The 144,179-nt window shown below is 31.9% G+C and overlaps 1 protein-coding gene and 1 long non-coding RNA gene across 2 annotated transcripts; one reads left to right on the forward strand and one right to left on the reverse strand.

Moving 5' to 3' along the window:
* Positions 1 to 3,292: 3,292 nt before the first annotated feature.
* Positions 3,293 to 115,098, reverse strand: LOC118186358 (uncharacterized). The gene is made up of 16 exons (XM_035356436.2): positions 114,890 to 115,098; positions 113,503 to 113,604; positions 111,802 to 111,940; positions 91,008 to 91,091; positions 84,797 to 84,889; positions 79,560 to 79,687; positions 78,011 to 79,035; positions 71,421 to 71,660; positions 68,876 to 69,030; positions 54,094 to 54,210; positions 50,884 to 51,110; positions 36,860 to 36,989; positions 31,687 to 31,800; positions 30,700 to 30,857; positions 27,223 to 27,481; positions 3,293 to 25,223 (listed from the first exon to the last, which is right to left on the reverse strand). The coding sequence occupies exons 1-16, from the start codon at positions 114,901 to 114,903 to the stop codon at positions 25,029 to 25,031; spliced, it is 3,180 nt and encodes a 1,059-aa protein (XP_035212327.1). The 5' UTR covers positions 114,904 to 115,098; the 3' UTR covers positions 3,293 to 25,028.
* Positions 115,099 to 133,354: 18,256 nt separating this feature from the next.
* On the forward strand, positions 133,355 to 139,559 carry LOC118186360 (uncharacterized). The gene is made up of 3 exons (XR_004757757.2): positions 133,355 to 133,429; positions 134,686 to 134,766; positions 139,250 to 139,559. It is a non-coding gene; the product is annotated as an uncharacterized LOC118186360 (long non-coding RNA).
* Positions 139,560 to 144,179: the final 4,620 nt, after the last annotated feature.

The raw sequence follows: 144,179 nt of genomic DNA on the forward strand, positions 1-144,179 counted from the left end.
CCAAAAAAAAATCCTAATGTCTCTACAATGTAAAGATCAAAAAACAAATTAATGCCTTTATGATTTCTTAACATCTTTTAAATGAAAGATTGTGTTTTTATTTTATGTAACAGATTTATTGATCTTAGACATAACATAGCTACAACAATTATATGCATTTCACATAGAAAATATCAAACATATTTATGAGCAGAAAATCTTTAAGATGCAAATATTATTATAAAACAGAAACCTAAAATGAAATAACAGTGTTTTGTTCTCTATTAGGAATGGGGAAAAATTATATTTAATTTTAAAAATGGGAATTCATAATGAACCACATAACATTTGCAGAGCTTACACAAAGAGCCAAAGAAATTTAAGTTCTTCTCTTTATCATGAACTATAAAAATGCTCAACCAACAGAAATAAGTTTATTTTTGGCTTTTGTTTGAATTAAAACACAATTAAAAATTGCAATGCCCCTCAATAATTCATACATAAATATATACATGATCTAAAAGCATTAGAAAATGTATAAAACATATAATAATAAAATTTGCACAGTAAATTTATATGTATGAAAATAAGAGTAAAAAAATGCAACACATGGTATTTAAATATTGATCGCTAATATAACCATAATATTTTAAAAATACATCTAATCAAAGAAAGAAATTTCCGGGTAAATTATTTGTTGGTCTAGAACTATTGTTAAAGATGATAAAGCAACAAAAGTCAGCAAGTTATATATAAATTTACAGGACCAGTTTGAAAGGTTACACAGAACCTGCTTCTTCAGCTGCAAGAGTGGAAATTTCAAGAAAATTCCTGAAAGTTCTTTTCTGAATTTTTTGTTCACGGGTATCACGTGAGCAAATGTTTCCCAGCATCATTTTCACTACTGCAGCAAAAAAGTTGTATGCGACCTTTAAAAACTAGTCCCACAAATTTATGCAACTTAATCTACTCTTGTTGCTACTGTATCTTTGGCATGTCATTTTAGTTAATATAAAATGTGTTTTTTAAAAATGCAAATAAAATAACTCAGGACTCGAAAAATTGTGATATACTTCAAATAACTACTCAGTTGGAACAAAAAACACATGTTACAATATTTACACATATTTTATACTAAATTTTGTGGAAGATTTTTTTTTAAATTACAACCTGGGAAGAACTAAACTAAAATGATACAAGTAATTTTTAAAAACAGCCGAAAAATACAGTGGTACCTCAGTACATATACGCTTTAAAATGCGTCCAACTTGGTATAGGCTGTGTCTGCATGCCAAAATTTTTATTTAGTTTATGATCCTATGAAGAACGATACTAAATATTTGTTTGGAATATAACTCAAGTTCAAGAGTCATGGCTGGTGCACTACCTTGCCTCTTTCAAGATAGTGCTAAAATTGCTGGTACGAATCAGTACACCTGTTGCTATTATTCAGTAAATCACCTATTCTATAACTCTGAATCTTTATGTGACTTTGTATTTTTTCCATATTTTTTTTTCTTTAATTTACTTACACTGAGTTTTAAGAAAGTTAATGAGCAAGCAGAGTTGAGCAAAGAAAAAAGGTTTAAGATTATGTACCATATGTTGAGAACAGCAACATCCACGGCAGTAAAAAGCAAAGATACCGTTAAATTGCCTAATGCTGTAATGGAAGCCAAACTGATTACCAAACAAGATCAGAGAGAGCATGCTGAGAAATTGCTTTTGATCTAGATAAATGAAAAAAAGTATGCTGGCAATAGCATATCAGAGGCGGTAATTTACGAAAGGACAAAACTGATACATGCCCATTTTCTGAAAAAACAAGGCAAGAACAAGCAAAGAAGGTGAAGTGCTTAAAGCCAATCATGGATGGTTTGATAATTTAAAAAAGAGCACTGGTATTAACAGTGTTGTGAGACATGGAGAAGGAGCCACTGCTGATAAAATTGACACCAATGATTTTATTCAAGAGTTTTCAGAATTTGTAAAGACTGAAGGTTTATTCCCCAACAGATTTTTGAATGGTCTGAAATGGTCATTAAGTATGAGACGAGCTTTAAAGGATGTGCCTATAGTTGAGGATATTGTCTTAGTCTCACTGTAATATGGATAATATATCAATGAATTTATCGGTTGCATGTATACTGAACTTATTAATTAATATATGGGCTTGCATCGCTAATCAGCAAATGGCACTGTACACCATGAAATATTAATTTTTCAGATTTGATACAAACAATATTTAGTTTAAAAATGAGCTAGTTAACTGTTAAACACTGTTTAAAATGAGTTAGTTAAAATTATAAAAATTACATACATTTTAAACAAAATAAATCATCAAACAATCCTACGTAAGAGCTTCTTAACGAATGCAGAGATAATATCACAATTTCACAACACATGAAAGATATGGAAGATTTCAAAGAAGATTACCGTTTAAGAAAAAAATCACACAGTTAATGGAAACTGCATTTAGTATGTTAAAAGTTTAATTTTTTTAGTTTTCTGTGGTTTTTCTTTCAAGAATATTCAAACACGAACATTACTAACAGAAGTCTTCAGAAATTACCTTCAAATCAGGTTACCTTTAAATGCTTTATGTACAGTGAAATTAGATTACTAAATCCTGTTAGCATCCTCGGGTAATTCAAATTTTTCGAGTCCTGATTACTTTTAAGCACTTTAGTTTCACAATTAAGACGTTAAAAAAAAAAAAAAAATCTTTTCATAAAAGAAAAACAGAAGACAGATCATAAAAGAAAGGTTGATTACAACTTTAGTAAATAACCAAAAAAGAAATTTAATCACGTCTTTAATTTGAACATCAAATTCAAGTTTAAAAAAAATTATCTAGGTTTTTTTAATTTAATAAAAGATACCTTCTATATATGCTTACCTTAATCTATAAACTTCAGTATAGCATTGAATGTCATATTCTTGTGACAATTTTATATTCATTTCAATAATACAGCTGATTTATTATTTGATCTCCCCATCCTTCCCCCCCAAAAAAAAAGGGTGGGGGGAGAAGAAAAAGAAATTTATGATTACAGCACTTTTAAGTTTGCAGCTGCTGCTTATACTACTGACATACACAATGCATGTGGATCACTCATTTAACAGCTGTCTTCAAAATAAACAGTTTGATATTAATTTATTATTAACAAATGATTCAATGGTACCTGAAAAGGTTTTTGTGTTCATTAACCCCAGGTATAATCCTCACAATTTGAGACTATATAACATATACCCAAGAAACAAAATCTATCAAAATTAACTGAGCTCATATTCAAAATAATTTTTGGTCACATTTTTTTTTTTTTTTCAAATTTTAATTTGATAGCAAATGGAAGACATTTAACACATTAAAAAATTATTTAGAATATTGCACTAAAACAATCAAAAAAACTAGTTTGTTGGCTTCTGTCTTCAGTATGCTACTGTCACCAAGGTATGCAAACTTCAATAGCATAATAGCAATAGACTTCATAAAAATTATAAAGAACAACGTGCCAGATACTGAAAGCTTAGTTATCTGCAAAAAATGTACTTTAAACTATCTGACAATCAAAAAGTACAAGCAATACACAACAAACAGAATGAAACTTAAATAAATCAACAATTAGTAACATTTTCGGCAATTATGAAACAGCAAAATAATGAATATGAAGTTTTTACTAGAATCACAATATGGCATTTACAATATAAAAATACTGCACTTTGATTGAAGATGGAAAACTTTCTTTCTTCTCATTTTATTTTCATAAAATGTGGAAGAACTTTTGTAAAATATTCTAAACATGAGAAATATAACAAATAACCTCAGAACAAAAGGTATTGAAAATAAGTGAGACATGGATTTTCTCTTTTAATACACACATTCTATCGATTGTTCTTCACAAAAACAATACATATAAATCGCCAAAGAAAACTTCTGGCACTTTAGAAATTTCATTTTTATAAACAGCAGTGTTAAGATAATGCTTTTTTAAGCTCCGACGAAGGGTATAAATAAAAAATTTCAATTTTTCCCTGCCTGAATCATGTAAATGTTTTCAAAAAGGTAAAATAATTTTCATTACAACAGGTAAATGTTTTATTTTGTATAACAATTTAAAACACTGAGAAAATTTCAAAATATAACTGTATCAAATGTAAGGTACATTAAAAAAAGTGCCATTAAAATAACATAATGAATTTAAATGTATTGTTTATATAATTTTAATTATTGAAGGAATTTATATATCAGAAACATGTTCTGATTCTACATTCATGAAACTTATAATCTTAAAATAAGTTTATTTTTTTGCTGAATTTTCAATTACAAACTGAATGCTTTAAAAAAGTCAGACATGCTCTTATATCTGCCAATTTCATGAGTTATTACAACATATAAGAAAAAATACTGTTTTTTATATCTATTTGTGTGAATAAAAAACCATACAAATCTTAAGAATGCTTTTTGATATAAAAAACTATATAAAAACAGTGTGGTTACTTAGATATCAGTTATTGTTGATATTCATGTGCTGAATTTAAGATACTGAATCTTCAATATCGATAATTTTAATCAGTGAATGGTTCATCTGTCTTAAATTATCATACTGTAAATATCAATTTTTAATGTTGAAACAGAAAACACAAACTTGTTCATATTGATTACAAGATTTTCAGATTCTTAGGATATATTCGTATGAAGTTTTCTTTATAAAAATGAACAAACTTTTCAAATATTTTGTAGAATAAATAAACTTGCATATTTTGCTCATATTTTTCTATTATGACAGATACAATTTTAAGTGATACATTAGAGAACTGTTTGCAATTTAACCCACACTTGAATATAAATACTTTCATTCTTTATTTACAACAAATGAAAACAAAACCAGAAAATACCTAAAATAGCAGTAACATGTAAAAGTGAAAATTTTATAAGCAAAGATAAAATTTTCATTCCACTTATATTTTATTTTACATTTTACTGCTATTTCAGTATTTTATTTCTTAAGAGGAGAAAAAGGGAGTGAAGAAAGAGACAGATAGAAAGGAAAAGAGGCACATACTACCTGCATACAAATTTTATGAAGTGCCTGTCACATATTCAGTAATGTTTAAGAGCTGCTGCCACAATAGAACATTCTTCTTTAAGGAAAACATGCAAAATAAAACTCCTAATTGATGATAATAGGAAATCATTAAAATTTTAAGATTACTATGTTAAAATACTTCCAAGATACAGATAACAGCGCAATGAAAAATCCCAACATGTCTTATAATTACTTGATAGTTGTAGTATTGCCTATATTATGAACAGACCAACGCTAGGCTTTACACCACCTGGTCTTAAGCTCAGTGACTCCTAAATTTTGTCATCCAATTTCTTCCTAAATTCTTAAAGTTTTACAGCCCTCAAACTTCTGTTGTCTGGTATGACAGCAATGGTTGCACGAACACAGTGAACATCTTGGAAACTCTGATGAACAGTCAGTAAAAGCTAAAAATATGCTCCCCCATTACTCTTAGCAATTTAAAGCAGCATTAGACTATCAATATTATTAATTTCATTGTTAACATTTCAAATTGCCTTACAGCACATAATGTACGATTCCAGTACGCCATAATGGGTAGAATTGGATTTCAGTTGTGTTAGATTATATAGACCACAGTTTGAAGCAGGATGTTACAAATGAAATTTACAGTACTGTTATGATAATATTTTAATGAACGGTCAGGAATATTGGATAAAATTGTTTAGCCATGTTTTCATGAGAACAGGAAAATACATTCTACTATTTACTATAAGAACTGATAATTTCCACAAGATATGCATTTATTCTTGTTAAACTAAATGGAAAATAAAATTATTACTTTTATATGAATTGCACTATATTTTAAAATGGAATGTAACAATGTATACTTAAAATCATTGTTCTACCCACATGGATATGTTATAATTCTAAATGGCATATGTCAGACCTGAATTTATATTTCAAGCTAAAATCATCATTAACAGCTCAGTATTTCACTATTTTTTTTTCACTGTACAAAGGCAATTGCATAATCATTTAAGCAATATCAAGATAACTGAAATTAAGCATTAAATTTCTTTAAGAAAAAAAAGACTTTCATATATTCTTTCTCTTGTAAAATTCTTGGGGGGAGATATAAAACTTTTCCCACTAGCCTTTCAATTATATAATACATTGTAGTCAAATAATAATAAAACAGAACTTCTTCATCTCTTCAAATACTAAACATAAAATTATCATTTATAAACCACACTCTAAGAAAAAAAAGGAAACACAGAAGAGCGCATAATAATATTTTGCATATGAATGGTATTTTTATCAAACGTGAAAATGATTAAACTTTGGTAGTTTGTGAATGAATAGCTGGAGCTACAGGGCATTGCAACTGAACATCTAGATGGGTAGCATAAGATCCAAGGAGGAATTCTAACACTTCCAATCTAATTTGATTCTGACTATCTATTTCCACTGTACGAACACCTTGCAAATAGGTTTGCAACTGTATGAACATATAGTTGAAAAAACATACACAATCAGCCTAAAAGAAGCATGGTGGTAAAATTAAATGATGTCTTGACATTTAGATCAGAGTGATGCCACTAATCAATGATGGCAGGAATGGTTAAATCATGGCAGAACACAGCATCAAGAAGGCAATGGTTGGTTTAGCGTAATGATTGAACATAAGGACACAGAAGCTCTTGTAGAACTTGATTTGTAATTATCAAACATCTAGTGTGTAACCTGGACACTGGCAGCCACAAGGTCTTGATAAAGACACATAAAATGGGATCCGTCAATTGAACCGACTTCCCCCTCACCAGAGCACACCAACAAGCACGTTTGCAGTGGCAATGAGCATGCTCAACCTAGAATCTTATTGACTGTAAAATAGTCTTTAGCAATGAATTCTGCTTTAAACAATAGTCAGAAGACATGTCTGGAGATGTTTAAGATAATGATAGAATACTGATCTGCTTGTTTCCTTTCACACGGCCTGACAGCAGGAATTTATGTTCTAGAGTGCTTTTTCATTTGTTAGTCAGATGCCTTTGTTTGTTATTTGTGACAGCCTTACAGCACAGATGTACACTGCACAAAAAAAGGGGAGCAGTTCTATATCTCCCACTCTACTGGGCCGATTGACAAAATTCAAATTGCATTTTTCATGTCTCGAAAGCGCGGCTTAGGATATATATATTAGATTTATATATAGCGCTATTCTAACATAGGTATTTTGACACAAAATCGGACTTCTTCTGAAATAACATACCAATTGTTTTACATATTTCGATTCTAAGACTAAAATTATACCTATTAAAAGTATTAAATAAAATTATACCTATTAAATTTTGTAAAATTTGGTGGGAAATTTATGGAGAAATTCAAGCACTTTTTTTTTTTTTTTCAGTTTGCACAAAGAATGGTTCACTTGGCGAACTTCTTAATATATGGCAACCTATTCCTTTTTACATTGTGCATGAGAGGGGGAAGTCGTATAGTTCTTTCTTTCAAATAATATTCTTCATATTATATTTTTAATTATAATTGTTATTATTTCAAATATTTTTTTTTTCTTTTTCGAATTTCATTTTAATTGTTTAAGTTGCATGGTTTCTTTCAAATAACTGTTTTAAAATTTTCTATTTACTCATTCGAACTTTGTAGTTTAAATAAAAGGTGTATCATTTATTATTTTTTAAATAGTTTTCTACAGTTATTTTTTAGTCATAGTTAGTATTTTAGGTATTTTTTTAATTTTTAGAGTTTTATTTTAATTGTTTGTGTAGCATTGTCTCTTCAGATAACTGTTTTAAAATTTTCTATTCATTCATTCGAACTGCATATTTTAAATGTATTTATTAATATAAATTTTCCAGAATTTCACTTTATTTATTTGAATTGCGTTTCTTTCAGAAGAATACTTTGTGACTCAGACTACGATGCTTTGAAAACTGCATATATTAAAAGAGAAACTACAGTAAAGCACAGTTAACACGCTGTGGCGTAAGTAATGGTATGCAAGAAATGCCGTCGCATAGGGGCCCGAAGGCTTAGGGGGTCCTTAAATGTCCTACTGAACTACATTTACATGTTTAAACTTAAAAGATGGATTCCATTACATATATAAAGCTTTAATTCATTTTCCCTTGATGAGTCCCGAATTAGAATTTCAATAAAAAAATTAATTATTATTTTTATATTTTTTTATCTTGTACTTTTTTCCCTTTTGCTTTTCATTTTTATTTTTAGAATTTGTACTACTATAAATTCTTATTTTAATTTTGATACGTTTTGATTTTGTGTTAAACGATTGTTAATATTAATTTAACACGATTGTTAATATTAATATACACTCATGTCCATAAATTACGGATAATTCGGAGTCATGCGGAAATCGAACTCTAAAATAAATATATCACCTGTGAAATCATTACATACATCTTCAAGAATCATATGCAAATTTCAGGAAGTAACCAGATGACACCGATGGTACGTCACAATGACGAGAGTGTAAGAGAGTGATATGTAAGGAATACAGGAAAAGAAGTAAAATTGTTCACAGGCGCTTTATAAGCATTTCAGTGCAATAACCGAATTTGGCAGTTACTGCCAAAAGAAACAGGCGAAGCACAGCCTCAGACCTGTCTCGTCAGCTCTCTTCAGCCACTGGTACGACAATTTCAAGGCAGACCGTGTACAGACACTTAGGGCAGATTGGTCTATATGCTCGTAGACCTGTCAGATGCGTTCCACTTACTGCAACTCACTGTCGCCTGCGGTTCGCCTGGAGTAGAGAGCATGCATTGTGGACACCGCAACAGTGGGCTTGTGTGATGTTTTCCGAGTCCAGGTTTAGCTTGCAGTCTGATTCTTGCAGGACTTTCATATGGAGAGCTCCAGGTACCCGTTACCACCAAGAAAACATCATTGAACGACACCGTTACGGTGGTGCAGGAGTGCTCGTTTGGGGTGGAATTATTCTGGGTTCCAGAACTGACCTGCATGTTCAAATTGGAACCATGACAAGCCAAATCTATTGGGATGTCATTCTGGAACATCATGTATGTTTGTTTCGGGGCGCCATGGGCGCACAATTTGTGTTTATGGATGATAACGCCCGTCCTCATCGTGCAAACATCGTAAGCGAATGCCTTCAATCGGAGGATATCACCCGTATGGACTGGCCAGCATTCTCACCGGACTTGAATCCAGTAGAGCACGTGTGGGACATGCTTGGCCGATGAGCTGCAGCCCGTCAACCTCCTCCTACTTGTCTACCGGAAGTTCGGAGAGCATTGTTTTTTGAGTGGTGTAATATCCCCCAAGATCAGATTGATAATTTGATACTCAGCATGCCTAGGCATTGTACGGACTGTATTGCATCATCTTGGAGACATACAATGTATTAACAATCATACCAACCATGTAATATTGGTTTTTTGTAAATAGGTTTTTTTTTTTTTTGTAATTTGCTCCAGGGAGAAAAAAATTGCTAATTTTTTTAATAATATCAAACATATAGCAACTTTTTTTGCTCTTTACCTAATAATAAGCTTTACAAATAAGTTTAATAAATAAGCTTTACAAATAAGTCAAATTTGTTTTGCTTCTAACTCTTGCTTTGCCTGATTTTGATTATCCTTAATTTATGGACATGAGTGTAGTTGAGGAATAGCTTTGTTTTGACTCCAATTTACTTTTAACTTTAGAATTTTTAAGTATATTTAGATAATAGAATTAGTTTTCTTTTAAATTTTAAGGCCCCACTACCTATATGGTGCAGTAACGTAATTCTCTGTATGACGCAGATAGGAGGCGCTTGGAAGCACCTGAAACAGCTAAATTGAAGTGTTTGCAAAAGTTAAAATTCCAGCATTCGGCTATGAAATAATAACTTCATAACCTACCCCAGTTTAGGGATAGCAGTGAGCGAAAAATAGAAAAAGTTTCTTTGTATTCCTTAGTCTCAAACCTGAAAATTATTAAAGGCGACCCCCTAAAGGAAAGGTTTCTCCTTTTGCAATCCCAAATCAAAAAGTGGTGGAAGTGGAAATTAATTATAACTATTCATTATAAAGTACTTATTTTATATATTAATTTGTTTCTGTATAACTTGCATTATGATCGAATAATCAGTAGATATATTTTCTAAGTATAAATCAAAGAAGTAATTAGGCAGGATTCTGGTACTTTTGAATGAACTTTGCAAGTTAAGAGAAATCGTGGTATATTATTTGCAGTTCCTAATTTTCATAATATGTCATTCCAGTTGTAGGGTTCATATTTATTTTAACTAACATTTATTTTAAGCTATCTTTCCTGTCAAGCCTTTACTTTCCCCTAGAATTGCCAATGCCAGAGTATGTAAATCATAGTAGAACACGCAGAGTATTCAAATTTTAGCAGAAGTAAATTGAGTTAAATAGAAGGGAAACGAGATTGTGCTTCTTGAATCACGAGCGTGAAGGTTGCTTAGTAGAAAGTTTAAGAACCATGCGTTTCGGCCTGTGTGCGTATTTCGACAGTTCGTTGAATCTTTCAAATTCTGAATCAGAAAGTTTGCTGAATCTCAGCAGTATCTTAGAACATGGTTTAGTTACGATTATAGAGCCTCGTAGGTAGTGACTTCTTTGTTTATTCATCCTGTCATTTATTTTTAGTTGAATTTTTGTCTATTTTGTTCAATCGCCGGGTCAGCGTAGTTTGTGAGTGTCAAGTGAACGCAGCTGTGATTTCTAAAGCGAAATAAAAAGGGAGTTAAACCCTTCTTCAGAGTTGTGTAATTTCCAGTTCATAGCAGTCACTACTACTGTTGCTGACAAGTTGAGGCCTCCCAACATCATACGGTAGCATTTAATTTTGTTCATATATTGAATCTCTTACTAGCTTTTCCATTAAACGCAAGTCCAAAAATCAGTTCTAATATTCAATTTGAAATTAAATGTACTACGAAGCTTATCAAGGGCCTGAGTACGGCCGAGGGTAATAACAGCTTTGAGAGAGAGAGTGGCCAAGAGGCAGATGCGTGTAAATCAGAAACTCTGATTCTCTCTGACTCTGTAACTAACTTCGCGGTTTAAATACCGCTCCTCCTCATCAAATATTCAGAAAGATTCCAAAACTATGTTCTGGCCCGGAAGTAGTAAGTTGAAGTTAATAATTGGACAGGAAAGGAACTTTAACTGGTTATAAAATTAACATAATCCTTACAAAGTATTTATGTGTACTACTTTTAGAATCCATGTGACAGAGTGTGAGTACTCATCTTTAAATATACGTTAGTATCAATAAGCTTAACTCTACATTATTAAACATTTCTGGGACCTTGAAACTTGGAAGGGAATCATCATATTTTGCTACAGTGGGTATTTAAGTTTAGATAAATCCTCATACCATAAGTATTTTGTGTTTAATTTTAAAATTTCCATTCCATATTACACAATCATTTTCAAAGCTCTTTGAATACATATCAAAAAATTTTTTTCTATCCGTTTATGATTTCATCGTAAACTTTTGAAGAATTTCCTAAAAATATTTGAATATCCATAATTTTTACTGTGAAATATTTAATAATTATACATTAACTGAAATGCATTTACAGTGCAGAAGAAATGTAGAAAGATATTGCAGGTGATGTATTATGTATCATTGGAATATGACAACGATAATACTAGTAGAATTTCACTGAAGGGAGGAAAAAACAGATGTTTCAGCGTTTTAAAAGGAAAATGGACAGTGGACATCTTTACAGTAAAGTTTTGGATGAAAGTTTTACTGTGACTCAACTTGGGGAGACACTGGAAATTTATAGTGGAGGTGGGGTCCCTTTCTTCGTTAAACATCTGTATTGAAGTGTGAAACGCTACCCCTCAAGTATACTTGTAAATTGGCTGATGACTCAGAACAGTAAACTGAACTCTTATTCTAATGCCTTGAACTTGCTCTTATTTTAATGCCTTGAACTTGCTCTTATTCTAATGCCCTTTCTCTAGTCTATGGCGAGAACAAACAGAAGTTTTTCTTTAAAATTAAATTTCAAAGTGATCTCAAATATAATTCTTCATTATAAAGGTAATTTATTGATTTGTAATATCTAAATTAAATATAAACTAAATTCTTATAATTTAAAACTTGCTAAAAATTCAATTCAGCTAAACTTTTAATCCATTTATCTGAAAAATCCAAAATTATCACCATTAACAATGCAAATGTCTTCTAATATTAATAATGTATTGTTATATTAACATGAAATATTTTTATGATAAATATGAAATATAAATATAATCCATGTTTCTGTACATTAAGAAACATCATAACAGGCCAAAATTAAAAACAAAATTTTTTAAACACGTCCTGCGCTACAGTGTAGGATCGATCAACCAATCAATCGACTCGACAATCGAAAATCAATCGACTTGAATGGAGCTCATCAACATCTAGAAAGCGTTTCTATTAATATGCAAGATATGAGAAACAAGTTTGAAGACATTATGAAAGAAGCTGAGCTTATTGCAAATAAATGGGGCATAGAACTAAATTTGAAAAATAAAAGAGAAATAAAGAACCTAAACACTGTCATTGTTAACAAATACGGAAATTATTAATAATGTTTCAAAAATACAGAAAACATATAAAGAAGACTTACACTGGAAGTACAACTTTTATTATTTATAAATACTTTCAGAACAGAAATTCAAAATTTGAAATCCTTTAAGGATTTAGCTAAATTAGCAATGGTAAAATATCATGACATGACAAGCAGTTATTTGGGAGTGTGCAATTCACTTATATATTGTATTTATCCTTACCTGTAAACCCAGCCACGAGTGAGAGGTCATTTTCACTACTGAAACTAATCAAAACATATTTAAGAAACATATATAAGAAATAGTATGACACAAGATCGGTTGTCAAACCTGTCACTATTGAGCGTTGAAGCCGAGATGGCTGAGAAAATGGACGTCTAAATATTGATAAATAACTTTGCGGATATGAAGGTTATAGGAGACGCATGTTCAAATTGGAACCATACTGTCCTACTGGAAAATTTAAACTACAAGACTCAATGATATTGGATTCCTTTAAGGATCCTTTCACAATCTTGGTTGGCGACTTCAATGCCCGCCATAGAAATTTTGGAGATAGCATTACATCACCCAGCGGTCAAAAGCTCATGAACTGGCTAATTGACTCTAATATGATTATTCTAAATAATAAGAAATCTACTCATATTTGTCGTGGCCGAGAAGGAGGCATACTCGACCTTTGTATGGCAAATGTCAATATCGCGTCCAAGACGTAGCTCCAGAGACTTGATGATACGGGTCAAAGTGATCATTTTCCTGTGCATCTTAATTTTGTTCATAGCTTTAAGAAGAGACCTGGAAAAATTAAATGTTATACGAATTGGCGAGATGTCAGACTATCACTGTCATGCTCCCCTGTGAGCCACGCTGATAATATGGAAGATAAAGTTAATACTTATACCTCTTCAATTAACAGCGCGATCAAGATACACTGCAGAAAAATCACCTACAAGGTCGAACCAAAATCCCATGGTTCAATTTGGAGTGCGCCAAATTAAAACATCTCAGAGATAAGTTGAAAAGCAGGGCACTAAGATCACTCAACCGAAGCGACTGGGTGGAGTATAAGGGTGCAAATGCCAAGTACAAAAGAGAACTAATAAAAGCAAAACGCAAGCACTGGGCAAAGATTTCCTTTGAATCCAATTCCTGTAAGCAAGTCTTTAAAAATGTTAAAAACCTTAAAAAATATCTATCGGTCTCTCCCTCGGAGGTAAATTTTGTGATCACACATTCCTTCCAACACAGATGTATTAGACACGGTTGCTTAGGCGGATATTTTCATGGATTTTTATAGTTGCAATGACAATACTACCCAGTTGGCCCTTCTCGACTAGCCTTCGACTAAAATTCAGCCAATTTCCGCCAAAGAATTAATGAACGCACTAAGGAGTAGGAAAAACTCCTCTCCGGGTCCCGATGGAATTACTTACAAAGGCCTGAGAGTTGCTACCAAATATTCTCGAGATGTATAACGAAAGCCTGCAATTGAGCAAAATTCCAAAAGTCTGGAAAACATCCTGGGTTATCCCGGTTTTAAAACCGAATAAAAATGGGAGAGAGATTGAAAATTACAGGCCAATTTCTTTAACGTCAGTCATTGGAAAACCCCTTAAAAAATCATCCTGCACCGCCTAGAGTGGTAGTCTGACACAGAAAATCTTTTTCCTTCAAATATTTATGGCTTTAGAAAAGACACTAACGTAACTGACTGCCTTAGAGACATTTATGAGTCAATCTGTCAGCCAGAAGTAAAAATCTGGAAAACTACTTAATTTGCTTAGATATCAAAGGTGCCTACGATAATGTGCAACATGACATATTGATTGAAAGGCTGGAAAAGATGGGCATGAACCCAACCTTGGTGCATTGGATCTAAAATTATATTAATAATTGTACGATTTTTGTAAAGTGGAGATCTATCCTACGCGCAGAAAACCTCATGTCCAAAGGCCTTCCACAAGGGGCTATTTTATCAACTTTCCTCTACAGTTGTTTCTTGATGGATTTTTGTAAACTGAATAATAGGAGTACCAAGCTTTTCATTTACGCTGCTGATATCTACGTGCATGTAATTGTTAGGAAGAACAGTCGGGGTCCCTGCTTACAAGATACTCTCAAGAAGATTCTTGGCTGGTCTGCTGAAAACAAGGTTGTTTTTTCCCTCGAGAAATCAACACTAATTGACTTTTCAAGAGGAAGAAAGAAGTATTCTTCTCCCATCAGCATAAGAGCTCTCAGTAGTGGATGAAAAAAAGAGTATAAAGTCCTTGGCGTTATACTCGAACACAACCTTAGTTGGTGAGCTCACGAGGCATATCTGGTTAAAAGATTAAATAACACTTAATTAAAATCCTCTCCCCAGCTCAAGGAATGAGAACAAAAAACTCATTACAGATCATACAGCAGATCATGATTCCCCAACTCATATACGGACGTGAAATCAGATTGGGAGGATCTCTCTCCTCCCAAAATAAATAAGATATTTATATCAATAAAGCGATTAGAAAGGCCTTAGGGGTGGGACATTTTGCTCCCAATGATGTTATACGGAGAACTGCAGCTATTCCGCATAACTATAAAATAAAAAAATGGCAAAGAACATTATCCATCATAAATAAAAAATTTCGGGGAGCTGCCCACTTTTTCCCCGTCGCTAGAGGTGGAAGGTTTAAGAAAGAAATGATATAAGGGCAGTCCTTCACAGCTATGAATCTAAATGGATTTTAGATATTAACGCTGTTCGCCAAAAGAAACGGGTTCCACCTTGGATAAACTTTAGCAAGTTTTGTAACACCGATTTAAAGAATCTTCACGAATTAGTCACTGATTACGCTCCTTTTACCAAAAATTTGACTGCGGATTTTAAAGCAGAATACGTATGGGGCTCAGATGGTTCCAAAGACCTGGACGGAACCAGATTTGGAATAACAAATCTACAAAATACCTTAAACCATCAAGATTGAAATACCATCAAAATTGAAAGAAACGCCGCTATATACAGCGTGGAAGTTGCAGCAATCTGGTACACTGTGAAATATCTAGCTAACCTTTCCGAAGCGACGATAATTTTCACCGACTGCCTTGGGGCAGTAGAATATATTGCCTCCTTTGAAGATTCAAAATAACGACATAATTGAGAATATTCGATATGAAATTTACAAAAATATACCAAATAGTAGGATTATAATTTGCTGGATACCTGGTCACAAAGGCATCGAGATCAACGAAAGGGCAGATTTTTTGGCAAAACAGGCGGTTAATTCACACAATACTCCGATCCTTTCTATTTATACATGGCAGGATAATTAATCAAGACAAGGATGGGGAACTTGAAACTATCTGGCAGAATACCAAGCATTATTGCCATTTTAAAAATGTCTTAAACAACAAATACCTTAATATCGATTGGCCCGACTTAAGGAAAATGGAATGTAAAATTAATAAAATCCTCACTCGAAGTATCCTCACGAACTACCTTAAATTCAAGTTAAAACCTTCAAGTTCTCCTTTTATGCATAAATTGCCAAGTACGAGATGATTTTGAGCACAGAATGAGTGTCAAAACTACAATCATCTAAGGAACTATATCGCCAAATTCTGGGATAAAGAGGTCATTCAATACTTCCTTCCTGCAGAATTAGTAAACAATTCCAATCTAAAAATTCCGAAGTTGGGTCGTTTACTCACCAACTTCTGCTAACTTACCATGCCTCACGGACTGGAGGAAACGGCGTTCGCCAAAGTCCTCATCTCCTTTCTTCTTGCTTAAAAGCAAGATTGCTAAAGTAATAATTCTTTCTAAGGTTCATAGTTGAAAACAAACATTTGTTCACATATATAAGATGAAGCAAACATAGCACTGATTTTCTGGGCGTGAGATATTAAATTTGGAAATTTGTAAAACTCTAACTTTGGTATATTTAGAAACAACTGCTTGACAAGATTGTTACATTGCAGCTCAATGAATTCAAGCTGCAAATCTGACTTCACTGCTTCACAATTTAGGTAGGTTGAAATGCATGGTAAAAATATCCAATTCTGTTTGAATAGCACTGAAATCTTGAAATCTGGATAGTGTTTACCTTCTTGAAAAAATTTTGTCGGCCTGAAAAGTTTTTAGAAAGACTTTCTGCATTTTGTTTTCTTTCATATTCGGACACTGCATTGTAATTGGAATTCTTATGCTTAGATGTTAAATGACGGGAAATGTTATATTCTTTGAAGACTCTTACAGTTTCATTGCAGATGAGACACAATGGTTTATCTTTTACAACTGTAAAAAATACTTCCAGGTCCATTCATCATTAAAAGCACGGCACTCTGAATCAACTTTAAGTTTTTCAGTAGCCATTTTGGGGTTGGAATATTTTACGAATAACCCAAACAAGCACTAGCTTCGCTATACTTTTGATAATTTCACCACTATTCACAATGATGCTATATGTCCGCAATTTTTCCATACGCAATCAATGATAGTAGTACTCTCGCCAAAAGAGAAAGCCTCTTGTTGGAACTTAAAATGCACAGTGAGGTCCAATTCACCTGTATTGGATTCACATATGTCTGCTCCTCGAGAAAAAATAATGCTTGTTGGCGCCAATCTACAGATGTAACTAATAAAGAAGTTCCGCTTTTAACACTTTACCGATTAAAAGCTGTCTGTGCTTGTTATTTCCATCAATTTATGTTTTGTGAAACAAAAATAGAGAAAGTAAAAAGATCATCAATCCTTTGAAAAAAAAAAAAAGGGGGGGGGAAGAAAAAAATGTAATATTTAAACAAAGTAGCAAAGGAGATAGATATATAATATATAAATATATAGATTTCTTTTCTTCTATCTGCGGGCCGGATAGAACCTTCCGGCAGGCCATAGTTGGCCCATCCCTGCTATTGATTGTCTTCGTGCTTGTTAAATACTAGTTTATGCTGGCCCAATTAGATTACCAGATCTCATCCCAACAGAGCATGTTTCATATCTAATGAGCAGGTACCTCTGATTGTTCCAGAATATCACTGATCTAAGTTAACATCTGGAGAGTGTCTGATATGGAATCCTTCCACAGGTTACCTTGCCAAGTCACAAAAGTCAATGTTAAGCTGGATAACAACTTGAAATAAGGGCCACAGGGTTCATAGCCACATTTTAGTTAAAAAAATAAGCACCTATAAGCACTTTTCAAGCACATTTTAAGAAAAAAAATAAGCACCTGTCTAATTACATTATACACAAGTGCATAACCTTAAAAGAAAAATTAGACTTGCAATTTAAAAAATGAGCAATGCAATAATATTTATCAAGAGAATGAGCATTACCTCAACCATGGAAAACAACTTTTTTTTTTTTAAATTTTAAATGACAGTTCAATTTACAGAATTAGTTTACAATGAGAGAAAAAAAAAACTATGCAGAACTAAACTATATTACAAGATTTAATGATGAATTTTCAGTTCAAAATATAGAAATTAAATAATAATAAGCCATAGTAATTGTATTCGCTTGGCACCTAATAATAAATACAATTTATTTTCCCACTCATATTAATATTTAAATAATTTAAATCAAAATTCTGAACATTTTCTAAATTTTCATTGCATAACAGTTTTCCCTTAACATATATTCCAAGCAAAGTAATTTAAGTAAAAAAGAGGAACATTTCTGAAATCAGGAGACGGGAAATTGCTTCATGCAGTCATCCTTAAACAGTAAAAGCTTAACTAACCCGCATACTCGGAAATTGCCGAATATTCCGTATAGTCAAGCGTAACTGGAAAAAGAGGAAGGGGGGCGGAGATTGTAGCCGTTCTTTAGATTTCTCGGCTAAATAAATGATTTTTACATTTCGATATGTGCATCATATAAAAATAGACCAACGGAACTGAGAAATATTCTGCTTAGAAAGCACAGTAAAACTCTTTTAAGTGTTCATAAATAAATCTCAGACTGAACATCAAAATTAATTATCTCTGCAAAATATCGCAAACATTTTCCATATGATATATTACGCAATCAGAATCAACAGCTGCCAGTATTCGGAGAATAAAGAACTAAATAAAGGAAAAGAAAGAGACTTACTAATCTGGGGTGTTTTTGATTCTAATTTTGAACAGATTGCGTTAAATTTCCGCAATTTTCATTCTTCGCTTGGGTTGGGTAGACCACAAAACTTTTAGTCCTATTCAATCCAGATTACACAGTGAAAAAAAAAAAAAAAAAAAAGTCCGCTGCTTCAATATTAGAGATTTTGCGGAGAAAGGGGAGAACCTCCCAACCTCTGTACTGTATAATGTATTGGGGGGGGGGATATTCTGACTATTCGATTACTTTCCTTTTATTTAAGCCATTCCGAATATTATTCCTTAGAAAGCTAATCTGTGTAAAAATACACCCATTTTTGGCAGTTTATCTACACTTCAGCAGCTACTGCAACTATATTACTATAAATATTCATACATATGCTCATAATATAAGCATAACGATCATAACAAACACGAATATGAACTGACCACGTGGAACGAGAATGCAAATTATTAAAATCTTGACAGAAATTCAAACGTGTGTAGTATTTGGGTGGGCGGAAAAGAATACCGAATTACCGGAATTTTCTACGGTTTTCGCAATTCTTTGTCCAAAAAAACGACGTGCACCTGTCTATACTCTCGCGCGTACCATAGGTTATGTTAATGCAGAGAAAGGGAGAAAAGCTATTTCCAGGAGTATGATTCACCATCTGACGTTCCATATAAGGAAGAAAAATTGTTTATTTAGTTTCGGCTTTGGTACGGGAGGAAAAATGCGCGTTCATTAAAAAAAGCACTAAAAGCAAAAAATAAGCACTAAAAACAAAAAAAATAAGGGCTTTAAAGAAAAAGTAAGCACCAATAAGGGCCTTTATATTTTATTTTCAAATATAAGGACTTATAAGCACTTGTAAGGACGGCTACGAACCCTGGGCCAACACCTAACTGATTTATTCATTTTTTATTTAGCTGTATCTCCTGAATAAAATATTCAGTTTCTTTGAAATTTTATTCAATTTCCCAAGACAATTAATAGGAAAATGACTTTAATATTTTCGAGATGATTCACATTGCATAATCCTTTATATTCACTTCAGAAAATATTTTGTCAATTTCAAGATTTTTTTTTAGTACATATAACATTTATACTGTAGATACTATAGCAACACAAAACAGAGTAACATGTGTAAATTTGCAGGACTATAGTTTCAATGGTTAAATAGAACTGCTCACGAAATATCAATAGACAACAACAACAACAAAAAAAAAAAAAAAAAAAGGTTCCAAGGAACAGAAAGTGAAACATCTGGTGACACCTGTTAGCATTAAAAAAAAAAAAAAAAAAGGAGGAGGGCAACAGTTAAATAATTCCTTGAAATGCTGAAGGTAAAAACAAACTAGAATTGGGATCCTTAACCAGAACTGAAAGGCTTTTATAAATGTGAAATGCCTCTAGGAAAATTTAATTTATCAATGGAAGATCTTTTTCTGAATTACTTTTGACTGCAGAGAAATGGAAAGTGTGATTTTTTGACCAGCAATGAATGAAGCTCTTTCTTAATCTATGTTTCATGCTCCTTAGAGCATAATTTCAAGCCTATGCGAGTCTGAATAAAGTACATTAAGCATTGAGATATCTAATTCCCTTCTATTCTTTGAAGCGATTAAGAAAATTTCACCTTGTTTTGAGTGATTTTAAGAATTTCATTAGTCACTTCTTTCTTTCCATTGATTAGTTACACAACTGCACATATTTTATAGAAATTTCTCTAATATCATTTTTTTCTTCTGCTCATAAAAATTTGCAGTTTGATACATAAAAAGCCTATCCGGATATAAAGTCCTGGGTTCATAAAAAGAAATTTATAAATCCTCCACTGACAGATATAGCTGGTCCCAAAATCACAGTTTCCATTTTTCTGTAGCTAAAATTATACAAAACCATCTTTTGCAGTAAATTAGATTTACTACAGGCCCCTCACATACATAGAAATCTTTCACTTGTGATTAATTTATTCCAATTCAAATCCATTTTTACTTTCAGCTTTTCAAAAGTATTTCATAGTTACTTCCACTTTTTGTTAATAGATGGCAACAAAGACACTTTGTTTATTCGTCCTTAGTTGGAAAATTCTTGAATTTTTTGTCTGTTTTCATCCCATTAGCAAATTTCCTCCTTACCATTTTAACTTCTGCAGCTAAGAAAGAAGGTTCTACTTAACCTTTACACCATATTCCTGCAATTTATGCACATTACATTGATGCCTTGTTGTTATAATATCAATAAGTTTTGTGCTTCATGTGTTCTTTTAGTTATAAATATATGTATTTCATTGTTTAGATATTTACAGCACCATGCTTGTTTATAAACCAAATATGATATTTAGCAAGTTACTGTGCCCATTAATGTACAGAAATACAAATTATTTATTTACAATTACTCAAATTTTCAAAATATAAAAAAATTTTTACTTATCGGTAAATTTGTAAAGTTATAAGTAAACGTATACACTGTACATAAAAGTCAAGAGGAATGTTATTGGCATTTAAATATGTAAAATTATAATGTCTTTGGCATTTAAATATGTAAAATTTTTCATATTTACAAAAATATCCTGATACATATTTCAATTTTAAGGTAATTAAAACCATTCTCAGTATATAATTTAAATACATAAAACAATCTCTTGTTCAATGATAACCGTTATCATATCTTGACTGCCAACTAAATGTTTATGCCTGCATATTAAAAAAAATCCTCAATTTTTACTTCCTTGTCTGAAATAAAGGCGGTATTTTAATCATGAAAAATTTTGGATATCATGTTTCAACAAAACTATCCATTTTGGCCACTCTCAAATTCATTTAAATGATTTCTTTCCATATCTCTACACATGGACAGAATAAAGGATTCTCTTTTCCAGAATGGATTGTAAAATGGATTCAGAAGAGATTTTTTTATGACCTCTATATGTAAGTAAGTAATATGTAACTTACATAACTTGAAAATGAGTAACCGTAGAACACTGAAATTTGGTACATGGGACTGTTATAAGATCCAGTTGTCCACCTCCCCCCCCTTTTTTTTTGCAACTGTCCACACCAAACTTACATATGTATATACACACACATTCTCACTCTGTTACTTTGCTTAGTGAGCTCAGTTTTTTTTTTTTTTTTATTCTTACATGATGGTAAATTGTACCTTCCTTGCTTTAAAGTGATTGAATTATGTTTTGGTTAAGGTTTCTATGCCTTTAGTTAACCTGCAAGCAATAGTTTTAAAACTATCATTAATTTAAAAGTTTAAGTGATGCTAGGCCTAACGAGACCACCATTTGTTTACATTTCAAATTTTTAGTAAAATTGTGAATTCAGATGGTGTACTAAGTTCAATAACTTTCTGCTCAATGGAGCCAAAAGTTAACTCTGAAATTTGTGCACTGAACATTTAGCCTTCCTGCCTGCTGTCCGAATTGCTTGTTTTAGTGTAGAAACTCTAATTTTAATTCTAATTTTTTTTTAAAACTGTATTCGGTGTTTAGGTTTTTCTGTATTTTACAATTTTTAATGAAGATATTATGGGTTTTTATGTATTTTTGCCTTCCTGCTAAGTTGAATTGATTAAATGAAAAATTTATCTCTAATGAAATTCGGAGAAATAAGTACAAAAAAAAAGTATTATTCAATAAGCTGTACAAGGAAGTCATATGTTGTCCACATCAGATATTTGGTTTATATTTCCATTCAATTCCAAAGTGAAAATAAAAAAAGAATTGCCACCAAACAATATAGCAAACTCAAAGCCATAAACCAAAATTAAGTAATACGATTTTAAATTACGAAAAAAAAAAAGCTTTAGTTTGGCACAGATTTTAAATAAAACGCTATTATTTCCGAGTGTTATCAAACATATCCAAAACACAAAATAATAAAAAAAGAATTGGCTGTGCTTATCACAAATAATATAGCAAACTCAAAGCCATAACCAAAATCAAGTAATATGATTTAAAAATCAGGGGGATGAAAGAACAGATTTAGTTTGGCACAGATTTTAAATAAAACACTACCATTTTCGACTGTGATCAGACATATCCTCTCCTTCAGGAGCCAAAAAATTTTTGCTAATTATTTTAGCTTTGTTATAGTGACATAAACACTTACGATTCTTTTTGATATGCATTGAGCCTATTTCTACTTGAAATCCTTTAAATTTTAAAAAGCTTTTATAGAAAATTTAAGAAAGTATTTTAACATTTCAACTAGAAATTGCTTTTAAAGGCAGCTACATACCTACATTAACAGATTTTAAGACAATTCAACGGCTTACAAAATTTTTTTGATGCAACATGATTGTTCAAAAATCCACTTTAATTTGTACTGATAACAATACATATATGCTCTTGGATACTAACACTACCAGTAACTAAATTGCAATATTTTTCAATACATAAACAACATTAACTAAACCAAATACACTCATGTATAAAAGCGCAAATGCACATTAAAAATAATAAAATATATTAAAATATATTTTAAGAGAAGGTTACTGTTTTGTTTTTGGATAAACAGAAATTCGGTTTACCTTTCATATTTCAGTTTTGTTTTACTTTCAAATGCTGCCAATATGAAAAAAGTCAATATCATAAACCTTAGAATGAGATTAAAATCTGGTAAGTATTAATTTCTAAAGCATTTCAGTATAAGTAAATTTATCTATACTACAAGGGATGATCAAATGAAAAGGTACGAAACGATGTAAAAACGTAACAGCTAAATATTTGCATATTCCGCCATGGGAGAACGTAGCAAGACATCTCGGGATGCGATAGGAGTCTCTGACTGGGATCGGAGCATACGCAGTCACCCGCATGAGCAGGAGAGAGCAGGGGCTCTTATCAAAAGCGGCGTCCATATGATGCAGCAGTCCGTATGAGGACACGATGGCATTCGCGTTGCAAAATTCAACGAGTGAGGAGCAGCGAGGTGTTATCCGATTTCTGACAGTGGAAGGTAAGAAACTGGCAGCTATTCATCGCTGGATGGTGACAGTTTATGGGGAGAAGTGTGTCTCTGACAAGTCTGTCAGAAAATGGAGTGCCCTTTTTCGTGCAGGCCGTGAGAGTGTGGGTGATGACCCGAAACCAGGCCAGGCAAAAACTGTCACCACGAGCGATCTCCTCGACAAGGTGGAGGACCTAGTGAGAAGTGATCGGCGTGTCACATTGCGAATGTTGGTGGTGAAGGTGGATGTCAGCTATGGAACCGTGTGGACAAATTGTTCATGACAGGTTGCGATATCGGAAGGTGTGTGCCGCTTGGGTTCCGAAGCAGCTCACCAACCAGCAAAAGGTATCAACATCTGTTTTGGTATCAGGAAGAGCCTGCTTTCATGGAGCGGATCGTCATAGGTGATGAGACCTGGTGCCATCACTATGAGTCAGAGATAAAGTGGGACAACATGCAGTGGAAGCATGCGTCGTCTCTTCCCCCTAAAAAGTTCAAAGCCGTGCCGTCAGGTCCACTACTTGTGGAATTCCTCGAGCACAGAAAAACCATTAACTCCGATGTTGACACTCTGAAGCCCGCAGGTCCATCAAGAACAAAAGATCGGGGCTGCTCAAGGAGGGTGTGGTTCTGCTCCATGATAATGCTCGTCCACATGTCTCCAGAGTCACACACATGGAACTGGCCAAGTTCAAGTGGGAGACGTTGGACCATCCACACTACAGTCTGGACATGTTGCCCCCCGATTTCCATGTGTTTGGTCCACTGAAGAAACACCTGAAAGGGAAGCGCTTCAACTCGGACGACGTACTCAAGGACGCTGAGAAGGACTGTGTCTCGTCACAGCCACAAGAATTCTGGGAATAAGGAATCCTGCGGCTTGTTCATCAGTGAGATTGTTGTTCTCGGGCTTATGGTGTATATTTTGAATAAAGTCTACATTTGTACCCACTGTGTCGTTTCGTACCTTTTCATTTGATCACCCCTTGTATAATCCCTATCTTAATATACAATCTCAAATACATTCAATGTTTCTTTGACACTTTCACGTCCACAAGGAAACATTATTAAGTTATACGTACTTTAATTCAAAAAGTTTAATTTAAGCAATATAAAAAATTTCAAAGTTCCATAAGAATTATATAAGCACCTATATATCTTGATCCCAGTACAATAATACAATTTTTATATGTATCTTAATTACTAGAAATCAGAAAAAGAGAAAATGTGAAGGGAAATAGCACCATTACTATTTGCTGAGCAAATTTTCCTTAATATTTTCGAAACACTCATGATTACAATAATTCTAATTTTTTTTTTCATGTTAAAATACACTTTGTTTTGTTTCAAGTACTCATTCAACAAATAACATAACACTATAAGTGTTTTCAAATTGTCTTTATATAATACCTTCCATATAATTTGTATTCAAATGTTGAATGAGAGTTTGAATGAATGCCATTTCTTTACGAGTATTTTCAAATATTACAGATGGATCTTCAGAGGTGCAACGTAAACAGTTTGGAGCCATAACCATTGCTAGGTTTTTTGCATCCATTTTTGTAACAGCACAATTCTCCTCTGCAGCAAATACCTTTAGAAAAGAGAATGTAAAGTACTCAGAATTACATAAAAAAATAGAGCATGCCAATTACAGATAATTTTCAGTTAATGGAGCACCAGTCGGAAACCGTATACCAAAGCACCAAACATGGTAATCTGTACATTTCAGCTCATAAGTTTATGCAATGATGTCATTGTAAATAAGTGGGAAGAAAGAATATCCTAAAAATTTTTGCTCTAATATCTTAATTTAGATATTTTTTAAAAGAGAGGGGAGGGAACGTGCATTACAGTACTTGACAGTTGCAAAATGAAGAACAGTGACAATTAAAATTCTTCCAAGGCAAAGATATTATCTGTATTGAAATATTTCATTCAAAAAACACTACAACTATCAAAGCATCAAAATGGCTCTGCAACACACACACACACAAAAATAAATAAATAAATAAATAAAATAAAAAAAATAATAATGCGATGAAGAAAGATGTCTAGAGTTAGAGCTGGTTCATATATTTGCACATTACTTTTCAAAAAGTTATTTGGTTTATTTAAGTCTCGCATCAAAAGCCTATATTGATCAAATTCTGTCAATTGCAACCAGAAATGAAATGTTGTACAACTGACAACTAAAATAATTACATGTGTTCTTATACATGTATTTCTGTGTCAAACTTTATTTCTTAATATTTATTTTCAATTTAATAAAATAGGCATATTTTCATGATCTGTATGGTTGTCATTCCTATCTTCAGTTAGATTTCATGTTTCATTTATGTTTGGCAAAAAGTGGTGTCCAAGTAATCAAAATGTACCACTGTAATAACTTTTTAGACTTGAATATTGACATACGAGGGTTGGAACTTTAATAGTGGCAACACAGCTAAAAAACAGCTACGCAACAAACCAAAGAATATCGCGTATACCACACATGAACTACATACCTACCTTACCTCTCAGCAAAAAGACTCGTCCTACCAACATCACGTGCATGCGGAGTGACGCGAAGAACGAATCCTTGTATTAGCTCGCGATCTAAAGTAAGTGTTGTCAGGATGTTTTCAAAACAAGAACAACGATGTTGGATAAAAATTGAATATGCCAGAGGTCGTACAGCACGACAGTGTCATCAAGGGCTTCAAGAGGCTTGCGGGGAATCTGCATTACCTTACAGAACCATAGTAAGATGGGTGAAAGCATTCAATGAAGGACGCCAAAACGTGGCAGACATGCTGCGGCCAGGTCGTCTGAGTGTCAGCGATGCAGACGTGCAAGCTGTTGCCGCACTAATGGACAGTGATCGCTGCCAAATGATTCGTCAGCTGGCCGGACAAACAGGATTACCGCATACGACTGTGCTGCACATTCTGAAGGAACGCCTGTCCATGAGAAAAATTGCTTCAAGATGGGTTCCACATCAATTGACGGAAATGCAGAAATAGCTACGATACGATGCTGCCCGAATCCATCTGGAACACTATGAGCACAAAGGAGATGCTTTTTTACGCTGTATCATTATGCTGGATGAGACTTGCGCAAGCTGTGACTGATTTGTTCAAGCGATGGGGCTGGGAAGTGCTTTACCATCCACCATACTCCCCAGATCTAAGCCCTTGTGACTATGACTTAATTCCTAAGATAAAGGAACCACTTCGTGGTACTTGCTTCCAAACTGTTCCTGAGATTCTTGCGGCAGTAGACCGGTCCATTCAAACTATCAAAAAACAGGCGCTGCTACAGGTATTCTGCGACTTCCACATCGTTGGAAACAGGTTGTACACCATGCTGGCGACTATATTGAAGGACTGTAAAACATGGTGACATGAATCACTTTTGTATTCCTTGTAAATAAATAGTTGCCACTATTAAAGTTCCAACCCTCGTAATACCCCCTTTAAACTTTTATGGCTACTATAATCATTTTTATGCACATCTAATATTAGTATATATGAGAATTTATTACATAAACTTGTTATACAAAATTACACTCCCCCCCAATAAAATAAAATAAGATTCTACTATACACTTACTTGAAGAAATCGAATAAGATAAGAAAACACCAATCGGTTCAGCTCTGGTAAATTCTTCACAATTCTTATTGCCGCATCGGGATCACTACAATACAAAATGCATTCCTCATAATATTCTGCAGGTATGAGAGGCTCAAATAATTCTCTGTACCACTGTTTTAGAAGAGATGCTGGAACATGAGGATCATCACACTCTATAAGTTCCCACTGATCGATTTTCATTTTCATTGCATTAATTTCATCAATATCACCAGGTACTCTGAAAAAAATGCACACTTATATCAATAAAAAGAGCTTTAAACAAAAACAGGACATTTTTAAAAAAGCAGAATGCATCTAGAGATATAAACCCATTGATCAATCATTATTACCCTAGTACTTTTTTCAATATTACAATATAATGAAAAAATAAAGGCTACAAACCACTGAAAAAGCAACCTAATAATGTGATTTCAAAGAATGAATAAATATTTAAAAAAGTTTGTTCTTTAAAAAAAGTGCTTTAACTAATCTTAGAAATCACATTACTTTTGAATACCCGACAGCATAAGTGAATACATGAGAACTCTTAAGCTACACAATTTCCAAAGTTTCCAAGCTATATTACTAGCAATAGCGATGATACTGCCAAATTAAGATGAAGCACTAGATATTTGGTACTGAGTAGTTTATCTGTGTGGCATCACTGCGATATGACAGCTTATACTGTGAAACAAATTTTTGCTTTTCCTTTGGCACATAAATTTTTCAGTGTTTCTATAGCTGAACTTAAAAAAAAAAAAAAAAAAAAAAAAAGAAAGAAGACATTATAAATTTTTGGAATACAGAGTTCACATAAATTTGCCAAGGCACTGGGGCAGGAAATCATTTAAAAGATAGAAATACATAACTTTCTCCAGAACTTATCCAGAAGAACATGAATTAAGGGTCAGCAAAAATCAGTAAACATCAAAATCTAGTGGCCTTGGCATTTTTTCTTAGCATCAGGAAATACTCTGATGAAAATACATGAGCTCTGGGATTATAAACAGGTAAAATTATGTAAAATTTTATCTTATCAACTCGGTCACTGAGGGATCTTAGCAAAGAAACTGAAGATTATTTCCTGATGAGAAAACTCCAAGCAAGTAGTTAAAAAATCAAATCAAAATACTAATTTTTTTTATGAATTATTATTTTTTTTAACAAAGTTGTATTTTACCCGGTTTCTCTATTTGTTTGGATCAAACCTTGAAACCAATTTTTTGATTCTTCTACCAATCAGACTGCCTAGAAACTTTTCACGTACCTGCAATGGCAGTACATTATTTAATCAGGGTGACACTTGATATTTAAATCTAAAGTGGGAGTGTAAAAAAGTTAGGCCCATAGATGGCGCCCCTGGTTTATATACTTCTATAACTGTGCATATCCAATAAAAACTCACTTGTGTTTCAAACTCCCAAAAGATATGTTGTGTGTATTTGTTCTCATGCATATAAGTAACCACTCTCTGCTATATTGAGTTTCTAATACAATATCATTCACAGAAAACTCCTGAAATAACAACCAATTACCCACTGCTCATCTGTATCTTTTAAGATGAGCCTTGATAAAAGGCTATCCCGATATCAAGTGACAGCTGACTGCTGATTATTTGCATGACAAACTGGAGAGTCAGAAAAAGATTACCATTCAGGGTCTCTAAATTTTTGCACTGAAAAAGAGTTCAACAGAATGATAAGAGAACACATTTTTCAGAAGCTTTTGCAGGTTAATATTTGAGCAGGGGGAAAAAATGCATTTGTTTAGGAGGTGCATGCAACTGCACCCTTCTGGCTATGCACATGGCTACAAACCCAAACAGACATTGGTGGGATACCAGAATTTCACCATAATTGATACAGGTACATTTCCACCACACTAACTGTGGAGTTCCAGACCATTTGTAAAACAGAACAAAAGAGGGTATTACACACATCCATGCCTTTTCTAGGATTTGAACCCTACTGGTTTAGTAATCAGCATCATTAACCACCACAATGGCTGGGCAGCCATGCTTACCCACAATTGATCCGAGCCCAAAACCACTTTGCCGCATATATGTAAAAAATTAGTAATTCTCCTGTCTTGGTCAATACAGAGGTTAGCATTGTTGGCTGCCACATCATTGGGCCCAGGTTCAAATCCTCCTGGCATTCTTCAAGGCTTAGATGTTTATAAACAATAGTACTTCTGCGTCATTAAGGAACTTAAAATTCATGGTGAGTCAACAGCTGTCTTGAAAGGTTTCGTGGTGAAGAAAGGTGGAGAGGAAGGCACTTGGACCATTTCCGTGGATATTATCTTTCAAAACTGAGAAAGAATAAGCTAAAGTTGCACTGCTGCCTGTAAGTTACCTAATGCTAAGCCAATGACAGAAGCAATCGTATGCTCCATAGCCCCATAAATTTCAGTTGTAACCATACAGTTAGGAATTCAATTAATAATACAAAGGCAGCAATATACAGTTAGATAATTTAGTAAATAATACTTAATTATTTAATACAGTCAAAAGTCGTTAATTCAGACACCCATAATCCGGAATGATCTATAATCCGGACTTCAAAGTTAAAAACTTTCTGCGCATGCGCCGCGTTGGCACAGGCGTTTTACGCGTGCGCGTAAGACCTTGACTACTGCGCATATGCGTGTGCGCAAATGCAGAATACGTTTTCGCCTGCGCGTTTAATGTATAACGGACGGTGTAAGCTAAAATTATATAATCTATTTCAGTTAATGTTAATGATTGCGTTGTTCCTTAATCTTCGAATTGTATCCCGCTTATTATTTTTTGCAGACTGTAAGAGCAATTTTATAAAAGTAAACTTGAACTTTCGATTATGTCAAATAGAATTTCCGATGCTGGAACTTCCAAAGGATCTACAAAACGAAAGTATGTTTCGATGTCCAAGAAACAAAAAGTGGAATTGATGCAAAAAATGGATAAAGACATGAAGAATGTGACAGAGAGGTTAGTGAAAACGAAAAAATTTCGATTGACAAGTTAGTCGGTATTCTCGGCACAGCAATTAACGGGACTTGAACAGCGGAACTTTGTAACTGAACAAGAAATTATGTCTTTTTATAGAATTAAAGAGAAAGTATTATCACATAAAATGAAGCAACTTACATTGAGAGAAATGTTTAATAAAGTAAACAAATAAATATTAAGCTTTTTTTTTTTTTTTTTTTTTTTTTTTTTTGTAAATTTTGATACCCTTTAGATCATAATTGTTCTTTATTTCATAAATTACGGTTTCATATTTTTAATTTTAGAATTACCGCATGCCATCTTACGAGATTTAAACTGATGATCTATAATCCGGAAAAATCGATAATCCGGAATCGTCGAAGTCCCGACGAGTCCGGATTAACGACTTTTGACTGTAGTATATTTTTAAAGAGAGGATGGATTATAATAATCTCTTTATAGTACTAAAGATTTGAAAATAATACCTGAATATTCCTTCAGTTTGTGCTCCATTCAACTGTAGAACTGCTTCGGATAATGTGGTTTGGATCCATGGAAGGCAATAATTAGGATATCTCTTTCTTTGCAAAGCCATCACTTCCTCAAGGCTGTTACCAAACATTGAAGGCCGAAAAATCTGAACCTAAAAAATTAAAGTTGGAATTAATTATTTTTATAGATCTTATATATTTATATAAACTAGAAATTTTTTAACGTTGTTGAAGTAATAGGTATAAAGTAATATACCTTAAAATGTCAAAAATAAAAATTTTAAAATTTGGCAAAATTAAGCTTAGAATGATGGTGTTTTAGTAATGCCACTATTCTAATGTTAGAACTCTATACATTTAAAAAGATAATCCTATGCTTGTCTTTCTACATAAAAAAAATATTTTGAAGGTTATTATTTAAAATTAATGAGAAATTAAGCTTTAATTTTGCTCATTTTAAGAGTTTGTGTGCTTTCTTTATACTTATTTCTAAATACATAAGTTAAGCAGCAAAAATTATTTGTTTAAGTTTTCCAAGTATCTATACATGTTCATTTTCATTTGCACACATGATCAAGAATTCAAAATGCGTGTAAGCACACATGTAAGTAGATAGATAAATTGGCAGAAGGTTTTTATAGTGAGAATAACAGAATTCTGCAAAATGTTTTACAATTAACCAGCAGTATCCCCACTTCTATTCATGGGAGAGTCCTTAAAAAATTAATATTTCCAGATAAGTTATTTTAACATTAAGAGTAACACCAAAAATTGTATTGTTACTATAAATGTAGAGCTATAAGACAGTAATAATAAAAATGATCTAATTTACATTTTTTTTTTTTTGCTTTCAATTGCATAATGAAGATTAAAAATCTAATGTTCTGATTATGAATTTTTGAAAGGTCTATTTCTGTTTTACATATCCTTATGACAACTGATGCCAGACAGTATTTTTTTCCAATTATTAAATTTACATACTCTAGATTGTTCAATTTCTTCAACAGTTGGCTTTCTCAAGCTTCGGGCAGCACCTTTATGAGAAATTTGTTCTAATCTTTTCCCACAAACTAAAGCGTACTGGCTTATTTTCAACTGGAAAGAAAACATTAAAATTACAAACAAAAAACAAAGTTCTTTTTTTATTTTTTAATTAAATGTTTAAATTTTAAGAGCAGAAAAAGGGAATTAAATATTCAAGTTGCATTTTATTTATGAATTTTCTTCCATTAAAATATAAAAAAAATAATTCACAGTATGTATGTCTCCCGATCTACAGAATGGTGCATCTTGTATCTACCAATTTTAAACAACAAACAAAAAATGAGGAATGCTGAATGTAACTAACTTTACATGAAAATGAAATAATGTATACACAAAAGTATTTATTGCAGTGTATAATATAGACAAATATCAGTGAACTTTCAAAATAATGTCCCCTGAGTGTCCTTCTTCTGCTAGGATGCATTTCGTAAGGCTATTCAGAAGGGATTTCAGGATGCATCTCATCATATCATGTGGAATAGTGTTGGAGTACAGTTGTACCTGCACTTGCTGTTGCCAGAATACACATGTGTATTCTGACAACCTTGTAGGAACTAAACTGTAAGTAGTTGTAGGAACTAAAGTGTAGGAACTAAACTGCAAGTTCGGTTAAACAATCGAAACTAGTCCTGTGAAAATTTGAAAACTATAACGCTGATTTTTGTTGTTTGAATTCTGAATTAAACTGTATGCTCCAAATGTCTGGCCTACAATGCTTCAGTCTTCATTATTCCATTGCAATAAGTGCTAAGAATCTGTACCAAAGCCTTTCTAATGAAAACAGGGTCTGTTTTTTAACTTATTCCATTGCTGCTTTATCTAACTGTACCAGCCAATGGTCTATTCTATAAGAACTACCTGACTCCTAGCTACAGATGTAGCTATCCCATAAATGCACATGTGTATTCTGATACAGTTGCCAAATCAAACTGATAGATACAATATGCACCCAATACTATGAGAAAATTTTACGCTTTTGAGAACAGAAAAGCAGAAAAATGTAGCACATATAATTGTTTTGTGATATGAGCTCACATGACCTCTGATATCATCATAAATTCAGTCACCGTAAGTTCTGTAAGTTATGCACTGTAATTCGATTCTAGGTTGATTATTATCTAAATTAATTCTGACAAGAATCTTATCCTAATTTTCCATTGTTCAAATCTAGATTTTATTCTTTTAATTAATTCTCAGTTAATTTATCTTATTATTTTTCAACGAATTTCTATTGTCAATCCATTGTCAGGTACTTCCTTATCCTAGGATTGTTAACGCTGTTGAGCTTTTAAGCTGGTAGTTTATTTTCTTTATTCATTGCTTCTTTAATTATTAATGCTTTTCAGTTCATTTTTCATTCTGATTGTTCAACCTTTCTTTAGATTCTGATTAATAATATAAGTTACCTTCATTCGTAGTTAAATTTGTTCGTGTTTATATTTAATATTTTGAGTTGCTTTAAGTCTACAGCTTTAATGAGTCTTAAAAACTTTGTTGATATTTTATGTTTTGATAATAATAATCTACATTAGCATAGATCTTACAATATAAACATCGATAGACTTATCTAATATTAGAGGAAATACAATTCTAATCTATTAATTTGTAACTTTACAGTTAAAAAAAACTTACAATCTTTCCTTAAAATCTTTATATAGCATTTTCTCCTCTAATCCTATTTTCTCCTCACATGAAGGCTTTTTGATCATAAGGCTTTGTGGTTAAGGGCATAAAAGTCATTCATACCCCTTTAATATGGTGTAAGTTATAACCACTCAGGGAAGGGAAAGTTGAGTATGCATAAATGTGCAGCTGACCAAGTGAAACCATCAATCAAAAGTCAGCTGCATTTCCTTTGCTGTGACTGATCAGTTCTTATACCAAATTGGCATAGAGCATAAAAGTTAGGACTTTTAGGCAAAATCCATATGGCCATATCCGATCTTTTAGGCAAAATTCTTATGTTTTTGTGATGTAGCAAAGTATAGTTGTCTAGCAACATTGACTTATACAAGGGTTGGAACTTTAATAGTGGCAACTATTTATTTACAAGGAATACAAAAGTGATTCATGTCACCACGTTTTACAGTCCTTCAATATAGTCACCAGCATTGTGTACAACCCGTTTTCAATGATGTGGAAGTCGCAGAATACCTGTAGCAGCGCCTGTTTTGTTGATAGTTTGAATGGACCGGTCTACTGTCACAAGAATCTCAGGAACAGTTTGGAAGCGAGTGCCAGGAAGTGGTTCCTTCATCTTAGGAATTAAGTCATAGTCACAAGGGCTTAGATCTGGGGAGTATGGTGGATGGTAAAGCACTTCCCAGCCCCATCGCTTGAACAAATCAGTCACAGCTTGCGCTGCATGCGGCCGAGCATTGTCATGCAAAATGAGAGGAGCGCTCTGCAGAAAGTGTCGCCGTTTTTTTTTTCTCAAAGCTGGTCGGAGATTGTGCTCCAAAAATGAGCAGTAATACTGCGCAGTGACGGTCTGCTGTGGGGGAACGGTATGCGTTAGGATGATACCATCACAGTCGTGCACGAGAATCATCATAACTTTCACATTGCTGTGGTTCTGACGAAATTTTGAACGTCGTGGTGACCCGTGATGATGCCATTCGCTTGATTGGCGTTTCAGTTCTGGCTGGTACGATCAGGCCCAAGTCTCATCCAGCGTAATGATACAGCGTAAAAAAGCATCTCCTTTGCGCTCATAGCACTCCAGGTGGGTTCGGGCAGCATCATATTGTAGCCATTTCTGCATTTCCGTCAATTGATATGGAACCCATCGTGAAGCAATTTTTCTCATGGACAGGCGTTCCTTCAGAATGTGCAACACAGTCGTATGCGGTAATCCTGTTTGTCTGGCCAGCTGACGAATCGTTTGGCGGCGATCACTGTCTATTAGTGCGGCAACAGCTTGCACATCTGCATCGCTGACACTCGGACGACCTGACCGCAGCATGTCTGCCACGTTTTGGCATTCTTCATTGAATGCTTTCACCCATCTTGCTATGGTTCTGTAAGGCAGTGCAGATTCCCAGCAAGCCTCTTGAAGCCCTTGATGACACTGTCGTGCTGTACGACCTCTGGCACATTCAATTTTTATCCAACATCGTTGTTCTTGTTTTGAAAACATCCCGACAACACTTACTTTAAACTGCGAGCTAATACAAGGATCCGTTCTTCGCGTCACTCCGCATGCGCGTGACGTAGGCAGGACAAGTCTTTTTGCTGAGAGGTAAGGTAGGTATGTAGTTCACGTGTGGTATACGCGATATTCTTTGGTTTGTTGCGTAGCGTTTTTTCAGCTGTGTTGCCACTATTAAAGTTCCAACCCTCGTACTTCTTACAATTGAAAAACCATTAGAACACAGCATTAAGCTCAAATATAGGTTAAGCAAAGATTTTATTTAAAAGGGTATGAAATATCATATAAACAGCAGATATTTATATAAAAATTCAATTGATGGGCAAATTTTAATTTAATGTCATGCAATATAAAAAGCATTGAAGTAATTTAAATAATACATATTACAAACTTATTTTCGCAGTAAATTATAATTAGGTTTCTGGCAATTAATGATATAAAAACTGCTTTAATTTTATTATGGTGAGGAAATAGATAACTCCATAATTTTGTAAATTCAATTTTTGAGACATGATACAGCTAATCCGAGATGCAAATAAATCCAAGATGCTGGGCATTGTTTCGCAAGAATCCATATATTACCATCTTCAAAGTTTCTTGTCCTTTTTTTAACTCTTTATATATTTCTTAAAACTGCATCATTAATTTTTAACAGCTTACCTTCAACAAACTCTATTGGTCTGATGTAGCAAGTAATATCATAAAACATATTAAATGCAAAGGTTAATAATAACACATTTGTGTATAAAATGCTTTTACAATGCAGTTTTTAAAACTTTCACTCACACAAACAGTGTGAAAAATAAAATCTAAATTCATTCAAAAGAAAATTAGTATTTTCCAAAGTTAATTATCAAAGTATCTGTTTTTTCTCAAAAAAATAACTGTAACCTTTTCTTTTGCAGTTGATATAGAATCTTTTATAGGTTCTTGAAGGTAGAACAGTAACTGCAATTCTAATATGTAATATTAAATTAGAATAGTTACATCATTATTAGTTTTTTAACATACTCTCTTTAAGCATAAATGTAATTTTTGTTAAATTTTTTTCTAAAATTAATGCTAAATGTTTTCAAAATTTAAACATAAAAAAATATTTATTATGCCTACTGTATCTTTTTATTACTATTTCTATCAATGCTACACCTAAGAAACGCATATGTACCCTTTTTAGACTGCTGTGTTTCATGGAGTTTAGATGAATAAAATGTGAACTGTATTTTGATTATTTAAATATTGCTATGCAACACTACAGTAGCTGATCAAAAATGCTTTATTAAAATGATAGCATATTTTTTTATATTGATTTTTGAATTGTTTAGATATTGCTGTATCTCCTGAGATTAAGTTGTGATACTTAAATTCATGCATATTAGAGTAAAGATCATAGTGTACCATTTTTCTAATCCAATGATCCATCTAAGCAAATGTTCACCTCTGATTTTGTTATTCTTCTCCCAACCATTTAGATATACAACACTGAACAATGTTGACTTTGCAGCCTAAATATGTAATGATCTGGGGACTGATTAACATCTCTGAGTTCAAAAATCTGCCCCTCTCCACTTGCGAATAAACGACACTTCAGAAACCCTGAGGCAACACACTATAAAATTACAAGATTTAAGCCAAGTTCTGAAGACTCATGTGGGAGAACAAAAATGCTTTTGAGCAGCATTTTACACCACTTAAAACTCAACCACATACCATTGACAGGAGCTTAGTTTTTAAAACTTTTATCATGCATGTTATACCTACAATCCCCTCAATTTGCATAACCTTATGGCTTTTTCTTCTTGATGTTACAATTTCAATGTTCAGCAGTGATTATCTTAGGAAACCAATTCCTTTATTTTGGAGTTTTATTTTTGCCTGTTCAAAACATATATTAAAAACATTTCTCAATCAATTTTAATAGCGCAGACATATTTAATTTTTTTCATTTTATTAAATACTTACATCAGGAGGATCTAAGCTACTGCTTTGATGTTTCTTTATGTATCCTTCAAGATATGGCTGAAATTTAATGGATGGGGGAAAAAATGTCAAACAAACAGCCATTAATTCCCATCCGAGGACAAGACTTTCCCTGAAGTTTAAAAACATACATTATCTTAAAAAAAATTATATAATACTAATGTAGTATAAACCAAAGCATTAATATACAAAAATAGTCCTGCAAGTTTCAAATTTTCACTCATAACAATTCTTCACATTTTACAATAAAATATACTTTATAAAGGGAAGTGAAGGCATGAAATAACGTATTTTGATAATAATTTTACAGCATGTAAGGAAAACATTTTAAAATTAACAATTCAAGCATACTTTGATGTGAATAATGGCACTAGAAGTCAATTAACATTAAATTATACATTTCAGAAACATTCTTATGTAAAACATGGTTTTAAACTTGTGAATAGTAACTAACTTGCTAATTAAAAATTAAAAAGAAATCATTAATAACACAAGCATACATATATTAAAAATAATAAGTAAAGAATGTGATTATGATTACATCTACATTAAAAACAAAAATCTAGAAAATTCTGGTTAATTTAATCAAATAGAAACATAAGTTTTATTGGATTTTTTTCAGGCTATATACCAGATTATTGTATTTTAGTTTTTATCAAAAGAATAAAATGGAAAGGCACATTTTTTAAAACTTATATTTTTTCAAAATACTGAAAATATGAGATGACAGTCTGTTCGCACTTTATGTAAATTTTGATTTTGTTCCCTGCAAGAGGGCGCCTGCGAGCGCCGAACTACCTGTATATCTATTGTACGAACTTATTCTTCACACAGTCTAATAAACGCAATAACGAACGTTTGTGTCTACTTTCCATCCGCTAACATGGTCCGTCGTGAGCCAGCCCAATTCTTTGGGTGATGTGTCAGGACAGTTTTTAATGTTCTGGTATAGGAGGACATTTCATGCAAGGAAAACGGATTTATATTTTGTCTGGATTGTGAAAACAGCGGCAGGAATATGGAGTCGATTTTAAAGTAAAAGCGAATCATTAAGGGTAAGTTGACTCGTTTAATTTCACAAGTATATAGTTTACAAAATCTAGAAAATTCTTTTTCTGCCATTGAAGTATACGAAAATGATGTTGGTGCATTAGGTGTTGAAGTGAACTGTTTAAACGATAACATTCTTGGTACTTGTTCTGACGCAGAATTTAGTAAATATGAAATAGAAATGAATGAACTATTTTCCAAATTAGATGTATTAAAAATTACTTTAAAGGAAGAATCAAGAAAACTTAGTAATTCAGGCAAAGATGTAATAAATGCTAATCCAAACGGCTTGAAACTTCCTCGCGTGGAATTGCCAGTGTTTACTTCTAATTATGTTGACTGGATATCATTTAGGGATTTATTTCTTGCCAGTGTTGGAAATAATAGTACATTAAGTGACAGTCAAAAATTGCAATATCTTAAGCTTTCTGTGAAAAGTGAAGCTGCTGTTTTACTACAATCAGTTCAAATTTCAAACGCGAATTATGAAAAGGCATGGGAAGCGCTTACTGAACGTTATGAAAACGAAATAGAAATAATAAATGCAGCATTAAATAAATTAACTTCACAACCTGTTCTAAAACATGAATCAGCTTCAGGTTTGCGGAGATTAATTGATACAACACAACAGTGTATTGATACATTAAAATTCCTTAAACAGCCGGTAGAGCATTGGGATACTATGATTATTTTTCTGTTAAAAGGAAAACTTGATCATGAAACACTAAAAGAGTGGACGATAGAGCATTCAAACAAGAAAATTTCTGCTTTCGCTGAATTCAAGCGTTTTATTTTAAACAGAGCGAATGCTATTGCCTCTTTGGCGAAGTGCCAGAGGGAGAAGGCAGTTTTGCCTTCTGAAATTAAAACTCGCGGTTCAGGTAGCAGATATGCTTTTTCGTCCCAACTTGTAGCTAATGTGTGCGTTCATTGTAAGAGTAATTCTCATTCTCAGTTATTTAAATGTGATAGCTTTTTAGAACTCCCTATCAAAGAAAAATGGGATATTATTAAAAGGAATAAATTATGTGCTAATTGTTTGAAAGATAGTAAAACGCATCCCATTTTTAAATGTCGTGCAGGCATGTGTAAATATTGTTCAAAGCCACATAATACAGTGTTATGTTCGAAAAATTCAAATGATGAAAAACGTCATATACCCATGGAACACAGAACTTCTGCTATTAGTAGCAATAATGCCACGGTGCCTGTTACGCAAGCAGTTTTATTGCCTACTGTGATTGTTTATGTTAAAGATATTAATGGCGATTTACAAAAATGCAGGATGCTAATTGATTCAGGTAGCCAGGGCTCATTTATTCGGGAGCACTGTGTAAATTTACTGCAGCTAAAGCGCACTAGTGCAAACATAAGTGTAAATGGCCTGAGCTTGCAAAAAATTGGAAAGGTTTCAGGTTCAGTTCAATTACAAGTAACATCTCCATTTTATAAAAACGCAAGCATTCCAGTTAATGCATTAATCATACCTAAGATCATGTGTGACCTTCCTCAATCTCAAGTTGATAGATCTGTTTCGACATCTTTCAATCATTTGTGGTTGGCAGATACAAATTGTTTCCAGCCTGGCCCAATAGATATTCTTTTAGGCACAGATGTATTTGGCGAGATAATGCTTCATGGACATTTAACTGTTCCGGGTCATTCGTTAACAGCCTTGGAATCAATATTTGGCTGGGTCATTATCGGAAAGACTAAAAGTGTATCACAGACAATTGTATCAAATCATGCTAGTTGTACCAATGTTCAGCTCCAGCTTGAAAAATTTTGGAAATTGGAAGAAATTTCGGAGATAAAGCATTACACAGAAGAGGAGATTGAGTGTGAAAATCATTTCAAGTGGAATTTTTCCCGTGATTCAACAGGTAGATTTGTTGTTAAGTCTCCATTTTGTAGATCGGGAAATGAACTTGTGTCATCAAGGGATGTTGTTGTACATCGTTTACAAAGCATTGAACGTCAATTTATTAAAAATAAATCACTTTCCAGTCAATATCACAAATTTATGGAGGACTATCAACAACTTGGTCATATGGAATTGATTCCAGAAAATGAAATTGATGTTCCAGCTAATTCTAGTTTTTACCTTCCGCACCATTCAGTTCCGGATAAAAATGGTGATAAATTTCGAGTTGTATTTGATGGTTCTGCAAAATCTTCTAGCGGTATTTCTCTTAATGAGAAATTGATGGTTGCTCCACAGTTGCAGACTGATCTGACAACATTAATTATTCGTTTCAGAATTCACAGAATAGCTATAACTGCAGATATAGAGAAAATGTACAGACAAATTATAGTAAAAGATGCAGACTTTCAGAGAATAGTCTGGCGCGATTCATTTTATAAAGCAATTCAGGATTTTCGATTAACTAGGAATGCTTACGGTACTGCATCAGCTCCGTACCTTGCGGTAAGATGTTTACAGCAGTTAGCCACAGATGAAGCAACTAATTTTCCTTTGGCTTTCAAGACATGTCTTAGGGACTTCTACGTTGATGATTTGATGTCTGGAGCCAGTTCAGTTATTGAAGCTATAAAATTACAAATGCAACTGAATCAGATATTGTCACGTGCTGGATTTGTTCTAAGAAAATGGGCTTCTAACAGCAAAGAAGTCTTGAATTCAATTAATCCAGATTTGTGCTTATCAAATGTTTCTTGGAACATAGACAATGATGATACTGTAAAAACGTTAGGTATCCTGCGGCATCCAGCTTCAGATATGTTTTTATTCAAAGTCAATTCATCATATCCTGAAGTCTTAACCAAACGAACATTACTTTCAATAATTGCAAAGACCTTTGACCCTCTTGGATGGTTGGCACCAATCAAGGTTCAGTATAAATTGATTATGCAAAGATTGTGGAAACATCAGTTGCAGTGGGATGAAAAGGTTCCTCCAGATATTGAATGTGAGTGGAAACAACTTACAGAAGATTTGTTATTCATTAAAAGTATCAAATTTTCACGATTCTTGTTGGTTGAATCAGATAACCAGTTTCAACTGCACGGGTTTTGTGACGCCTCAGAGAAGGCCTACGCCGCTGCAATTTATTATCGTTCTGTGTTAGATACTGGACAAATCAATGTTCAGTTGGTAATAGTCAAGACAAGAGTTGCACCACTAAAAACCCTATCACTTTCCCGATTGGAACTTTGTGGAGCATTACTGTTGACTAAATTAATGGATTTCACCTGTAGGGCTTTAAATACTCCTATATCGCAAGTTTATTTTCATACTGATTCCACTATTGTATTAGCCTGGATAAGATCCCATGCAAGCCGATGGAAGACCTTCGTCACCAACAGAGTAGCAAAAATCCAGACTTTACCTTCTCCTGTCCAGTGGCGTCATGTGAGTGGAAATGCTAATCCTGCTGATCTTGCAACACGTGGTGTGTCATCATCTGCACTGGTTACTTCATTGTGGCTACGTGGTCCAGATTTATTGTATAATTTATTTCCTTTTCAGCAAGCATTATCTGCACCACTACTGAATGATTCTGTGCCAGAGCAAAGATGTGCTTTTCAGTCAACAACTGCTGCCAGTCGCTTGACAGACGCTCATGATTTATTTTATAAATATTCTTCTCTCACTAAACTTAAACGTGTTGTAGCATTATGTCTGAGGTTTGTAAATAACTGTAAAAATTCAGAAGATCAGGTAAGTGGATTTTTAAAAACAAGTGAATTAACTAAAGCTATGCATGTGTTAATTAAATTAATGCAATGTGTTGAATTTAAGAATGAAATTAACACTTTAAGCAGAAATCAATCATTATCTGGTACAAGCAAAATTTTATCTTTAAATCCATTTTTAGATAATTTAGGTATTCTCAGGGTGGGCGGTCGCTTGCAACATGCAAACCTTGCATATGGTTTTAGGCATCCAATTTTGCTTCCAAAGAAGCACATTTTAACTCATCTCATTGTTAGACATTACCATGAAAGACTTTTGCATGCAGGTCCACAACTTATGCAATCTTGCATTCAAGAACAATATTGGATCATAAATGGTAGAGCTGTTATCAGAGATTTAGTTAGGAAATGTATAAAGTGTTGCAAAATTAGAGCATCTGTCACTAATCAATTGATGAGCGATTTGCCGTCTAGTTGCGTTTCGCCTGCTCCTGCGTTTTTGCGCTGTGGAGTGGATTACGCAGGTCCTTTTCAAATTAAAGCAAATACGGGTCGAGGCTCTAGGTCATTCAAGGCATATATAGCTCTATTTGTTGGTTTTAGGATAAGAGCTATTCACTTAGAATTAGTGACTGATCTTTCAGCAGATGCTTTTATTGCAGCTCTTAAGAGGTTCATTTCCCGCAGATGCAAAAGCAGTGATATATATAGCGATTGTGGTTCCAATTTTGTTGGAGCAAAACGCAAACTCATGGAATTTGAAAGGCTTGCTAGGTCTGCAACTTATAACCAAAATGTTAGCAGATATTTGGTTGATAATGGCATTAAATGGCATCTAAACGTTCCAGGTGTGCCACATATGGGTGGACTCTGGGAAGCTGGCATAAAATCAACAAAATACCATTTAAAACGAGTAGTTGGTGAGGCGAGATTGACATATGAAGAATTTGAAACATTTCTCACACAAATAGAAGCTTGTCTTAATTCGCGACCTTTAACAAGTTTGTCTAATGATCTAAATGACTTATGAGCATTGACGCCTGGTCATTTTCTTATTGGTAGATCATTAACAAGCATTCCTGAACCAAATTACATTGAAGTTTCCCATCTCACTAGATGGCAAAATATTCAAAAAACAGTTCAACAATTTTGGAAGCGTTGGCACAAAGAATATCTGTGTCGATTACAACAAAGACCAAAATGGCTTTTGCCAACTAAAAATCTTCAAGTTAATGATCTGTGTTTCATAAAGGAGGATATCTTACCTCCAACTAAATGGAAAATGGGTAGAATTACTCAGTTACATCCTGGTCTTGATAATATTGTTAGGATTGTGACTATTAAGACTTCAGATGGCATGGTTAAAAGAAATATTACAAAATTGTGTCCATTACCAATTTGAGTTTAATTCATGTATTATAAATTAAGTATTATATCATGATTTTAATATTATATTGTGTTTTAAATTTACTGAATTTTAAGCACTGAATGTTGAAATAATATTTCAAGGTGGGCGGCATGTCCGCGCCTTATGTAAATTTTGATTTTATTCCCTGCAAGAGGGCGCCTGCGAGCGTCGAACTACCTGTATATCTATTGTACGAACTTGTTCTTCACACAGTCTAATAAATGCAATAATGAACGTTTGTGTCTACTTTCCATCCGTTAACACAGTCTAACAACTGAATATGAGAATATCAGAAAATGAGTCAGTGCTATTTTGCGAGATTTTTTCAGGCATTATGAAAAAAATTTCTTTTTCACAAAACAAGCACACAATTTTTCAATTTAAATTTTTAATCATAAAAAAAATTTAACTGACAAGATAATAGTCAGTCAAAGCGCATACTTTAACAAAAAAGTAACCTATAGTAAAAATAGAATGAAAAACATACACATTTTCTAAACTAGGACAATTAATCATTTAATAAAATAGCAATGTCATCATTACAAAAATAACTAAAAACTAATTACGGTAGAACACTTTTCAAATAATTTTATTCTATTCTATATATTATCACTGACAATTTTAACTTTCAATACTGAATGTTTTTACTTATGTTTGGTACATTTCAAAACAAATTTTGGTCTAATATTTGTTTTGAAAAATACCAGATAATAAAGTCAATAAATACTTTAAACTGTTCAAATAATCTATTCTGAACTGATGAATCTTTATTTCTGACATTTTCTAACCCAAACTACTGCACAATCTTAGGCTTTTATATTAGGAATTACTAGTAGATCTGATTTCACATTAAAATGATAATGCACAAAAGCTTACTTTTCAAAAACAGTTTTTCATCTCATTTTGTCATTCTGCATTGCATACACTAAAAAATATGATGTGTACACCACATGACTTCCTTGTATTGGAATATTAAATTATACACATTTTTTCTTGCATTTCATTTAAACTTATTGGATTAAATTAAATCTACTTAGCCGACAGCGCATAAACCACAATAGAATAAATGCATTCTTTAAAATTCACTCTAGTATTTGTTTACCATAGCGACACTCTGGCGCTAGATTCTCCGATAATTATATAACAGTTAACTTATATATTTCATTCATATTATAACTCATAATGCACAAAATTTATATCATTTAAAGAATAGAATTATCTAATCGTTGCCACATGTTCTGTTCAAATACTATAATAAAGCTAGAATGATGTATAAAAGAAATTACACAAACAAAACAAAAAAGAAACAGTTTTTCACAGACGATTGAGTATTTCTCATTTAATTAATTCAGTTCTCCCTTCGCGAGAAGGCAAAAATACATAAAAACTCAAAATATCTATACAGTCAAAAGTCGTTAATTCGGACACCCATAATCCGGACCTCAAAGCTAAAAACTTTCTGCGCATGCGCCGCGTTGTCACATGCACATAGGTGTTTACGCGTGCGCGTAAGACCTTTTACGTCTGCGCATATGCGTGTGCACAAGCGCGTTTACGTATAATGGAGGGTATAAGCTAAAATTATCTAATTATCTATTTCAGTTAATGTTGATGATTGCGTTGTTCCTTAACCTTCGAATTGGATCCGGCTTATTATTTTTTGCAGATTGTAAGAGCAATTTTATAAAAGTAAACTTGAACTTTCGATTATGTCAAATAGAATTTCTGATTCTGGAGCTCCCAAAGGATCGTACAAAATGAAAGTATGTTTCGATGTCCATCAAACAAAAAGTGGAATTGCTGCAAAAAATGGATAAAGACATGAAGAATGTGACAGAGAGGTTAGTGAAAACGAAAAAATTTCGATTGACATGTTAGTCGGTATTATCGGCACAGCAATTACTGGACTTGAACAGCGGAACTTTGTAACTGAACAAGAAATTATGTCTGTTTATAGAATTAAAGAGAAAGTATTATCACATAAAACGAAGCAACTTAAACAACTTACATTGAAAGAAATGTTTAATGAAGTAAACAAATAAATATTAAACTTTTTTTTTTGTAAATTTTGATACCCTTTAGATCATAATTGTTCTTTATTTCATAAATTACGGTTTCATATTTTTAATTTTAGAATTTCTGCATGCCATCTTACGAGATTTAAACTGATGATCTATAATCCGGAAAAATCGATAATCCGGAATCGCCGAAGTCCCGACGAGTCCGGATTAACGACTTTTGACTGTATTAAAAATTACGAAGTAAATCTCAAACACCTTTTTCCTCGAAAAAATTCCAGAAACAATTAAGCATGATTTAATTGACAATAATAAAGGAATGCGTAATCTTTGCTGTTGTGAAGCTAAGTTTCTCTAGATTGGCAATAAATCCACTAGTCTCCTGTTTCAAATGTAAACATCAATGGCCGCCATTAAAAAAGGCTTAGCGGCAATTAAACAACTTTAAAATTGCTGATAATTCTAAAAATATTGCACACAGATTTACTAAAGGCATAAAATCCTTAACCAGAAGATAAAAACAACATAATTCAATCATTTTTAAAGCAAAAAATGTACAATTTACAAACATATAAGAGTAAAGAAACTGAGATCACTGAGCCGGGTAAGAGAGTGGATATTATACATAAATATATTTATATATGTTTGGCGCGGCTGACTGCTACCAAAATACCAGGTGCACATCTACATGTTATAGTAGTACTATATACAAAATTTCAACGTTCTGAGGCTACTCGTTTTTGAGTTATGCGAGATATGCACGTACATACCTTCGTACAGACGCCACGAAAAATTATCTTCAGAATTAATTTTAAAGCATTTTTATAATTTTTTTGAAGGAAAAGAGTATTTTATTCTGTCCTTACGTACAGATATCATGCAAAAACATTGTTAAATTGCATTCGATAGCGGTCAAAATGGATATTTTCGTTGAAATATGCTGCCTGAAACTTTTCACGATTACAATACTTCCATTTACTTCGTACAAGGAAGTAAAAAGGAGGGAACTGAATGAATCAAAAATAATATTTTTATCTGAGAGATATGTGAATTTATAAACCAGTGAAACATCTGTAATTTGTTTATATGTAGCATAAAATTTTATACAGCCAGCTGAATATCTCATTTTTCTTCTTTTCTAAAATATTCTGCATGGTTTTGCATTGTTACTGTAAATAATTTGCACTTCTTTCCTGAAAAGAGGAACTTGAAATCTAATTTTTTTGAAATATTAGCTCAAAAATTTTTTAATAATTTGAACTTTTGCAAAGAGGAATTTTAAATCTAATTTTCCTTGAAATATTAGCTCAACAAATTTTAAAGCTTCAAAATGGTTGCTTTTGTTTGTCACTGTAATGGCAAAATTTATTTTTTCAGTAACTGTTCCAATTTTTCCCTTCAGTAAACTATAAAAGAAAAAAAAAATAATAGTGCAATATTAGGCATTAAAAGTACAATGTAATACCGGATACATATTATATATGCAATTATTTTACAACTTATCGCCAGATATTACAACAAAAATCACATTCTTTTTCTCACAGGATAAGCAGAAGCTTGAAGGGGAAAAAATCCTCTTTTCATATAAAATATAAATCTGCAATAATTCATAAATTTTAAACTATAAAAAATGTAATGAATTACAAATGTAAAATAAAAAAGAGATTCACTTTGCAGTACACTCATTTTCTTATGCATTCAAGAAGCATTTTGGTATTATACTATGTGTTAGTTATCTCTTAGATAATGCCACTAAAACATATTTTGAAAATTAAAAAAAAAAAATAAAAATAATTAATACATAAATGAAAATTATTCCCTGCAAGATAATGTAGAAGCATTTGAGGAGTGGTAACTCATATGTTGTGTAGGATTTTACCTAGAAAATCCCCAAGCATGATTCAGTTGTTTGAGTATTAGTACCATCTGCAGGACTGGCAAAGTACTTTTAGTGGTTTACACATCAGTGATGTAAGATACAATCATAAAAGCAGTAGAATGCACACTACATCAATTTTATGTAAAAATTTTATAACTTTTCTTCATTTCTGTATATGAAATGTTTGTACCGATTTCACAAAAAAATGAGAACCCAACTCCACATTCCGAATCATGATGTAAATACTTGATTTGATCAAAAAAATTTCAGCTTCCTCTCAGAATATAAAAAAATAAGATACTTTCAAAATAACAAGATGCTTTTCAAATTATTATATATATGCTTACGAATTCTGTAATTTACAAGTCAGCAATTTAACTAGTTTTAAATTTTTAAAGATAAATTAAAACAATAGTAATCAGAAGTGTTTTTTGAAATTTTATATAAAAATGGCACATATTTCACAAACAAATTTTTACTTCTTTCCTTACTTTTCTGAAATCTAAAACAGGTTATGTAATGAATCCAACAGCAATTATCACATTTATGGGAAACAGCTTATGTATTTACAACAAAACTTTGTTCTCCTTTAGTTTCAATATTCCAGCATAGCTAAAACTAAAAGAATAAACTACATTAAAAAAACACAACATTATAATCGAATAAATAAATAAAAATCTACAAAATTTTAAGATAAAAAAAAATGTTTTCAGCGAAATAAAAAAGAAACTGGGGGAAAAAAAAATTAACAGCACTAAAATATTTGTAAACTAAAATGAAGGAAAATAAATAAATTTAAACTGTTATGTCCTTCTCTTCTTCGAATATTAAGAAAATAAGTACAATAGGAAATAATATTCATGAATTTTAAGTTACCATACAAACTACCCTTTTTGTCTTAATTTATTATTTGAAAAGTGAATACATATATTTCATTCTAGAAGCAACAATAATTATAATTTTAAAAAAATTGTTTTAAATGTTTTATACCTTGCTTTTTAAACATTTTTCTGCCAGTTAAATATAAACTCATTCTTCAATTATGCAGTTAATACAGGGGTTAATGTTACAATGCTTAAAAGATGTGTCATTTTGATATAAAAAAAAAACGACTAAAATTTTTTGAAATACAGCTTCAAGAATGTTAAATGTAGAGACATTACAAATTAAAAGGCTTATGATATCATGTAGACACTCCGCCCCCCAACACTTTTTCTCAGCTTGTAGAAATACATCATTTTCCTCCATACTGAAGACTCTTAACACATGCCTTTTACCTAAAATAACTTGCAAGAAATAATTATAGAATTAGAAAAAAAAAATTTTTTTTTCAGACCTAATTTAAATTCTACTTTAAGCTGTTTCATCAAAAAGTATACATGGAACATCTTATTTTGTTCAGGAAGACTTTAAAAACTTCCATCAAAGATATGGTTCTTATCCCATTCAGAATTAAACTCAGAATATACCAAGGCTCAAATTTCAAATGTATACCACATTCACAGGAAAATTCTTGAATGGAAGAGTAGTTACTTAATTGTATGCAAAGCTGTTTCTAAATATATGATAGCCAGTTCACATTATATTTCAATGAACAGATCAGTATCTGCCAGCTGAGGGAATGCTTACATAAAATTAAAAAGTAGCTCTTTTCAAAGAAATACATAGTACAGTAAAGCATTACAAGCATCAATATCATGGTTTTGAAATATTTTTATCAAAAAACTTCAAAATGTAGTGCAGCTGTTTCAGTTAAGACAGGACCGAACTTCTAACCAGAATGCGACTGAAAAATTACATTATCTGAAGTACTTCAGGAATTACTGTAATATTACAATATCAAATGATATGAAGTTAAGCTTGGCCACTTTTGGTCACCAAAATTTTAAGTAACTATTGCACTGTTATTCTAATTCAAATAATAATAACAGCATTCCAGTTTAATCAATTAAATATTTGCTTAACATAACTTTTGCAAAATTCAATGCCATTCTCTATTATCAAAGAATATTTTCTCTAAGCTAATGCAATTAATTCACCACTAATGGTCCTTACTTCTAAATATACTTAAAATAATATGCACATGTAACAAAACTACTTGGATGTAACAAAAATATTTTATCAAATGCCATCTAGTGGCAATGAGAAGAATTTACAGTCAGTTAACCTCCAGCTGCAATGAAAATAGGTTCTCCAATATGTCTCCATAACTGAAACGTTAATTCTAAATGCTAGGTGCTTTGTTTTTGTGTATGTTCTGTTTTGATGTACATTTTCTTTGCACCTAACCCTTTGTTCTGTTAACAAATATTTTTAGAGCTAACTGGCATTTGGTTTATAAAAGAACAGAGATACATTAAACGATATTTAGCTGTTAATGTTTCACTGACGTATGATTTTTTTCATATTTTTAATGAAAAATGAAAAGAATTAAGTGACAACACAAAATTTTTGCTTCAATCTTTCTCTAATAAAGCAATATTAAAAAAGAGAAGAAGGAAAAGAAAGAAAAATGTGTTCAGTTTTCATACCACAATTCATACCTATTTTCCCTCAAATGCTATAATAATCTATAAAATAATGACATTAATAGCTCATGTATCTAACATAAAACATCATTAAATGACAATTTTAAGCTATATAATCTTTCCGATATGATCTTATTAATAATGCCTATTATTTTATTAAACCAATTTGCAAAAAAATACCTTGTGAATTATAACTCCCAAAATTTTCTAGTATTAAATATATAAACAAATTGATCTATTGTAAATGAACAATATATTGAAAAAAATGTATTATATTTTTATACCATACTTAGACCTCAGTAATAAAACAGAAAAAAAGTTAATTTTTCAAAAATGCAACATTTAATGATTGTTAAAGCCAAATAAATATTTTACAAATTAGAACTTATGTTACTGCAGATATATAAAAAGCTAGATTTTATATTTAAAGACTTTTCCTAACCATAATACTGAAATTATTTATTAAAGAATTTTTTCTTACCCTACTTTGATAAACTTTCTAATTGGAAGTAAAAAGTTTCCAGTATAAAGTAAAATAATAACCTAGGATGATTATTTAAGGAAATTAACTCTGCAGTCATAATTTTTTTAACACTCAATATAATTAGCAGGTCAACTTTATATCCAGTGTGATTAAAGGCAGACGTGTCACCATCAAGATAGTCTAGAAATCTAAAGAACAAATAATAATTTTTGGGGGAATTGCAAAAGAACCTCTTAGTTAAAATTTTAAGGGTTTTAAAAATTAATTAAAATTATATGTATATACATGCATACACATTCACACTACTATCCACTGCAGACTAATTTTGGACTGAAAAAAATATCTCACAAAAATGCTCATGAATTTGTACAGATCTTATATAACTCTGTACCATATTTCAGGTAAATGCATTTCTTTCAATACTTATTAATCACTCAATTTTCAGCTCCAATAGTTACTGCATTATTTCATAAAATTACACAAGATTAATTATGCTGTACCACCGAATAGAAGAATAAATGGTACTTTCTGATTATCTGTGCCATGGTTTCAACAAGTGATAAAACTGCTGTATTTTGGTATAATTTTGCATGTACATGCAACAATAGTAATTTGCATATATGTTTGAGGGTACATGCAGTTAAACATAGTGAGTGTATACCACAAACATGTTAGAGTGCACATGAATTTATATGATTTATAGTTAATGCCATTTAAGTGAACAGTATGCAGTGGCTGCAAAAATGTAAATATTAGCCCCATAGATTTTTGTTTTTTTCTCATGCAATCACTTGTTTCTTAGAAAATGCTTGTGTTTTATAATTTTTTATGAACATAACAATATCCATAAGACATAACAATACTTAACCAAATGGTTTTCAGCAATTCATAAAGTCGCCAATGAGTCGGTAATCTTTTATAGAAATGCAGATAATCAAAAGTATTTAATAAATATTTTAAAGTACTAGTCAGAACCACATACCTTTTGGGGTTTTCAGTAGTTTGCCGGCAAATCTGAATATACAGTTCATCTCTTAAAGCTGGTTTGCTCCAACCTCTGGTGGCTATATCAAGAACAACAGCTTCATATGTTTGCCCACTTTTAGCTTTATGGTCCAGCATATAAGTTTGAATCAATTTAAATACTTCACAAGCGTCTCGCTTAAGTGATTTGTCAGTTGTCATAATCATTGGTTTTCTAATAGGATCCTATATGAATTTTAGAATATAATAAACATTAAAATAATTGCAGTTAAGGGATAATGTAAAATATACAATGAGAATGTTAAAAATTATGGAAAAATAGAACATTTATAATAAAGTTATTCTTCCCAAATTTGATTATTAACATGCACTATCAGGAACCTCTCCTGCCACACCAAGAAAAATATAAAATTATTCTGAATCCTGGAAATAAAAATTATTTTGAGTATGTAGGGGGAGAAGATAAACTTTTTTTTCCAGAGTGGTTTTTTTTTTTTTTTTTTTTTTTTTTTTAATTTTTACATTTTAAAGAGAATTGAATAAACTAGGTAAAGTGTTTTATTGGCAAATCTGGAATTTGAATATTAATTTTGAATGCTAATCACCAAATTTTTAAATGCACAAATAAGAAATCAATTTTTCAAAATTTTCTGGAATCTTGAAGACATTAATCCATAAAATTGCATAGCTTTTCTCCCCCCCCCCCAATTTTTGACATACATTATCATATATACAAGGTCTAATAAGAAAAATTCCAGGTTGAATGCCTCATGTTTGTATGGAACACGATTACCATAAAAGGTGCTAAGGGAATTCTCCCCAAGATAGGGGTCAGTAAGACTTATGTTAATACCCAGTGCACATTGTGTGTGGATCTTTCCATTTATAAAGAGATGTAACATACTCTTCATAAATGACAAATTTTTGTGAACAATGCACTTTCATAATATCCTGAGTTAACTATGTCAAAATTGTTACAATGTTATGAAAAGTTGAAAACAGCTCTCTGAGGAAAAGCTATGGGTCATTCTCAAACTTCTAAGTGGGTCAATGTTAAAAATGACTGAGATTATCATATCGGATTATCCAAGAGGATCCTTGTTGTACCACTGATGAAGAAAACGTGAGTGAGAGTGAGAATTAGTCATGAAAGAAGTCAAGATTTTGATGGAAGATTTAAAGATTATACATATCACATCAACGTTTGTGCCCAGACTCGAAGAAAAACAATAATGTCTTGACAATCATTCAGATCTCAAACAAATTGCTTTAACCCCGCAGTGCTCACGAGGCATATTGTCGCGCTGCATCTCCTAGACACCAGGTATATTTTTGCTGTACTAATATATACTATTTAGGTCATTCAATTCAAATTTATGAATGCAAAGGGATTATTGAAGTAACACACATACATTTGTAGTGTCATATTACAAACACAAATAACAAAACTTCAGTTTGCAGCGGGACTTAATTTTATTCAACTTACACAAATACGAATGAAAAATACAAGTCAAATAGTAAATTTAATAGTGAATGTAAAGTAAGTGAAATTTAATAGTGAAAGAAAGAAATCATACTAACTAAATTTATTATTTCATTCAAATACAAGTGAAGTAGTAAGTTTCTAAATATAATCTTTCTGTTATTCACTACATATTTTATATACGTCTAGCAGCTGAAGAAAAGAAAAGTACAGGATTGATCCTTTAGCCATTAATGTACCATTTCTTATGCGATATATGTTTATATATTAAAGCAGTGGATTTTTAAAGAGACCCAATATGCTTCAAATCGAAAGACAAACAGATAAACTTCTTTAATGTGCATATCAGTATGATCATAATGGTAGTCTGCTGGAGAAATTGAGATGTGCTTCAATGTACTCATTCTACCAGTTTTAGACTTTTATGCGATTGCATGGTTGCACACATGTCTCTGGCTGATACACCCTACTACTGGTCAAGTTGTTCACATTGGCTGAATAATAAGCAAATAGGCAAGTTGGATTCATGGTTGGTTATTTTGGATTTTTCAATGTGTAATGTGAATAGATGCCAGTTTCCTTTAGAAAGTCCTCCACAATGACATTTATTTACGTTTAGTTAAATAGCTCTCATGTGCTTTACCATACTCAAATAACCTAACATCTGATTCATACACTTGCTGTTCCCACTGTGAAGAAGCATGTGGTGATGAGGTTCATTAGGTTGCACATTTTCAACTCACTAAATCAATCTCAACTTTCTTTTTAAAGATTGTTCACTCAGACAAATCAGAAGTCATGTTTATGCACTTACAAATGTTATGTTACTAAAATTAGATTATAATATATACCGTATTTGATGGCAATATAAGGCGCACCCTTATTTAGAAGGCCACACCCATGTAGATGTAGAAAAAGTTATGTGTGTCTAGACCTTTATCCGGGCTAAAAATAGCATTCAGTATTGAAAGTTAACCTGTGTCCTTCACGTATAAGATGCAGGTAACTTTTCTGAGACCAAATTCAGGAAAAAAAGTGCGTCTTATATGCCGTCCATATCAATCTCTCTCCATATCAATCTGCTACAGGTTCGTATATCTATGCTACAAGAGTATTGACATTTCCTTTGATTCACTTACATATTTATAAAAACATTTTCTTCAGTGAATACATACCTTAATGCCTGGAAAAAAGTTAATTACATAATTTTAAAATCCAAAAGAATGAAATTAATGTAAAAGTTAATAATATAATTATTAAAATGCAAGCAGTTACACCTTAACATCCCACCCTTAACGAGTATAGTAGTTAGTGATGTTGGCTGTCATATTGTTACGTTCAGATTCAAAACCCGAGAAGGCTTGGAAATGTGTAAGCATATAGTATGTGTGTGGCATGAAGGTCCTGAAATACCGGCGAAAAGTCCTCTTTTGGCTCATCAATATTTTGAGAAGTCTCAACTCGCCAGTATAAATTGAGAGGTTTGGTGACAGAGGAAGAGGGATGGAAGACTCTCAGATCCATTCCGAGAATGGATCTCTCTCTTTTCAATCGAAATTGGAAAAGAGTTGTCCTTATCTCATAATGTAATGTTCTGAATAATGAGACAGCTAAATGACAGACAGATATTGGCCATTTCTATTGAGTGCTTTACGATGGCCATTTAGAACAACAACAATATATTTGAACATTTAATAAAATTGATGCTTAATAATAAATACTTACTTTAGACCATGATAACATATCCTGCAAAGAAAACTTCTTACGAAAAATACCCTTAGTATGACGATTTAAGTTATCTTCTGCATATTTCTGTATATCACCTTTAGAACTTTTGCTTTCCTACCAAGAAAAAAAAATCATGTAGGCAAAAACATATTTCATAAGTTTTTAAGTAATAAATTTTCAGATATACTTGGTAACCAAAAAATTTTTGCCATTTGTGATCATTAGAAAAGATAGACATACAGCATATGGCACTCAATAGTAGGACTTGAAGTAATTTTTAGAAGCCCTGAGCACCCTTTGCCAACATTTCTGCAGTTGCACAATGCATTGGCAATAACACTTAGGGCTCTTGCGCACACTAAAGAAGTCTGTGAATGTATGGCGCAGGTCTCCCTCACTGTCGACACATTTCCCGTGTAAATATTTGGCCAGAAAAGCACAGAAAGTATGGTGAATGACACAGCATTTTTAAGCAAAGTTGCTGAATGGTATCCTTGGTTGTATCCTTGTGAAATCTGACTGTTTTTGCAGAAATTTGAAAGAGTTCACTTTGCTGTCCTCCACTATGGCTGCCTTTAGAAGCACTGAGCATCTGAGGTCACCCATGTATTCATGACAAAAGCTCAGATCTCTCAACTTGAGCTTCCAGAACTAATGCCTGGCTGTGCATTCTTTCACATCATCCTCGCCAAATGCCTAAGGTATTATTTGACATCTTGACGGGGCTTCTAAGGGGCACACCTTAAAATGATACAGCATACAACTAAAATAAGGTGCTTCAATATTCAATACCTCCATTTCTGTTTGACAATGGATGAGTTTTGTTTGCACAACATGGCAGTATTGGTAGAGCTCTTACAATAACCATCCAACACTTTTCCAGCAAATGAGCCACTTTGTTTCTTCTCTGTAAGTGCTTCATCAAATGAGATTCCAAAAATGGCAAGAATGTTTTTGGTTACTTTCTAATAAATCACACAATGTATAAATACAAGTAACTGAACTTTAAATTTTAACAATACCATATAAAACATTATCCTGAAAAGCAAATAATATATGACTACACTAATAAATCTAACAGCTTTATATATTTTTTCCAATTAATTTTTCATTTCCAGTGCCTATCAGTGGCCAAAAGGTTAAAATGAAAAACATTAGTAGATCAAACCGGATTAAAATTCTCAAGAACAAGCTTGCACAGTTGTTTCCATGGTTTCCCCATGTGTAACGTAAATATAAGAAACTGCCTTGATCTTCTGAACAAGAAGCAACCATTTGTATGTGAATAATATGGAATTCAGACCCAGCTAAGCTTTTTTTAACCACAACACTTTAATAATGCTAATTGGTGGTGAAATTACTATAGCTGCTGACACCAGACTTGCCCTCCAGTTGATCTTTCTTGAAAGTTTTAAAATGTTGCATGCGTACAGGTTCATAATGGATTGAATGCATACAGAACCGATGATAGCTTCATAAAATTTACTTTTCTAAAAGAAAACACTTTACAGTTCTGGAAGTTTTCACAAAAGCACTCACACAGCTCTTCTCAGTCTTACAGAGTATAATCAGTAGTTACCACAAGGTATTCAACTACGTTCTGATCATCAATTTTGAAGAAATTTTTCAAAAATTTTTTATTACTTTAATTTCAATCATATATTTTTAGCTTTCAAAGACTGCTTTTGTTTTATCTCTCCGGTGATTAGAAGTACAGTTACGGCTGTTTTTGTTCTACGCCATGAAGCGGGAGTTGCCGTTTAAAAGGCCGGAAGTTGATATTTGTAAATCAGATTGTAAACACTAAGGGACAACGATAATATTTCATTTGAATACTGTTGATTTTGAAAAGATGATTTTGAAATATTATATTTATTATTATTATGTGCTTGGAAGCAAGATTACTTTTGAACTTTCAGCATCATATTTGGCAGCATTTCTGTTTGTGTTTATATTCTGATTTGATTACACTCTCATTTAGCATACTTGCTGTTATTCAGCATTATTTTTTATCTCATTGTGCTTTGTTATTTTAACATTGTGATAAAAATATTTTCACTTTATTATAGTAAATGGCGTAATGGGTCGGCGTGGACCTTTTTGTTCTAAAAAACGGCAATTTGCTGGAAACAGATATACTGTGAATGCTTCAGAATCTGACTCAAGGGAAAGGGAAAAAGTAAATTAGAACGTTTCGTATGCAACTGCCAGTGAATCAAACCTAGGAAACAATGAAACATTTTCTGAAAATTATAATGAAGCTAATTTAACTGGTAATAGAATACTCGATGTTGAAATTCTAAAATCTGTATTTTCTGCATTATGCTGACCAGTGTGTTTTGAAAATAATTTGATTTTGAAAGAAGAATCCACTTTTGGAATAGCTTCTAACTGGTGCTTTAAATCCAATAACTGTTCTTTTATAAAGGGTTTTGTCTCATCAAGAAAAACCAAACAAAGTTATGATATAAATTTATTGTTTGTGTTTGGGATGGGAATCATACGAAAAGGTAACATCAGCTGCAAAGAAACTGTGTGCAACTTTAAATATGCCTGCGATTTCAAACAGATCATTTCGTGCACAAGAAAAGAAAATTCTAAATGCTGCATCTGCAGCTGCTACAGATTCTATGAACAAGGCAGCAGATGAAATAAATTGTGAAATAAACTGTAACAGTGATGTAGTACAATGTAGTGTATCTGTTGACGTTACATGGCAGAGACGCAGATATTCATCTCGCAATGGTTGTGTTACTGTTATATCTATTGACACTGGAAAAGTCCTTGATATTGAAATTATGTCTCAGTTTTGTAGACTTTGTAACAAAATGCAAAAAAAAGTTCAAATTCTGTTAATTTTGAGCATAATTGTTCAAAAAATCACTCGGGATCTGCTTCCAGTATGGAGACAGTTAGGGCATACACGTTATTTGAACGCTCCTTACGACTAAGGGGTTTGCAATATACAAAGCATTATGGTGATGGAGATTCAAAAGGATATTTTGCAGTTAAAAACATGTATGGCAAAGATAGCATTGAAAAACTGAAATGCATCGGCCACATTCAAAAAAGGGTTAGAACCCGACTGCATAAATTAAAAAGTTGCAAGCCAACCCTTAGGGGAAAGGAAAAATTGACTGATAATTTGATTGATAAAATTCAAAACTACCATGGAATCGCAATAAGGTCAAATGTTGGTAGCTTGCAAAATATGCAGTCTGCCACTATAGCAGCATTCTTCCTCTACTGCTCTTCAAAAATGTTTCCAATGCATGGGCAGTGTCCAAAAGGAATTGACAGCTGGTGCAAATTTCAAAAATGTGATGCTTTGGGAAAAAATTATCAGGATAATTCTAAAGGATTATCAAAAGCTGTCATAAATGTTATAAAACCGGTGTACATGGAGTTTTGTGATGTCAAACTATTAAAAAAGTGTTTGCACGGGAAAACTCAAAACAATAATGAGAATTTTAATAACATATTGTGAAGTATCATACCAAGACAAATGTCTGTTGAGTTGACAACACTGTGTCTTGATTCCTATATAGAAGTAATACAGTTTAATGATGGATTTTGGGGTATATTAAAAATATTGGAAAAACTTAATATGAAACCTGGACAATGTACTGTCCAGGGATTTAAGTATATTGATAAAACTCGGATTGTCGATTCAAAACAACATTCTTTACATTCTGCAAAAATCACAAAAAAATTAAGAGCTTATTTCAAGAAAAAATCTTCTAAAATACAGTTAACAGAGAAAGTGTAACATACAAAACAGGGCAGTTTTAGCAATGTAATATATCAATTTCTAATATATTTTCTAAAGATAAAACTTTAAAATTGTTTTTTGAAAAACTTGTTTTAACATTTCTAATACGAAAAACACTATAACTTAAAATATTACTATAGCAATTTTATGATACGTCCCACAAATATTCTATAGAATATTGGGAATTAAATGGACTAAAAGTTTAGGTTTATATACATATTAAAGATTTTTGCAGACAATTTTGTAAATGAAGAGAGAAATATTTCTCGAAAAATAGCTAGTGTATGTACTCAAACAGGTATATTTAATAGACATTTTGCTTTATGACTTAGATTTTAGTCCATTTCATTCCTTATGCTTTAATAAATATAACTGAAAAAAAAATAAAATTAAAATATTGATAAATAATTTTGAAGAAACTAATCTCGTAATACTGAAATTTGAATACATTTTTTATCCAAAATGTGAGAAAAAAGTAAAAATTACATTTTAATAATATGTTTATAACCTCTTTTTATCATTTTAGGTAGCATTCTGCTAACTAACACCAAAAATGAATTTATTTGTGCAATTTTTCAAAATTAGGGTATCGAACGTAGTCAGATACCTTACTACTAAGAATGTTTAACACCATGGCAGTGCAAAGAACAGCTGAAGAGGGAAGCACACAGAGAGATCTCTTAGTACTCCAAACTCAACTCTGAACTAAAAACTGAGAATTGATGCTTTCTCCAGTCTTATATTAGTTTCCCCATGGTCACTGAGAAATTTTCAGTACCTCCGATTTCTCAAAATGGCTGGAAGGAATTCACAATTACTCTTACATAGGAGCAGATACGGTTATAATTGCAAAGTGATAGCACAAGTTACAGTTATATAGGGCTTAGACCAAAATGTTGCCAAATCACGGATTTCTTGACAAATTTGGCAAAAAAATTAATAGCCAAGACTATCGCCAGCTTGGCACTATTTCGCCAATTTGGCAGATAGCCATTCATCTCAATGTTAAATGGACTTCTCCCCTAACCTTATTTTACTGGTGAAATTTCACTCTCTTTAGACCTTTCATGTTACAACATCTCTTCCTATGAATTGCACGTCCCGGGCAGAACAATCCCTGGACAGAAAGCCATACTTACAAGTAAGGAAAATGGATGCAATTCTAAAATAGTAATTCCAATAAACAAAGAAGGCATGAATTTACAAATTACACACAGGAGGATTATGGTCTTAGCATACTATTTACATCAGATACACTATGTTGACCACGTACTGTGGCCATAGTAAGGAGCTAGCTTGTTGTAATGAATAACTTTAGTCTTAGAATTTGATACTAGAATTTTACAACGCACCTACTAGACTTTTACAACAAATGTACTTTGATACTAGAATCCTAATTACAGATACAAACTACGATGTCTTTCAGCCTGTTTAGGACTCTATAAAGACCATGCCAGGGTGACCTTAGTTTTCAATTGAATTCCATCACATTCCTTTCTACGGAACTGCATTCCATAAACACACCCTGCCGTTTTTGTTGAATTGATGTCCTTAGCTATTGTGTAATATCAGGCCTTTGTCTCCTCCTTCACTAAATTAACTCACTGTCGTGCAAAATTTCACATCACTTCAAACTGTACTTGGAGATCCTGAATGTACTCCTCAGTTCATGAAGGTGCATCTGGAAAGTAAACAAAAACAGATCACAAAGTAGATGAAGGACACAACCAAAGAGCATTTGGGGTGGGGAACAGCCGGTACTTGTGGACTGCACTGCAATGAGCCAGTAAGAAAAGATGTAATTTCTTGTCCCAGTCCTGTTGGTTTCTGGAAACGAAACGTTTCAATGAAATGTTTTAAGGATAGTTAGACTAAACCTCTCTACCATGCCATCTGATTTAACAATGCAAAGATGTTGTCTGGGTTTTGTCTATGCTACGTAGTTTACAGAGTTCTTTAATCACAGTCATGGTAAAATTCTTTCCTTGATCAGAATGTAACTGAAGAGACACTTCAAACTTGAAATCCATTGCTGTATCATTATCTCTACTAATGTGACAGCCTCTTGAACAGGGATAGCACATACTTCAGACCATTTTATGCAGTAATCAATGACAATACAGATGTATGCATTGCCATCAGCAGTTTGTGGCAGAGGTCCCAGGATTTCAAAGGTGATGCAGTCAAAGGACGCTCCTACATTGCAATTTTGTAGCTTCTCTTGACAGCATTTTTTTGGTCCTTTCAGGCCCGCACAGGGATTGCAAGATTGGCACCACTTTTGCACGTCAGTCCTTGCATTACTTTAGTAGGAGCATTCTCGAACTCTATGCAAACTCTTCCTTATTCTGAAGTGGCCTCTTGTTTGACTGTTATGTAATTCTTTAAGGACGTCTGGGATCCAGCAGGAATTTTCTGCCACAGAGGTAATGGTGGAAATGTTCTACAGCCTTAGCTATGGCAAGCAACTCTTTTTTGGTAACTTCCTCTCCAGTTTACTTCCAGTATGGCATGACACGTTTTTGAGCATTTATTTCTCAGGACAAAATAGCACCAACGGTCTCATTCAAATCTGTGTCAAGAATAAATGGTTTGTCAAGGTGAGGATACATCAGGATTGTAGCAGATGTTAACAACTCTTTCAGTTTGTTAAATGCATCATCATATTCTTCTGTCTACAAGAACTTTTGTTTGCCGTCCATCAGTTTGTGAAAATGCTTTGCGATGGAAGAAAAGTCTTTCACAAATCTTTTATAGTATGTGCAAAACCCCAGAAAACTTCTCAGCTGATGAACATATTCAAGCTGTCTCTAATTTTTAACTGCCGACACTTTTTCTGGATCTGTATACACAACTTCAGCAGAGATGGCATGTCTGAGGTAAGTTATTTACTGTCTGGACAATTTACGTTTGGCAGGACTTAATTTTAGATTAGCTTCTTTCAATTCCCGAAGTAGCTTCATAATATTTTTTAAATGTTTTTCAAAAGTTTTCCTGACAACAATGATGTCATTCAGGTATATATTAGACATGCTTTGTAGGAAAGACCTCTCAGCATGGTCTCCATAAATGCATTTGAATATTGCTAGTGCATTACATAATCCAAACGGCATTACCTTGAACTCCTTGATCATCAAGGTATATCTCTATCTGCCAATATCCATTCTTTTAAACCAAGTGCCTAAAAGCACTTGCTTTTCTTTTTTCAAAGTGTGTTGAGAATGTCATTAATTCTAACAAGAGAGACGCTGTCTTTCTTCATGATGTCGTTCAACCAGCAATAGTCACTGTAAAATCTAGTTGAGCTATCTTTCTTTCAGACCATGACGAAGCACAAGGACTTGCTTAGTAATGTTGCTGTCTGAAGGCTCAATATCATTACTGTCTTGCATATCTTTAGAAGTTTTCCTACCTCCTCCTCTTTAGCAAATGGTATATGTCTTGCATGTTGCTTGATTGGTGGATGATCTCTCATATCAATTCTATATTGAGCTAAGCTAGTTCGACCTATATCAGAAGATGAGCAGCAGAAAACATCTTGAAATTCTTGAAGGACACGTTCCACAGCAGTCTATTCACCATCACTTCGATGTGCATTTTGCAACAATTCTAATGCTTGGGTGTCCAAAGACACAGATTTTGGAGGGTTACTGTTTCATTTAACACAGGTCACTGAAGTTCATGCTGCAACCACTTCACCTTTACTAATGACTTCCACCTTTTCACTTACATCAGCAAATAACTCTCACCCAGATGACTAACCTCAATAGGTCAATGAGTACTGAGGCTACTAGAATTGCTTTTAGGCTGTTACAGTTTTTAGGATATTCCATTATGCTGTACTGAAAATTCTGGTTTTCAGCTATGGTTTCAAGTAGCAAAAATTCTGTTCTTGTTGGTACTGTGACATCATCTTGAGTTTTTGTTTGGAGTATTGATTTAATACAATTACAGTACAAAGTCTGTAATCCGGACTCGTCGGGACTTCAGCGATTCCGGATTAGGGGTTTTTCCAAATTATAGATTATCAATTTAAATCTGGTAAGATGGCATGCAGAAATTATACAATTAAAAACATGAAACCGTAGTTTATGAAATAAAGAGCAATTATGATCTAAAGGGTATCAAATTTTACAAAAAAAAAAAAAAAGCTTAATAATTATTTGTTTACTTTATTAAACATTTCTTTCAATGCGCACATGCATAAACAGGGTTCGTACACATTTCTGCACACGGAAATTAAGTACTTTTAAGGACTTTTAAGGACCATTAATGAAAAAAAATTAAGGACCTATGTTCAAATGGAAACTGAATAAATTCAATTGAAGATATTATCTATGCCTGAATTTCACTTTTGTAATACCATTCTAAAAATAAAATAGATCCCTAAGTAGTACGCATTATTACTAAACACAAATTAATTAACATAATTGTTAATAAGTTTGAGAATAAAAAAAAAACTTTATGCAATTTATCAAGTAGCATTAAATATTTTACACTTATGATAGTTGGTCATATTTGAAAGAAGATAAGTGACATTTATGTTTTACTAACAATTAGCATTATGTTGATTTTTTTAATGTCTCATTTTGTCACATACTTGGTCAGTCTAGAGGTTTAATAAATAAGCAGGTAGAATTTTATGTCAAACTGCATAGGTTAAAATAAGAAGTAAGATCATAATCAGCATGATTCATAACAAGAGACTGAATGTTGTCACCGCTGCTGCTTGTCTAGAGAGAGACCTGCTGATTAGAACAAACATTAAAAGCCTGATGTAGGCAAGGTTGGCAAGTGTTGAAAGTCAGTCAGGCTTTGTTTGATGCAGTTAGTGCCGTAGCTTTGTGTACAGTTCCAGGGTTTGTAACCCAGTTAATATACTTTAAGGTTCCAATAAGCCATTAAAGCACCAGATGTGATATGTTGTTTTGTATTATTTTAAGTCTCAGTAGATGCATTAGAATATGTTTTACTTGAATTTTTACATTTTTATATTTTATCTTGTGACCACAGTGAATATTAATGAAAGACAATAACTCACTTTAATATGTAGAGATAATTTTTAAGGGTAAGCAGTTAGTTATAAATAATTAAATTAGGTAGTTTGATAACCTTAGTCATTATGTATTTACATAACCATTATTAAATTTTATTTTTTAACAATATTTGTTAAAAAAAGCCCTATTAAAATCTAATAAAATTCCACAGTTTAAAATACATGTAATTTATGACACAGATTTTTAAACGATATTAAGATAATTACACATTAAAACCTACAAAACATTTATGTTTTGTAACATTAATATAGATTTCCTTTTCTTTTAAACATCTTTTCTAACAATTAGAGATTTGTCTCTCTATGCAAACCAATGCTCTCGCTAGTTTCTGCGTGCTTTATCTCCTAACTTGTCATCTTCTCCATAATATACCTATGAGGGTTTAACTGATCGGATAAAAGTTAAATAGTCCAAAACCCCCGACAGACGTGAAGCATATTATTCCTATGTCTGAAATTAACTACAATAGCAGACAAAGGTTTAAACAAGCCTCTTATTTAAAAAGAACTTAGAACAAACATAAAGGCATGTTCTAATGCTAACAAAATCAATTACAGCTCACGGTGATGTAATTAAACAAGAACAGTCAAATTCAAACTAATAATGCGGACTAGTGGTCGAAGATTATACAATTGAATTTTAATTTAATCTGGCTCAATAACTCTATCATATGAGGAAATAGAAATGGGAAATTATAGTAAAGGTTGAAATCATAAACAATTGGGTAATTTACATAATAATAACCACACATATCTTTGAAGAATAATTTCCTTTACATACTCAGTTTTTTTTTCCAACACGTTTCCTTTTCATTTTAGAATTTTTGGATTTAATTAAGGATTTGTTATTCTAAAAAACAGTAAATGCATTTAGAATGTACAGAAAAATCGGCTAATTTTATTTCTTTAGTTATATGAACATTCAGAAACAATATGAAATATATATGGTAAAGGCCAGTTACAGAGCTGATGTGGCAGAATTTCTAGAATTTAGTGACACACCGAACAACAAAATCTAGAAATGGCAAAACTTTTAGAATTTAGAGCAAGCATTGGAAGCAGAATTTAGAAAGGCAGTAGGCAGCAGAATTTAGGATCCACAGAGATTGCATTAGGTGGGAAAATGCCTGGTGCCAGCTATGTGTATGATGCATTAAGAAATATTAGATGAATCTTTTAAATTGTAAGTTTTCAATTTCTTTATTAATAAAAAAAATCCCTTTCTATAATGTCTGCCCATGTGATAAGATCAGAAGCATTTTTGACATTTTCCATGCTTCTGTCTAGTGAAAAATAGATAAAATAAAGAGAAGATAAACATGTTAAGATTCTAGTATCAGAAGTAATACATTCAAATATCGACCCACTCAAGGGGAAAAAGACTGAGTCAACCTTGCGAGATCGAACCCTGGACCTGTGGTGCTTCTGCGAGACGTGCTAGCGCCACTGGACCCCTAAACAAACTAAACTTGGCGATACAAACAGCCATTAGTGGGCCATGACCGGCAGAGTCCTGGTAATCTGCTATCTAGACCGTGGGCTCAAAATTGCTTGTGCCTGGACAAGTGGTTAGCTTGTCAACCCTTTGACTAGGAATTTAAAAACAAATTACCCCGTTTTCTATCCAAATGAACAAATGTCATAAATATGGTAAATTTAGCATTTGAGATTTTTTTTGACAAACGGTTTTCAAGCCAAAGGCTCAGACACATATGTCCCATACGTAGCGATCGACTTACGTTTCCATTGTTCTTCCAGATGTTCTCCAAAAATTAAGAAATTCATTGCAAACTTCCTGTAAAATACATCCATTATGTGTTGATACCATGGAGACATTTTTCATTTTGTCACATATTTCTCGAATCTTCTAGAATTGTGGGTCTATAAATCTTGCCTTCAAATCCTTCTAAACTTTTCAAGCTGTAATGTCTAAAATCCTAAAGAAAAATTATCCCTACCAATTCTGTAACAACAAAAAGCCAGAAATATTTTGGAAATAAAAAGGAGGGAAAAAGTGTAAAATTAATTTTATAGAGAAAACTCATGCATATTTTGAGAATTTTGAATACTCTGACTGATACAATTACATGGGAAAAACTCTTACTTTGAAAAATATTAAAAAGAAGACATTTTTAATTAATTACATAGCTAATTTTGCTTTTGCTAAGAGCTGTTTTGTAAATTGTGCTTTATAGCATTATACCTTGTTTATTTTTCCGATTTAAAATATTGTATAAATTGCCAAAATCAAACTTTATAATATGACAGCGAAAAATAAAAATGTTGTATTTTAATGTTATTTTCTAAATATAATTTCAATACATTACCATATTTTAATGAAAATTATCAATGTTACGATGTTTTAAAAAAAATCGTCGAAAAATTCTCATACTTTGGAATAAAAATTTTTCTATAGAAACTAATCTTAAAATCGCTAAAATGTTGAAAAGTCGCCAAATTTAGAACCGCTTAATGAAAGAATTCACATCCCTAAAAGCGAAAAGTTGTTTAAGAGCTCTTTACTAGAAAAAATGAATTTCAAAATGCTTATGTTTCACTTCTTGCTTAGAAACTTGAGTATCCCATCATTTATATTAGAAATAGAAACAAATTAGAACTCATGAACCCATTCAAAAGATAACCATATATACGGCAATGAATCGCGAAAAATATTTCTCAAAATGCTAATTCACACTCAAAATGACAGTTGTAAAAACAGACAGATATTTCAGATGATTAAAATTAAGGACCTTCTGCTGATTTTGGCCAAAATTAAGGACTTTTAAGGACCAAAAATCGATTTAAAAAAATCCAAGGACTTTTAAGGACTCTTAAGTAGACCGTAGGAACCCTGAAGATCTTGTCTATAACACAAGGTATTTACGATCCCATCGGTTTTCTCATCCCAGCATTGTTAACAGCCAAGCTAATGATTCAGGAGGCCTGGTCAGCTAAGTCAGAATGGTATTCCCCGCCTCCAGAAAAGATTCACAAGGGCTTTCAGAAATGGTAGAGTGAATTGAAACAATTATCTAACTTAAAGGTAAACAGACGTATAGGTTACGGAAATAAAGAAAAATGGTCTAGACATGTTTTTTGCGATGCGAGTCAGAATGCATATGCAGCAGTAATTTTCCTGCGCTGTGAAGATAGTAATAGGATTTCGGTACAGCTTCTAGGAGCAAAATCTCGACTTGCGCCAAAAAAGACTTTGACAATCCCGCGTCTAGAACTTCTTGTTTGTGTTTTGGGAGCCAGATTAGCAAACTATATTTGTGAGGCTCTAGATGTCCCTACAATACCAGTTTATTACTGGACGGAGTCTTCAACAGTTATAGCATGGATACGAAGAAATGACCAATGGGGTACTTTTGTTGATAACAGAATCAGAGAAATATGCAAACTCACAGAATCATACCAATGGTATCTTGTCCCAGGTAATCTAAATCTGGCGGACCTGCTATCTCGTGGTTGTAGCCCAAGACATCTTATTGAGACGAGATGGTGGGAGGGACCAAAATGGTTAAAAGACGAACAAAATAATTGGCCCACATCGGAACAGCTTCCTAATGAAGATTTAGTTGTGTCAGAAAGAAACAAAACTGCTATATTATTATTTACCAGTGCAAAAATAGATCAATTCATGAATTATGAGAGAATTTCGAAATTTTGCAGATTTGTAAATATTATTTGTTGGATGAAAAGATTCATATCCAAATGTAGAAATAGAAATTATTTCTTCTCATCTGAGCTCTCAATCGAAGAAAAGAAAGAGGCAGAGAAGTTCCTTTGGTCAAGAATTCAGTTAGAAAATTTTGGTGATATCTCAGGTTCCGTCAAAAGTCTTGTTGTTGTGAAAGATCAAAATAACATAATACGAGTGAAAACCAAGTTGTTAGAACATGATGACGAATTTTCGTTCAAATATCCAATTCTGTTGTCATCAAAACATCATGTAGTAAATTGTTTAATACGAAACTGCCATTTAAAGAACTGCCATACTGGTCTCCAGACTGTTGGTTCCATTCTGCAAGAAAATTATTGGATTATTTCTGCTAAGCTGCTCATTTGCAGTGTAAAAAATCTTCTTCTAAGAACACTTGGTAGATCATCACTCAATTTTGAAGACCTTTTAACGATATTATGTGAAGTTGAAGCTGTAATGAATAATCGACCTGTTACATATATTTCAGAAGAATCTGATAAATTTATTCATTTGACTCCATCATCTTTTATTCAAGACATCCATGAAATTGGGATACCTGATCTAGAGAAAATTAATTTCCAGAAACTTCGAAAAAGATACCGGAAATGCTAAAATATCAAAGATCAAATGAGAAATAGATTTCGAAAAGAATATTTGGCAAATCTCGTTCAAAAATCAAGAGAGAAGGCTCAACTGATTCAGATGAGTGATGTAGTACTAATTGAACTAGACAACCGAAAGAGACTTAACTGGCCAATAGGCAAAGTCACCAAATTGTTTCCAAGTAGAGATGGTTTTGCGCGTATGTAAAAACCTCTTCAGGAACTCTTGTATGACCGATTTGTAAACTTTGCCATTTGGAGATATCTAAGAACGATGACCCAGTAATACAGCTGATGAACTGTATGAACACTTTTCACAACTCAATTTTAGAACTTTAACTTTTTTTGCTTGAAATTTTCATAGACATTAGTTTTATTTCATTCTATTATTTTTGAGTAGTGATTTAAATTTAATTTTAATGTTTAATTTCTGGCTTCCACCATAAATTAAAGATGGAAGTATGTTAAATGTTCATCTAAAGTGCCTTTTCCTCGCTAGAGGGCGCTAGAAGTTCCATTAGTGAGAAAAATTAAAACCTTGTTTTTTTTTTTTTTTTTTCCTTTGTAAACAGTAGAGAGTTCGGTTTCGAATCCGTGTGATGGACGGATAACTTGTTTCGTACAGCCATTAAGAAAAAGAGAGGCTGTACATGAAAATGTATTTAAATATTAATTTTTTCCTTTTGAATGTTTTATGTAAATAAAATGTGATTTCAAGAAATTCAATTGTGGTTTTTCTGTAAAGAAGATTGCCAGCTGAAATATCACGTCAGATTCAACAATGCATCAGAAGAGGTAAATGAATTTTCTTCTTGTTTTTTAAATCAATATAAATAGAAATTGCATACGTCAGTGGATTCTAACAACTTCGATCAAGAGTATTTGATTAATTACGTAATACAAATGATAATTTAATTTTCTGAATTAAATGGAAAACTTAATAATAAGATCAATAGTAAAAATCCACTAAATCTGGTAAGTATTTCAACAAATGTGTATCTATTATTTGTTTTGTTTGTAAGACAGTTATTACATAAGTTTGCCAGTTTCTAAGACATATTTGTTTTTATAAAGTTTAGGTGAAAAACATAATTCTTTGCACTGTTTTAAATCAAAACAAAATGGGGCTATTTTTAAGAATGAAATGAAAAATTATCAGATAACTTCTGGTTTGCCAGCTGCTTTAAAGTTGATTATAATATAAAGAAAAGCACAAGATTTTAAATCAGAAGATTTAGGAATTGAATGCTTTTATTAACTTTTTGTCAGTTGTAAATAGCTGGTTAGGAAAACTTTCTAAAGTAAATGGAAAAAGTACTTTCATTTGCTCTTTTAAATTTTGAAATATATCCATAGTACAAACATATCAACAAATCTCTTAAAAAAGTACTTTGTAAAAACAAAATTTTTTATGTGTAGCAAACAAATTTCAGCCAAAATGGGACACATTGACTCTTACAAATAAACAGTTCCTGCTGTCTGTAGGCTTTCCCACTAGATCTAAGCACTGTAATGTTGCAGATGAAATAGAAGCTGCAGCAAAAACTCCTAACTTAATTTAAACAGAAATTACATAAAAACTTAAGAACTGAAAAATTAAATAACCTAACATTAATTAAACTTAACACATAAATAGTACTTACCTCAGACTCTTCAAGAACATAATCAACTTGTTCGTCAGTCTTCTCACCAAAAGTATCATAATAAGAAGGCAAGCGAGATTGCAAAGGTACTTGAGAAAATACTGGAGATGAAGATAATGCATCATTTGTTCCATGACCATTGTAAGTTTTAGAACCTATTAGAAACACCTGTCATTAAAAAATATTAAACTGCTAAAAAGAGAAAATTTTTACAGAAATAAGTTTATATCATGTTATTTAGCTTAAGCTGCAGTAATTGAATATGACTGTTAAGTTCAATGAACAAGTTATCAAATGCAAAGTTACCACTAGTTCATAACAGCCTAACCTGCATGTATATATTTAACTCTTTTTCTAGATAGTTCAATAATGCAGTTTGAGTAACTAAGAACAATCATAATTAGGATTTGAGACTATTTTTAGACATTTTGATTAAAATGGTAAAGAACACATTAAAATTTAATTCATTGGAGTAAGACTTTCCAGATTTCTTGCTTTATACACATTTTATTTTGTAATCCAAGATACCTTATGTTTCTCTATATAAGCAATTCTTAATTTCATAAAAGTGAATAATTGTGCTATAGTTTGCCCATTATCTATTGCCCATCTCTTTAAATCAATAGAAATTTCTATAAAACTATCAATCCATGGCTTTACTAACAATACAAAGCTGAGCCCTCTTCCAAGCAATTTCAATTAATTTTTTTTTTTTTTTTTCAGGATATTAAACTACACTCTTTTGCAAAAAAAATCGAAGCACCAAGAAGGACTTTTGCGATCATGATGAAATTTAGTATGCAAAAACATCTTGATCAAACATGCAAATGATCAAAGTTTCAATGCAAATGAACAGGAATTGCGATCACAGCACACATTTCTAGTGTGCAATTTGCAAAGTATAAAACCAGTAACAGAGGCAGAAAATTTATCTTTTTCTGTTGCTGCCATTGTATTTCCATAAAGAAGCAACTAAAGATGTCATTATGACGATATTGGAAACCTTACAAACAACTAAACGAATGTGGTCACATTGTAGGGTTGTGTGAAGCTGGGTGGTTATACTGAGCAATAGGCCACCACCTGAAGCATACAGACACTGTTGTGCAAAGATTTTGGCAGCAATGGTTGCTACAAGGAAATTGCCGACGATATGAAGGCTCTGGAAGGCAAAGGAGCACAAATGCGAGGCAAGATAGGATGATTGTTTGCCAGGCCTGAACTGCCCAAATGGTATCATTATCAACTATTCAACGCACTACAGCCACATCTATACCTCACGCGTTACCTTCCACCATCTCATGGCGCTTTTCTGAGATGGGGTTACACTCACAGAGGCCTTTCAGACATTTGCCTTTGACCCCACAACATCAGTGAAATCATCTGGAGTGGTGTCACAGTCGATCATCATGGCTGCCATCCGACTGGCATCGTATAGTGTTCAGCAATGAATCCCGCTTTACTCTTGAAGCAGACGACCACTGTGTTCGTGTCTGGAGAGGACGGGGCCAGAGATCCCAATCACCCTTTGTTTTACAAAGGCATACATTAATAACCCTTGGTGTGATGGTGTGGGGTGCTATTTCTTATGACAGTAAGCTATCTTTAGTCATCCTCCATACAACTTTAACAGCTCAATGATATGTTGATACCATCCTGTGGCCAGTTGCACTACCCTTCATGCACGTCATCCTGGGGCCATTTTCCAACAAGATAATGCTAGGCCACACACCACTCGCATATCTCCGGACTGTCTCCGTGCGGTTTATACTCTTCCTTGGCCAGCTAGGTCACCAGACCTTTCACCAATCAAGCATGACTGAGACATGATAGGCTGCCAGATTCAGGCACCACAAAATATTGCAGATCTGGAGCGACAACTGATGAATGCCTGGCAGAATGTGTCACAGGATGACATTAGGAACCTCTACCACACCTTGCCTTAACGAATTCAAGCATGCATTGCCGCTAGGGGCGGTTCCACCAAATACTTATTTGAACATTCAATGGGTGATTGTGAGCTGTTAACAGGTACTATGACCTTGATTTTTTAATAATTTTATTATCTGTGTATGAGCTAAACACATGTTCAATTTCATCAAAAACAACCACTTCCTTCATGGTGCTTCATTATTTTGTTTTTTTGCAAAAGAGTGTGCATTACTAAAAATAATTATATTATAAAAATAATTTTTCAAGACATAAATGTTATGCATAAAACAACCAGTAGTTCAAGCAGAATTTTTGTCTTTAAATGCATGCAAGTAAGTACAGACATATTAAAATAAAAATACTTTCATTGCAACTTGAGAATTACAAAAATCATTTGAGAATCACAAAAAAATCCTCATAAGACTGCAAAGAAGATTGCACATTTTGTAATTTCTAACAAACAAGGACATTAATAAGAGCTAATTACAAATCAAATTTATTAAATGTTTCAACATCAAATAAAACATTTAATGTAATTATATCAATAAACATTCTTTTCCTTGCAGATTAGCTCGTTCAAAAAAAAATTTCCATGGTATTAATAGTATTATACCCGAAATTTGGAGATCAGATTTCCCCTTTCTGTATGATGACCGAAGAACAGGAGAATAGAAAAGTTCTTCATAATCTTCCTCAACAAATCTGTAATTGTCCAGATACTCTAAAGAAGAAGAATCATGATGACTCATTCCTTCATCATCAGCAAAATGACCCTCATCATCTCTCTGCCCATCAGATTCATCATCACTTTGCGAAAAAGAATCTTTGTCATCACCTGTATCACCAAATTTACCTTTAAATATGAACACTTAAATTATTATAATCAATGCTAAATTCTGTAATGTAACACTAGTTTATCGGAATTTATTAGTATTCTAAGATTGGACAGATAATAAAATAATTTTCATATATTACAGAAAGCTTAGAATTAGAAATCAAAATATATATTTGTTTTACAACAAAATAATATACAAACTGGAGGGGAAAATTAAAGGCACAACTGTAAAGATATGTTTTATTTTTAAATCAAGTTGAAAGGTAGTTGGTTGGTAGCTGATGGGCATAGTCCAACCTATGGCCCGTGGGCTGCATTTGGCCCTCTTATTCATTTTTTTTTTTTTTTGGCACTTGTCCTTCTAACTAGAAAAAAAAAAAAAAAAAAAAAAATTTGATTAAAAATTTGGAAAGAAAAAAAAAAAAACCTCCTTACTGCTTTAAATTAATAATAAACAGAATAAATTGTGTTTGTGAAAAACAGGCAGTGTAAAACAGTCATTGGGATACGAACTAACTGGTGCTGCTTAGAAAAATTCAAGGAAATGCCATCAGCAGTGTTGGCAACCTATGTTGCAGGGAATACAAAAAAGCAGATTTAGTGAGAAACCTCTGACATTGGCAAAGCTACCCATCAGATGACAATTTCTTCCATTCCTAGAGATGGCAGCACCTAACAATCTCTATTTCTTCTATAACGACCATCTTGATAATAAGGCAATAGCAATATTAAATTTTAGCTGATTTATTGTGCAAGCATTGTAAAGGCATTATTTTTTAATTCTAACCAATTTTTTTTAGTTTGACTTTCCTTTCCCTCCTGATTTTAGTTTCCTGCCAGAAAGTAATTTTTAATGATGTAGTATGCAAGCTCAAAGTAAGTAGAAGTGTGGCATGGTGATGACTGTGAGAACGGAAGCATGGAGGTGAAGAAGGAAAAGGGGGTAACCGTTTGTTACCAGGAGGAAACGTGCCACAGCAATGTTCAACTAACAGTCAATCTTGAATGATAGTCTTCGTGAGTGTGAGTTTGGAATATGCAGGGTTATATGTTACAGGATTCAATCCACCAATGGAGAAAATCGCGCTGAGAAAGCTGTTGTCGAATAATTATTTGAAGTTCAGATTTTGAGCGTGAAGGTGCAGCTGCCCCTCGCTCCCTATTTTTAACTTCGCTAATTTTTCTTGTCCTTTGTGTTACATGTTTGATCAGATAGCCTGGCTCAGTAAAAGTAGGCGGCCAGTGTAACTCTGATTAAAAATCCGGTTATAACCACGTGCAGTGCTGATAAGGACCATGTGTTTCTGAGACTCCTTCCCCTTTATTTTTCTTCTTTCTAGGTATTTCTTTCTCCTGATGAGGAGGGACCTTTAGCTGCCCTCAAAATCGATTGAGTGTTTCAATATACTTGCGCTAAATACAAGGTTGTTTTTACGATTTTGCTAGATGACATTAGCTAGCTCCTCATCTTTGTCACAACAATAAATGAAGAATTTGAAATTCATGAAGAACTCGTTAGAATTGAAGTCATTAGAAACTAGCATAAAAGGTATTGATATATTCAGCTCACATATTTCATTTTTAAATATGGAGGTTTCGGGTAGTGCTCTGGCATTGCAACAGATGAAGCCAAAGCAATGGTTGGTTGCAGAACTGGATTAGTATGACTGTGTAAAGAAAAAGGCACATATTGTTGGTTTTTCCACTGTATTATCCACCAGTGGGCTCTCTGTGGAAAAATTATAAGGCTCAGTGAGACATTGAAAACTGTTGTAAATACCATAAATTTAATAAAGGGAAGCAATAAAGCCGAGAGACACAGAGTATTTATTGAACGTCTGGACTGTTTGGATGCTGAGTATGGTGACATTTCATTGTACTTTCAAGTGCACTGGCTAAATGCTGGAAATTGACTGCAACACTTTTTTGCGTTTAGGAATGAAATTCTTGCTTTTCTCAAAAAAGAAAACATTGGGCATGAGTATCAATGATCTTGTGTTTCTGACAGATTTAACATTCCATCTAAATGCTTTAAATCTGAAACAACAAGGCAAAAAACAAATTATATCCCAGCTTTATGAGCATACTGAAAGCTTTTGCAAAAAATATAATGGAAATTGCCCTGAAGGCAAATAATAAGGCAGACTTCCCATCTTATCAGCATTTGAAAGAAAAAGAAAATGACTCAAATTTTGGTATGTTTCATGAAATAATTATTGAAATCAAAGAAGAGTTCTAGAAGATTCCAGGATTTTGACTCCCTAAAAACAAAACTTTCACTGTTAAACAACCCAATGTAGATTGAAGTAAGTGAGGTGCTTTGCGACCTTCAAATGGAAATTTGCGATCTTCAGATAGATCCATTCAACCAGACTAAAAAGTGTCATGTCCCTGAAAATTTCTGGAAACTGATCTCAAAAGAATGTTTTCCCAAACTGCTTAAATTCGGTCTGCAAACGTCATCCCTGTTTGGCAGTACATATGTGTGTGAAAGTGCCTTTTTCTCTCTCAGACAAATTAAAAAAGAGAAATCGCACTGTAAGTGCTTCACTGAAATAGAGCCTGAGACTTTGCCTTACTGAAGTTACAGTGCACATTGGTCAACTTATATCAAAAAAGCAGTGCCAATCTTCACATTGATTTCTAAGACAGTAAAATAAAGTGATATATTAAACTAGTGATTTATATGTAATTTGTTTTCTTTCTTTAATGTCTCTGGCCCTCATTTTCCTATACTAAAGTTTGATTGACCCTCGGGTAACAAAAGCTTGGACCACACTGATGTAGTGTAATGGGATCTACTTTCATTGCACAGAAATATGCAAATTTTTTTGTACATTTATTTGGCTCATATGGAAAGGAATACAAAAGTACTTTAAAGGCATATTTCAAATTCTAATTTCAGGAACTGTATGAGCAGTTGGGTAACATTCTCTCATGCAGAATATGGAACATGCTGCTGGGAAAGTAGCTGATGGATTGTGAGAAATGGCATTGTTTGTGAGAATGGAAGCAGGACAGCTACTGACACAGGTCTGCATAGACTTAGAAGTAGTCACAAACATTACATCAATAATCTGGAAAAGGTTTTAAAGTTATTTGTTTCATAGACACTCAGGTCAAAGTTGAAAATGTACTACAACAGACTCACAAAAGCATTATTTGGTTATGACTACTAAAAGACATGCATAACTGATGTCAGCCTAGATCACAAACAAATTCAAGGCAGCTATTAAACTCTATTATCCAGATATAAAATGAGTGATAGGCTACATAAAAGATGCTTGTATGCAAAGAAAACTCATGATTTGGATCCCCCTAACTTGATTAGTGAAATGTGCCAATTTGTATTTGTAGGGAGACTATTGTGATTAAAGTACCATGGACTGGAGTCAAGTCTAATTTTTCTTTGGAGAAGAAAGCAGAATATATGCAAAGAAAGCAGAACATATGCAAAAAGCCTTAAAACATCCATGTTAGGCATAGTATAAAAATAGCGAAATTATGGTATGAGTTAGCATCATTTTGAATGGCTGTACTAACCTATACACTTTCTCTAGTGCAACTATGAATGCTGAAATACCCAGATATGAGATTCCTGATCCTGATGTCAAGTTTTTTTTAATTAAAAGTTCAATTAGTAATAACTTTCTGCTATTGGATGATAATGTTCCTCCCGACTGCACTGCACTAGTGACCAGTTAGCTTGAAGGCAAAGGAATCCAGCATATAGAGTAGTCCACGCATTAAATTCAACAGAACATGTCTGAGATAACAACTTGCATCACTACTGCCCCACCTAGAACTCTCAAGGATCTTCAAACTGCTATTCATTGTGAATACTTTCTGTAATTACAGGAATTTCTGCATAATGTAACACACAGTACGAAAAATCACTTTAAAACTTCTACAGTAAAAACTCGACTATCCTGCTAGAAAGCTCGGGGAATGCCAAATTCAGGATATGTGAAAATTCCACATAACTGAGTGTATAAAAAATTAAATTCACAGTAGAAAAACCAATAGAATGAATGAAAAAGTTTCCAGTCTAAAAGTATTTTAAGAAAGTCATTTTATTTTTACTAACTTCAATATCAAATGCCTACATTTAAATATGTGAGATGTCAGAAGGGATGAAGCATTCCAGATATAAATCCTGAGGTATAACATATGCAATTACAGAATTTCAACAACCATGAAAACTGACAGTAAACTCGTTAAACTTGTCTCAGTCATTCCAGCAGAAGTTTAAAGGAACAGCTCACTCTTTAAAAAAGTTTTTAAAATATAAAATCCAGTTATTTGAGCTTTCTCGTTAATTGAAAGCCAGATAATCAAACTTTTATTGTATTTCCGTCAGGGGTGATTAGGCACTAAATTATTTCTATCTCTAAACAGTTGTAACACGACCTTTTTTCTATCCCACTTTATATCCCATTTCCTTTTGTTCTTATTTATATTTACTTTTTGCAAATATAGGCAATTCTGCATTCTGAAGATATGTCAGGTATGACAATATAAAGATCTTGTGCAAGTTTCACTTCTTAACTGCAAAATCATTCAAGTGGCATGCATTTTTATAGTTGTTCAATTAACTTTTTCCAATTGTATGTTAAAAAAATACAAAGGGAAAAGTGTTATTTAAAAAAAAAATTAGAATATTTTTGTTGCTTTTATGATGCATATGCAATAAGACATGTTTCTTACTGTGGATTTGGATTTATTATAACTCTTCTCTGTGAATCAAAGAAAATCTAATCTCTATAATTCAATGAAAAGGAAATTAATATCGTTAATTGTCAGTGGTGAGCTATGAAAATTTTAAAAAAGAGTTCACACTTAAAAACAAAACATCAAATTCTAATTAAATGCTTTACTTCTTACAAAAAAGAAAATATAAATTATTGTGCATGAACAAAAAACATTTTAAAATAAGAACTCTAAAATTTAGAAGATAAAAATAATAAAATATCATAGAACTTGCATACAATAACAAGTTTAATTATGCAGCATTAATTTATGCTAAAACCTGTCGCACATTTTTTTTTTTTTCTTTCATGCGAGTTCTTCTAGGATATTTTAATGTCTAGCAATGAGTTTCCAAAAAGCTTTTAAATAAAATTGAGGATTCAATTCTCTTAAATGCTTCCTTTTAAAAAGGCTGTCATTACCGTATTTGACGGCATATAAGACGCACCCTTATTTAGAAGGCCACACACATGTAGATGTAGAAAAAGTTATGTGTGCCTATATCTTTATCCAGGCTAAAAATAGCATTCAGTATTGAAAGTTAACCTGTGTCCTTCACGTATAAGACGCAGGTAACTTTTTTGAGACCAAATTTAGGAAAAAAAAGTGTGTCTTATATGCCGTCAAATATGGTAAATCTGATAAGTGTTGTTATATGTACAGAAAACTAAAGGATAGAACTTCATTCCCTCCTCTTGATGCTAAACAATTTGATTAACCAATAATAACTTTTTTGAAAACAATCAGTATTGTCCAACATCCATTTTAAGTTTAAGCTTTCTTTCTGTCTGATTGAATTTAAACAAAACGAGACAAGATACTAATTCTCAGGAATGGAAAGACTAATGTAAGGCAAATTATGATTATAACACATGGCATACATTTTTCTGTTGGACCAAATGAACAAGCAAAAAAAGAAAAGGAAAGGAAAGAAAAAAAGAAAAAAAAAGGGGGGGAAAGGGAAAAAAGGGCTGCTAGCAGATTAGACATAAATTTAAAAATGATAAGCCTTACAAGCTTCCTAGAAATTATTGCTGTTAATAGTCAGAGTAAATTTTAACACCCTTTTCTATCCTTATTGAATGACTTTATTTTTGTCTTGCATTTTCTAAAAATATTTATATCTTTTATTAACCATCATATTCTTTCAGATACTATCCCAGTAAGGAATTAAAAAAATTAAAAAAAAAAAAAGAATAGATTTTGATTTTTAAAAGGCTCTAACCCTTTTTTTTTTTTGTAATGTTAGAAACATCTACAGCCTAACCCTTCTTTCTATATATTTTAAAAAATTATATTCTATCTGATTACTGCCCACTTATGCATACAACCTACCAAATACCCATTCGATGAGCTATTGCCATTTCATGTGGATATTATTTCTGACTATCATTCAAATTAAATAATGCATTACTCATAAGGAAACTGTCTCATAGCGGTAAAAAGCATTAAGATAATTTTAAGATTAGAATTTTATAGAGATAAAAATAGATTAAAAGTGGTAAGTTTCACTTGTGTTATTACAGTAAATTTATGCAATGAATGCATTTATGAAATTTTATGCTCATAACTAAAAACTGCTTATCTAATTCACTAAATGTAAAAATCTGAAAACTTACCAGAAATTTTTGCTTGCTCCATAAGATACTGTTGTAAAGGAGACAAGTAGTTTTCAACTTGATAACAACAAGGAATATTAAAATCTGGTGTTGTGCATAACAAGCTAGAATGATCATTTTGGCGACTGTAGATATGTTTGCATGAATTATAGTACTTTTGACGTGACAGTGCTTTTTCTCTTTCATATGTGTCGACTTTAAAATCAGGAGAAATCTTCGTCTTGCCTTGAACTGACTGTGGCATGGGAATTATTAACTCAGGAATATACATTTCATCTTTGCATTGTACATTACGAGAGTTATTATAGCTACGCAATGGTAGATCCAATGAATATTGTTTGTATGCAGATGAATTATGATCTGCATATTTATTAATAGAAACCTGAACATTATTTTTGCTTCTTTTAAATGACTGTAAGTTTTCTAGAGGCATTAAAGGACTTTGCGGACTAGAAGCATTACTTTCTGCTTTTCGAGCAGCATTACCATCAGATTTTCGTGAACTTTTAACAAACCACTGCCTTCGGCTCGCAAGTGGAGTGCCAACTGTTTCTGGTGGATAAGATGTATTGTTTTCTAATGTATAACTAGACGCATGTTTAATTTGGTCAAATCCAAAGGACATTGAATTTTTTGAATGAACCTTTCGATAATGCTGTGGAGTAGATCTCCTCTTTTGATCAGTGGGACTATTGAAATTTATACAGTTCTTTCCTTTGGAGTGAAAAAATTGCTGAGGTATATGCCTTCTCGATGATGATGATGATAAATCAAGACTGTGCTGTTTAGGAGGAGTTCGAGAAGGTGCTTGCCAACATTCAAATGAATGCTGCTGCCAAACAGGCACTAAATTACCAAGCATTGGCCTCTGCACAGTCCCTGAACTAGACATATCATTAAATTCAACACGAGGGACTCGTTTACCCCATTGATTTGATTCCTTCCAAGATACCTGAGGCTGACTTAAATTTTGTTCATGATAATATGTTGAATCTACACTCTCCGCAGAACAAAATTCTAACTTCCTGAAAAACAATAAAAATTTTCAAACAACTATAATGCATATAACAAGAAACAATGAAAATAAAAGGCATTTAAAGTTAAGTAGGTGATTTAACTACACAGCCAAATTATACAAAAAATATAAAAACTTAACAGCTCAGAAAATACAAAATATTTGTTCATAGATCATATATAGAGAAACAAGCACAGGTAATATTCACATTTTCAGTCACATTTTTCTCTACTAAATGGTAAAAAATAAAAGTGTGTATCAAAACAAAAAAAATTTCATCTAAGGTAATATTAAAATTACCAAGCATTGGCCTAATTGTTAATTTCTATGGCCATTTTGTTAACTGTTCACAATGTTCAGAATCAAATGTAAAATAGTCCTTAAATAAATCATAAAAATTAAAGTGAGAGAATACCTTGCATTATTTAATCATAAACTGAGAGAATGAATGCTTACATTTATGCAATATAGTTCTTAAATTCTAATATTTACACAATTTAGCTTAAATACAATGGATGGTGTATAAATTCTTACCTGTAGCACTGATAATTTGTGCTATCCAAAGAGCTATGACTTTGGGATGCCATACTTGAATCAGCAGAGCAACCAGAATCATAGGAGTAAGCAGAAAGTGTATGCTCAGAAAGCGAAGAATACCCATGCTGAAAAATATAAATAATTTTGAAAATAATGAAATATTAATATATTTAAGCATAAAATAATTACAGTCAAAAGTCTTTAACCCGGACTCGTCGGGACTTCGGTGATTCCGGATTATCGATTTTTCCGGATTATAGATCATCAGTTTAAATCTGGTAAAATGGCATACAGAAATTATAAAATTAAAAATATGAAACCGTAATTTATGAAATAAAGAACAATTATCATCTAAAGGGTATCAAAATTTACAAAAAAAGAAAGCTTAATATTTATTTGTTTACTTTATTAAACATTTCTTTCAATGTAAGTTGTTTAAAGTTGCTTCGTTTTATGTGATAATACTTTCTCTTTAATTCAATAAACAGACATAATTTCTTGTTCAGTTAAAAGTTCCGCTGTTCAAGTCCCATAATTGCTGTGTCGAGAATGCCGACTAATTTGTCAATCGAAATTTTTTCGTTTTCCATAACCTCTGTGTCACTTTCTTCACTATCGTATGCGAATTATAATGACGAGAAATTTGATTTAAATCATATGAAAGATGGAGTACATCGAGATGAAATACTACATTTAGTAAGGAATTATAAGAGCAGCGTGAAATCGATAAACAGATTTCAGAATGGTTAGAGAAACAAAAGATATGCCTTTATCCATTTTTTGCAGCAATTCCACTTTTTGTTTGATGGACATCGAAACATACTTTCGCTTTGTAGATCCTTCGGCATCTCCAGCATCGGAAATTCTATTTGGCATAATCAAAAGTTCAAGCTTACTTTTATAAAATTGCTTTAAAGTCTGCAAAAAATAATAAGCCGGATCCAATTCGAAGATTAAGGAACACCGCAATCTGCAACATTAACTGAAATAGATAATTTTAGCTTAGCTTATACCATCCGTTATACATTAAATGCGCATGCGTAAACTTATTATGCACATGCGTAAAAGTATTACACGCATGCTTGAACGCATTATGGATTGACGCATGTGCAGAAAGTTTGTAGCTTTGAGGTCCGGATTATAGATAATTCCGGATTATGGGTGTCCGGATTAATGACTTTTGACTGTATAATAAAACACAGACTATTACATATTTCATTTGAAATGCATACAAGAATAAATCTCAAAATCATAATTTAAAATACAGTTACAGATACTTAAAACAGCAAAACCAAATGATTCTGCTGAAAGGTACAAAAAACATGGCATCAGAAGCCCATTTTTTTATCAAAATAATACTACAAACCATAAACTGAATGTAATATAAACTATACATATTTTAAGTTAAATTAATTACACAGATTATTAAACAAATAAAATAGAAATTTAAATTATTAAGAAATGCATTTATTGCTTTTGAAACACTCAGCTTATTGCTGACTGATCGTATACTGATTAAATTTAATGAAAAAAACAGAAGTGTGCCTTAAAAATTTTCAATGTTAAAATACATTAAAATTTCCAAAAATAAAAATACCAATGAAAAAGAACATTACTGCTAGCAAGGTTCAAGCCTCAGACTGCTTTTCTGAAGAATGTTTCACTGACAACTAGGTTATTAGAGCTTGAAGCAATTTTATGAATTTAAACAAGAATGTTCAGAAAAATTTAGATTTGATTTTCTTGCTTATTTCCAGTTAGTGTGCTTACAAAGATCTGTAAATATATTCATTTTAAGTTCCTCTATTATTATCCAAAGTTTGATTGCAAGCAATGATGACTGCCTACCCTTAATTAATTATGCAATTTCAAGGCATATTATATAAGCTTTTGATGTGGAAAAAAAGCAGATAATGAAATTTAAGTGAAATAATTCATAAGCTGACCATAATAATTACATTGTTAAAAGATGCAAAATATTATTAATTCATTTTAGGTTTAGTTCCTAGACTCAAGAAGAGGATTACATGGAATTTCATGATGTTTTTGTTATATAGTGCAAATCTGAGCTAGTTTTCCTCAAGTCTCTTTGCTAGGCAAATACAGTACAAAGTCTGAAATCCAGACATCCAATATCCAGAGTGATCTAAAATTCAGACCTCAAAGCCACCAACAACCTTTTTTTTTAGGAATTTTTTATGCTTTACACATGCACATTTGATATTTTTCCTCATAATAAAACGTGTACAGTATCTCGAATCTTAATTTCACTTATGCACTAAATAAAATACCTCCTTATTGAAAAAACAATCATTTTAGCATAAATTTGTGAGATCAATATGCATGTGTAAGCATCATGGAAATATCGTCGATTTGAGACCTACTAATATTTTATATTCCTGACGTCAACCTGGCAAATCATTATTTATAGTATTTTGCTTTCATCACCGTATGTTTATTAACACATGACAACTTGAGTAATGACTCATGTAGCGATGCCTAAAGAATTTTTTTTATATAAGTAATTGAATAATGAAGAGTATGGCAATCTTTTATGTTGACATTATGCTTGGCAATGATTACAGATTTAAGTTAAATGTCCTAAGAAATGTTGAAAAGGAAAAAATTAACAAAATTCCTTTCCATATGCTAAAAAAGAGATTTTGTTAAAGAAAGTCATAGGCGGAAAGACTACATTTAATGCTATTTGAATTAAGAATAACTGATTAGTTATTCACATAAACCCAGAGCTCATATGGCTGCACCGGGTGGCAGAATTTAGGTAAGACGACATTTTTGGAATTTAGAGAAGTATCGAGAGACAAAATTAAGGGATGGCAAAATTTTTAGAATGTACGGAAAGAACTGGGATTCAAAATTTAGGGGAAGCACCTGGTAGCATAATTTAGAACCCGCAGACACTGCATCAGGCGACAAGATATTTAGCATCAGCCCTCGATAAGCCTTAAGTATATATGGGGATTTATTTATTCAGGACTCAGAATAACCTTAAACATGCGCAAGAAATAGACGTAAGTATAATAAATAACTAATGCAATTCAGGCTTAATTGTCAGAGTCCATAATAGAAGCAAGAAAAAATTTAGCAACATTTCTTTCATCGCCAATCTCATGATACATAGGCAGTAATGTATAGTGGACGCTATTAAGCTAGGCTAAAATTATACTTTATTTCGATTCCAAGAAATTTCAATTAATAAAGCAAATTGCTCTGTTCCTAAATCTTCTGATTTGATAAAGCTTATTATTTTTTGCAAACTGTTATTATTACAGCAATTTTATGAAAATTTAAGCTTGAACTTTCGATTATGTGGAAAAGAGTTTCTAATTCTGGAGCTGCAACAGTATCTACAAAGCAAAAGCTTGTTTCACTGTCCGTTAAGCAGAAAGTGGAAGTGCTGCAAAAAATTTATAAAGCATAGCGGTCTCAAAATTATGCAAGGAATCTGGCATTGGAAAGTCACCTGTATATGACATAAGAAGACAGAAAAAGGAACTTTTTGAGTTTTTTGTGGATTCCGACACCCTTACTTACAATGAGTAACAGAAAAATTATTCATTATGCTAAAAGTGACGATCATGACAAAGTAATGAATGAATGGGTTAGACAGTGTCGCAGCGAGGGCGTGCCATTGATGTGTCCAATGCTAATGGCTCAAACAAAAACATTTTATGAGGATATGAACTTAAAAATTGAATGCACTTATTTGACAGGTTGGTTAACCAAATTTAAAAATTGCCATGGCATAAAGCAACTAAAAATTTCAAAGGTTTCAACTGATACTGAAGCTGCTGAGCTAGTACTTGTAGATGAATTCATTGAAATCATTAATAGTGAAAAGTTATCTCCAGAATAAATTTGCAACACTAATGAAACTGGTCTTTTATGGCAATATGTACCACGAAATACCCTGGTAACCTCTACAGAAAAGTCTTCAGCTGGTGTCAAAGATTCCAAAATAAGAATAACAATATATCATGCGCAAATGCTGCAGGAACGAACAAGTGTAAACTTTTCGTAATCGGAAAAAATACACCACCTCAAGCATTTAAAGGAGGAATAATTTTTTTCTGTTATATATCGTGCAAATAAAAGAGCATGGATAACACAAGCATTAATAAATGATTGGTTGGAGAATTATTTTATACTCGAGGCTTGGCAACATTTGAATTCGATTGGTTTACCTGATGACTCAAAAATAATCCTGATTGTAGACAACTGTTCGGCTCATACTTACTTAAAGTTTTAGTGAAAGAATAATGTATCCATATTATTCTTTCCAAATTGAATGTCTACCATTCAGCCTATGGACATCGGAATAGTGCACATGCTGAAATGCAAATATAAAGTAGCGTTTTTAAAATTTATGTTACATTTCTTGAATAATAGCACGACTATTCAGGAAGTTAAAAAATATTTTAGCATAAAATCTGCTGGGAGCAGCATTGCAAGATCGTGGGAAGATGTGTCTCCAGATACTTTAAAAAATATTTGGCATAATTTAGGGCCAGCTCCCAAATTTCATGGTGAGGATGATGAAGATGATAGCCGCGAATTTGAAGGTTTTTGGATATTGCAAACAAAGTTCGAGATCCAAAGATGAAATTTTCCAGTTAACGGATTTTGTAAAGAAATGTGGAGAAGCAGTAATAAATGAATAATAATAGATAGTAATAAAAGGATATAACAGAAGTTTTTCATTGCAAGGAAATCGCCCCAATCATCAATCAATAAACGGATGGTGAAATCTGTAGTATGGTTCTGGACACAGAAAATACTGCTATTGATCATGAAGTAACTGACAGAGAGGCTATTGAAAATGAAAAAATTTCGATTGAAAAGTTAATTGGAATTCTTAACATAGCAATTACAGGACTTGAAAAATGTAACTACACAAGAAATATGTCTGTATATAGAATTAAAGAGAAAGTATTAGCACAAAAATTGAGTCAACTTAAAGATCCTTTTTTGTAAATTTTGATACCCTTTAGATCATAAATGCTCATAAATCATAACCCATCATTATTTCATAAATCCCGATTTCATATTTTTAATTATATAATTTCTGCATGCCATCTTACTAGACTGAAACTGAAGATCTAATATCCGAAAAAATTACCAATCCAGAATCGCCAAGGTCCGGATCTCGGTCTTTGTACTGTACTTCTTACACACTTTGTCACAGCTAATTAACAACTATCAAAATAAATTACCCTAATTTTTTCATCTCTAGGACTAGATCCAGATGGAGTTGTTTGTGTAGAAACACACCTTCTAAATAAAGGATTCTTCTGTATATTTCTTGCCTAGAAAAGACAAACGATTAATTCTTTTAAAAAAGTAAAAGCATCCATCTCTTTTTAAAAATATTAATGTATTAAATGAAAAGCTCAAGTATTTTGATGAATTAAGAAGCTATTTATGCATCATCAGTGACATAAATAGGGGTGGAACAAGAGAGAATATATGTACTCAGGTGCACCATCCAGGAGGTGCTAAATCAATGTTACTAAATTTTACAATGAAATGCTTTCCAGTTTAGGCAAACAAGAGGGAACATGCATCTCCAGATATCCCCAGGTGATGAAAACCTTAGCTATTGCTCTGTCCATCAGTTTTCATTCTTAAGAGTTATTATCGTAAAATATAATATTTTTAATCTTTAAAAGTCATTTCCTTCACATATAGCATTTAATAATGAAAATTTGAATTTTTTTCTGCTACAGGAAATGTATTGTGTATATGTGAAACAATTTATAGGAAACGTATTGCAAGGTATTGAAAGTATGTGGTGCCTGACTAAACAAAGTACACTTTGGTACTAGTTGCTGTTTTTGTTTCTTCCTTATATGAATTCATTAAGAAATGGTGGAATAAAGACAAAAATAAATTAAAACAGATCTTAAACAACATATTTATTTACATTACATATGTTGGTTAAGATCCATCTTTTACAATTATCCCTGTAATATCCATCTTTTCAATAAACATATAATTCTCATTTCTTATTCTTGTTTTCAAAGTAAGCATTATCCCAATTTTTTTTTAATTGAGCCATTCTATTCTGATTTACTATTTATTGAAATATCAAGGTTAAGAAACATATTGCCTATATGTAAAATACTTTTAACAGCAAGTTGTCCTATAACAGGAAAAAAATCTATATATTTTTACAGCATGCCTAAATAATTTTAAAACTTTAAAAACTAGGAAAAATTCAAACTTAGAATATGTTGGTTTTTTATGATGCAGTCTTTTTAATTTTGGTGTTATTAGTTTTCAGAACTAAAGCACTTAACAAAGTGTCCACACCTTTAATCAGAAGATTTTTTTTTAGAAAAATCTTTGATTATTATATATTCTCCCATTTTTTCAAATGATGGGGAATAAGTTAAAATCAAAGCTTAAGATAATTTGTAATGCTTTTAAAGAGATTTTAATCACTGAATATAAAAAATGGAAGCTGTTTAAAGAAGTCAAATTATTAAAAATATTTTAAACAAGCCATGTTAGTACAATGCAAGAAAATATGCCATTTCCATGCCCTGTGTTTGTCTAGTCTTACACATCATTCTGATGATGAGTCCACTAATTCAAAACACATAGTGCATGATCTAAGTTAGAGTCTTCAACCCATGGCCTCACATTTGCATTTGAAGAAAAATTGAAGAATTTTAAGAAATTTTGATTTCAAGAAAAATTACCTTGTCAGCTTTTTGCCACAAAAAAAAAAAAAAAAAAAAAAAAAAAAAAAAAAAAAAACATTTTTTTTTTTCTCTTAACCTTGATATTTAAAACATCTTATTGACATGCCTGATATTACTTGAGATAAAATTTTCTAAAAATGACGAATTTTTCAAAAATTTCACTTTATTTTATGTTAATTAAAAAAATAAAAATATTGAGTATGTATAACGTCTCAATTCCATAAAAAGGGTAGATTATCTCTAACAGGTTTGCAACAGATGTCAATCCTTCATCAATACTTTGCCAAAGGTGACCCTGGGCGTGCCTTTGGCTACTGTAGAGGAGAGGGGGGAATAAATTAATATCCTGTTTGATTTGTTCACAAGCAGATTTTCTAAAGTCAGAAGAGTTTATGGTTTTTGAATGAGTTCACAACGGTAAGTCGTGATAACAAAAAAAGAAAAATTGAAGTAAAAGTGCAATTTTTTTCAAGAAAAGTGACTAGATCTTTATTTTTTTGTTGTACATAAGGGTAAGATAGTTTGCTTTATTTGCAATGACAGTGTAGCTGTGATGAAGGAATACAACATTAAGAGACATTATGATACTAAGCACAGTGAGAAATATTCTGCATTGGAAGGTCATTTTTGAAGCAATAAGGTGAGTGAATTAAAATTAAAACTAAATTTTTAGCCGTCTTTCTTCACCACAGCGAATAAAGAATCTGAAAATAGTGTTTGTGTTAATTACATGATAGCAGAAAAAATTGCTAAGTGTGGAAAGCCCTTTGCTGAAGGAAAATTTGTAAAAGAATGTCTTCAGATTGCAGGTGATGTGCTTTGTCCATCACAGGCTCAAGTCATATTGAAAATTAGATTGTCTAGTGTGACAGTAGCGAGATGCATAGAGAATCTCACAACAGATATATTCAGTAAATTAAAATCCCAAATACAAAAATTAGAGTTTTATTCTGTAGCGATGAATGAATAAAAAACAAGCAACAGAAACTGCACAAGTTTATTCATGGCATAGATAGGGACTTAGCCAGTGTCATTGAACTTAAAGGTACAACATGAGGAACAGATATGCATTCAATTTTGACACAAGCTTTAGATAAATGCGAGTTAGACTCAGTAACATATCTGCTATAACCACAGATGGTACTGAATCTATGACTGGACAGAAAAAATAGGAGTAACAACATTACTCAAATCTGATGTGAAGGCAAGTGGAAATAATACTATGATGACTTTCCACTCCATCATCCACCAAGAAAATTTGTGAAGTCCTCAAATTTTGAACATGTAATGAATGCTGTTGTAAAATTGGTTACCTTCATTCGGTGTAAAGGACTTAATCACAGGCAATTTCAACAGTTCTTGAGTGATTTGGAAGCTGAATATGGTGACGTTGTGTATTAGGCAGAAGTACTTTGGTTGAGCCAAGGAAAGATGCTTCAGCAGCTTTTTTCTTTGAAGAGGAAAGTTCAACATAGGATATATTTAAATCTTTGAAGAGCAAAGTTCAACAATTCATGGAATCTCAAGGGAAATCTATTCACAAGTTCAGTGATGTGAAATGGTTGACAGACTGTATTTCTTGTCAACATTGCAGGTCATCTCAATGATTTGAACTACCGCTTACTGGGAAAAGATCTACTTGTTCATAATCTTTATTACTTTGTGAAAGCTTTTGAAACAAAATCAATCCTGTGGGAAAGTCAGTTGCTAAATAAGAATTCCATTTACTTTCCAAAACTGATGGGGGTATGTGAAGAACTCTACAACATGGAATTCAGATAATTATGTACTATACATTTCAAATTTGAAAAAGGAATTCAAAAGCTGATTTTCCAATTTCCGTGAAAGTGAAATTTTTATGAGAATGTTCTCCTCGCCATTTTCAGTAGACACTGGAAGTGTTTCACCTGAACTTCAATTAGAATTTATAGATTTACAGTGTGACTTTGCAGTAAAATGCAAGTTTCTTGAAAATCCTACATTAATTGATTTTTATTCGAAGTACATGATCCAGGAATTTGTAAACATGCACTCTTCATGTCTTCTATCTTTGGCAGTACCTACATATGTGAACAGCTTTTTAGCAAAATGAAAATCCTAAAATCAAAAACAAGAACATGACTGACTGCTAGACATTTGGAGGAAACTTTACAAATTGAACAACACACATTAAATCGGATATTGAAGGTTTAATCAAGCAAAAACAATGCCAAATTTCACATTAAAACTAAAGTGACTACCATCTACTGCCAGTAATGTAAGTTTTTCTTTTTTTTTTTTTTATTGTAAATGCATTTTGTAACATCGTTCTGTACAATCATCTTTACACTTTTTTTTTTCATAGTTAAAAAAGGTTGCAAAACATCTTAATTCGATTGGAAATTCTTAATTCGATTTAATGCCTAAATGGAAAGCTGTTTAAAAGCATTAAGCATATTTTAAAACAGCTTTAATCCTTATCTTATTTTCTAATCACCACACTAGTTGATGTAATTTTTTAAGCATTTGCAAAGTTTTATACATTTTAAAGGAACCTGCTGATGTACATGACCAACATGATCATATCAGTTCTTCAGGCTAACAACATCGCCATTTTTGTATTCATTCTTTTTTACAGTATCCCTCATTCCAACAATTTTTATAGACATATAATAATATTTTTTGTCTGAAACTCTATTTTAAAATATGCATTTATGGAATATACAGTGCAATGGAAGAAACTGCAGCAACATTTCTGGAGGAATACAATATAAATAATTATTTCCACATAATCAATGGTAAAGAAAACACTGACCAAATCGTTTAGTAGACGGCTGGTGCACAATGGGGAATTTATGCAATTTGTGGATGTTTATTTTAGACAAAACCAAATTGCTGTATACATGGGGAGATGAACAATTGAGAATTTCATGAAAAATTTTAAGTGTTTTACTTTTTAATGTACCATGTAATCCTTATTTAATAACTGAAATTTCTATTTTATATTGTTAAAGCTTGTTCTGTTTTGACATGCTCATGATGTCTGCTACAGTTTACGATAAATATCTATAGTTTGGAAATCTTAAAAGTCGTGAAAATCTACAGATAGTATGTGATAAATGACCTTTTGCATTTTCATTTGTGAAAAAAATGGCCAAATTAGGCCGAAATGATAGTGTTAATACATACGAGGTCTGTCCTGAAAGTAATGTGGCCATTTTTTATAAAGAATTTTATTGAGCTGATTCCTACAATTACTCAATATTCATTGAAATACATCCCTCCTGCTTTAATACACTTGTTTAAATGCAATTTCCATGCTTTATATGTGTCCTGGAAGTCCATCACAAGGATGTCCCTTAATAACCTCATTGTAGCTGCCTTGATGTTCTCCAAGATCCCCAAATGCTGTCCTTTGAGGGAATTTTTTAATCTTCGGTCTTTTTAATCTTTAAAAAAGAATTTGGGTGGGGACAAATCAGGACTGAAGCAATGCAAAAGTCTCTGACGTTTTCTCAAGTTTGAAACAAAACTTTGCATATTGCTGCTCAAGAGTTTTTTTCCATCTTGATTTCGACCAAGCACTCACACAAGGGTTCACTGAAACAGGCACTTTGATGCACCTGGAGCTCAGAGCCAACTGGTGCTGATTTCGCTGTGTTCCCAAAACTCTACCCACCCTTCAATGCAAGCAGCAACACTGTACGAAGTATAGTTGTGGCAGAAGAAAATGAGATACTATAGGGTGATTTTCCTGCCTTCTTAGCATGCAGTCCTGGCGAAGGCATTGCTCATTTTTCATGTCTCCTGCTTCGAAATAACCTAATGCCTCTAGAACACTTTAAATAATTTTTAGTTAGATGAATCATTTGTTAAAAGCTAAATTTCAATATTTATTCAGCAAATTATTCCTATTCAATATCAAATTGCATATGTATTTAGGCAGTGAACTGTTTCTTAAAATTTTTCAATCTTATTACAATTTACAGGTGGTAAAGATAATCAAATATAGTTGAATCATCTTGATTCAGTTTTCATTAGATGAGATAATTTCATGGGATTTCCAATGTTTTATTTATGCACTATGATACAAGCATTAATGATACAAGATTATTTCATTTTATGAAAGATGTGTTTAAATATTTGCTTGCTGTTTACCTTCTTTTATTATAAATATATAAAAAATATATAAATTTTTTTGCAGAATCAATAATAAGCATAATAAAAAGGTACAGATTTACTTAATCAATATTTGTAATCCTCCTACTGTCATAAGTCTATTAGAAAACTTCATAATTCTAATGCAACAATATCTTAACTATTTTAAAGCTATAAAATAAAATAATGTAAAAATACAAATAGCTGTAGTTGTTACAGTATTACAAACACAATATAACAGTTTGAAGAAAACATTAATAACTTTCAAAACAAGAAACTTGAGATATGAAAAAACTTGCCAAAATAGACAATATGTAATAATCAAAATTAGTTTTCAGTTTTAACAGCTACAAATAAAAGTTAAACATGACAAAATATTTTAGATTTATATTATTTGGAATTACATGTTTATTTTAGACACAAAATATACCAAATACAGGTTATGCACTTCATAAATAATAATATTTAAAAGGATGGAGGATTTTATGTATCAAAAACCAAAAAAGGAATACCTGTGTTTTTGAAAACACTACAAGCATTTTATTGAAAAAATATAATGAATGTTAAATTGGTTACTTACACTTATTTTAGTAGTTGTCTGAGTAGCTGTAGACTCTGTTTTTGTGTCACCATGATTTGAATCATTAATGTTTTGCTTAAGAGACTGCAAAATTCAACAAGGCATATTAGATCGCAATAATAGAAAATACATAAGAAAATAAAACTTTTAGAAAATGTAATACTTAATGGTTTGAAAATTTTCTTATTTAACCTTCAAACTGGCCAAGGGTTTCAATCTTAAACCCTAAATTTCTTAAAATTGCCCCAATAAAGGGGTAGCTTCTTGATTTCAATAAAAAAAATATCCCCATTAATTTATACCTAGATTTGTGTACTTTTAAAATATTGGCTTAATTTCTTGGATTTATTTTCAGATGTAAGTATATTTATTTTCTTTAAAACATCAAAATATTCTAGAATGTACATTATATACACACACGGGAAGGGACTGGCCAGTCAGAGGGTTAACCTTGCATGGAAATCATTTTTATTAAATCATTCATCTAATTCAGACATTAAAAATGTCATAAGTATTTACACAGTACTTAATCTAGAAAACTTAAATATAATTAAAGAACAAATATTTCTTTCTTTCACAACACACAACTACAAAATAAGGTCAAAACAGTCCCTTGATTTAAAAAAAAAAAAAAGAAAAAGAAAAAAGAAAAGAAAAGAAAGAAAGAGAAAAGATAACATAGCATATATATAATAGTTCACTATTTGAAAAACTGTTCACTAACTATCAATGAATAATGCTTATTATGCTTCTCTGTCTCCATTCCAAAATATAAACACCTATCACAAGTTAACAATATTATTTTGATTATAACATTTTTGCGCTTCAATTCCTATTTTCAATACTTCTATTTTTGCATTTATTAAAAGAAAAATTTCAATCTTAGTTTTCTAGGCTAGTTTACTATGAATGTTCTGCTCTTTAAATGTATCAATTTGATTTTGTTTCTGCTAGAATATTAGATTTGAGAAGTGTTCCTGATTAATTCTAAAATGTCCTGCATGCAGACCTTTTTTTTTAAAGCTTTTTTTAACTAGAAGACATTTTACTTTCTTATGCTAATAAGTATTCTGGTGGCTCATAATATTGTGCATAATCAATTTTATATATATTTTTCCACTCTGATACAATCTTATGACTTCAATAATTTAAAAGTGAAGGCTTATGCTAGAAATATTTTATACAATAAAACTAGTTGTCTGCAAATATTTCAGTATTCAATATTTTGGTACTACTCTTATATACACCCTCAGGTCGGCAAATGTGGCGATATGTGTTTTGCACTGGTTTTTGGTACAATTGTTTGTTCTGCGATGGTTTTTAGCGCAATGTTGTTTGTATGGCAACCTTTTTTGAGATTACAACTTAATTTTGCTGTAGTGGTTTTATTTGTTGATTGGTTTGGTAGGCGTTTTGAAATAGCTTATGACTGTCAGCAAAGTTTAAGATTTGGACCACGGTTTTCGTGTAGTAAGTTAACTTTGGAGAAAGTTTTTATCGTTACTTTCAAAATTTTTAATTGCAGAAAGGCCCGTGACACAGAAAAATGGTGGCATTTTTGTTCACAGACGTTGTATGACTAGCAAAATTTTATTCATGAATGTATGCTGGACTTTGTATGCTCTGTCTCTCAGAAGATGGGGGGAGGGAGGATAAAGTGGTGGAAATTGATGAGTTTGGCTGATGTTTGAAATTGATATTTCTGCTGTTTAAAGAAGCATTCACAATGGTAAGTGCATTTTATTTTATTACTGTTCTTATTTTATACAATGTTATGCTCATTATTTCTCTGCTATGAATTTCTGTCATCATCTTTTTTTTTTTTTTTTTTTTAATTGTTTGTAATTTATTTTATTTTGTTGATTTGTGCGCAATGCAGAGGCTGTGCACGATGCCTAGATTGTGCAATTCGATGATTTTTTTCAAGTTAAAACAGAAGACTGTGTGCATGGTTTCTTGTCAAATATTTTTGGTTAGAAACTTTATGCTTTTGCTATCAAAGTTTTTTTTTTTTTTTTTTGAATTTTTTGCGTCAATTGTATGTTAAAAACATAGTTTTCGCATCGTGATTTTGCAGACATTTTAAGCTTAAAGTTTGAAATGTAAACAAAAAATTTAGATAGTAATATGGTGCTGTTGAGTTTCTCGCCAAAAATCATTGGCTTCACCAACCGAGGGCGTATGTAAGAGTAGTTTGAATATTTTAACTAATAGCTATTTACATTGATATGGTTTCTGTATTTTACTTTTGTAAAATATTATTAATAATTTTTTAGAAATTTGTAATCAAGAACATCACTCTTTAATATTACAAAAACTTTAAACACTTTACTATTTAAATTTCACAAACAGATTCAGTTCTCTACATAAAATTTCAATTCTTAACATCATATTTTAAAGTTCAGTTCCTATTCTAAAGCTTCAAAACACATTTTACTACACACTATATTACACTAAAAGTTTCAATACAATTTGTAACAAACCATGAACAACAATTAATTATTGTTCATATTTTATTACATATCAAAATTTCAACTATACCTACTCTGTACAAAATCATTCTCTTGAAATTGTCATAACATATTTTGCTGAAACTGAAAAAAGATTCAATAAAATAGTGGTCCAGAAATCAATAAATAATTATTAGAAGAAACGTTTAAAGTAGCTTTTAAACAGTAGTAATACAGTACCATAATGTGGTATTTTTAATACATTTTTCAAACTGCAATAATAAATTGTAATATTATACTTATATCAGAGCCACGCCTAGGTATATTTTTACCTGAAGCAAATATGTAAATATGCGCACTTATTCAGAAGGTGTTTACACATTTTGAGAACTATTTTTATAAAGAACTTTAAAAAAAAGCAAATGATTTTGGAATTAAAATTTCTGGCAACAGCTTATTATTTACTGGATATGAGGTATTATTATGAGGGTATTTACGTTATTAATGCCACTGCAGCTGCAGATTTGGCGGTTTTTAAGTGCTGCCAATCTACACTTAAAATTTTTGCGACAAATCATAAGTTAAAACACTGTATTTAAAACAAAAACACTTTCAAAAATCAGAACACTTTATTTAAAATCTTATTTAAACTTTAAGTAGTCAATCGGATTTTGGTGGAAAATGGGCCGATATAGAGTTTAACATAGATTCAAAACAGTCTCCATTTTCTTTGACCTGATGCTGTCGCCATATGAACTCTGCTAAATATGATTCTAAATGAAGTCCTACTGTCTCCCCCATCTCTTGTTCCTCCATTTAGCACTACCCCACATTCTCTCAACTGTTTGTGTATGAAATCCTGCATCAGGATCAATAAAACTGTATTTATGATTAACTTTGTAAGGATCTTAAGTTTTACTAACGTTTATTTTATTTTAAATCTTTACTATCACTTCTTATTTTCTACTTCCGGCCAGAATTATAAGCGTTAAGGTTTTTATGCAAAGTTTGTCTGGCGAACGCCAAGTATTTAAGTTGTGGCCTTTTGCCAAGCGAGAGAGAGGAAGCAGTGAGTCAAAGCAGGCCGCTTACCTTAGAAGTTACGCAGTTGCTGTTTGCCTTCCAGGCCAGAGGTTTTAATCCTCTTGATAAATTTAAAATGTATTGTAGAGTTCACAGTCTCTGTACTACATACGCTTCCTGTTATTATAAGGCCAATCTTCCACGTTTATTATTCTAAAGTTAAATTAGAGTTTAGTTTTATTTTTATACTTTTACGTTAGACCCCAAGTAGCGGGTCAGTGTATTCCGAAGTACGGAAGTTATTGTATATAGAGAAAAATAAAGGGTTTTGTATACCCTTTGTGTGTATCCTGTCTATTTACCACAATTAGTGAACATAGCTTTAGTAAGCTCTCTGTTCCGAGTCAGGTCCTTGTATGTTCCCGAAGAAGGTAAGAAGGAACATTGACCCTGATAACTTTAGCATACAGGAATTCTTCTTTTTCTATTCTATTTGTTTGGTAACCTTTTCAACTGTCAGAATAAATTGTGGTACCGCCTGCAATGTTTTCAATAATTTTATTAAGAAGGGTAGAGCCAGTTCTATAAGGAACAGTGACAACAAACGAATCTTTTGTCTCTCTACATATATAACCAAACACCCATTGTTTGGGTAATACTCGACAACATGTACTTTTATGCTTAGTAAACAAACTTTCATCAATTTCCACAATGCAATCTGGTCCACCTACCTTCTTGTTTAGTTTATTCGCCATATCCAAGACACATAATTCACGCATGTAATTGTTCCAATCTATAACAGTTTTATCCGATAAATCAAGTTGCTTTTCGCAAAATTTAATCAATGTCAACTCCTCGCACCAGCAGTATATGAATCTCAAAGCTGAACAAAATGGAATTCTGCTTCCTTCAAACCAGTCGTCTTTTCTAAGTCCCACTTGTTGATCACAGTCTTAAATTACATTTCCAAAATGTATGTTTACCAAAATAAAGTTTCATATCATGTGAATTGGTACATTTTCATTTTTTGGTAACATATTTCGCTCCTGAAAAAATAAAATTGCATCTTCTTCTGTGTTTGGTAAATCCCAAAGACGCATTTTCGTAGCACTAAAAAATGGCGTCAAAATTCAGCAAACAAGGCAAAAGGGAATTCAAAAGATAACTACGTACGAACAACAAGATTGCTCTTTATTGGCGTATCAGCACAACTTCTGCTGTGGTGGCGTTAATACGTAAGTATCAAACTGGATAAACATCATCTGCTATTTTTGCATTTATTCTTGTTCAAAACTGTCATATGTAAACAAGCTGCAGACAGAAAGATATGCTTTTGTGTTTTCTGGACAGAAAAAAAACCTATTTCATAATTCTAAAATGTTGTGAAATGCACAATATTAAAATTTCTATGGCAAAATAAACAACATTATTAATCGGAAAAACCATCATTCATTACTTCTACACAGGACAATGACTCCCTACAAACACTTGAAAAAGGAGTAATTACATTAGTGCAACCACTTTGGAGAAGTCTGGAGATTTTTTACAAAAGAAAAAGGTGATTTGGTGAATTTTCAGATTGCAACTTACAATGGATATGGTTACTCAAAGAACTGCTATGTGCATGGTTGCCAGAATTTGGCAACTTCTACCAAGATGGTTGCAATTACACGTAAGTACCTAAAAAGGTACATATTGCTTCTAATGTTCCTAAAGTTAAATCTCTGGCAAAAAGAAAAAATCTGCCAATGCAGAAATCAGTTGCAGAATTCTTAAAATACACCTCTAGCAAAAAAAAAAAAAAAAAATAATAATAATAATTAAAAACAAAGATTTGTGATTTGAAAAAGCTAAAAAACATAATGTTCACCAGCTTTTGCTGAGACATGTGGCTCACTGCAGAACAGTTCATAGAACACTGCATAAAAACTATTTAGAAGGTCATACATAGAAACGTGACCCTTGATGAAGCATTGGTTTACCTAAATTAATGCAACAAAAAGGGGTCTGCTTATTATTGAAAATGAACACATAAAAATTTAGAAACCTGGTTCCATAAATACAAAGAAAGTTTCAGTAAGGTGTTTATGATTGTCAAAGGATTCTATTACAATTGGAAATTAAAACTCTCCAAAAGTGATACTTCATCAAGATAAAGTAAATCATGATGCAGTCTTATAATCCAGAAAGAAAAAAAAAGTCTTTCAGATCCCACATTTAAAAAAAAAAAAAAAAAAAAAAAAAAATTACTCTTTACATTCTAAACATTAATTAAATGGTCTCAAAATAATCTTAAAAATGTGAAGCCTCTGTATATAATAAATATGAACTGCATCTTTGTATTTTTATATTTAACAGTTACCTACAGTATAAATAACAGCATAATTATTATATTTTAATCATAACTGTATGTAGTGACAAAATTAGTATGTGATAATTTATAATTTTTTTTAAAATCTGCCCGGTTATTTAATTTATATTCTACAGAGAAAATAACGATATTCCAAACAATTCGTTTGATGCTTCTTTCACACTAACAACAGTAATTGCCAACATTACAAATATTCTGAACATAATTTCTGAAATCAGATATGATTGAACTAAACTGTATTCTTCAATTTTCTTTAAAAGATTTGATTTTCCTTTAGCGGTCAGAATCACTGAAATAGCCTGTGCTCTAAATCTAGATATTTTTAGTGGATTATATATACAGCATTTATATTATTAGGATATTTAAAGGCAAGGTAATAAGCTAGTCATTTTAAAAATATCTATGCATCCCTCCTCTTAAGCAGACAGCCTTACATTGTTTGCAAGATTCAACCTAACATAACAATTAAAATACCTAAATCCCATGAAATTAATTTTTGATCAGTCATAAACTGGAAATCAGAAGCTATCAAATATAATATTTGATTTCTTCATTTTAGTTATGAGAATAAAAAAGATTTCTTTCATTTCTACTATCTGCAAAAATACTCTCCGAAAGCAATAGTTTAATTTTAACAATCTGAATTTCTTTTCATTTTCTATTGATATAATTATACACAAAGCTAATTTTTGTATTTATCGAGAATATTTTCTCCCACTTTCCTGAGAGAAACAGACAGTCCTTCTATTATGTTTGTTTGGGTTGGATCCTAGCAGAGCCCACTGCCTTGGCGCGAATGATTTTGGTTATGGCACGTATTGATGTGTCATGGGCTAAGTCAAGGAAGTGTGCAATGCCAAGTTTGTGCAATTTTCACATTTTTAAGTGAAAATAGGTCGATATGTACATGGATAGCAAGTTTGTGCAATTCTTTAACTTGTTATTTTCAAGTTCGCAGTTTTGAGAAACGGGCAAAGCAGTGCGCACTTTCCCAGTTTGTCGCCAAGGGTGTGGGCTCTCCTAGGATTTCACCAATTGTTTGTTTAATACAACATGATAAACATACAAAAGTTATTTGCTTAAGGAGAGGTAAACCTTCATGAAGGATTTACAAAAGGGAAAACAAGCAAAAATACAGGAAAACATAGGGAAACAACAAAAGCAGTCACACAGCCAACCCATTCGTAGATATTCAATACTAGCTACAATCCTCTATTAAACATGCAAAATTTATATATTTTTCTAATTGACTACAAGATTATTTACATTTTCTTTTCATTGTAGTATTAAACTCCACAAAGATATACATAAAACTTCAATTTACTTGAGGCCTAAATAGGTTCAAGTTATCATAATGATTTATCATTTGATGCTCTAAATTTGAAATTTATATAAATGGAAAATAATAATAATGAGTGAAAATTATATTAAATACAGTCAAAAGTCGTTAATCCGGACTCGTCGGGACTTCGGCGATTCCGGATTATCGATTTTTCCGGATTATAGACCATCAGTTTAAATCTCGTAAGATGGCATGCAGAAATTCTAAAATTAAAAATATGAAACCGTAATTTATGAAATAAAGAACAATTATGATCTAAAGGGTATCAAAATTTACAAAAAAAAAAAAAAAAAAGCTTAATATTTATTTGTTTACTTCTCTCAATGTAAGTTGTTTAAGTTGCTTCATTTTATGTGATAATACTTTCTCTTTAATTCTATAAAAAGACATAATTTCTTGTTCAGTAACAAAGTTCTGCTGTTCAAGTCCTGTTAATTGCTGTGCTGAGATTACCGACTAACTTGTCAATCAAAATTTTTTCGTTTTCACTAACCTCTCTGTCACATTCTTCATGTCTTTATCCATTTTTTGCAACAATTCCACTTTTTGTTTGTTGGACATCGAAACATACTTTCGTTTTGTAGATCCTTTGGAAGTTCCAGCATCGGAAATTCTATTTGACATAATCGAAAGTTCAAGTTTACTTTTATAAAATTGCTCTTACAGTCTGCAAAAAATAATAAGCCTGATCCAATTCCAAGATTAAGGAACAACACAATCTGCAACATTAACTGAAATAGATAATTAGATAATTTTAGCTTACACCATCCGTTATACATTAAACGAGCTGGCGAAAACGTATTCTGCACTTGCACACACGCATATGCGCAGTAGTCAAGGTCTTACGCGCACGCGTAAAACGCCTGTGCGCATGTGCCAACGCGGCGCATGCGCAGAAAGTTTTTAGCTTTGAGGTCCGGATTATGGGTGTCCGAATTAACAACTTTTGACTGTATGTGGTAATGGCTTTTTTACTCATTTTAAATATTAAATTGTTAGTAATTAAGTTTTTGATTTGATATGATTAACTGATTAAAGGAAAGCATGGGAGTTACTCCCAGTGCTCAAGAACATAGCCTGCTTTTTATCGATTCAAATTACATCTGGCATTCATGTTATTCAGATCACATTAAAGAGCTTTAAAAATAAAATACAATTAAAGAAGATAAAGAGAAATATTCATAACCAGATTCATTGATGAATGAAAGATTTTCCATTTGCCAACAACAACCAGACTTCAGCCTCTATTATTTGCAGTTACAGAGTTTGTTGAAAGATCATGCTAATCAAAAGTATGCATCTTCTATGTCAGCACTGAAGACCAGCATAATACAGCATGACTCTTAGATTTCTCTTGAGATGTGACATGTAACAATTAATGAAGCAATTTTACAATCTCAAAACCTGATAAACCAGGGATAAGCAAACTTTTTCGATCGTGGGTCAAAAATAAAAAAAGTTTGGCGGGTCAAGATAAATTTTTCTAAAATTTAAAAAACAATTTACAAGTATTATAGTTTAAATATGTTAATGAGATGAATGAAATTGTGATTTCATTTTTAAAAGTTCCTTATATTGAGGTTCGAAGTGAGATGTACTGATTCTATGGAACGAGGCTACATGCTCATGCATCAGTATAATGTTGAAATAATTCTTTCTAAGGTTTATAGTTGAAAACGCTTGTTCACATATATAAGATGAAGCAAACATAGCACTGATCTTCTGGGCGTGAGGTACTAAATTTGGGAAACTTATATTCTATAATGATTTGCAAAACTCTAACTTTGGCATATTTAGACACAACCTGCTTGAGAAGATAGTTAGATTGAAACTCAATTAATTCAAGCTGCAGTTCTGACCTCACTGCTTCCCAATTTATGTTGAAAGGCATGGTAAAAACATCCAATTCTGTTTGAATGGCAGTGAAATTTTGAAATCTGGTGTCCAAATTTAAAATACAGTTTTTTTAAACCATCTTCGTAATTCTTAAGCTTCTCTTCGTTTACTGAGGGTATTAAATTTAACCTCGGGAAATGGGACTCGTTCTTAGCTAGCTGCCCAGTAAACAGATTAAGTTTTACTTTGAAAGCTTTGAGATGGTCCCAGATACCATCAATAAATTGATTTTTCTCTTGCATCTTGACATTCAAGTTCAACAAAGAAGTATAACAAAGAAGATCTATGAAAAAGGCAATGCCCGAAACCCATTCTGTATCTTCTAACATTTTGCACTCCACAGAACACTGTTTCTCATGAAGAGGACGAAACGATGTCCTCTTTTAGTTGCTTCTTTGAAGACTGCTACAGCTTCACTGCAGATGAGACACACTGGTTTATCTTTTACAACTGCAAAAAAAAAAAACATATTTCCGAGTCCATTCATTGTTAAATCCACGGCACTCTGAATCAACTTTATTTTAGTAGCCATTTTGGGGTTGAAATATTTTATGAATAACCCAAAGCAAGCACTAACTACGCTATACTTTTAATAATTTCACCACTATTCACAATGATGCTATATGTCCGCAATCTTTCCATATGCAATCAATAATATCAGAACTCACACCAAAAGAAAAAACCACCAGCTGGAGCTTAAAATGAGCGGTCTGCCACGTGAGGTCTAATTCACTTATATTGGATTCTCATATGTCTGCTCCCCGAGAAAGAGATAGCTTGTTGGCGCCAATCTACAGCTATAACTAACAAAGAACTTCCACTTTTAACACTTTACCGATTGAAAACTGTCTGTGCTTGCTATTTCAGTCGATTTATGTTTTGTAGAAGAAAAATAGAGAAAGTAAAAAGATCATCAGTCCTTTGAGAAAAGAAACGGAAAAAAATAATATTTAAACAAAGTAGAAAAGGAGATGGATATATACCATATTTGATGGCATATAAGACGCACCCTTATTTAGAAGGCCACACACAAGGAAAAAAAAGTCCCAATAGTCCATGCGACAGTGCGGTACCACAATAACTTAAAATGTGGTTTCTTTTAGTTCTCACATTTCGTAAAAGCCAAATCATTGAATGCAATTACCAAGCATATTTTTATTAAGGAAAATTAACAAACGGCAAGTTATTTTGAACATGATATGTAAATTTGAATAATGAATAAATGAATGAACGGCAAGCAATCAAGCATAATACAAAAAAAAAGCAGAAACAACAAAACACAGATTCAAAGAAAATGTTGCCTATCATGAAATTAGACTTTAACCAATTTTAAAAACCATAAAAATCCTTTTCAATATCATCATCATCAAAAACGAGAACATCGTCATCACTACTGTTTCTGTCATCGCTAGTATCACCTTCTTTGAACAATGCATCGTCTCCTGTTCCGTCAAGAGCATTACTGATTCCGCACTTCTTAAAGGACTTAACAATTACTTCAGCCTTTACGTCCTCCCAAGATCTTTTTACCCACTTGCACACTTGTGAAATAGAGGGCCACTTCATTCTACCATATTCATCCATATTTCCTATTTGACCGAGCTCAAAAGAAGTTTTCTTGCATGCATTTATAACAAACCTATGAAATGCTAGTATTTTTTCTTCATAATCTGCTGGCATTTTCTATGCGATAGTTGTTTTTGTGCGCATTGATAAGCCTTGCCTTTTCATGAACCTGCAGCACCAGCCCTCAGACCCTGAAAAGTTCTGATTCCCATGTTTTTCTGCAAATCCTTTGGCCTTATTGATTATCATTTTGGTTGAAACACTTATCCCAGATTTCCTCTTATCTATCACCCACATTTTTACGGCATTTTCAAGTTCAGGCCAAGATAAAACTGGGCATCGAAAGTTATGTTTTTGTTTTTTAGCAGTCTTCAGTTGATCTTCCTGCAGTTGCCAAGTATGTATCATTTTTTCGATAGGTGGTGGACCGAAATGCCTTCCTGCTGCTTTGTTTCCATGCACTTTGGCGTAGTTTAACACTTTAATAATTTAGTACTGAATAGTTTATATTGAATTGTATAGCTTAATCTCTTGTCATATTTTCTAGGGTATTTTTTTAAAACAAATACTTTTAAGCACCGATATCAACACGTTTATACAGAGTAGCACTGACACATGTGTCAGCTGAGTCAAAGAAAGTCTATGTAAAGAAGGAAAGGCTCCATAGACATAATGTGATCGTCGAACCTGTTCGACTTCGACATCAGCTTCGAGCTTTGGCGCTTTTTGGCGACAGATATTTCACGCATGCACAAAATAATTATGGCATATGTAGAAAAACTTGTCTAGATCTTTATCCGGGCTAAAAATAGCATTCAGTGTTGAAAGTTAACCTATGTCCTTCATGTATAAGACACAGGTAACTTTTTTGAGACCAAATTTAGGGAAAAAAGTGCATCTTATATGCCATCAAATACGATAATACATAAATATATATTTCTCGGACCCTCAAATTAAAATTCTATCTGCAGGCCGAATAGAACCTTCCAGGGGGCGGAGTTGGCCCATCCCTGTAATAAACAATCTCAAACCTGATAAGATTTCATATTGAGCATACATCATATACACTTGTACAATGTCCAAATCTTGATTTTTGAAAAGGAATTGATAAGCCTTTTCGAAAAAGAAAACTAATGTCATCTCTGTCTAATGTCTTTTCATAAAGAAAACTAATGTCATCTCCACATAAGCATTCCTATTTCCAAATTCCTGCACTTTATCACATGAAAAATTATTTTCGTGCATATGCATATGTGTATTAAACAAACCAAAAAATATGTGTGCATGTTAGCACACATATGTGCATGAAAATTATTTTATGATATAAAAAATAAAACCTGTTTTAGATAATGAGCTTGAAAACAATTAATTGGAAAAAGACTGTTGCTGAATGCACATGGTTCTTGTCTGTTTTGAAGAAAATACCTCAAAGCAGCATAGAAGTACACATAGTAATTTTTAATTCACTGCATTAAGAATTTAATCACCGGTGTTTTCATTTATCTTTTTTTTAAACATGTCTTATCTTTTAAGTATTATCATATGCTTTCCATGGAAGAATAAATTCAAATTCTGAAATTTACAAACTGAAAGATGTGTAATACCAGCATATGAAAATATTAAAAAAATCTCAAAATCTGCATTTAAATATATGCATAAAAATGCTAACATTACAGAAGCATACACAATAATTCTGTAATTCTTACAATTAGTTCATTCACTTTTTTACAAGTATCATTTCTTTTCAGTGACACATTTATCCATGGTAGCAAAAGCTGGAACTTTTTTCTTTCCTTCAAATTTTTTTCACATGATTTAAATAGTAAAAATAATTAAAAAAAAAAATTGACTGTGCCAAAGTTACATGTTTGGAATAATAATAAAGATGATAAAATCTGAAGAATATAATCTGAAGAATGTTATTGCATAAAATAAAATATATAACACATTAACCCTCTTACTGGTAAAGGCAGTACAGTCAAAAGTCGTTAATTCGGACACCCATAATCCGGAATGATCTATAATCCGGACCTCAAAACTACAAACTTTCTGCGCATGCGTTGCGTTCACGCATGCGCACAGGCGTTTGCGAGAGCGCGTAAGACCCTTACGGCTGCAAATATGTTTGTGCGCATGCGCGTTTAATGTGTAACGGAGTTATATGCTAAGCTAAAGTTATCTAATTCAGTTAATGTCGCAGATTGCGTTGTTCCTTAATCTTCGAATTGGATCCGGCTTATTATTTTTTGTAGACTGTTAGAGCAGTTTTATAAAAGTAAGCTTGAACTTTCGATTATGTCAAATAGAATTTCCGATATATATTTACTACAAAGCGAAAGTATGTTTTGAAATCCGAAATCTGTTTATCAATTTCACGCTGCTCTGCGGCAGAGGGGGGGGGGGCAGAAACGTCATTATTAGATTATGATAGATTAGAAAGATTATGTCAAATAGAATTTCCGATATATATTTACTAATATGTAATTTGTATCTACAAAGCGAAAGTATGTTTTGAAATCCGAAATCTGTTTATCAATTTCACACAGCGGATTGGAAGTTAATCTGTCAGCACTATCCTTATCTTCAGGGCAGATGTTTTTATTTTATTTGGTTTATAATTCCGTACTAAGTGTAGTATTTCGTCTCGATGTACTCCGTCTTTGATATGATTTAAATCAAGTTCCTCGTCATTATAATTCGCTTCCGATAGTGAAGAAAGTGACCCAGAGGTTATTGAAAACGAAAACATTTCGATTGACAAATTAGTCGGTATTCTCAACACAGCAATTATAGAACTTGAACAGCGGAACTTTGTAACTAAACAAGAAATTATGTCTGTTTAATAGAATTAAAGTGAAAGTATTATCACATGAAACGAAGCAACTTACATTGAAGGAAATGTTTAATAAAGTAAACAAATAAATATTAAGCTTTTTCTTTTTGTAAATTTTGATACCCTTTAGATCATAATTGTTCTTTATTTCATATATTACGGTTTCATATTTTTAATTTTGTAATTTCTGCATGCCATCTTACCAGATTTAAACTGATGATCTATAATCCGGAAAAATCGATAATCCGGAATCGCCGAAGTCCCGAGGAGTCCGGATTAACGACTTTTGACTGTATATATATATCCATGACTTGGAATATTCTTTGCAACATCTCTATAAAAGTATGCTCACTTCCCAAAGTTAAGCACAAAGATGTAAATGCAAAAAAAAAAAAAAAAAAAAATCAACAAATAGTGCTTTGATTGACACAAAATTCGGCAGGAAAGTAGCATATATATTTATGCATAAAACAAAATCAATAATTATATACAGAAATGAAAACAATATTAAATTTATGTAAGTTATCAGATAATGACATACTGGAGACTTAAACAGAATTATGTATAAAGTAAAAATAAACAGCATAAAATGAGAAAAGAGAACATTAATACAGTAAATGATCCCTCCTCATCTGTATACAAGGTTTACACCTTGTGACCATGCTTTCAATTAGGTGGTCAACCACCGAAGAATTAAGCAATCGCCATTCTTCTTGTAGAGCAGTTTCCAGCTCAATAAGAGTGGCTGGAAGTGGAAAACGTGAAGATACAGCACAGCCGAGAGCATCCCAAAGATTTTCAATGGGATTAAAGTTGGGCGAATATGCTGGACACGCCATACGCGCAATCCCATCACTCTCCAGGTAGCCAGCGATGATGTCAGCTCTATGCGGATGTGTGTTATCATCCATTAAAACAAAAGTAGGGCCAATTGCTGCAGCGTACAATCTCACAATGGGTTCTAGGACTTCATCTCGATACCAGACAGCCGTCAAAGAACCCTGTTTAAAGATGTGCAGGTCAGTGTAGTATCCTAATGAAATCCCTGCCCACACCACAATGCTTCCGCCTCGGAATGCATGATGTTCGGTGATATTTTGAGATTGATTGCATATTCATTGTTCACGCCATATCCTTATACACTTGTCATCTGGCTCCAGAGCAAAGATTGACTCATCAGTAAAGATGACATTGCCCCAGTCAGACACATTCCAATTGACATGTTTCCGGCACCACTGTAATCGTGTCCCTTTTGAATGGACGGATAGAGGAATACAAACTCGAGGTACCTGGGCACACAGTACACTCATATGCAATCTTCGGCATACAGTAGCTGCAGATATTGCCTTACCAAAGGATGCTGCAACCCAGAGGTGGGTAAAAGCCGGCCCTTTTGCTTACTTTATCCAGCCCGTTGAAAAATCCTGCACGCAATTTTTTTAATCTCTTATATGCCGTAACATCCTCTTAAAATATATCTTATTTAATCTCTTATATATATGTCTTATTTCTTAATAATATATATATATATTATTTTATTGTAATAATTAAATTATTTATTTGTAGGCCTTTGTAAAATGAGTCGATCTAAAAAAAGAAAAGTTGATTTGGAGTGCAGAAATTTCAATGAAGCATGGACGGTAAAATAGCTGTTTACAAACATTGATAAGAAAGCAATTTGTTTAATTTGCCAGGAAACAATTGCTGTTTTCAAGGAATACAATTTAAACAGGCATTTTAAATCAAAACATCCAAAATATGCATCACTTTCTTTAAAAGAACTTCAATGTGCAGCAGAAAACATGACAAAAAACTTGAATAAGCAACAAAATATTTGTACCAAACAAAGTAATATCAAGAAATCTACCACAAACGCAAGTTATGCTGTTGCACACAAAATTTCTAAGTTCTGTAAACCTTTTACTGAAGCAGAATTTGTTAAACAATGCATGATGCAAGTGTCAGAGATATGTTGTCCTGAAAAGAAACATATTTTTGAAAATGTAAGCCTTTCAAGAAGAACAATAGTACGACGGATCGAAAATATTGCAGAAAATTTACTTGACCAGCTAAGAACAAAAATTGCTGATTTTACATATTGTTCTCTGGCTTTAGATGAGTCCTGCGATATTACTGACACAAGTCAATTATTAATATTTATCCGAGGTATTAACAAGAAATGTGAAATTAGCGAGGAACTTCTTAGTGTGCATCCAATGAAAGATACAACTACCGGTGAATACTTCTTTATCGCTGTTGAAGAGTGTTTAGTTAAAGTAAATTTAACTTGGAACAAAATAGTAAGCATCACTACAGATGGCTGCCCTAGTTTAACAGGGACAAATGTGGGTTTACTAAAACGAATCAGCGACAAAATAAAAGTGTTGCAGCTAGAACAGGACATATTATTTTTACACTGCATTATTCATCAAGAAGTGTTATGTAGAAAAGTCTTGAAATTGAATCACGTCGTTACTGTTGTGAATTTTATCTGGGTACGTGCCTTAAATCATCGACAGTTTGTTGAATTTTTGAAAGAAAGTGACTTTTACAAAATTCCTTATTACACTGAAGTGTGATGGCTTAGCATCGATAAAGTTTTGGACAGGTTTCAATATTTGCTTGATAAAATAGCATCGTTCTTGTCGATAAAAAGAAAACTACATGATTTTCCTGAATTACTAAATGAGGCACGGCTAAACGATTTCTCGTTTGCAGTAGATATTGTAAAATATTTGAATGAACTAAATATAAATCTACAAGGGAAAAACCAATTCGCTTTCAATATGCACTCAAACGTCAAAGCAATTTATGATAAAACTCAATTTATTTGCTAAAAACTTTAATAATAAATTACTAAATGATTTCCCTTCATTACAATCACGACGAGAATCATCGAAAAATACCGATTTTCTTAAATACAGTGCAATAACACAAGACCTGCATTCTGAATTCCAAAGAAGATTTTAAGATTTCAAAGCTATTGAAAAACCTTTATCATTAATTAGTCAACCTTTCAATTTTGACATGCGAGAAGCTCCTGTTGAAATTCAACTAGAACTAATTGAGTTACAGTCAAATAATTTACTAAAAATTTTCACTCAAATGAGTTGAGTGTTTTCTATGGTGCTTTGAATACAGAACATTTCAAACATTTTTTTAACTATGTTCGAAAATACCTAGTTTAATTTGGTTCAACATATATTTGTGAAAGAACTTTTTCGTTAATCATTTGCACGAAAAATAAATATCGATCACAAATTACTGATGAAAATCTACACTTGGTATTAAGGACTGCTACAAGTGATTTGGATCCAAATTTTGAAGAAATAATATCAAATGAACATTCCAGATTTCACCTTTCGCATTAACTAAAACTATTCTGTTTTAACGTTTGATGTTTGTCTTTTCTTTTTATAATTCTATTTACTATTATATTTACAAAATGTAATATAAATATAAAAATGTAATAACTATGATCAAAATAAAATAATTTGTATCATTAAGATATAAATAAAGAAATATCAAAATAAAATCTTTCATTAACTGATTTATTTAATGACCATTAATTTAATATAATGGATCATATTTCTTTAAAAATTATGCGACATATTTTACTGGGCACAAATTGTTCGCATATACACCTAAGTAAGACAACTTATTATTACTATTATCTTTTATTAACTGTCAAATTTCTCTGTCTAAATGCTTTAAATTTTAAAGGTTAAAATTTTAAAGTTTTTAAAGTTTAAAATGATACTTAAAGTGTTTTTGTCAAAAAAATTTCTTGGGCAGGGAAAAAACTCCACCCAAAACATTTGCGTGTGCACAGCATACTCGGTATAGTCCTCCGGCCTGGGACACATTTTGAAAATTTCATTTTGGCTGCACTTAAAAGTATTTGCCCACACCTGCTGTAACCATACATGTCACATGTGTGGAAGTCGTTCTGCGATTCCGCATGGCTACAGTAGCAATATATTGATCTTCTGCAAGGGTTGTAACCCTTGGGCGACCAGCTACGGACCTTCAGCCAACTGTCTATGTGCTTTGGAATTGTTTCCATAAACGCGAAATTACAGAATGATGAACGCCAAAGAAAAGAGCAACATCTGTGATCGACTGTCCTGCTTCAATGCCTCCCACAGCACGCCAGCGCTCAGAATCTTCCATTCATCTTCTGGAAGTCATAGAAACACGTATGTCTTGAAAACAAATTGTACGAAAGTTTTAAACACCTTCTATCAGCACTTACAATCAACTTCTGGAACCCTTCATAAAGCTGGCTTCTTATAATACTGCCCTTTTTGCCTATTTCTTGAAAATGAAAGTGTGATTGGCTGTTACCTAACATATTTGCATACTTCCATATACCTCTGCAGCGAATTGCATCCTCTTCAATTCTGATTGGCTTCTAGAAATTAGCATTTTCCTCTCCGTGCTTAACTTTTGGAAGGGAGTGTATATATATTCGGTCTACCAGAAAGTTATGTCCATTTTATGACAAATTTTCGACACGTAAGCACATGTTCATTTGCCGTACGTTCGGGTCTCTATTTTTATCACTTAATGTATACATACTGAAATAGCAAGTTAACTAAAACAAAGTTGATTCACATTAGTCTTAAGTATGAAGCGATAGTGTTACCCATGGCCACAGATAAAGTTCATTTATGCCACTGTATTTTATACAAATTTCAACAAGGAAGAAATGCTACAGAAGCATGTAGAAATTTATTGAAAGTGTTTGGTGAAGGTACAGTTTCTGATAAAGCATGCAGAAGATTGTTCGAAAAATTTGAAACAGGTGATTTTGAACTTTCTGGTAAGCCAAGTTCTGGGCGATCATCTTTGATCAGCGATGGAGTTGTTATGACCATGTTGGAGCAAAATCCTTTTGTGACAACATCGGAGATCGCAAAAAGGCTTAATTCTGCTCAGACCATTTTGAACCATATTTGGAGGCAGTGGTGGCTCGTAATAAGCACTGTGGAACTGCAGCACCCCTTATTTCCACTTATTATTATTTTTAATATTCAATATAGTGTGCCCTTTAGTCTTTAAATCTTTCTTTATACTTTTGTAATACATAATCCAAGCTTAATTTCAGTAGCCATCCCCCACTTTATGAAAAAGGTACGAAAGTCTATGTTTGGGAACTGCACGCTTCACAGTTCCAGCGGCATGGTGTTTGGCTGTTCTGCGCATGCGCACACAGAAAACAGCACGCAAGACAGGTAGAGAGAACAGCACTGTCACTCTTGATTTCTTTTTACTCCGCGCGTGAGGTATTCCTCCACAAGGTGGAACTTCAGCATATCGGCCATAAACAGAGTTCATGAAAATTCGCAACCTTTTATAGAATTGCCTTACTGAAATTCAATCAACATCAAATGCAGATCAAACTATTGCAAAAAACAACAGGAATTTTAAAATATCTAAATGATGATAATTTCAAGTTTTGCTAAGAGCTTTTTTATCAGATGCCTCATGTTGAAATAATATACAACTGAATGCAATCCAGAAAATTCAAAGTTAACGAATATATAACAAATTTCAATACTGTTATTTTAGAATTAAGAAAAAGTACTGTGGGAACTTTTTAAAAAACACTGATGGCAGAAGCTAAAGAAATATGTGACTTTATACTATGTATTGATATAATGCACTGATATTCTTCCATTAAACACTTAGCAGCTGCTAACTTGTTAAACAAGAAATGCTTCGCTAGTTTTAGGAATGAACATTCTACAGAAGAAAGAAGAAATAGTACTGACCACTGAAGCATATCCAATGATTGACAAAGAAAAGATTGAAACTGACCTAAACATATACATGCAAATTAATTGAGCTACTGAAATTTATCTTCGAAAATAATCTAGATGATGTTCTTAGTGAAATTACGAAACTGATAAAAATTCTGAGAGTTCCCATAATTACATCAGAGGCAGAAGGCTGCTTTTCAGCATTGAAAAAAGTGAAAATTTTTCTAAGAAGCACTAGGAATTCGGAAAGACTAAATGCGCTTGCATTGCTTTCAATAAAGAAAAATTTCCTCAGTTGTCATCCAGAGATCAAGGAGAAAATTATTGATCTTTTCTCGCACAAATTAAAACAAGAAGAATGGATTTCATTTTTAAATCAATAGAGAAAGATCGAATTGTAACAATTTTGGTTAAAGTAATTAAGAAATGTTTAATTTTTTTCTTGTAAGATTTCATGAAGTTTCAAAATAAATTTTCTTTTTATACATGTTTGTTTCCTTTTAGACAATTTTAAAACAAAGGTTAATTTTTTTTGGAATAGCACCCCCAGTAATTTTATCCACGAGCCACCACTGTTTGGAAGATAGGATTGGTGTGGAAATATTCAAGATGGGTGCCTGGATTTTCGAGTTGTCATATGCACATATCTCTGCTTGCTCCAAACAAAATGAAGCCCTACTTGAACCAAATGATAACTGGGAATGAAAAGTGGATCCCCCATGGAAACATCATAAGGGAAAGGGCATATTGTGAACCCAGAAAACCTAGCCCTCCCACCTCTAAACCAAATTTGACCCCGAATAAGGAGAACGTTGTGTATATGGTGGGGCATTCGAGGACCAGAACATTATGAGCTTTTAAAACCGAACAAAAAACTCAATTCGGAGAAGTACTGTCAGCAATTAGACAACTTAAAGACAACAGTCCAAGAAAAGATGCCGACGATTTTCAACAGGAAGCACATCGTACTGCATCATAATCATGCCAGGCCACATGCTGCTTTGGGAACTCGTCAAAAAAATTGCAGAAGTAGGCTGGGAAATTCTGTCACATAAACCATATTCCCCGGACTTAGCACCCTCTGACTATCACTTGTTTTTGTCCTTATAAAATTTTTTGAAGGACAAAAAATTCAAAAATGAATTAGATATCAAACAAGCACCAGCTCTATTTTTTCCATCAAAAGTTACAAAACTTTTTAGTTTTTCAAAAATAGGATATACAAATTGCCTTCACGCTGGCAAGAAGTCATTAATAATAAGGGCAATTATATTATTTTAATAAATTTTATTGATGGTAAGGACAATTTGTATTTTGTTTTATTCCAAAAACGGACAGAACTTTCCAGTAGACCGTATATGTGCATTTTGAAATATATCCAAGAAATTAAGGCAATATAGTAAAAGTATAAAAATCCAGGTATAAAGTAGCACAGGCATTAAAATCAAGAAAATATCTTGTTCTGATGGCAGTTTTCAAAAATTTGGGTTTTCTTAGTGAAATACTGTGCAAGTCAGAAGGTTAAGTAAAAATTTAAAAAATATTTACCTGAAGTTTTGATAAAGATAATACATCACTGTTTTGAGGTTTTTGCCACACCGTCTTCTGATTTGCAGAATTATAATAGTAGAAACGTGATGAGTTTGGATCAAAAATTTCCCACCAGAGATTGTCATCCGATTTCTTTCTGAAATTGAATGAAAAACAACAATTACATTATCTACATTTCTTTTAAATATATGTAAGATAGAATGCATATAAATAAACATTCTGACTTTAATTTACAATAGTCCCTAAGTCTCCATTTTAATCTGGCTATATTCCCTTTCTATCCTAAAAAGAGTAATTGCTTATAATAAATATCTCTAAATTTATTCTTTCAAAAATTAATCATTGTCATACGATTCTTATACAATGCCAAGGATGCAGGCACTTATGTAAAACACCATGCAATAATAATTTTAAATTTGAGAAACCAAAGTTAAATTAAGCCAATGGGAATAAATCTAAACTGAAACTAAATCCTTCCGAACTGAGCTTTCATCTTGAATATGCCATATTCATTTTCTTGTTTCACTACTGCCATCTTACTAATGCTTGCTGGGTACTTTTCCATTTCGCCAGCACAAATCTCGTCAAACAGACTTTGTTGGCAACAACACACAGTATACACATAAAAAATATTATCAAATGTTAGTGCTAAGAATTTTTTATTTTGAAGGCATAAACATTTAATTATGGTTTAATATTTTGTAAAAAGCAAATAAATGAAGACAATAAATTTGTAAAAAGACATTAATTTAAGAATTTACTATGCTTTAATGGTTCAACACCCTGATTCGCCGGTGATCCCAAGTGATCTCATCTCACGTAAACTACGCTACAAAAATCTAATTTTCTCAGTAATTACCTACATTAATTTCAAGTTAAATCTTAATTTGGAATACAAGTTTGAATGCAAGAATTATTTTAATTCGTACGAGTAGCTTACTCAGAAATTATGTAAAACTGCAGTGCTTTACTTTGCTAGTGCATTCTCATTAGAATTGATGTATTTAACACTTGATTTTGCCTTTTCTATAATTTCGCCTTCGGGTGAGTGGTATGATTGCATTCCAATTGACTTAATTACTGTGAATTCTCTTAGAACATAAAATTTAAATATCTTGTAAAAATTCCATGTAATTGTATGCCAGTATTGAAAGAAACAAACAATCTGATAAGAAATGGCTGCGACTTGTTTTGAAAATAAGGCGTAAAAAGTTACCAGCGAAGATATTCCATTTGGCATCAGTTGTACCATTACTGGCGAAGTTATCGTTTGCACCGGCAAAACAGAAAAGTACCGCTTGCTGTTTCCATCTGTCTCTGAATATATTTTAAAAATATAGAAGGTTTCTAGAAAAGGTAAACTTATTGCATCAATTTTACTTGTACTGTCTTAAAAAAGTGTTTCTTAATGAAAACGCAGAAATATTAGACTAGCTATGATTGCAAGTATCTCGCATATTCTCTTAAAAATTATAACATATATATTAAACAAGACAAAAAATTTAGCAATTTTATAACTGTTTAAAAATTTAGCCATCTTAATAAGCATCTTGATGAAAATGAAATATACAATATCTGATATATCTTTTCTCATCTTTAAAGAATCTGATTTAACTGAACCAAGAAAAAGAAAAAAAACTGAACATTTATATAATACAAGATATTTAACAAAGATTTTTCAGATTTCAGAGGGCTTACATAATAGCACCAGGTGGGGGATGCCATACACATTCACCAGTAAACATATTCACATATATTTCTTCTTTGGTACAAGGTTCTGTAATTTCAAACCATTCTACCCTATAACAGAAGAAGGAAATACATCTTTTTATATCTTTAATCATATCTTTTAAAATAAATATTTACAGTAAATACAAAGATTAAGGAAATCCACACAAATGAATTAGAACAAATTCTCTCTTTCCTCTCCCCCCCCCAAAAAAAAAGGAATGTTTGATTTGAATTCAGTTTACATCTTGTGACTTACAACTCTGCCTATTTAGTTGGTGATAAAAATTATAATGCAGCATTTATCAGTTAATTAATTTTAATCGTCTTTTACTTAGACCGAATGTACTGTCTAAGAAACCTAAGTATTTGTTACGTGTAATATAAATTAAACATACATAAATTATTTGCTACGAGTAATTACAAGACGCCAAAACATTCATTTCTGACTTTTTAAAATTTAGCATCTTTACAGCCTTCTAGAATGCAGTATAACATAATAAATCTTCCAGATGTGATATAATTTCACTTGATGCCCTAAAAATTACTAAAAAAAGTTTTTAAAAAATTGTTTATATATTTCAAGATTAATAATATCACTTAATCAATCAATAAATCCATCAAATTCTTATCTAAAAATGACTAATGATTCATTATAATTACTGAATAGTTTAAAAAAATGCTAAAACTTTTGCATTTTTTATGCAAATAAACATTTAGCTGCATACTGTAATTACATTCTCAATCTCCCAATTGGTTCGGTGCAAAAAGTAATACCGTTAATATTCACATTAACTAAAAAATTGGCTGAGAACAGCTGCAAGATAATAATGATATCAATGTGCTTCAGAAACAAATGTTTGGTGATGAGTGAAAATAAAATCGATCAAGACAATTAGATATTACTTAGATAAATTAGTAGATTACGACTAAAACATTTTAAGGTTACAGCATTTGTTAAATATATACAAGTGTAAGATCATTGACAGGAAACTTAGCCCTCAACGCTTTTTCATAAAAATAATTCATTACTTTTTATTTTAAAAATAATAATAATTAATTACAAGTTTTGATAATTTTTTAATTAAAATAATTTATTAATAACGTTACATCCAAATTAATTTGAAACGTAATTTTTTCACTTGGAAGAATTATACTGTCCGCAACAAGGCAAGTAAGAACATGGGAAAAATAATATCTGAATAAGTAATTTATATTAGACGGTCATATAAAAATTTCCTTTTATCTGAAAAATGCAATCATTAAATGAATTAACCATAACCTCCGACACTCAATAATTTTGTTCAACACATGTGACATTAATAACATATAAATTACAGTTTAAAATGCTATATACTTTTTCGATTCCATAGCAGAAGCCGATCCACACTTAACATAGGAGATGTATATTTTTAAGTTTTGATCTTTTTTTAAGATGAGCACACAAAATAAAAGAACATAAAAAAATTAAGAATGTAATTTTATAAAGCATAGATATTGCTGACCAAATATTCAAACAATATATGTTTCTTATTTTAACGCCTCCGCAGATTTTACACACAGAAAGACAAAAATAAAAGTACCGACAGATACACAGGTGTTGCCAAACTTCATAACAAATACATTATATTAATATTGCGATTAGAAATGGCCGATGCTATTCGCACCAAGGAGGTTAGAATAGAAGGAGGGAAGGTTCAACTCAAACGGTGAAGCTTGGCGGCCATGTTCCTGTTATCGCTGTGACTTGTGCAAGGAAGTCTCTAATTGCAACATTTTTTTTTTTTTTTTTTTTTTTTTTTTTTTTTGAAGCATGTCAGCTTGTGTTGTATATGGATGCACAAACAGATTTTCGAAAAAGATTCCTGGGATTACTTTTCACACATAAGTATTGATTTTCTTTTTCTTATGTAATTTGATAACTATGGTAAAAATATCACAATGTCATGTTTTCTTTCCAGATGTGAAAAAAAGGGACTTAATAATAATCAAAATATGTTAAATACATTTTAATGTTTCTGCTTATAGCTAGTATCTTTGTTCCTTAAGATACAATGATGTATGCTAGGATTTAAACTGTATAATTTGAACGTTTTAGGTAATTCGTTTGATAATTTTCATGAAAAGTAAGACACCAATTATTACTATTTTTATGAATTGTAAAGGTGTTAAATAAAGCAACGCTTTTCTTTATGTATTAATTATTATTCATTTTTAAGGTTTTGGAACTATTAAGAATATAATTTGAGCATTTGATCAAGATAAACTAACTTTTCTGTTGTTAATTTTTTTTGCATAAGTTTACAAATTTGTGGGCAGTATAGCGATAAAAGTAAGTAAAATATTTACACAACTGAACATGTGGAAATATGTATCCAAAAATATAGGTATGGTTCTGTAATTTAGCTTAATTCAAGGCAATTTCTTTGAGATTCATAAATATGAAACGCGCATAAACTGAAATCACTGAATTCACATAAATCTGTTTTATTTTATTAATATTTATTTTCTTGTTGTTATAAGGTTGTTGGTTGTGAAAAGAATCTTTAAAACTTTCATTTGAAAAAAATTGCAACCTGTGACTATTTTTTTGGATAATTATCTGCTATTAATTTCAAGTTAAATATATTTTAAATGATTCTTTAATAAATTACAATATTGTTAATAAATCCGAAATATCACTTCTTAAAGGAAAAACTGGAAAGTACACCCAACAGGTTGCTAATAAAATCTAAACAAATTCTTGAAATATGCAGAAACATTATTTCTAAAGGCTTTAATGTTATGCACATGCATTTAGATTTCGAACTATTTCTTAATTATTTTCTGTACGTATTAAATTACGGATATCATCTTTATAACTTTAAAACAAAAAACTAGCAATAGCGAAGTATTTCATTATAAATTTTACATATTTTAGTGCAAAATACATGCACGGAACAGCTTAAAAACACGTACATTTCGTTTTGAAGGAACAAACATGGACGCCGCTTGTTCGGTGGAGTTTCATTGCCCGATAGTGCAGGAAACTGCGAACCCTCCCTCCTTATATTCTAACCTCCTTGATTCGCACCCAAGGTCCGTAGAAAGAACAGATTAGCTCACTTGGAGTAAACTAAGGCTACTATAAAGGGTATAGTAGCCTTAGTTTACTCCAAGTGAGTATACTCTTAGTTACTCCAAGTGGGTATAGTAGCCTTAGTTTACTCCAAGTATCTCTAGTAGCTCTAGAGTAAACAAACGAAAAGCCAGCGACTCGTTCGGCTGTGACGTCACTGAAGTTCGCTGTAGCATCTCCTAATAGTAGTTTCGTATTTCCTTCGAAATAGTTGAATTCCTTCGAAATAGAAGAATAGTTGCATTCTGTTTTTCATCGGAAAAGTAAAAATTCTAACATTTGGAGTTGAAACTTAACTACCTAAAATATTGTTTACTGTATAGATAAGTTTTAATTACGAAAAGTTCTCTCAGTAATTTATTGTTTCACCAAAAATCTTCCAAACTTCCTTACAGAATTTTGCTATTCAAGATTCAGCTGTTTATACCGTTACTCATTTTAGCTTCAACAGACTGAAAACCTACATTTCACAAGAACTGGAAAATATGTAGTGTAGTCAGAGCTTAAATTGTGCCGGCTCCGGTACTTTTCAGTTCATGGGATAAATGATAATTCTAGCCGGAGCGCATCGGAGCCCTACATATGAAGGCTCCGGCACTTCTTTTATGTAATTAACGGAACTACAAATTCATTAGAAATTTAATCTCAAAATTTTATTTTTAGAAGCAATAAAATTATATTAAAAATTGCTTATTAAATGTTAATTTACCTCTTTACATTTTATTGAATTATTTTAATAAATAATAATCAATTATTAATTAATGGTTAGATAATAATTAATAAATATTAATTGCTAATATTAATTAAATAATTATTTATTAATTTGATAATAATTAACTATTTAATTTTTAAATGATAAATGATTTTAATAATCATTTTATTTATTTATGTACTCTTGTTCCTCTTTAGTAACGGTTCTCCATAGGGTTCCGGCACTTCTACTTTTAGAAATTAAGCCCTGAGTGTAGCGATATAGAAGAAATTCAAATTAAGAATATTTATTCTATAAAGCTGTACAAACTTGTCCCTAATGTTTGGAATCTAATTTGGCTGAAATATAAATTAATTTTTTGCTAAAGCCTACTTTTGGTCCAATTGTTTCTGCAGTACTTGTTTCATTTAGAAATCTTAGTTTACTTGTGGCTTTTTTTTTTTTTTTTTTTTCAGATGAACTCGCATGAGCTTTTCCTGTAATATATGATTAATTTCAAAAGACTAAAAAAGAAATTGCATAAAATTATAAGTCGCTAGATTCTAAAACTTGTTTGTAATTTCTTGATGTACAGCAGCAACAAGAAACATAAACAAATGAACTATTCAAGCTATAACTGAAAGGAAGTGTAATACTTAATCAGCAGACTCTTTAAAATCAGCAGTTGCATTATGTAATTCTATATAAAAATTGAGACTTAATTTTAATTTAAATCTTAATTCTTTGAATTTTACTTTTTAGCAAAAATAAAAAATAAAAAATTCCAAAAGTATTCAGATAGAAGATGTTAACTTTTTATATAAAAAATGAGTACAAGATATTAAAAGAATAGTTGCATATCCTCTATTATGTTTTGTTATTAATATTGTATATTTAGAATTTTATCTTTTAGGTTTCTATATTTATTTCACTTATGTATTATATCTAATTTATAAAAATAATAACGAAATGAAACATGTAGTCATTTTCTGGATTGTCATCCTCATTTTTTATTTCAGAGAAGTAAATCCTAGATATTAATAGGTGGTGTGGTGTGTGTGATTATGGCAAAGCCTCGAGGGCTATGCGCCTGAAGGGAGGGATGCCTTCGTGGAGGACTTTCTAAGGGAAACTGGCTCGTATACTCGTTACACATGGGGAAAACCACGAAAACGCCCATGCAGCCAGCGCGTTCGCGGGATTCGAACCTCGGACCGAACTACCAGTTTTTAGCGACTTTACCGCTCGGCCGCTGGTGGGCAGATATTAATAGGACTGAATGCTGTATGTGTTTGTTTTGGTATCAAAAAAGAAATATGTTTACATAATAACTTAAATATTACATTTCATTTAGCATATTCAGTTTAACCATTCTATGAATTAAAAAAAAATATCAGTTTAGTTGTGGAGTTATCAGTTTAGTTGTGGAAAATATTATTCATACACAGATAAATGCACTCATAAAAACATTATGCAGTTTATCTTAACGTCATTTGACTGTCATCGTACTTTCTGTGAAAACATGGAAAAAGGGTGGATGTTTATTTAATATGATGACCTGTGTACAATATCCCACAGACATAATGATTACATTCGTAGATACTAGCAAAATATAATTCTGCAGGTAAATTTATATAATTAAATGCAAAAGTCAAAATTGGTACTAAATTTTAAACACTACATTCAACAAAATCTTAGTAAATATGGATCTTAATTTTATAAATGAAATTTTGTATGAAATATATCATGGTGCACTGCATAGTAATGGAATGCAAATTTTAAAACTATAATAAATAAAATATTTGATTAAGTTATACTATTCATTCATAATACAAATCACAACAAATTATAAGTACAGATAGAAAATGAAATTTTATATTTTACAGAATTTTAGCATATTTGTTTTTTAAACGTTTCTATATTCTTAAATCATACATTTCCTAAATTTTGATTGCATTTAAATGCATGCTGTGTATTACTCTGTTTTCAAATAATATGAAAGAAAAAAGCCTTAATAATTAGAAAATTAATATTGCTGAATGAACTGCTTTACTATCTTTGCAAAATTACTGTAACTAAATTATCCAGAACTGAGAGCCTTAAGTATAATAATACAACTTAATTTGCTCGCCAAATGTATTGTGGACTTCTAATATGTTGCTTTCTGTACTCTGCGGTGTTGTTAGTCCTTCTTATTGCTTACATGTACCCCGTGTATTAATGATATTGTATTTCTGGCATGTACCATACTAACAGTACAATAAGCTCAAATTCTAAGTAATTGACAAGGCCTGTCAGTTGAACACTGGTGGTTTGACTTCAATTCCTGGAAAAAAGGCTGTTGCATGGCCATTTTTCCATGTGTAAAACGAGTTAATTAATGCAGTGAACTACATACACATAATTTAAAACTATTTAAATATATTTATATGCATCTGTCACAATTCACAACAATATTCAAAACCGTTGGCATTTAAATACACCTAATAAAATGCATAGAAGTTTCTATATATATTAATGAATAAATTAATTTAAGTAACCCGAAAATTCAAAATAACTTGCATCAAATCAAAAAACACTATAAGTTTCTATACCTATGAAATAATACATTTTGCTGATTATTTTTTATTTTGCCTGCATTATTGATGCATAATGCAATCGCGCAGTGCGTACCAACCATTATACTACATAAATTTAATTATATTTGAGAGAAAAAAAAACGAATGAGTTTCTACAGTCGCGCACAAGCTTACATTCAGCTTAAATCAATGCAAAAATCTATGTTGATCTGAGGTGAGAAAACTTCAGTGACGTCACAGCCAATAGACAGCGAGAACGCATTTTCGTTTGTTTACCCCAAGTGAGCTAACCTATTCTTTCTACGGATCTTGATTCGCACCAACATTAACCACGCATGCGCAATGAATCGAATACGCATATAATTTATTTATGTGTCGGATCTGTCGTTTGAGCCCATGGAGGTAGACAAGCGCCTGGCCCAAGGCCATCTTGAGGAGAAGTTCCAATCCAAAGGGTTTCTCCCCTGCCTTTGCTGTGACGTCACGAACGAGGGCAATCGTATTAAGGCCAAAGAAAGTCTATGTACATATTCTTTGGTAAGGCCATCTCCAAAACAGCATGAGTGTAAGGCTCCTCTAAACCTTATATGGTATATAGGAGCCTTATATGAGTGTAAGCAGAGCGTACGTACCTAGAAGGTATGTAGCATTAACTATTCCTTAACTGTAGTAAATTTAACTTTTAGCAAGATGTATCGAAAGTTAAGCATATTTACTAGCTCACTTTAATGTTTGCTTTTAATTAATTCTATTTGACCTGTACTTTTTAAAGTTAGGTAATGATTCAAAATAAACGCTTTTATGATAAATGAAAGCTAAAGAGATTCCCCCCCCCCATTTTTATTCATGGTCTAATCATATTTATTACATACGCCATAACACTCATGTTAAATTCTAAATTAGACAAGAATAACAATATTAAAAAAAATTCTTGAAAGTTAAAAAATATTGAGCTCGAGTTTGTACATATATTTTGTACAGTCACTAAGCTTTAATAGATGTGTATTAATAATTATAGTCTACAGTATATTTATTATATAGCATTAAACAATTCACTGTAATTCCTTTCCCTTTAGTTATTATTTAATTAAAGTGCATCATACAGTGTTAATTGAATTTTTACAGATGCCGCGAAAATGTAGCGTTCCGAGATGCAAGTCAAATTACTATGCAAACGAAGATCATATTACAACTTTTAAGTTCCCCAAAGATGATATGCTGTGTAAAACATGGATTAGTAAAATTAATAGGAAAGACTTTGTACCGGGATCATATGCTTGTGTATGCATTTTGGTTTCACCATAAGAGACGATAGAGCAACACGACCTGATGGGACAGTATTAACAGTTCAAAGAAAAGTGCCAGTTTTATCGAAAGATGCATATCCTTCTATTTTTTACGGTCAGCCTAAATATTTATCTTGTGCTTTATCACAAAAGCGAAAGACACCAGAAGACAGGACAAGAGAAATAAACGAACGGCGTGAAAATAATTTAAAAAAAACTGTGTGCTGCAGACAACATTGCCTCCTTTTCAGAATTTTTGAAACTTTACAGCAATAAATTACCAAATACATGGGCAATAATGAAAGCATGTGATTGTATACGTTTCTGTGTATTGAGATGGAAGATTGTCCATCAGTCACTGTGTCATTTAAAGTCGAGCATGATTTAACTGTTTCAGTTTTTCGTGAAGGTTTAAACATAACAAGTATGCTTGAATGGCTTTTGGGAAAAGATCTATTAGGTAATAAATTGCCAAAATTTGAAAACCTTTCAAATCATCTGTACAGTTATGAGAAAACCTCAAAAACAGTCGAAGAAATGCTGGATTTGGTAACTGAAACTCTTCAGAAGTGTTCTAAAAATACATCAGAACAGATTATGATTTACCGATTAAATTCTTTTAGGGAACAGATATAATTACTGAAATTTAAACGCCCAACCTACACAGCTGAAATGATGATATGGGTTTGCACATTATTTTATAGCAGCCTTACGTGTTATTCTCGAATACGAGAAAGCTCGTCCTTGATTTTACCACATCCTTCCTACTTAAAAAAGTTAGCATTAAATTAGTCGACAACGGGGTTAAATGCAAAGTATTTATCTCATAAATCTTCACAACTACAAAATCATGAAAAGTTTGTGAATCTTTTACTCAGAGTCGTAGCTCGGGTTTTCAGCGCCCAGGGACAACTGAAGATTTCGCGCCCCCTACTGCTTGCCAAGGATGGAAAACATTTAATTCTAAAATGTCGTAGCATCAGTTTGGCGCCCCTTGGATTCTGCGCCCGGGGACAGATGCTGCCCTGCCCCCCTCTAGCTACGCCCTTGCTTTTACTTGATGAGATTTATATTAAACCTACTGTTTCATATAAAAATGGTAAAATTGAAGGCTTGTCATGTACAGATATGTCTCGAGAAGCTTCTAGAATTCAAACCTTTATGATTTCTTCAATCTTATCTTCAAATAAGGAAGTTATTGCAATGTTTCCTGTCCATAATCTCAAGCCATAATCCATAATCTCAAGATTTAAAAATTCAAACTTTACAGGTGTTAAAATTTGTTCATGATTGTGGCTTCGAGGTTGTTTCCATAATTTCAGACAACAACTATGTTAACCGATAAATGTTTGAAATGCTACGCAATGGTCATATGGTGTCTGCTATTGAAAATGAATGTCGTTTGGGAAAAAAGATTTTTTTATTATTTGATTCAGTTCATTTACTGAAATGTATAAGGAATAATTGGTTAAACCAAGCTGAAACCAATCAAACCTTTAATATTCCATCTTTTGATGATACAGATAATAAGTTGTACTGTGCAAGCCTATTGCATCTGAAAAAATTATATAACATAGAGCAACAGCATTCTATAAAAATAGCTCCAGCTCTTTCGAAAAAAGTTCTATATCCAACTTCTTTAGAACGGCAGAATGTTTCTACTGACGTTAAACTTTTTGATGAAAAGACTGTTGCAGCATTACATGTCGAATTAAAAGAAAACAAAACAGGATATGAAGAAACTGTTAGAGGAACAAAATATTTCATAGAAATAATTTTGAAATGATGGAGTATTGTCAATGTTAAACATCCACGCAAAGGACTTTAGCAGATCCGAATCGTGAACCAGTATTTTCAATTAATGATGATAAAATTAAATTTCTCGAAAATTTTTGTACGTGGTTGATAAAATGGAATGGTGATGACACGAAAAAGTTCGGAAAAACTGTTGGTCGACTCACCAGAGAAACATATCATGCACTGAAACATACAACCACAACTTTTATCCAGCTTTCGGTTTATTTATTAAAGAATTTAAAATTCCAGTATGTGCTGTATGGAAAATTTCAAACAGACAATTTGGAGGCAAGATTTGGACAATATCGTCAAATGAGTGGTGCAAATTACCATATTTCACTGACTCAGGCTTCTGAAATCTGAAAAGAAACTCCAGTTAATTAGCTGGATGAAATTGAATTCTTCAAAAAACGGGGAGTTCACAATAAAGGCATTACAAACGGATAATGATGATTTAGACAACAGTACTGAATGTAGCACTGAAAAGTTTAATGAAATAATTTCCTTTTCACAAACATTTAAAATAACGGAAAAAGATATGAGAGTATTAATTTATATAGGTGGATATGTGGCTCGAAAAGTCTCTAATAAAACAAATTGTTCAAAATGCAAAAATATTCTACATTCTGATAAGGTTTTAGAATGTGAAAATAATTTTTTTCATAACCTATTACCAAAAAATATTAATTATGTTAGTCAAATTATTATTCCTTTATATTAACTTCAGTTAAATGTAATATCTGAAATTTATGAAACAAATGTTTTGTTATGAAAATGACTATTTCTTAATTGCTGCAAATTTTTACATTGAATATCTTTCTAGTATATGTGTCTATAAATAACAAATGCAAAAAGAATCAATATGTTTTTAATATTTATTGAGCACGTATAAATAAGCTTTAAATTTTTGTATTTAGTGAAAATTATTCAAGGATAAATAACTGGTGTATGTTTTTATTTTGATATTCAGGATGAACTAATAAGTATATTAGATTTTAATTTGTTTAATAATATACGTATATTTACTATTCCGGAAAACATTATATATATATGCGTGTGTGTGCATATTTCTGCATGCATTTGTGAATGTGAAAATTTGAAGAAAGGAGAATAATGTGTATTGTATATTATGAAGTTACATCTAAAAGAATGGCCTCAGATTTTGTATTCATTTTATATGAATGAAAATCTATGTGTAAATTAAATAATGAAGAAGCGGAATGCATTTATTTTGCTATGTTTCCAGATTAATTAAAAAGTAACATGTTGTCATCTTAAAATTATATGATATAAACAATTATTTGTAAATAATGAGAAAACGTATCTGAGAAGCATAACTTTCTGTTGAATGTCAATCCTTTGAGTAAATCTGAAACATAAATTTTTGAAGCTTTCGAATTTCTGGGTAATTTTTTTATATGAGATAGCAAAAACATAGTTTTTTGTATTGCTTGGAAATAAGTGAAAATATTTAGTGATGATTTAATTTTGAATGCAATTCACACTGCGGTTAAAAATTTGGTATAATTTTCCATTTTAACCGGTGTAGAACTATTTGATTTTGCGATGACTATTAACACTGTAAGACTTTTACAACAAAGTCAGGTCAGTGGTTATCTCAGGCGGCGCTCAGTATTTAATGCTATTAAACTGCACATATTGTTATGTAACAAAAGTATAGTATTGTAAAAAATGTTACTATTAGCAAGCAAAAATTAATATTATTTGAGAAACTACCCTTAGATGCACCCCTGTCGTCTAAGTGTAAAAGATTAGTACTCAGTTCTTCAGTAATTTTTGTTACTAATGCTTATATGAAGAGAAAAATATGTATATATTTTTTATGTACTATCGGGAAAAAGAAAGCACGCTGATCATCATCTTGGCTGACCGCCCCTGGCTATGGCGTCATCAAACGTTAGCTCCGACCTTCTCCTCAAGATGGCCTTGCCTGGCCCGTCACCACCGGAAAAACCGGTGGTGACGCCTGGCCCCAGCCACACTCCTGTTCTTATTGGTTGCCGTTTATGACGTTAGGCTGAAAAGATCACAGCCAACTCTATACAGTCGGCTGTCCATTATCTGTTTCGTTTGAGATTATGTCGAGGAGAACTTGTATTATTTTGATCTTGGTTATGTCCTGTGTTAATGTGAATTTGTGCAATATAACAGAATATTTTCAATTAAAACAAACATAACAGTATAAGAAAGTATGTCGACACTTTTAAATCATGGTAATTGGGAATCGATAAAACATTATGATGCGTAAATACCGTTTGCTAAGTATCTGTATTCAGTGCAATTCGTAGCGCTGTACTGATATTTAGGAAATATATTGTATAATTTCATATAGCACGATACATTAACAAGATTTGCTTCTTCAGCAATGTCAACAAATCGCACTTAATTCTTACTGTGTAAATAATCTTATCTGCCGCAGTTTTCATGAACTAGAGGTTTATTTTACAGAAAAGTGGTTTTAAAAGTGATATACATGTAAAAGCTAGTTATTTCTTCATAAAAATGAACTGTTTGTTAACTAAATAACCTTCCTTTCATTTATTAATTGTTTGTTACATAGAGATTGTTTGGAATCAAAACTGTTCGTAGTCAGATTAATTTTTAGTCCAAAGGGAAGTCACTGAAGTACTATTGTTTTCGTTTTGCGATTTTGCGTTGAATCATTATAAATATCCGTTTTACTTTTCAAACTGTTGTTACCAAATGTTAGAGGTCTTGCATTATATTTGAAGAAATTAGGTAATTAAAATCTGCATAAATGTATGTATGTTTCTCCCATTGTGATAAAACAACGGTACATAGAGCCATCGAATTTTGAATGATGTAATCCTCCTGCGAATATGGGCATGTGGAAGCCCAAATTTGAAATTTGGAATTTGTTTTATTATCGATTTCATATTTTGTAAAACTTTAACGAATTTTTGAGTAACAAACTCAATTATTTGAAAGTGAGCAATGGCAACACTCTACGGAAGAAAGAAAAAACCTTTTTATTTCCAGCGCTCAGAACTGTGTATCGGAAATTCCAAAGATAGGCTCATATTAAAATTATTTTGCGACATTGCTATTAAACTGAAATTTATGTGGAAGAACAATGTTACCTTTGTTGTGTTAAATAAAGATAACACACAAAACGTTAAAAAAACGCCTTTTTGGACGCAATTTAAAATCTGAAACCTTTCAGATTTATTTATTTATTTTATTTTATTTTATTTATTTTTTAAGCACACTAATGATGGAAAAAGATAACACTATTAAAGCGTTACAAAGGAGATAATTAGAATTCTATTAATAGTACGAGGATATGGAAGGAAATCTTAATTGGAAAAATGTATCTTTAAAAATAGAGAGGGAATAGTTCAAGACTTTTTCATCGCAATGCCCTGCCGATATAATTCTAATTATCAACCTGAAAGTTTCCCTAAACACGATAATAACAATGTGACAATATAAAATTCCTCATTACAAGCGACAGTAAGGGTCCTCTACGTTTGATTGCATTCTGCAAAAAGTCTACAGGAGCTCTGCAGCTTAGTATATGCAGCTTATTAGCTTGGTATGTGCACGATCAGCGTGATCACTTTCAGTTCTTCCTGGAACGAAAAATTAACCCGCTGTCATACATTCTTTGTGCTTCCTGGAGAATAAGCCTTTGACATGTGGGTGGAGGCTTTACTTTTCTTTAAAATTTTAACCTCTATCCAAGATTTAGTGCGAGAAAAAGATAGGCCTGCATTCAAATGTTAGAATCAATTTTTAAGGTTATTTAATATTAAAATAAAATTGGTTTGCTGAAACTTTCATAAAAGAAGTGCCGGAGACCTTTTATTTAGGGTTCCGGCTAAAATTGTAATTTATCTCAAAGCCTGAGATGTAACGAAGCCGCGTTACGGAGCAGTTCAAGCTCTGGGCTCCATAAAAGAGAGACCACCGCTTCTGGCCTTAGTAGTGTACTTATATCCACAGTAGGGCCAATGCCTATAAACAGCTAGAGCCATTAATATTATTTGCCATTAATGCATTGGAACAACAACAACAAAAAAAAAAAAAAAAAAAAAAAAAAAAAAGGCCTGTGAAGTGGACAGCACAAAGTCAAAAAACGTATTAAAATTACTACTAATCTTAATAAATTACTTTTTTGTTGCGAGTGAATAAGAACAACATGATTTCAAATTATGATATTTTTTGATACGAATAACACCGAAAAGTTGCTACACCCTTAAAATACTGTTATGCTCACTCTAGGTTGGACGTCTTAGATGCAGAATTGCTTGAGTGCATGTTTTTTTAATGTAACATTAATACAGGCTAATTTAATTAAGTTCTTTCACACTAGAACAGCAGATATTTGTTTAGATGTAAAAGTATGACAGCAGTCAATTTCGTCACTGACTAAAAACTTTCCGCTTATGTTGGAAAAATTATGAAAGCTTTTTAATATGATGTATTAAGGAGAAATATTAAGCTGCATTACAAATTATTTTCATAAATTTAAAATTATTCAAAATATTCTAACTCATTTATAAATCTACTGGGCCGATTCACGAAATTCAAATTGCGTTCTTCATGTCTCGAAAGCGCGACTTAGGATATATATTAGATTTATATATAGAACTATTCTAACATAGGTATTTTGACACAAAATCAGACTTTTTCTGAAATAACATACCAATTTTTTTACATATTTCGATTGTACGACTCAAATTATGCCTAAATATTAAATTTTGTAAAATTTGGTGCGAAATTTACGGGGAAATTCAACAATTTATGTTGGCGCTTTTTAGTCAGTTTGCGCCAAAATTAGTTCACTTGGCGAACTTCTTAATATGCGGCAACCTATTTTCATTTCCATTTTTACATAGTGCGTGAGAGGAAAAAAAGACCCAATCGTTCTGTCTTTCAAATAATGTTCTTTATCTTATATTTTTAATTATAATTGTTGTTAATTTTAAGCAATTTTTTTCTTTTTCGAATTTATTTTAATTGTTTACGTTGCATAGTTTCTTTCGAATAACTGTTTTAAAAATTTCTATTTAGTCATTCGAAGTGCGTAGTTTAAATCAAAGGCGCATCGTTTATTTATTTATTTTTTCAAATAATTTTCTTTATACTATATTTTTAGTCATAGTTACTATTTTAGGTAATTTTTAAATATTTAGACTTTTTTTTAATTGTGAGTCTTGCATTGTCTCTTCAGATAATTATTTTAAAATTTTCTATTTATTCATTCGAACTGAGCATTTTAAATATATTTATTAATATAAATTTTCCAGAATATGATTTTTTATTTGAATTGCGTTTCTTTCGGAAGAATACTTTGTAACTCAGACTACGATGCATTTGAAAACTGCATATATTAAAAGAGAAAATACAGTAAAGCACACTTAACACGCCTTTCAATGTTCTGTTCAGAAAAGATATACAAATAAGAGAGATGTATAACCGACATTTTAACTTAGGATGACTTGCATGCACTGCTTTAAACAGTTCATTGTGCTCATTGCTTTACACAACTTTATCCTACATTTGGTTTCTTAAAATGTTATTCATATTTTAGTCAAATATTTTATTTTTGAAATCGCAAGAATCAAATATCATACGATTAAAAAAAAAGTACAAATACTAAATTTTACACAAAAATTAATTTTTTCTTCTCTTTTTCTTCAAGCATTCCGCTTCATTCTTGCTCTTTTCTTGAGGCATTCTGCAAGTATATTAAAGAGCATCCAACTTTTCGAAACATCTTGGTACTGACAATCATTTTAAATAAAGTTATCGCCTTCCATTTTATAAAGGCCCCAAAACGGCCGAGCAGTAAAGTCACTGAACACTGGTAGTTCTCCGAGGTTCGAATCCCGGTAAACGGGCTGGTTGCATGGGCGTTTTCGTGGATTTTCTCATGTGTAACGTGTATGTCAGCTGGTTTCCCTTAGAAATTTCTTCACGAAGGCATTCTTCCTTTTAGGCAGATAGCCCTGCTTTACCGTAACTTAATAATCCAATTCAATCCATTTCATCAGAGATTTTATCGGTCTTTAGAGGCTAAGCATTTTGAAGGTATGGAGATGAAAGGAAAGGCTGGTTTCATCAAAAGGTTTTGGTTTATTTAATTATGACAAAGCACACTAGGGCTATCTGCCTAAGGGGAGGGATGCCATCGTGGAGGACTTTCTAAGGGAAACTGGCTCGTATACACGTTACACATGGGGAAAACCACGAAAACGCCCATGCAGCCAGCTCGTTGGCGGGATTCGAACCTCGGACCGAACTACCAGTGTTCAGCGACTTTACCGCTCTGCCGCTGGTGGGCGCAAAACATTTGGAAAACGTTTTCTGACTGAATAACGTAAGATTAAAAGTCATCTGCTTAATTCACAGCCATTTACAAGTCAACTACTCGGGCAATTGCTGAATCGCTGAATCTGATTCTGAGTTTGTAAGACAAACCTAATATCACTGGATTTAAACACTTCTTTAATATTCCGAGAACATTCCTTCTTTAGCTCATATTCCAAGAATATGAAGTGAATACAATTATTTCAAAAGAAATTTAATATTAATTTGCAGTACGGCTTGGTAGTTTATTAACGAGTTAACAAAACTTAAGTTCTGCTTTTTGTGTCTAAGAATACAACAATATCTTAAATATTTACAAATAAAATATTAAATTGGAAATTTAATTGAAGCCTCACCAGTTGCCTAGCATTTGAAGAATATTAAATATCAATTGTTTGTTGCGAAGTCTAACCCAGAAACCCAGACTTCGCAACAAACAATTGGTATTCTAACCCAGACTTTGCATAGTTGGTTTTCTTAGTTTTTTAGGTTCTTTTTACAAAGGTTCTCTATGAAAGCATCTTAACCAAATAGCTCTCAAGTTCTTTCTATTCTCAAATAACCAACTAACCTAGTTTAAGCGCGATTTCCAAGTGAAGTTAGTAGCAAAACCCGAATACTCATTAAAAATCATGTAGCTTGCCAATCGGGAGTAACATGAAAGATATGGCGCCAATAATTGAATTGCTGTTCGGTACGCTGTTTCTAAACTTAGATGGTCATTCCTTAATTAAATATAATTGATTTGTAACTTCTAATAAATTGAAGTGCAAATAAATAATATCGTATGCAATCTTGATTAATATAAAATTAGAAATATTTGCATTCAGACAAAAAGTTTTTTGAAATATTTGCAATTACTTTATGAGAAGGATTTATTAATAACCGTAATAATTACTTATTATATTACTGATGATTAGAATTCAATTCTTGACAATTACATTCTAAATTAGAATTCAATTCTTGACAATTACATTCTAAATTAGAATTTTAAGGATATAATGAAAATACGCTACGCATAAAAATACATTTTAGATAAAAAAGTGAATTGATTTTTTATGTTTAAAAACTTCTTAAATTCATTTAATAAACATCGTACCCCCGTTGTTAATTGAATCCAGAATTTGGGTGACGTTTATATATAATTATTCTTACTTGTCCACAGAACCTGCTGCCATTAAGAAGCTGCAGATCATTTCTACATAACCATGAACCTACATTAATTCGGTCTCTAGAGGGTTATATGTTTATATCATAATTTGACTTTATAAATGAATAATAAATTTATAATGAATTTATAAAAATGAGTATTCTAAATCTTATGTTTCTATAAAAATATACTGTGCTTTAAAAATATGGATGATAGTATCAGCCGCTCTTTCAGCTTGTTTAGAAATAAATTATGCAGTTAATGTCATAAAAAATTTTCGTAAAATTCAAATAAACATCAAACAAAAGTTCTCAGTTTTAGACAATTGGATTTAAACGAAGTTAAAGTAAAGTAGCAGACGATAAAACGCCGAAGATAAAAATTTACTCTTACAAATATTTTTTTAAAAAAAGGAAGAAAGAGAGAAATTTAAAAAATAGTTAAGAATAATATCATCTATAATTTAAACAATAGCTTTTTATATAGTATTAATAAATATTAATTACGCATCATTGAGAGAAAAAATTTCATATAATTAATTCTCCGTAAAATTTTACTTGAAATTTAAGGTTAAAAAATAGCTGTGGCAATTCACTGTAACAAAAATCCATAAACCACATTTGGCGTTATTATCGCTAAAAAAAAAAAGATGCCAAATTTCAAAACGCGAAAATATGTAAATTCGTGTATATTTTAGAAAATTTTGAATAAAAAAGTCTAATTTTTTGCAGGTATGCTTAGAAATAAATACACCTACTTTAAGATGATGGTAAAAATTTTATAGGTTATAATTCAAAATTGTTTTCGAAAAATTTATATAAATTATTTAAAAATAGAAATTTAAAAAATAAAACACAAAAAATGGGTAAATTTTATTCGGAATGAACCTAAATTTCGAAATGTGAAAGGAAAAATAATAAAAGTTTAATAAAAAAAGAGATATTAATAAATATTTGCCAAAATCAATTAACATTGAGGAATCAATTAACATTGAGGATCAATTAACATTTAAATAGAGTTCTTTCAACAATGAATTCTATTGATCCTGCTATTCAGTTCACTTTTGAACTTGAGACTTGCAATTCTCTTCCGTTTCTCGACATTCTGGTCACACGTAACACATCCAACTTCAGTACTACAGTTTACCGTAAACCTTCATCGGTTTGCCTTCCACCACACTTTAAATCATGTCATCCGACTAAACAAAAGTTAGCTTCATTTTATTCCTACGTTTTCCGTGCTCTTCAAGTTTGCTCCTCCAAACTAGCCCTTGATGAAGAACTAAATTATTTAAAAGCAATAGCTATTGACAGGGGCTTTTCACCCAACATTATTAATCAAGCAGTTAAAAAATTCTCATCTCAACACACTAAAAGCCACACTCTTATTTTAGAAGATTATAAAAATTCTGTTGTCATTCCCTTCTTTCCATCAATTAGCTATAAAGTTGCACATATTTTGCAGAAATTTAACTTTCGGGTTGTTTACTCTCCCATCAATAAAATTCCAACTTCTATACTCAAGGACCCCATTCCGGATATGAATTCCTGGGGTATTTATAGGATTCCTTGCCAGTGCGGTTTAATTTACATTGGCCAAACTAAGAGAGCCTTAAAATTTCGCGTCAAAGAACATGAGGCATATGTTAGAAAAAAGGAAACACAGAAGTCTTCTGTTGCTCAACATTGTTGGTCCGAAAATCACACTTTCAATTTTTATGCTGCCAAAATTATTCAAAAAACATCTTCCATTGGAGAACTGGATTTTCTGGAGGCATTTCACATTCATAAAAATCTTTCTGTTCTAGTTAACGATCCTAATTCCAATCCAAATTTGCCTTCGGCTTTTAGAGAAATTATGTTTTAGTTCTGGTTTCGCCAACAGATGGCGCCACTTGCTTATTCTTGTCCAGGCTTTCTTATCTTATCTAAACATTATTTCCTATCTTGTTCATTTGCGGTTTTGCAGCTGCTGTAAGTGAAAGCACATAACCAAGTACCACCAAAATTTATTAATTTATATATTAAAAAGGCAGGCCTTAACTTTACTTTATAATTTTTTGGCTCTTTTGGATATGATAACATTACCTTAAACCTTAACTGGAGGGTAATGAAGGATATAAAAGAGTAGAGAAATTATTTTAAATTTTTATTGTAAATATTTTGTAAATATGTATATTTAATCAATACTGGATTCTTTCCTTTTACTAATAAAGGGCCAACCCTTTTCAAAAGTCTCAATTATAGCCCGAATTGAGTGAAGATTTTAATCTTCTTCTTCTAATTTTCCATACTTTAGCCAGTATTTAGTTAAGTTTTGATATACCAATTAAATCAAGTTCATTAAACTTTTAATATTTACTTTCATCAAATTTAAGTTTTATTTAACTTCCTAAAGGAATTTTTGAGAAATTTCTGAGAATTTTTAGAGGTTTTTTAAGGACTTCATTTCAAAAAAATTTTGGGAAATTTTACTTTAAAACTTTAATATTAAAACATTTCAGTTTTTCTTAATTACCTTAATTTTTTGCAATTTTCACACAAAATATCTTTCACTTAATTTTTTTAACAATTTTCACAATTTTTCAACAGAACACACATTTCAAATTACATACAATTTACATTTTTTTCACATACCACTTCACTTTAATTTTTTTCACATACCACATCACTTTAATTTCCTTAAAGCAAACATACATCTCTTGATTGGCTCAGTTACTTAACTCCCTAAATAATTAATATTACTACCTTTAGGATTTTTAATTTAATTAATATTAATATTTACAAAAATTTTTTTACTATAACAAAGATAACAGCTTGACACTCAACTTTACCTACATAAGCGCCATCTATATAATTTGAAGAACACACTTACTTCTCTTTCACAACACTTTTGCAGACCCCAACACTCATATAGTAGGTAAGTTAGAATTAAAACTTACTATTTACTTGCTTTAAGTATTTTTTTAAAAAAAATTTTTATGTAGTATCTAAGTATTTTCTAAATATGAAATTATATTTTTAAATATATATTTATTTTAAAAATTGTGAATTAGTTCTTTTTGTTACTTTTTGTTTCTTATTGGTTTATATGGATTATGTATAGTTCTTTTATAGTTTCTTTTTATTGATATGCATATTCGTGTAGGGTAAGTTTCTGTAGACAAGGATTTCTAAAATACATTGGTTTCTAAATTTTTTTATTATTTTATCAAAATTAATTTTTAAAAAATTTAATTTTTTAAGAAAAAGTTTAATTCTTGACTTTACTTGCTTGTTTCTCAAAAAACTTAATTAGTATATTCCTTTTTGAACTTTAATTCTTAAATGTTAATTTCTAAGGGTACCACTTTATTGGAATTACTTTTGGTTTTGATTTTTACCCTTGTCTGCATGAATGACGAAACACGAATTGAATGATTGGAGAATTAGGTTTGGAGGCAACTTCCCCTTGATAAGTCTGTCTCCTGCCTACTCTACGATCATTCACATATGCATTTAAAAAAAAAAAAAAAAATGTTTAATTTAATTTTAATTTATTAAATTAGTAGATTTATTTTTATGGATAGATTTTACACTTGATTTGCTTATGCTTCTGAATTTAAATGATATTGTAGATTAGTTCGAGAATTAAATCTTTTACATGTTTGCATATTTTTAAATTATTTTAAATTATTTTGGCTTTTTTCCTTTTTTTAGAATTTAAATTTGCTTTTCTACTTTTTTACTTTTATACGTATTTGTTTAAAATTTAAATTTGTTTAAATTTAAATTTCATTCCTTGCAGAAATGGCGCAAAGAATATTTAATTAAATATGTATTTAAATTTAATTTTTTTAATTAAACTCAATTTATTCTTTTGATTCAATATATTAATAATATAATTATTAATATATTGAATCAAAAGAATAAATTGAGTTATTAATGATTATTAATTGAGTTATTAATGAATTAATAATATAATTATTAATATACTGAATGTTTATCAAACAAATTTTGTTGCATAAAGTGAATGTATTCATTTCTTGCTAACAATTTCAGATATAGCGATATCTTACACTGAACTTTATCAATTAATTTATAATTTACTGAGATAATATATTTTGCAAAAATAAGTATGCTTAACTAATAAACTGATCACTAAAATTTAGGAGCATTGCAATAATTTCTTTATAGTGATAAATGAAAGTCATGTTGCAACAAACATGATCCCCCAAACTACAAATCTATTTGAAAGCATAAGATTGTTTTCATAAAGTAAGTACTCAACAAACATTTTCTTTCTTTATTGCTTACTTAAATTAAATTTTAATAAATTGTAAAATAAGGTGTGTCTGTTGAATACTTTACTTTGAATAAATATATTTGTTCTTTTAAGACATTATGATGAAATGCTATGTATTATATCAAACTCAAATTACACGTGAGCCGAATGCTCAATCTGGAAGTAGCTGACGGGCCATACATTTTTTTTAATAGAACAAGAGTGAATTTATATCTATAATGTACATACAGTGTGTATGTATATACACTGCACTGCGTATGCTCCAAATGCATAAATATTATTTCTTATAACGCATGATGCGTGTATGTAGCATTTAAGTTTATAGTATGACTAGAAATTATATTTTTTAAATTTAATACAGTACAAAGTCCGAAATCCGGACTTGTCGGGACTTCGGCAATTCCGGATTTGGGATTTTTCCATATATTAGATAATCAGTTTAAATCTAGTAAGATGGCATGTAGAAATCATAAGATTAAAAGTATGAAATTGTGATTTATGAAATAATGAAGTATTTAAGATATAAAGGATATCAAAATTTACCAAAAAAAAAAAAAAAAAAGCTTCATATCTATTTGTTTACTTTATTAAACATTTCTTTTAATGTATGTTGCTTCATTTTTTGTGCCAATACTGCCTCTTTAATTCTGTAGACAGACATAATCTCTTGTTTAGTTACAATGTTGTTGAAGTTCTGTAACTGCTGAGTCAAGAATTCCGACTAACATGCCAATCGAATTTTTTTCGTTTTCAATAACCTCTGTGTCACTTTCTTCACTATCGGTAGCGGCATTTTCTGGATCTATAACCGTACTACAGATTTTGCTATTCATTAATTGCTTTGATTGAGAAGCATTGTCATCACAATGAAAAACTTCTTATATATCATCTTCATTTATTACCGCTTCTCCCCATTTCTTTACAAAATCCGTTAATTGTAAAATTTCACGTTTGTTTTGCAATACCCGAAAACTTTTAAAATTCGCGGCTATCATCATCAAATTTAGCTATCCTTCACTATAGATATTTGGCTATGCCTTATGAGTTGGCGACTAACGACAAGTTGTTCCGTAAAATTTTATCTTCCTTCTATCGCGCACTGAGACAATTAAGCCTGAATTGTATTAGTTTAATTATTTATTATACTTATGTATATTTCTTGCACATGCTTAAGGCTTATCAGAGTTCTGAATAAATAAATTTCCACATATACTTAAGCCTTATTGAGGGCCGGTTCTAGATATCTCACCACCTGATGCAGTCTCTGTGGGTCTTAAATTCTGTGACCCGGTGCGGCCATACGAGCCCTGGCCCTGGGTTTATGTGAATAACAAATCAGTTATTGTTAATTCAAATAGCCCTAAATGTAATCTTTGGGTCTATGAGTATCATCAAGAAAATCTATTTTTAACATATGGAAAGAAATTTTTGTTAAATTTTCCCCCATCAACATTTTTTAGCACATTTAACTTAAATCCGTAATCATCACCAAGCGTAATGTCAGTATAAGAGGTTACCATACTCCTTTATTATTCAATTACTAACACAAAAAAATTGTTTAGGCATCGCCACGAGTCATTACTCAAGTTGTCATGTGTTGATAAACATGCAGTGATAAAAGGAAAGTATAATAAATAATGATTCGCCAGGTTGGCGTCAGATCAACGATGTATCTATGTGGAATGTTTCAGTTTGAGATGTGTGCCTAGCAGATAAACAGCAATGGAGCCAAATTACTGATCATACAAATTTATGCTAAAATGATTGTTTCTTCAATAACAAGGTATTTTATTTAGTGTTGAAGTGAAATTAACAATCGGGACTCTTTAGATGTTTTATTATGTGCGGAAGGGGGGGGGGAGAAATCAAATGCGCATGCGTAAAGCCTACGAGAGAAACATTGTTGGTGGTTATGAGGTCTGGATTTTAGATCATTCCGGATATTGGACGTCCGGATTTCGTACTTTGTACTGTATTGCCTCTAACATGATTTAATTGAAAATTTACAGTAGTATCAATTTGTATCTTCGACATTTTTCTTTTTCAAACATATAATAGTTTCCTTCTCCCTTTCCTTTCTCCATATAGATGGATCTATATGAATTTGAGATCTTTTCTTCGACTTATTAATTTTCAATTGAGAAAACAACCCAAACAATATGATTATTCTTTAGTGCAAAATTAATAACTGATGATACTTATCTTTTTAGAAGAAGAATAAAAGTAATCAAATTAGTATCTTCAAATCCTTGATTAGCATTTGTATTACAGTGGTAAACTGACTAGCTCCATTTATAGTTTTCTCGAGTGCATTATTCATGTTTGTTTTAATGTTAATGAAAAGTATATTAGATTGGGCTACAGATCATTAAAATCAATACATCTGTCTTCAAATTCTTCTGACAATAATGCTAGTTTTCTTATATATTTCTGAGATTTTCATTTGAAATATTAGGGCAGGATTTATGATGTAGGAAATGTTCAAAATATTTTGATACAAACTGTGTTTCCCATAACTGCAATTTAAAAGTTTTAATACAAGCATGCATACCAATGCTTTATTCTTTATTTACAGCTCTTTATTGAGATTATTTGAATGTCTGGTTAAATCAACAAAAGAAATGCTAAATCTTTTACCCATGTATTATTAAGAACATTATCACATCATCAATGATTTTATTTATTTGTATTATGAAATTTTAATTTCATTTATTAAATTAAAAAACTGTTTTAATTCAGATCCTCAAGATAACTACCTCACCTCGTTACATTAAGTAATTTTTCTATACTTGCTTCTAATTACTCTAAACAATTTACAGTCAAAAGTCTTTAATCCGGATTTGTCGGGACTTCGGCGATTCCGGATTATAGATCAGCAGTTTAAATCTGGTAAGATGGCATGCAGAAATTATAAAATTAAAAATATGAAACCGTAATTTATGAAATAAAGAGCAATTATGATCTAAAGGGTATCAAAATTTACAAAAAATAAAAAAGCTTAATATTTATTTTACTTTATTAAACATTTCTTTTAACGCACGCATGTGTACAGCATACATTACGCATAGTCGAAATTAGAAAATTGCAACCAGAAAGCTATTTGATGTGTATTCGTGATATTTATAATGACAAGGAAATTGATTAAAATTATATCGGAGTACATGGAGATGAAAGACTACATTTAGTGAGTAATTATAAGCCGAATAAAATAAAAACATCTGCCCTTAAGATGAGGATAGTGGTGACAGATCAACTTCCAGTTCATTGCGCGTCCCGACGTTCCCCCTCCCCCCTTCCGCAGAGCAGCATGAAATTGATAAACAGATTTCGGAATGGTTAGAGAAACAAATCACCTCTCTGTCACTTTCTTCATGCCTTTAATCCATTTTTTGCAGCAGTTCCACTTTTTGTTTAATGGACATCGAAACATGCTTTCGCTTTGCAGATCCTTTGGCAGCTCCAGCATCGGAAATTCTATTTGATATAATCGAAAGTTCAAGCTTACTTTTATAAAATTTCTCTAACAGCCTGCAAAAAATAATAAACCGGATCCAATTCGAAGATTAAGGAACAACGCAATTTGCGACATTAACTGAAATAGATAATTTTAGTTTAGTTTATACTGTCCGTTATACATTAAACTCGCATGTGTAAACGTATTATGTGCATGCGTAAAGGTATTACGCGCATGCGCAGAAAATTTGTAGATTTGAGGTCCGGATTAACGACTTTTGACTGCACATTTTACTTACAAACTCAGTGGTTCAGAGCTAGCCCATGGATACAGTTCACTGTTTTCATTACTGATTTCATGACCTTATTCATCTGCAAACTTTTGGTACAAAATTTATAATAAATACATTTTGTGGGTAGCGTACAGCCCACAGATTTGAGACCACCATTATGCATCGAATCTCACTCTCCCAGAATTCATTGAATGAGAATATTTTAGATGCCCTACATACAAAATGAATTTTGATAATAAATTTCAGTTTGTAAATAAATCTTAGTAAAGGACTTAGAAAGCAATATAAATAAATGCATTAAAATTATTGCTCAAACACATCACCATGACCTTTGACAATTTAGAATGGCTCACTTGAATATGTCTGGAGATCTATGGGAGTTACTTCATGCATGTTTTTTTAATAAAATATACAATATTTCTACACATTTTGACATGATCTAGGTAGCTATAAATTATAACTGGTTCTTTGGCAGTATCACTGAATGAAATATCCCTTGCTACACATGCAGGAAGGAAGTCTGCATCAACATGAACATGATGCTTTCAATAAATTCACATATGCATATATTCACATACACAGCCATTTAATCTGAACTAACTGAGATACAGCAATTTAGCCTGACCTTTCTTTTGTTAAATAAATAGTGCATTTTTGACCGTGTGGTTGTTGAATTCTGAACATTTAAAATAATAATTTCTTATTGCAGGACTTCTAAGCAGAAGACTTTTCTTCTACTACCATGAATGACAATAACTCCTGGAGTGAAAAATACAACTTAGTTTTTCAAACTTTACAGAAATTTTTCTTTCAATGCTTTATTCATATTCAGAGAAACCTTTTGGCACAAGGCAAATTTTCACTGACAAGACACACTGAAAATGATTGGCTTTGGAACTACCTACAATCTTAGTTTACTTAAATATTTAAGAGGGATTTTACTGCATTATAAATTTATTGTGCAAAAACTGTAAAAATCTGCTTCTTGAAATAATATCATTATTTAAACACAAGTACGAGTTTTTAAATTTTTTTCATGATTATGAGTTTGAGGATTAAAGCTTGAAAATGCACCTTAATGCAAAACTTAAACTTGATACACTTGATGCAAAACTGCACTAAAGGGAGGAGGGGGGGAATGAACATTTTAACAATTTTTTCCATAAATTTTAATTCTAACAAAGTTACGATAAATAATAATCTTGAAATTTTTATATTTAGCATTCTGGTATCTGAAATTTGTAATGTTGATGTTATTGTGTTGTCCATATTGCATGGGACAATGGTTCAAAGAGAGGTTGGACTTCTATTTTCCGACTCCCAAGTTTGAGGGAGGGCACCCTGGGGCTGATCCAGGGGCCTCCTACCCCTTTTCCCTTCCACCAATCAATCAGAGGACGGGTTTTCATCCACAAAGAACACCTGTTGCAGTTTTACTTGCCAAGTTCACCAATGGTTGACCGACAGCCAGAATGATCTGCCGTCGATCATTCTGGCGTACGGTTATGAGATATTAAAACACATGGAAGTAAGCCACGTAAATGTGGTATTTAGTGCTTATAATCATAATAAGTAACATATAAAGTCAAGTTAGCTGAGAAAACAATATATTAAGCATATGGAAGTGAAAATTCTAAATTAACTGGTTAAACATGATATACAGAAATAAATTTGTATTGAATTAAAGTTAGCACAGAAAACAAAATATAAAGGCCTAATGAAAGTAAAATAAACATGTAATAATGAGCTTTGTAATAATGACCCTTTTTCTTGGCAAAGTTAACTATTTAATGGAAAAAAAAATAGCAAAATCCAGATCTGCCTTTGAATATCTTTCAGTATTATAAAATTCCAAAATATTCCTGCTTTTAACAGTGCAGTTCCTAAAGAAATTGTGAAAGTTTAAAATTAAAAAGCCAATTTTATGATTAGTATCTTCATTGCATAATTTTAAAGTACTTCTATAATACTATGATTGAAAATCCATTATGATCACATAAATGAAATCAATAGATATTCTGATTTAAATGGAAACTTAATTGCAAGTATCTGATTACATTACAAGTTTTTTTAGTAGTAATGAGTTATATTCTGCTCCGACTATTTTTTTTTTAAAATTTTATGTATATGTTCATGTATTTAAAAATATATATATATATATATATATATATATATATATTCACTTTAAATGTGGCATATTAACTTTTATTAAGACTTTCTTTCTTGCATGTTACAATGAACAACAGTTCATAATAAGAACTGTTGTTCATTGTTTTGCAACTGATGTGCAGCTCATCAGCAGGCAAACAGTAAAGTGATTGAAGTCTGGTAGTTTGGTTAGCCAAGCTAATGGGCAATTTGTATGATTGTTTTCAGGGTATTCCCAATATGTAACGTGGATTTAAACCAGTTTCCTTCAGAAAGACTTCCTTGAAGGCATCTTTCCTCTAAGGCAGATATCTCTGCCATGTTTTTCCATAATTTAAACAAATCAAACCCAACTGATGTATGCTGCTAAAAATTTTATTTAAAGTCCACATTTAATAACATTACAAAAATTGCAAATATAGTCCAAGTTAGATTTTAAATGCATATATTTATATTAATTACACTAATTGCATATATTTATTATACGAATATTTTAAATGTCTATTTTATCATTAATTATTATCAATATATTTATGGACATTTTTTTAATTGTACAATCAATTTATCTTTGATTTAAATTTCACTTTTAAATTATCACACCATAATTTTATCATTCTGAAATTTAGTCACAGTTTCATTCAATCAAATCTGACGGTGTAGTTCACAGATGCAACACAAAAATTGTTCAAATATCAGTCACTAAGGATGTATGGATTAGGTTTTTCATGCCATCTGTTTTGTTATTTCATACGGTTGAACTTTACATTATGGTAAATTGGCGATTTTTTGGCGAAAATTTGGCAACCAACTCTCCTACAGCAACCCTCTATTTTTTTTTCCCCGCCGCCATTTTGTCTTCACGAAGTAAAGACATGTTTCTTTTCTTCTTATCTACTGAACACTTCTTCCAACAATCTACTAGCCGAATTACACTTATGCTAGAAATTTTATCAATCAAAACTGCTTAATCATGACAAATATTCACTGCAAAATTGGGAAAAAGTGCACAATACCATACTCCTTACGCGTTTTTCAAAATAACACATACACATAAACCATGTACACGCCAACTTATTTTCACTTAAAAAAACATCCCAGAATTGCACAAAAATGGCATTGCGCACACTCTTCACTATATCTATGTACACTGCTTTTTTCTCATAAATTAATAAAATTTCACGAAAATACATGACAATTTTCTCAAAACCCGGTAAAAAGAACATATGTGAAATTACCTGATCGCGAAAAAGTATTTACCCTTTACAAATATGAACATTTCCACATATAAAATAAATAAAATATCCAAAAACTTTTACCTCTAAATCATCTATTACATTATACACGTCACCAACGAATTCATACCGCAAGTATTACAAATACTTAGTATCAAATATTTAAATTATTTCCATGCACGTTTATTTCAACTTAAACGTATACCAAATTCCTACAAACATAAAATTCACAAAATAACTATCATTTAATTAAAATATCACTAAACCATGTACACGTCGACTTATTTTTATTTAAAAAAACATCCCAGAATTGCACAAAAACGGCACTGCGCACACTCTTCACTATATCCATGTACACTGCTTTTTTCTCATAAATTAGAAAATTTCACGAAAATACATGACAATTTTCTCAATCTTTAAAACCGGTAAAAAGAACATATATGAAATTACCTGATCGCGAAAAAGTATTTACCCTTTACAAATATGAACATTTCCACATATAAAATAAATAAAATATCCAAAAACTTTTATCTCTAAATCATCTATTACATTATACACGTCACCAACGAATTCATACCGCAAACATTACAAATACCTAGTGTCAAATATTTAAATTATTTCCATGCACGTTTACTTCAACTAAAACGTATACCAAATTCCTACAAACATAAAATTCACAAAATAACTATCCTTTCATTAAAATATAATTAAATTCAAAAACACTACTTAAAATATAAATGAGCACATACATTAAACTAATAAAAATTACCTTACAATCCTAATTACTTTAAACTAAATCATTGCTAATAACAATTTTCCCAATAATACGAAATTCCTTTCCACCTTACATTTAGAACAATGCATAAAAATAATATCGTCAAATAATTAAAAATACTAACTTACCTAATCTTCTTCAGAATCTTGATTACGTGGCAGATACACTTTTCTAATTCATTCAATAAAATTATTGAAAGATTTTTTCTGCGAATTTTTCCTCCGCTAAATAAAAAGCAAACTTCTCTTTATCACAATGCCTAAATACCCATTTCGAATTCACTTTAGTTAGGGCCATGGGATCCAAAAATTAAACAACACTGTTTCACACAACACAGAATAAAGCTAAATAGAAATTTCCACATTTTTTCCCGATTTCCGCCCTTTTCCGATTAAAGAACCGTAATTCGTCCATTAATATCACGATATATCCCATGATCTCTCATTTCCCTCACGCAAAATAATGCGTAATCGGAACTGAGTACTGCTCACATTATTACCAAAGTCCCAGGTAGTAACCTTTATCGCCTCCAAAATGTCGCCGAACTACCAGTTACCATATTGTAAAGATCAACCTTTCATACTTATGACTGCACAAGAAGACTTATGTGAAACAAATGTTGTGTCCCAAGCAGTGACATCAAGATGTTATTTGACATATAACTGAGACATAAGCACTAATTAGCACTGTAATTGTTAAAGAAAGTATCCTAGCTTTTGAAAAGCTTCTTTGCATGTAATGTGCACTTAATTACTTTACATTTTAATAATAAGAAGGGTTTGTGTGTTTATTTAATTCAATATGCAAAGCATGTGAGGGCTAGCAGAATAAGGCATGCTTTTGTGAATATTTTCTAGGGTAAATAGGCTCATATTTACATCACTTAGGAAAACCCCGAAAATGTCACAAAATACGTGTGAAAAAAAATAACCTGCACAGCCAGCTCGTTTATCAGGATTTGAGTAGAGATTGAACTACCAGTATTCAGCAGTCTTAACCGCTCGCAGAACAAATCTAAAGAAAATTCTTGTAATGTCATGTAATCAAATGTTAACTATGTGTTGTATCGCAAGATTGCTTTCTGAATACTTAATCTATTCTTTTTTTTATGTGTTTGGTCATGGCATTATTCATTACATGTACTTTCCGTAATTCATATAGAATACTAACATTTCTATTACGAGTGACTTTTTTTCCTTTTTAAGTGTTTTGCTTGTTGATATTCTCAAAATTGTATCTGATAATTAGAATAATAGATATAAATACAATAGATGCATATGATAGATCACGGGTGGCCAGTGAGAGCCACAACAGCATATTTACATCATTCTAAAATAGGTGAAATAGGTTTCAGACAGCAAGAAAGGTCCGATTCCAAACAATAATTCAGTGACAGTCTTAGTTCTATGAGTCATGCCCCTGTAATAAATTAATGTATGCATGACTTTTAATACCTCCATTTTACATACACAGTTTGGCTGATC

The sequence above is a fragment of the Stegodyphus dumicola genome, chromosome 8 (genome assembly GCF_044657685.1).
Source record: "Stegodyphus dumicola isolate Sdum_Otavi_A_Nest chromosome 8, ASM4465768v1".
In the NCBI taxonomy this organism is placed as follows: domain Eukaryota; kingdom Metazoa; phylum Arthropoda; class Arachnida; order Araneae; family Eresidae; genus Stegodyphus; species Stegodyphus dumicola.

What these genes read in the sequence shown, in the direction of transcription:
- LOC118186358 (XM_035356436.2), bottom strand. An exon ending in CCCCCACCTGGTGCTATTAT is followed by an intron (nt 111,941 to 113,502) that starts GTAAGCCCTCTG and finishes ATTCAATTTCAG; the next exon opens with AAAGAAATCGGATGACAATC. An exon ending in ACTACTGAAAACCCCAAAAG is followed by an intron (nt 36,990 to 50,883) that starts GTATGTGGTTCT and finishes TTTAAACTTCAG; the next exon opens with GGAAAGTCTTGTCCTCGGAT.